The sequence below is a fragment of a genome, unplaced genomic scaffold (assembly GCF_019419815.1).
Source record: "Pyrus x bretschneideri cultivar Hongxiangsu unplaced genomic scaffold, Pyrus_bretschneideri_v1 Contig23, whole genome shotgun sequence".
Classification (NCBI taxonomy): Eukaryota; Viridiplantae; Streptophyta; class Magnoliopsida; order Rosales; family Rosaceae; genus Pyrus; species Pyrus x bretschneideri.
The window spans coordinates 5,598,264-5,741,573 of NW_025999535.1; the positions used below are offsets into that span (position 1 = coordinate 5,598,264).

Here is a 143,310-nt window from a genome sequence, read left to right on the forward strand (position 1 = left end):
GAAAACAATTCTCAAAAAATAAAAAATAAAAAATAAAAATAAAGTTTGAATAGATGCAATGGGTTCCAGCAATTTTTCTATAGTAAATCAGTAAATATCATTGATATTCGGTGACTTTCCCTATATCTTGCTAATATGGTGAGTTTGCATTTCACCTCCCATTTCCACATCAATCTCTGATTTTTCGGATATTTCAATGAAAATATTGACAATTTTGTGGATATCTTAAAAACTGATATTATAACCACTATCAATTTTGTAAACTTTTTTGTGGTTCAATACTTACTCTTATTGTTTGTTTCCTACAAGAGATTATTGTATCTAGTGGAATACAAGCTTATACACCACTTGTCATAATATAAGTGAAGAAAAAAATATTTTGTTGTGTCTCTCTACTTATATTATGATTTGTGATGTACTACTTTGTGTTTCAAATGCACTGAAAAATTTATCAATCACTGTAAGTGACATTTGAAAAGTCATTAGTATGACCCATAACCTTGAATTGCTTCTTTGTCTTTACACGAATCTACATGATCGTGAAGCCAAGTGAAGTTGACTTGAATACTTGAACACTTCTCATAATCCAAGGTTACTAATTATTTTTGGTTAGGTCATGATTGTGAAATCATGATCTAATCTAGCATCTGCTGCCTCTGCGACATATCAATTGTGTCTTTGTTAGTCCAACAAGGAAACATCACACAAAAGGTTTTTGAGCTCTATTTAAAAAAATATATGTTTTTTTAAGGGTAGTTTGATAACCATTTTATTTTCACTTTTTGTTTTTATTATTTTTTAAATGAAATTTGAAATCTTGTATGGTAACTACTTTCTGTTTTAACTATACTTTCATTTTCTGAAAACTGAAAGTAGTTACCAAATAAGGTTTGAAATTTCAGTTTTCAAAAATGTGAAAAGTGAAAACGAAATACCTATCAAACTGCTCCTAAAAGTCTCCAAAAACAATATTGTTGATTTTAAAATTTCAAAATGGTTTGGTGCAAGATCCCCCTTAGAATAAGGGTCTTGATTACTTAATCCATCTAATACTCTGACAACAATGCCTCACTTGCAAATTTTTATTGTTAGGAACAACTTTTACACAATATTTACCAAGAAAAACATTATCACAAGGAGAACACTAAACAACTTCTTTGGAAGATACAATTAAGTGCAAGAATTTTTTTTTTTGGTCAATAATTAAGTGCAAGAATTACTTCTATAAGGTATATTGGGGTTTAAATTAGGTAAGTGTGTATCGCGCAATCAGATTATCAATCTAATTCACAAGGTTAATTTTGACAGTTTGAATTGTGTGTGTGTTTGGATTTCTGAGTGTTATATGCTTTTTCCAGTTAGGTTATGTTATCATTGAGCGTTATATAGTTATCTTGACCAGCCATTTAAAATTTCTAACAGGTATATAGTATATTGGGTTACTTCAATCACTTAATCATCATCCTTGTCGTTGTAAATTTTAGTATGCATTTACTTGGTTATACTTTTAAAAGTGTAAAGTATATCATTATCTCAGTATTCTTCATAGCTTTTGGTTACTAACTTGATGCTTTGCAAATCTAGTTCTGATTATGTGAATGGAAAACTTTGTGAAACCTTTCACATTGGCCAGGATGGATGGGTAAATTGTACTCTGTGTAGCAAGGTGAGCTTCAAACTTCAAACTTTTTATTTTTTGGTCATCTGCTTCTCATGCCGATGAACAAGATTTTTATTAGAGGTTGATTAATCACATAATTAAGGACTTAAACTCCAGATACTTTTCTTTATTTATCCTTTTATTTTTTTTAATGAACTAATAATTAATTTGTTTCCTTATTCAGCCACTGCATTGTGGGTGCGTTATATCGCGCCACTTGTACACCGAACTCGATTGCGGAGGAGTCGGGTGCTCAGAATGTTTTAATGCATTTATCATTCAGTCAGGTCAAGTGATAAGTGCCGTGTAGGAGTTTCTGAATTTCTGCATATTTGTTCATCTCTCAGAGTTTATGGCCTGCTGCATGCTAACAACCAATAAACCAAACAATTTAATATGTAGCGGAAAAGTTAATGATTCAGGAAAATGTCATGAATAATAGAGTGATTACTGACTCTAGCCATTCCTCTATTTTTTTAGCTGCTGGTGCGAGCAACCGGAGATATCCTGCACCTGCACCTGCACCTTCACCTTCACCTGCATCTGCACCTGCTTCTGCATCTGCACCTTCACCTGTATCTCCATGTGCACCTTCTCCTGCATCTGCACCTGCACCTGCGCCTGCACCAGCCACTGATGGTGAGGATGTAAGCGGTCAAATACCCCGAGTGGATGCTTCTACAGAGAGCCATTTACATCCTCAAAATCTGCCAAGGACGACGAGCAATGAGCAGCAGCTCCCGGAAATCTCAGGAAAGTATCCACTAATTTTTTGTGACATATGTCGTATAGATGTTGAATGAATGAATGAATTTGTATGTTATAAGTGTTTTTTCTTTCATTGCATGGAGTTCATTTCAACTGCAATAGAAATCACTTCATGCAACAATCATTACATATTAACATAAAACTATTTACAAAGCTGACATGCTTGTTCTCTCTAATGATGCGGACCCTACAATTTCACGTAGATCCCACCTATATCGGAGAGAGCGTGTTAGTTTAGTATGTCCAAATAATAGCGCAACTCGCGCCCTACATTTTATACTTATTTGATGTTTATATTTTTTAATCTGTGAGTCCTTGACCTAATCCAAGTTCAAGCTCGGAGGTTATTCTTTTGTTTGAGAAGACAATAACCGCAACTGATACTCATCCCAATAATGCACGTCTTATCATACCAAAGAGAGCGGCAGAGGTGAGTCCGGTTCTCAAAAGTAGTACAGTGTTTGATTTCTAGTACCAGTACTTGAGTATTTATCTGTTGCTAGTAATTAAATTAAGATTGATAAATATATGTTTGTGTGAATTATACAGGCCCATTTTCCAGCAATAAGAGAAAAACAAAGGCTCCCCATTGCAATGCGGGATAGCACAGGACGAGAGTGGAGATTCACCTACGTCTGCTGGAGAAATGGCATGACCGTCATGTATGTGTTAGAAGGACTAAACGGTTACATGCTTATAAACCAGTGGCGGGCTGGTGATAAAGGTAATTCATGCATGCAACTCTCTCTCTCTCTCTCTCTCTCTCTCTCTTCTTTTTCTTGTTATTTTCATTGACCTAGACTGGTGTATATTGTTTCAGTGGCATTTCACCGAATTGTTTCGGAAGGAAAGCTTCAAATCCGAACAATAAAGGCTGCTTCATCTGATCCACCAGCTCTAGCTAAGGTAATGCATGCTATGATATGCCTTTCGATCGATTGAATATAATTTGAATTGTGGAACACTGCTGGGTTGTAGACAGCAACCTTTTTCATTTACCTACTTGTTCTTAATTTCTTGTACGATGAACCTGCTACAAAGTATTTATAGATGAAGATCTGGGATTTGTTCTATAGCTCACAAAGGATCTATTAGAACTAAGATTCTTTTCTGTTTGCTCTTTTGTAATTTCATGCCAAATTCTTGGAAGGCAAAAGGGACCAGACACGCGAAAGTCTGGCATGAGTCTTTTGCTAGGTTAAAGACTCATGCCGAACTCTAGCGCACGAAATTCTTGGGATTATACAATTTATTTAAGAGTTAATATTCTCAATCATACCAAAAATCAAGCTTTATCATCCATAATTTTTCAAGATTTATTGACAAACTGTGATATCTTTTCTTCTAACAGGAACAATCTCCGACAGATAAGAATCAAGTCTGAAGAAAGCACAGGAACCACCGTCTCTTTTTGATCAAGTAGTTGATTTTCCATAAAAAAAAACACATATGTTTCCGTCATTTAATTTACATGCACGATTTGTTTTGATGATCCTTCTGTAAAAGAAATGTTTCACGTTTCTTTGATCTTGATTCTCTTTCCAGATATTGTACTGATGTTCGAAAACAACTTAACAGAAGTGGCAAATTAACAGAGCATTTGACAACAAGGAGACGGAAGGAACAATTTATCAAATTGATATGCTTTGCCTTCCCGGACTACACCATCTATCGTTCTCTGTTTTCATTGACATTTTCAAATTTCAATATGTTTGTATCATACTTGACCAATCCCTGAAACTACGGAATACTGGTAAACATTATACCGTCAATAACCCACAAGAGTTTCCTCCAACCAGGAGGCCAATCACAACGTGACACATGTCAATGTTAGAGGCCAATCACAGTGCGACACGTGTCAACATCAGAGGTCAATCACAGTACGACACGTGTCAATGTCAGAATAAAGCTAGAAACTTTTTTCTATAAAAGGAGATCATTCTCCCACAATAATCCCTAATGTCATTTGTACAATACTACTCATTAGAACTCACTTCTGAGGAGCTTGAACTTATGTATTTGTGTAAACCCTTCACTATTAATGAGAACTCCTCTACTTCGTGGACGTAGTCAATTTGGGGAAACCACGTACATCTTGTGTTTGCTTCCCCATCTCTATCCTTTACATACTTATCCTCACTAGTGACCAGAGCAACCAAGCTAAAGTCACAAACTTGACACTTTCTGTTGTACCAAAGTCCTCGCTGATTTTGTGTATAAACATTTGGCGCAGTCTGTGGGAATCACACTTATTCCTACTCTCTTCAGCTTTGTCAAGCTGGTTTTCCACCATTCGTACACTTTCATTTGACCAGGCATCCCTCTCGAACATGGGGAGCAAAGGAAGCCACAACACACAGAACGACACCCCTCTCGCGCTTAGTGCAAGGTAGTGAAAGAAGGAACGAAAGAAGTTTGCTCTTCAACCTAAAGTCAAAGGGCTAGAAGCTTAAAACAACAACATAGTAATGAAGAATGAGGTGCTCCATGAGTAATATGAGAAGCTCTTCGAGATGCTCCACGAGGCTAGGCATACTCAAACACACGAGCTCATCGCCCCTGTAGAAGTCAACCGTCATCTGGGTGCCCCCCAACACGAAGGGTTACCAGTCTTCAACATAGATATTCCTGATGAGGAGCTAGTTACTCATCAATATGTTAATCAACATAAAACTGCCCTCAACCTAGCTGCCTCGACTCGAAGCAGGAGAAGTGGAGGAAGACACCTCTTTGTAGAGGGAATGGAAGGATCGAAAGCTGTTTATCGCAACTGTGAGGACTTCCTAAGGCAACGTTGAGAGAACCCCATCCACATAAGCTCAAAGATCAATGACCCAAGGGTTTCTAAAAGACTCGGTCCCCTACTACAAGCCTAGACTAGCTATCAATCTAGGGAAAAAGCAATAAGTCCCAGAGGAACATAAAGGTATAGGGGACTCAGAGGTCTTACGACAGACACGCCCTAAAAGCCAATACTGTGAGTCCAAGGAAAAACCACATACCTTTGATCAAACTTCCCTACTTCCAAGAAGTGATGGAAACTTACGGAAGAAGGCTCCAGAAGTACATGACTCCACTCAGGACCCCCTTATCCTATAGCTCATTGGGGAAGTAAACAAGTTGAAGGCCGAACGTCAGGCTGAAATACCTGGCTAGAACCAACGCAGGCCCGGGCCTCTTATAAGGAGAATCCTCGACATCTCCCTCTAAGCAAAGACAAAGCAAAAGCTCAGCTTACAACTATGTACTGGAATGGAGGATCCGATTAAACACCTTAACCTCTTCAAGTCCACCATGGCATACCGGATGCATACCGATGAAGAATGATGTCTTCTCTTCCCCTCAACCCTCTATGATGGAGCTCTAAACTGGTATTGTCGCCTTTCACCTGAAACGGTAGATTCATTTGAGGAATTAAGAAAACTGTTTGTCTCTCAACACATTTTCCAGATCAAATGCTTGCACTCTATAGATGACTTGTACACTATTCGCCAGAAGCCAAACGAGTCACTATGCAAGTATGTTGGCCGCTTCAACGATGAGTATTCTCATTGTGCCGAGGCAGATGACAAGACTGCCCTCAAGGCCTTCACGGCGTGCCTACGTGACTGTTTCTTTAAGTACATGATCAATGCCAATACTTAGAAAACTTAGGCCTGGTTTGGTACTAAGGTGATTCTGAAAAAAGCTGGTATAAAAAAAAGCTGGGAGCTTTTTTGTGTTTGGTAACATTCAGTTTCAGTTTTTTTCATAGTTTTGGGTGGAAAAAAAAGCCAAAAACAAGAAGCTGCAAAATCCATCTTTGAAAAACCGACTTTTTTTTACATTTGTTTTACATAAAAGTTTAACAAACACTATAATATTGCTTTTTTTTTTTTTTTTTTTTTTCAAAAGCACTTTTACAAAAAAATTTACAAAACACTTCGCTACTTTATTTCACAGCTGCTTATTCTCACAGTATAGCAGAATCAGCTTTTCTTCAAAGCACAACAATATCAAACCAGCCTTACTATGAGGTGATGGCACATGCTTACAACCACGCCAAAGTAAGGACGTACCAAGGGAAACGCTCTACAACTATTCCTTATCAACAAAAGGGAAGTAAGAGTCAGATTCAACCAAGTGAGAAGACTTCAACCTTCCAAACGGCTGTGGCATCTCTCCCTGTCTTACCTAACGCTTCACCAGGACAGCAAACATATCAATCTCAAGGCAAGAGGAAGGATTTCAATCCTCAACAATCTCATTTTAGTAAAAAAAGTGAGGGACACTATCGCGATAACCAGAGGTATCGCTACAATAATGCCCGTCTTCAGACAGTCATGCAATGGGCCAAGTAAAGGTCAAGATAGGCCTTACCCGAAGGTACGAGACATACACACCTTTGAATGCCACATGCATGGCCATTTACCCCAGTATAACTCACTTGATACCAAAGCTAAAGTCGAGGCAGCCAGATTATAAGTCAATGAAGAACACAGCCTTGTTTTGCTGTTACCACGAGTATAACGGACCATAACAACGAGAAGTGTATCATCCTCCATGACCATATTGAAGCTCTGGCACGCGAAGGAAAAATTGATCAATTCTTTCTTTACCCTCAAAAGGATAACCGTAACCAATGCCAAGTGAACGTGATATAATTTATAAACGGTGGCATACCCTCTCTGAATCTTCCAACAGGGCAATGAAAAACAAAACGAACGAACTTTGAAGCCTGGCCACCAAGTGTTTCACGTGGAATACATCAAAGGAGGCAAGCATCAAAAGCCTAACTAGGATCCAATATGTTTTTACCCTGAGGAGGAAAAAGGTATCATCTACCCTCACAGCGACCCAATGATCATAATCGTGGAAGCTCACATAGCCAATTTTGATGTGCGACAGATCCTTGTAGACACATGTGCTTCCGTCAATATCATGTTCGTCGAAGCTTTCAGAGCACTTAATGTAGCGGAACACTTGCTCGATTCCTCAATTATTCCCCTGCTATGCTTTTCCGATGATATCGCGCAACCTTTAAGGAGCATACACTTACCACTCACCTTTGGTACAGGCCCTTACATATCTACTATTGCCACTAACTTCCTGGTGGTCGACTGTCCAACGACATATAATGTCATCTTTTGGCGCACAGGCATCAATGATTTCAAGGCCATGATATTCACACATATGTTGTTGGTGCATTTCCAACCCCTTCTAGCGATGGTTAGATCAGAGGAGATTAACTTAGTGCTTGATTAAGTTACAACACTTCAGTCAAGCAACAACATCTTCTTGTGCCCAAGGAAACCTTCTCTATACATGACCAAGTCATAAAGACCAGCCCAGATGAAGCCAACTTGGATCTTCATGACGGCAACAGTTAACTCGACGATCCTCGAGATGACTCTTTCACCCAGCAAGCACAACCCGCTGAAGAGTTGGAGAATATCTTTATCTCCAAAGACTATCCAGATCGCATGGTGAAGATTGTCACCACCCTTTTAGTTGTCATTGATGTCTTTTTTGCAAGAGAACGCCAAAGTCTTCGCTTGGTCATACAAGGACATGCTAGACATCTCTTCCGATATCATCTGTCATCGCTTGAGTATTGATCCCAAGACCAAGCTAGTGAGACAGAAACGAAGATCTTATGACGTTGAACTATACGAGGCAATGAAGGCAGAAGTTGAAAAACTCAAAGACATAGGCTTTATCCGTGAAGTCAATTACCCAACATGGGTGACAAATGTTGTCCTTGTTAAGAAAAATCCGACCAAGGAAAGTTTTCGGTTTCAAAAGATCTTGTGGAGAATGTGTGTCGACTACACTGACCTAAATAAAGGATGCACGAATGATAACTTTCCCCTTCCTCTCATTGATAGACTTATCGACTCAACGGCAGGGTATGAACTCCTAAACTTCATGGATACTTACTCAGGGTATAACCAAATCCTCATGAACCCTCCGGACCAAGAACACATAGCCTTCACTACTGACAGGGGATTATATTGCTATAAAGTCATGCCCTTCGGCCTAAAGAATGCAGTGGCGACTTATCAAAGATTAGTCGATTCAATGTTCACCGAACAAATTGCGAAGAACATAGAAGTTTATGTTGATGATGTGCTAGTTAAGAGCAAACATGCTGACTAACATATCACCAACCTGTCTGAAACCTTCACCATCCTGAAGAGGTATCAAATGAGGTTGAACCCCAACAAATATGCCTTCAGCGTGGGCTATGGCAAGTTTTTGGGCTTCATGATTAGCCAATGAGGCATTGAAGCCAACCTTGAGAAGATCAAAGTAATCCTTGACATGAAAGAACCAGTAACTTCAAAAGACATCTAAAGCCTTACTGGTAAGGTGGCAGCTTTGACTAGGTTCATCTCTAAGGCCACAGACAGATGTGTTCATTTGTTCAAAGCACTTAAGGGAAGTAAGAAGTGCATTACATGGACTGATGAATGTGCCGAGGTATTAAAGAACCTTAAGGAGTCCATGAATAAAGCCCCTTACTCTCCAAACCTGAAGTTGGTAACATTCTCATTATCTATCTATCTGTTTTGGCGTCAGCCGTCAATTCTGTTCTCATTTAAAGGGATAGTAGTGTCGAACGGCCCGTCTACTACGCTAGCAAGGCCTTACAAGATGCAGAGACACGATACTCCAACATTGAGAAATTAGCTCTAGCATTGGCCATGTCTGCTCGAAAACTACACCCTTACTTCCAAGCATGAAGTACATTTCATCGTCGTGCTTACTAATCATCCTTTTCGACAAATACTTCAGAGTCCTGACACTTCAGGATGAATGATAAAGTGGGCAATAGCATTGGGTGAGTTTGACATTTCCTACCAACCAAAGCCAGCGGAGAAGAGCCAAGCAGTTGCCCATTTCATCGCCGAATTCACATATTCTGTAGACATTTCTCCTAAGCCTGAGGCACTGGCTTCATTGCCCTCAGAAGCTGGGAAAGTAAAACCAACTTTCCCAGTATGGACTCTGTATGTTAATGGTTCATCCAACCAACAGGGTTGTGGAGCAAGATTAGTCATCATTACACCCGACAAAGTGGCATTGGAGTATGCTTTCCGTTTCAAATTCAAGGCGTCAAACAATGAGGTTGAGTATAAAGCCCTTCTACTAGGCTTACGTTTGGCATAACACCTTGGAGTTAAACAAATTGATATCTTCAGTGACTCCGAATTGGTGGTTAACCAGGTCACGAACAACTTTGATGATAAGGATAACTTCATGGCAGCATTTCTTGCACAGACACAACTTTTGCTCAAGTACTTCCACTACCAGATCACCCAAGTTCCTCGAGTAGCAAACAGTCATGCATACGCCCTGGCTCGCCTCGCTTCAGCAGTTGAAGACAAGATCGGAAGAAAAATTCATGTTGAATTGTTGGCAGCACCGAGCACCATGGTTGTGGAAGTGTGTCACTTACAACAAGAGGATAGTTGGATCACCCCAGTTTATAAATTCCTTGCTCATGGCACCTTCCCAAATGATAAAGTCCAAGCTAAGCAAATTCGATACAAGTATACCCGCTACCTGATCATTAATTACTAACTCTACAAGCGGGGTTTTAACCTACCATATTTAAGGTGTCTTACACTTGCAAATGCGGAAATCGTCATTCAAGAAATACATGAAGGAGTCTGCGGAGATCATGCTGGATCTAAGTCCCTAGCATACAAGGCTTTTGGCCAAGGATATTATTGGCCAACACTCCACCAGGATGCCATCAAAATATCCCGCTCATGTGACAAGTGTTAACGCTATGCAATTATTCCTCACTCATTTCCGGAGCTTTTCACTCCTATAATCAGCCCTTGGCCTTTCACCCAGTGGGGACTTGATTTGATCGGCCCAATGTCTATGGGGAAGGGCAAGGTCCGTTATGCAATCGTTGCAGTTGACTATTTCACAAAGTGGACCGAAGTAGAACCCTTGACAACCATTACTAAGGCAAATATAGAAGACTTCATATGGAAGAACATCCTTTGCAAATTCAGCATTCCCAATGCAATAGTCACTGACAATGGGTGACAGTTTGACAATAAAAAGTTCAGGATTTTCTGTTCTAAGTTCAACATCAACTTATGTTTTGCCTCCCCAGCTCATCCTCAGGCTAATGGGCAAGTTGAGGCCATCAACAAGATGATCAAGCGCACTTTGAAGACCAACTTGGATAAGGCTAAAGGCTATTGGCCAGAACTTGTACCCCAAGTTCTTTGGTCATATCGTACTTCGTATCGGACTTCAACAGGAGAAACTCCATTCTCGCTTGCCTTTGGTATAGAGGCAATTGTCCCAATTGAGCTTGAGCAAGCAACACACCGAGTCCAGAACTACATGCAAAGTGAAAATAAGAAACAACTCACCCTCAACTTGGATCTAGTCGAGGAACACAGAGATCAGGCTCACTTGAGGAACGTTGCTTACAAGCAGCGCATTTCTAACTACTATGACTCTAGGGTCAAACTTCATTCTTTGAAAGTGGAGGACCGGGTATTAAAGAAAATACTACTTTGCAATAAAGTCCCAAGCGAAGGCACACTCAATCTAAACTGGGATAGACCATTTGAAGTTGTTAGCATCAGTTGCCCTAATTCCTAAAAGCTTAAAAGCTCTGATGATAAGACCATTGGCTATCCATGGAACGTTGATCACTTGAAGTACTATAACAAGTAAACTCACATTGTACAAGTGTTGAGCTATAGTCGTTCGGCATCCTATGTAATGAAGGCCATTTGGCTTGAATTTAATAAAGAGATGATTTAGACAACTCGGTCCTAACTCTTTTACATTCCTAGTAATGAAACACTCGGGTTTAAAGATTTAACATGAATGCTTCCAACATGAAATAAAAGTCTAAGTATATGTCAACAAGACTATACAAATAAACGAACAGCTTTACTGTGTATTTGTTTAATCAAACCCAAGTCATGGCTTATATCCAAACAATAGATCTATTCAAACATAGTCAAGCATTCATAAATGATAGTGCAAATACTTGTCAATTAACATCAAAATAGACGATGCAATGTCATAAACGTGCATAAACAAAAAGCCCTCAGACTCATAACTTAATACATGCCATGCAAACAACTAACTAGTGCATGCAGAAAATGAAGGCAGTACAAGTCATCCTCATTTGAAGTGGAACCCCTGACAATATCACTCTGTGTCTCACCGCCATCGCCATCACCATTATCCTCAGCATCTCCAGGATCATCCTCACCCTGCTGAGTCTGCTCATCAACACTGGCCTCATTCTCAGACTCCTCTTCACTACTAGGATTGAGTGGGAAGACGAAGTTTTCACCCTTTTGTCGATACTTCTCCATCTCATCATTGTACTTATCAATGATGTTTCCATCGTCATAGCACTCAAGGATGGCCATCTATTTTTTTTTTTTTCCAGCTGAACCTCCCGAGTGCAGTGAGGTCTAACGTTATAGCGAAATGCCTGGGAACTTAATAACTCTTACACAACAGTTTCCCTCTCAGTTGGGATACTCGCTTTCAGCTTAGAAACCTCTACCAAGGCACTATCCAACTCCCATTTGACCTTAGATGCCTCGAGGATAGTCACCTCTAACTCTTTCTTGAGCCTTAAGTTCTCACCATTTTGTCTCGTCAACCCCTCAAAGGTTTGATCCTTGAGTTGGACAACCTCAATCAAAGCTTTGCTCTTATTCTTGGCGTCATCCATAAACCGTTTGTTCTCTTTAAATTTCGCCTTGTACCGCTCGACCTCTCGTAGTCTGTCATCGTACTCAATCATGACCTACATGATAAGATGATCATCATTAACAAAAAAATGAGGAGAAAGTAAGGAAATGACAAAGTAACACTTACATAAGAAGATAGCCTCATCATCCGGTCACGATTTGATTCATTTTCAGCTAGCGGCTCCCCGAGCTCGTCAACAGTGGATTGGCGCCCTGCCAAGTAATTATTGACATACCTAAAACTATTTGGCTACATGGCAAGTCATTCCTAGGAATACTGCCAACTTCTTCCTTGTACTTCTTCTTGTTGCTGGAGATAGGGTCACTTTCCTAGCCGGTGAACTCTATGATTGGAGGAAAGATGGGATCGATAGTAGAAAGATAAGGGAACAACAGCTTTTCCTCCCCTGCAACAATGGCAGCAGCACATTCGATGGCCTTAGCTTCAGCCTTCTTTGAGGCAACAATCTTAAGGACCTCATCTTGCGACTTAAGTCTATGGACTGGTTTCACCTGGTGCTTGTGAGCTCCCTTATGAAACAGAATATCGTATACGGGAACTAACATGGGTGTTTTCCCTTTCTTGGTGCTAGTCCCCCCTTTCTTGCTCACCTTCTCCACTGAACAAGGAAAATCAAAGTTAGGAATACAACTTTATATTAAAAAAAATAAAAATAAAAAAGGGTCAAATGAAGGATACGACTTACTCGTTTGTCTCTGGCACTTGGAAACTAGGGGCTGGAATCCGTACTTGTGAAACAAAGGTCGTAGCTTGCCTAAGTGTCTATTCTCTTTTGGCACCCTCAAAACCTTCTCTACATTGGCCAACTCTCGTTCGGACAGTTTGATGGTGCTTCGTGTCACTGCATGAAGAAAAATGTTAGAAGCAAGTATAGCAAACCATCGAACAATGGATACATTACAATCTATGGTCTAGAAATGAGTAGGAATACGTCGCTCAGGTGTGACACCCCTAGCAAGCTCCCAATCCTTATAAAGAAAACACTAACGGTTTTTCCAAATACACTACGCCTTTTTCTTACCAAAGACAATACGCTCCCTATTGCTTCAACACGCACACTCGGCATAACCAATGCATGACTTCACCGGACACATCTTATAACAGTAGTGCCACTGATGAAAGGAAGGCTCACCTAATCCACACTCCATCCATATAATATAAATCCCGATCAAGGTATCCAGAAACCAGGATTAAGTTGCCCAAACGGTTATCCAATGAGAGATAACATATGTTGCAACCATGGGTGCAAGGGTAGCTTCACCCCTAAGGTCACTAGTATCTGGGTGCAGAACATAACGTGACCCTTGGGTGGTTCAGTGAGTAATTCTTCATAATGCACCAAGCCCATTCCTATACTACGGGGTATATTACATGATTGCCTTAGGACCTCAAGCTGTTTTTCACTATCTAACAAGTTTTTATCTAAATGGTCCGATGTGAACTCAGAGCAAAATATGGGTATGGCGTCAAGAGCAAACCCTTCACCCACTGACATGAAGGAGGAAGAACCAATATTGACTAAGGCTTGATGATTTTGAAGATCATCCAACGTTTCTTTTGTACAAGACTCTAAGAAATGCCCTGAAGACTTTGACATTGTAGGCTCAAACTTAGAGCTAGAGCTAGGGGAGCCCTCGTCACTAGGACCTTTAGGCTCTGACATCTACAACAAACAAAAACAAACTCTATCACTACGTGAAGGACCGAAACTTAAGAAGTTCCTAGGGCATGAGACAAAGCTCAACCAGTTCATCATGTTCTTAGCCAAATGCATGAATACTCAAACAATTCAACAAAAATTAAAGCATTTGATCTAGTGGAGAAGACTACTAACCTGAAGATGGTGCCAAACACTACCGGAATCCCTCTCAACAAGAAAGCATTTTATCTTCAAAAAATCACTACAAAAGGAGCAAATGAAGGCAATATAAAGATTGGAAACTTATCCTTCTTATAGAGTTCAACATGGCCAAAGAAACTCAAATTCAAACCATGAGAAAGCCCCACATGTAAAGCCTTGAGTCCAAAAAATAAAAAAAAATAAAAAGGGAAACCCTGCAGCTTAAACAAATGAAGGCAACTACAAATGTCAAAAGCCTCACAGACTTTTGATCAAGATAGTGTGAAGCAAAACCAATTTATGATGCCCAACAAAGGTTCAACAAATTGAGGGCAACTACAAATGTCACAAGCTTCACACACACTCTTGATCAAGATTGTGTGAAGCAAAACCAATTTATGGCGACCAACAAAAAGCTTCAACCACAAAGCTTCACCTACAAAACTTCAACCCCAAAACTTCACCTACAAGCTTTAACTACAAAGCTTAAAAAGCTTCACCTACAAAGCTTCAACCACAAAGCTTCAACCACAAAACTTCACCTACAAAGCTTCACTAGTAAGACATGTAAAAGCTTCACACTCTTGATCAAGATAGTGTGAAGCAAAATCAAGTTCATGTGTCCTAAAAATAGCTTCAACTATTCAATCTATATAACCAAACACAAAACTTTGCTGCAAAAAATTCACAAAACCGAAGATTCTCTTGAATCTGTACAAAACACACGGGTAAACATAAACATTTTTTGCTTTACATACACAAGGTCCCTATCATAAACAGACATACATGTCCTATTAACATGATAGCTCATTATTTAATATTATTATTATTGCAATGTATGTGATATCACATACCACTACCAGAAAACATGATATCACACCTACATCTATTATTTTATATATATATATATGTATGTGTATGTATATGTATATGTATATGTATATGATTTCAAACATATTATAATAGGTTAAACAACAAGTCAAGATTCCAAGTTTAATGGTGAACAAATATATATATATATATATATATATATATATGATTTCAAACATATTATAATAGGTTAAACAACAAGTCAAAGTTCCAAGTTTAATGGTGGACAAAAGTACAAGGAATTCACCAATGGTGAAGGTGCTACAAAAACTAGAAACTCCCCTAAACTCTTGAACCTCAACAGCAACAAGGGCAAGCTTCCAAGCAACAAATTCTTGCACAGTCACGGCAGAACCAATAAACTATAAGCTTGCAAACCCACAAATTAGCCAGCTCCTTGGCAACCTTCAATCCAGCTACAAATCACAGCTGTTGTCTTGAAAATCAAAGCAGCCACCCACGGTTACACCCTCTGCTCCTTCCACTGCAAAGCAAAGAAGAAAAAATAATAAATAAATAAAAAAGCAATGGGGGTGCTGGCTAGGGCATGGCAAAGGCTGGTATTGGGTCAGTCTTGGGCCTCACATAAAAAGGAGCTGGCCTGACCTAGCAAATAAAAAAAAAGACACAAGGTCAAATTTAAAAGGCCATTGGGCCTATCAAATGCGACAAAGGGAAATGGGTCAAAAAAGAAAGGAAGCACGGGCCTCCTCTTCTTTGGGCCTAACAACCTTCATAAAAAATTAAAAAAACTAAAAAAAAAACATACGGAAAAAAAAAGGGGGGGGTGGTTTGGGCTACCACTTAGAAAATAAAAAGATGAAGTTTTGTTACTTTGGAAACTTGGCTACTAGCAAGACACCTCCTTCCGCAACTCTCCTCGACCAAAGACTTGGGGGACTCTTACTATATGCTACTACACCTCAGTACTTAAAAATTTCACGACTATTTAGTGACTTGGATTTTTCAAGTCCCCAACCGAGAAGTTTTCCTCACTCGGGAAATTAGGAGAACATTGTTTCAACCAAAAGGCTTCACCCACAAAGTTTCAACATACAAGCTTCAACAAAAGAAAAAAATTCAAAAAACTCAGTGAAGTATGCCCTAGTGTATTTAACACAATACGCTGAATGAAGTAAAACTTATTTATTGATATTCCCGAGAAATTACAGATATGTACATACACATGAATCAAAACAAACAAACAGGAGAAAGTCTTCACAAAGGTTGCTCAAGAGAAGCCTCAGTACTTAGCAGAACCTCAGAAAGAGGAAGCACTAGAGGGTGATCATTTGGAGCCTCAGTACTGGGCAGAACCCTAGAAAGAGGAGGCACCAGAGGTTGATCATTTAGAACTTCAGTACTTGGTAAAGCTCCAAATGACGAAGGCAATAAGTGCCTTTGGAACAAACCCACAAACCTTTGATGATCACTTAAAATCCGACTCTCGGATTCCTGCAGCCAGTAAAGCTTTCTCTTCATACTAGTGGAGTAGTTATGTGCAAGCATGTGTAACTGTCTATTTTCGTGCTTAAGCCCCCTGATCTCTTGTCTGAGATTTGCCACCTCAGCCGTCAATGATTCAACCTCATGGGTTCGAGCAAGTAGGTGTTAGCCCATATTGAATACAGAACCCGCACAATAAACACTGAGAGCCAGAGAATCCTGAACAGCTAACTTATCATACCGTTTAGAAAGTATCCTGTTATCTTTGGGAGTGAGAAGATTCAAGGCCACCACCATAGCGGTCATGTCATTCTTCATCACAGAGTCCGTAACGATAAGAGGACCAGTAGGGGATAAGAAGGATAGGCGCCATATGTTGTCTTGAGGAGACATGTTTGCATCTTCTACAGCATTCAAGTCAAAACGACGGTCAGATAGGCAAGCCATTTTCAGAAATCATGAAGGAAAAATGAGATCCAATAAATCTCAAAAGTACAAAAATAGGGGAAATTTCTACAAGCAGTAACTTTCTGAACGTACTTCTTAAACATAATTGGTGCCCCTATAAAAGAAAGGGCAACATATTTGCTTGTTCAAAAATCGAGGAGGCACCGTTTTTCAAATTTTGAAAGTCAGATGTTCAACATATTTACTTGTTCAAAAATCAAAGATGCATCGCTCTCCGAATCTCGAGAGCCAGATCTTCAACAGATCTGTTTGTTCAAAAATGAAAGAAGCACCACTATCTGAATTTCAAGAGCCAGATTTCCCTGGATAAAATTTGTCAACAATCTTCACACGCAACATCAGCTGTTCGGATACCACGGACCATTTTGCCAAAGATCCCTGACAAAGTTAAAACGCGTGAACCTTGCAGCTCCCACTACATCGTTATGATCGAAAAGGGTAAAAGAACAGCATTACTACTTGCTGTTGGGGAAATCCCTATATATGTCAACCTCCATCCTCCATGGCCAGACAGACCTGCAAAAACGCCTGAACCCTTCCTCACATCTGAGATGGCACTCTTAACGAAGCCTTTCAAAATACTCAACTTTCTCCCTCACCCTACCCCCTCCCCCGGCGATAATACCTCTGCAAATAAGTCACACCAGAGCAAGAGTATCTCATATCATCAGGGTCAAAAACAAGGGTATCTCATATCATGCATTTTCCCTGTCTTTTCCTTTGCCATTGCTTTTACCTGCTTGCAAGACAAGGAGAAAGAAAGCAATAAGTAGGAACCTAAAATTAAACCTCCGATATGGAACTGATTGCCTGGTTGCTTACCTAGCATTGCTCTCAAGTACTTATCCTCAACTATTGTCAGATCTCAACTCCTTTCGACGAATACCTCAAAACAATTGATATAATGATGGCCTTTACACTAAAGCTGCCAAGCATGGATGATTGCAAATGCAAATGCAAGGGTTGCGCACCACTTCTGCTATGCAAAAAATTGAAGCAGAAGGATCAATGATAAAGCTCAGCATCGTTACTTTAATCGAAAAGCTCGGAAAGCTTTAACAGCCTTTCGCTAGCACCGTCATCGAAGAACAAAGCTTTGCTGTGCCATATCCACTACTTCGTCAAACGCAAAGATATCTCATATCATCAGGGTCGAACGTACTCTAGATTTGACGGACTTGTTTTGACCCTTAAATTCTTGAGTCGGCTCGCTCATTTGGAGGAAACCAGAACACCCTCCAGCCTAGTTCAAGAATAAGTATGTGGAAAGTCAACAAGTACAGCAATGCACGTGTCGATTCATTCGTTATTCAAAAGCAAAAGTATCTTATATCATCTCTTATCCCTATCATTTTCTTTGTTCTTGTTGCTACTCACACGACAAGGAGAAGGAGAACAATCAGCCATAATCCGAAATCAAACTTTCGATCTGAAATTGATTGCTTGGACCTCTTTTCCCTGATTGCTTACCTTGTTTGTCACCTCTTTCGGTAGATGTCCTCGCTCAGAGACTTAGGGGACTCCTACTATATGGTTTGTATCGCACTTGACCAAGCTTGAAACTACAAGTAAGCTTCAAGTAAAAATGATACATTACCTTATGCGTCAACATCAGCTAAAGATACTACTCCTGGATGGAGGACAAGTACTTCCAGAAAAGATACCACTTCTACCTATGGGACAAATAAGGCAAGTAAAAATGATACCACACTTTGGTACTTAGAAGTTTCGTGATTACTCAGTGGCTTGGATCTTGCAAGTCTCTAATAGATGAGCTTCCTTCACTCAAGAACTTAGGGAAGCACTGTTTGTACCATACTTGATCAATCCCGAAACTACTGAGCACCGGTCAACATTATACCGTCAATGACCCACAAAAGTTTCCCTCCAACCAGGAGGCCAAGCACAATGCGAGACATGTCAACGTTAGAGGCCAATCACAGCGCGACATATGTCAACATCAGAGGCTAACCACATCACGACACGTGTCAATGTCAGAATAAAACTAGAAACTTTCTTCTATAAAAGGAGATCATTCTCCCACAATACTCCCTAATGTCATTTGTACAATAATACTCATTAGAACTCACTTCTGAGGAGCTTGAACCTATGTATTTGTGTAAACCTTTCACTATTAATGAGAACTCATCTACTCTGTGGACGTAGCCAATCTGGGTGAACCACGTACATCTTGTGTTTCCTTCCATGTCTCTATCCCTTTACATACTTATCCTCACTAGTGACCGGAGCAAAGGTTACAAACTTGACACTTTCTGTTGTACCAAAGTCCTCGCTGATTTTGTGCATCAACACAATACAATCCTGATCTAATTAAGATAATCTACACTAAATAGTGGACAAAAAGCTCAACCTATCCACTCTAATAATTAAACCCTAACTAGTCCGAAATACAATGTGTTCCACTGATCGTGCCCCTAAGTTGGTTGGACCGGTATTAATGGATTTGGATCCCATCCAGATCTAAATTGTTGGGATCCTAGGAATCCTAACATCGTAGTCATTCATCGTACATTGTACGGTCAAAAATCATTTGACTTTTTTTTATTTAAAATTAAACACAAATAGTACTTGACGAAAACTAGCCGCACAATTTACGATGAACGGCTAGGATGTGGGGATTCACAGGATCCCTACAAAGTAGATCCGATGAGGATTGTCTTCCAGTATTAATCACCCCTCACCATACTCCTTTATATATTCTTGCCACTTGGCACACTTGGTTGCTAATGTTATTAGCAAAAATCCAACAATAATCTCAAAGCCAAAATCAGGTCGAGTTTTCCAAACTCTGGCTTTAGTTGCACCTTTGCTTAAAATCAGTCGATCATTTTCATTTTGAGCCTCATAATCCAGATGATGATCCTTCGAAAAGTTTTCATTGTTGTGTCAAGCATTGATTGTAATTTGTAACGTATTCGAGTTTGTTTGTGATAGGGGAAAGAGGTCCGGAAATAGGAAGAAAAATATATGTAGATCATGAGTTAGTTGATATCCATATTTGATTAACAAACAATTTCGAAAGATTCAATAAAGAGCTAATTACTTACGCCCCGTTGCAAATAAGTAAGTGTCAAGTTAAAGCCACTAGTTGAAATATATAGAAAAAATTTTCCTCATGTTGTAGGCCTATTTGATTGAACGATCTAGGGTTTAGAGAGAGAGAGAGGGGGGCCGTCTATGGTTAGAGAGAAGAAATAGTGATTTAATTGTGAGGTGTGTTTGATTCGCTCCATTGTGCCTTTATTTATACTAGTAGGATAGGTAAAAACCTTTCCCTTTAGGATTACAACATTTAATAGGTAATCTACACCCAATAGGAATATAAGATATATTCTCATATCTACTAGGATTTACACAATTACATTTGTATTCTAAATATAACTACAACACCTCACATAATTTTTTTTTTTTTTTTTTTTTTTTTTTTTGCTTTTGCACACTCTTGTATATATATATTTTTCCTTCAAATGTTGTTTTGATTGTGTTCAATCGAAAGACTAGAAATAAACAAAGATGTACTGAAGGAGCAAATGAATGTGCGATTCACGGTGCCTTGAAATAATACTGCCTAACACAAACGACATAATGCAACATGATAACATGTTATCACCTCGGGGCATGCTGTCCCAAACAATCTTATAGATCAGATCAGTATTCAATCCATGCTCACCCCACCACATATGGCTGCACATTATTGACTTCGATGAAGTACCCAGCTTTACAAGTTTGGTTTTCGGTTTTTAGTTTTTGGTCTTTGGCACTTTATATTTTGTAATTTTAAATGGGCCAGGACTTGTTACACAAAGATCGATTGGGTTCACATTGTACCAAACAAGAAGCCCAAGAGGGCCAACAAGAACAGAACAATGAACCAACTAAGTAGCAAAGAGCAACCAGCCAGTTGTTGCCCACTTTAAGCGGACCATATAATGGTATCAACCTATTCTACAATCATATAATTAGACTCCCCCATGCCCTTCTTTTCTTTTTCCCTCATATAATTAGACTTTGATTCAGATAAATTGATGAATTGACGTTTTTGACTGATTCAGATAAATTGATGAATTGACGTTTTTGACTTTTTAGGTTGTCGTACTCGCAATTAATTTTGATTTAACGTGTCAATTTATATGAATTTGAAAGGAACAATAAGATCTAAAAGACTCATTAGTTTGCAATAAATGCAGTGGACATTCCCGTCTAAATAATTAACATTGGATTGATGGAGATTTTAGAAAAGTTTGATGTTCTTAAATAATTTTATACGGCCAAATCTCACTTTTGGCCCCTGCAATATAGTCTAGTAAACCTTGCAATTCAAGAACATTTAATTATGGACTCTTGCTCTCGGAGTTGACATTTTTCGATCCTCTGTCGTACCGTTGCGTTATTAGGGCTTTCTAATTTATTTATAAATTTGATATTCGTTTGGAAGTGTTTTTAAAATGATTGAAAACGTTATTGGTGAAAATATTTTTCAGACAAATCGTTGGTAAAAATGCAAGTAAATTTTGGAAAAGCACTTAAGTGATACTTCGTGCAGGAAACACTTTAAATGTTTTTAGATCCAAAAATATTTTATTAAAAAATCCTACCAATCATTTTAAAAATACTTTCAAACGAGCTCCCAATCTGTAATAAACTGTTAAATTTGTACTAGCATTGTCCTTTGCCTTAGAAACAACTCAAGCAAGATAACAGAGGAACAGAAGCGGCTGAGAAGTATTGAAGTATGGAGAGTTGGCAACCATTTAAAGACCAAAAATTGACAACATTCCATCCCACCAGATATCTCAGTTGTTGTCAGAACTTTACCTTCACCGATAATGATTAAAGGGATTTCCGTTACTATCCTATAGCACATGGTCATGACAACATAAAGAAGGTAGGGTGGGGTAGCCAATGACATTCACACATGCTTTCTCGTGCAAAAGCAATCCCTATATTTTTCCCATCTATTTTTTCTAATTTAAAATTATGTATTACGATTTAGTGATATTATTCTTCATTTGTAGATGAAAAGTTTTAGATTCGACTCTCGCTAAATGTGAATTTGAATCACATTATTTTTAGCATTTTGTGAGGCTTAGGCGATCCCTTAGTGTAGACAATATCGATTGTTCAAAAAAAAAAAAAAAAATTATCCAAAACACACCAAATTTTGTTACACAAGTGATGTGTGAGTATGGTATTTATTCATATGTGGAGTACTCATTTTAGACTTGATTTATTTTCAAAATAAGACTCTAAAATGTATACAAACACGTCATTTAGTAAATAAACTCAAAAATGCACTCTTACTGCATATTTGTACAATTATTTGTATTATCTCTGATAGAGACGTGACGCACATGTGTCGGTGGGTCTTACCTCTATTAGAGAGATTGTACAAGGCACACATGTGTTGGTGGATCCTACCTCTATTAGAGAAATTGTGTAAATATGTGGTAACTGTAGCTTACTCAACTAAACTTAATGAAAAAGTTGGGTTGATAGTATTACTACTAAATTTTTATTTTTATGGTAAATATATGTTTTAGGAAAAGAGAGGTGATTTTTACAAAAAAATAAAATAAAATTCTGTACACTTTTTCTTGGAGTTTAGATTGAGCAAATAAAACGAGAATTATATAACAAAGATAAATATGTACATGCTAAATGAGAAAACGAGTGTGTAGCACTGAGTGGTTCACTAAAATCCCTTGGCTGGAAACCTTACTTAGCAAATGATGACCTTAAACTTTTTTTTAATTCCAAATAGCGACCATAGACTTTTATAGACTGAATTATTACCAATACCAACTTTCAACCCCTTTCAAACTTTTAGGTGCAATTTTTTCTGGTTGTCAAACGATAGTGCTATTAGGTGCAATTGACATGCATAAAAGGGCATTCGATTATTATAAAAAGCAAAATATTTAGACATGGTGCATGCCCTAATTATTGGTTTGCCACTAAAAGAGGAAGAGTAATGTGAAGGAGACTCTCTGACAGGGGACTTTTTGTCACTTCATAATTTTAGAACGATATTTTGTAATATTGATAGGAGAATTGACGTTAAATTGTTAGGTGGTAGGGAGTCCCTTAGCATTCCTCCTGTAAAATTAGAATTGAAATTTTATTTTTGAGCATTTCTCGTGTCAATATTATAAAATATTGTGTAAAAAACATAAGGTAACAGAGAATTTGTGAAGAAAATCTCACTTTTAATAGAGTCTTCTTGGTATTTCATTTTATTTTTAAACCCTGTGCCAGTTTACACCCCACATCGTTAGGTAAGTTAATTATCATATTCCAGACAAACTTTTTGGTATATTGCCTTTGGGAAACACAATCATCGAAATTAAGTAACTGACACGTTCATTAGGGTTTGGGATTTCTTTAATTAATTGAATGACTTTGTTGTTATTTTAGAGGCCAAACTAGGCACTTTACATATACATACATCATAGCCCAATCTCAACCCAGATGAGGTTCATGCTATGATGCTAACCAACCAATAAGAATTTCTAGATTTTGGAACTACCACTACCAGTTCATCGAATTAGCAAAAAAATTTCTCTTTTCCTCTCTTCTTTCAGTTTTGCAGAGAAAATTTAGAGATGCCATTTGCCAGATATATATATATATATATATATATGTATGTATGTATGTATGTATATATATATGTATCTATGTATGTATGTATATATGCATGTGGTACAATGCCAAATTGTTTGTGAAAAAAAGTTTTTTAGTTTTATTTTGCATACAAATATATTTTTCATAAAAAAGTTGGAGGGATTTGATCTAAGTCACATGATGAAACTGCCATAATAATGTGTATCGAACCTATTATTTATGAAACGAATTTATGAACTCACATTTGTAACTGAAGAAGAATACTATAGACCCTACTACTGATGATGATAAATTTTAAATAAGAAATTTATATTTGATTTTATTTACAACGATATTAGAGAAGGGAGCTAGATTAACCCTTACAATTTACCAGGAATAATTTAGTATTGAACTTGTTAGCAGAACCTAATACCCTCCATTACATGTGGAGATGAATTCTTGAATTTTATAATCCTATGTCAGAAAAGCAGAAGCAAAAGACCAAAACACTGATTTATCATATCATAAGGTCTGATGTGCGCAAAAACCGTCACAGTTGATTCTTATTTGAACGTGGACGCGACATGAGCTATTTTTTTTTTCTTTCTTATTTTTGAGTAGGTCGATAATTTTATATTAAGAGGACGGAGAGTTTGACTAAGTCACACAATAAATAACTTAATTTGGTATCGAATTCGTCATTTACGAGATTCGAACTTAAAACCTCTTACTTCCGAGTGAAGAGAAATACCACCAGACTGTAGAACTGAGTGGCAGACGTGACATGATCTTAAATTAAATGATAAAGTGATCGAACTGTTTTTTTTTTTTTTTTTGAACACATGATATTATCTACACTAAGGGATGACAATAATGTGGTTTAAATTCGTCTTTAGCTAGAAAGGAACCTAAGACTTCTCACTTACAAGTAAAAAAAATTACTAGATTGTAGTACTAAGTGACATATGATCAAACTGTTTGTTAAAAGAATATTACTCTTTTAAATTTATATGTAATCTTCTACATGATAACACTATGTTTGGATGAGGGAAATAAACTTGGAATTTGGGTAAAAGTCAAAATTTATAAATTGATATGCATCAATTCCCTTGTTTGGATTCATAAACATAGAAATTTAGAATTTCTATGTGAAAGAAAACTTGGAATTTGGGACCTCTAATTCCCAAGTTTAAATTCTATGTAAATAGATGTCATTTCTCAATTTCTATGATTGAGAGTTTAAAAATAACAATTTCTGTATTCAATTCTATTGTTTTTTTAGGTTAACCAAGCAAGAAAATTCATAAATTCTAAAATATAAAATTCTATCATTTTAATTTTTGTAATTTTTAAATTGTTTCATCCAAATATAACGTAAAGGTACATATGATAACGATTTATTCATCGAGCCCCTCGCCTGAAGAGATTAATGACAGTCTTTAGTCTTCCATATATAGTCGATTGGCTTTTTGCCGAAACCACTCCTTATGATTGTGGCAAGCATGTACTAGTTCAAACAATAATTAAACAAGTTAACACCAAATAACTAGCTAATAGGTAAACAATAATACTATTACTTTTCATATTTTAGAATTCGAAAAATCATTAAAATGTTATTAAGAATGGCACTAAATTGAGATTTAAAAACTAGAACCAATCAGAAGTGAGAAGGTTTATAATATTTCTCACTATAAAATTATCATATTACAGATTACTGTTACTTAAGCAGACGTAAAGTTATATGGACAATGAATAACATGCTGAACATTTTCTTATATACTCATTATTCAAGTTGATAAATATAGTTATTTTAATTAATAGTACACGTTGTATTGCTTTTTGTATTTTTATGTAACAATATATTTTCACTAAGAGGTGGTGAATTAAGGGTCAATGTCACATCCCGGTCCAGGCCCCCACCACATTCTGGGTTCGAATCCACCGTAGCACGATATTGTCCGCTTTGGGCCCCAACCACGCCCTCACGGTTTTGTTAGTTCCTAGTGGGTCACCCATCATAGGATTGCTCTCACGCACTACTCGCTTAACTTCGGAATTCCGATGGAACCCGAAGCCAGTGAGCTCCCAAAATGCCTCGTGCTAGGTAGAGATGGAAATATACATATAAGGTTTACAGGATCCACTTCCCTGGGCGATGTGGGATGTTACAATCCACCCCCCTTAGGGGTCTAACGTCTTCGTCGGCACACATCCGCCCAGGGATTGGCTTTAACATCAAATTGTCACATCCCGGCCCGGGGTCCCACCACATCCCAGGCTCGACTCCACCGTAGCACGATATTGTCCACTTTGGGCCTCGACCACGCCCTCATGGTTTTGTTTCTGGGAACTCACACGAGAACTTTCCATTGGGTCATCAATCATGGGATTGCTCACTTCGGAGTTCTTATGGAACCCAAATCCAGTAAGCTCCCAAAAGGCATCATGCCACGTAGAGATAGGAAATAAGGTTTACAGGATCCACTCCCTGGGCGATGTAGGATGTTACAGTCAAAGGGGTGTTTTTTATATTTTTATGTAACAATATATTTTCACTAAGAGGTGGTGAATTAAGGGCCAGAGGGGGCACACACCCCTCCCCCCAAGTTTTTTGACTAGAAAAAATTATGGTCTGAGCAGGAACCAAGGCCTCGCTTAAATTGCAGCTGCCTTCCGTCATTTGATACAATATTGAATCAGACTACGATGAATAATAATCAACTCATCACCACCACCAACTCTGTGACATCTCACATCGCCCAAGGGAGTGATCCTTATGGTATCGTTTGGTATGCAGACGGGACGGGACGGAATAGGATGGGACGGGACGGGATGGGACAGGACGGAACAGAACGGAGCGGGAGCAAAGATGCCCTCGGATGGAAACAAGGAGGAAGAAGAAGGAGACGAAGAGGTTATAATTTTGTGTTCCACGGATGTGGAACGAGTCGTTCCAGGGGGTGAGGTGGAACGAAAATTCACCCAAAACTCGTCTCGTGGAACAGCTCGTTCCACCCATTTTAGGTGCACCAAACGTGGGACGGAACGCCTTGTCCCACTCTGTTCCGTCCCGTCCCACGTACCAAATAGTACCTATATGTATATTCCCATCTCTACCTAGCACGAGCCCTTTTGGGAACTCACTGGCTTCGGGTTCCGTAGGAACTCCGAAGTTAAGCGAGAAAGAGGCTTGAGCAATCCCATGATGGGTGGCCCACTGGGAAGTTGCTCATGAGTTCCCAAAAATAAAACCATGAGGGAATGGTAAGCCCAAAGCAGACAATATCGTGCTACGATGGTGGAGCGGGCTCAGGAAGTGGTCCCGTCCCGGCCGGGATGTGACAATTTGGTATCAGAGCCTAACCCTGGTTGTGGTGTGCCGACGAGGACGTCGGGACCCTAAGGGGGGTGGATTGTGACATCCCACATTGCCCAGGGGAGTGATCCTTATATGTATATTCCTATCTCTACCTAGCACGAGGCCTTTTGGGAGCTCACTAGCTTCGGGTTCCGTATGAACTCCGAAGTTAAGCGAGAAGGGGGCTAAAGCAATCCCATGATGGGTGACCCACTGAGAAGTTGCTCGTGAGTTCCCAAAAACAAAACCGTGAGGGAATGGTAAGCCCAAAGCGGACAATATCATGCTACGGTGGTGGAGTGGGCCCGGGAAGTGATCCGCCCCGGGCCGGGATGTGACAAACTCTATCACTCACTCCTCATCCAAAACCACAAGGAGGTGGATATAACACAAAATTGTTTAGTTGTTGAGTTGATTTGACAACTCACGAAGAAGAATTCTCTCCTCCCATACGTCTAATATTTTTTACCTCCCAATCCTATTCATATATAATTTATCTTTTTTTTTTTAAGCAAATACGATATTCATTGATTGAGAGGGAAATGTACAAAAGGAGGATAAAGTGCATAAGTGGGCCTTGATAAAAACCTTGTCAGGGATTTCAACCCGATCGAAGGGAAAATGACAAAAAGGGTAGAGATATACACTAAGCACACAATGGGTATGAGTTGGCTAAGTGCTCGACAAAATATCTCACTTAAAATTGAAAAAAAAAATAGCATTGGGCGCGCTCTTTCTGAAATTCCATGAACGTTATTGCTTAGTTGTGCCCCCATGGACATTATTTCTAACTTCACATTTGGAACTTGCCATTCATGATATTCAAATTTAAGATATTCTACTTACAAGTGAAAATAAATTTAAGACCTTCTAATGACAATAATTATTGTTATTAAACTTGTTATTTCAGCATTTGAGGGAATGAAGGAGAAAACTTCTTAATAGTTTAGAAACTAACTTTACTATTGAATTAAGGAGAAAGCTCCCACAAAACAAGTTTTAAGTTTCTTCCATATTTTTGTTTTCCCAATAAACATAAATTAAAGTGAAGAACATACACGTCATCTAGTAACTAAAGAATACATATTCACTCATTGTTGAATTTAAAACGAATAGTTTAGGTTCAAATATTAACAAGCAGTCATTATTCTCCTTCTTTGATGATTAAATCTTAGAAATCAAATTCAATGACTCGTGACCATGAATTCTTAGTTGCTAAAACAAGACTCCTACAAGAAATTATATAAACCAAAAGAAAAATAATTACATTTCAAAAGGGACTCCAAACATATGTGCTAGGTTATGCATGCATGAATCTCAATTCAACCAAATGGCAGCAAATGGGGTCATAACTTTAGATTGATGCATTGCATTGAAAGGATTTGACAATAAAAATGGGAAAGCAACGAGCATTAAGTTCCAAAATGCCCTGACCCATGAGGAGAAATAGGGTTATGGTGGAGTTTGCTGGGCCACATTATTATCTTGCGACTTGTTTATTTATTTGACTTTTATCAGTTTCCTTTCTGCCCAAATTAGCGCCAGCCACGTTACCGTTATGATTAAATCTCCTGCTTTTAAAATATGAATTCATTGATGTGTGACTTGGTAAGGTCAAATTATTCATGTACCCTTTATGTGGATAATATATTCCACTTTATTAGCTATTTTGAACGTTTTCATGTTTTAATTTTAGGAGTTTTAACAAAAAGCTCGCGGCACTAGTCACTTTAACGAAAAATTACATTTTTACACTAAAAAATCAAACCTGATACTATTCACTTTATTTTTTATTTTATCGTTAAAACTCAAAGTTTTCAAACCATTTTCATTAGTTTTTCTTTTTGCAAAATAAGACAACTTTATCAATCAAGTCAGGAATAGAAAACATTAACACCAATAATCAGAATAAAAATAAATTAAATTATTTTGAAAAAAAAAATACGTGCCATTTTGATTTGTGCATTAGAATAAGAAGTTTCAACTTGTTTTTAGCACTACATAAATCTAAACTTTGTTCAGTTACTTTCGCTCCAAAAAAGAATTTCACCTTTTCTTGATATTACTTAAATTTAAAAAAAAAAATCTTCGGTTACTTTAGAAATGAGTTACTAAGCATTCTTAGTAAGAACTTACAGGAAAGAAATTAGCCAAACAATGAGTTTTATATTGTTATTCTAAATTTTTTTGTGATATTTTGGACCACTCGAAAAATTAAGGGTTCTACCCAAAAATGTTAATCTTATTCATTAAAGGGCACTTACACTTAAAACGATATGTCGTGCTCAAAGTTATTTCCAGATACGCCATTCTATTCTATACATATGCTAAGAAAACATGCATGTAATGCTTTTTTAAGCTTAATATTGTTGGAGACCATATCAAGGAAGTTTAGTTCATCATTTGACAAGTACAATGTGAAGTGTGGTCATCCAGTTAATAATGATTTAACCAAAGAGAAAATTGAGAGTATACTTGTATATTTCGAAAGAAAATGCCATTCTATGATACTTCGATTTTAAGTCTTTCACCTAATTACATGTGTACAAGGTTCTCATATTTGTTTATTACTTAACCTTTCACAATATTTTACTGCACCGTGCTAACCAAAGTTCATTTTCTTTAAAAATGATTCAACATTGTCACTTAGGATAGGGTCTAGTTGTAGTTTTGTTTATTTGTAAGCGAAACTTTTGTAGATGTCGAGTTCTATACTAAATTTAAATAAATATATAAGGAAATTAACCGAGAAACCAAATAGATGCTTCTATAATTTTACTAGCAAACAAAATTTCCCTTTTCTGTAAACATGCGATATTCTAAGAGTTCTTTTATATAACATATTGATAGTGGGTATGGGAGGTGGGCTAGTAAAATTTTTGTATCAAAATTACATTCATAAAAGTCGAACTTAAAACATTTTGATTATAGAGGGTGAAGAGAAATATCACTATCATGATTCTAGTGATTGTGATACTCTACATGTTGTTTGCTACAATAACGGTATTCTACACATTAAACTCAAGTATTTAAGATTTGACAAATAAACAAAACATTGTTATTAGGCGTATTTTAGTGAGAAAAAGAGAGAGAGGGTGTGGCACAGGGAGAAAGAGAGAAAAGAGAATTGGAGAATTTATGTGATGATCTTTCTCACCACTTTGTGTATTTATTTATAGTAAACATAACAGACTTTCTTGCCGTACGAATTACACTCCTAATTAAATTAAAATTGCAACACTCCCCCTTGTGTTAGATCCTATATCGCTCGGGGGAGAGGAGGTGATGTGCCTTATATACACATGCTCATCTTCCTATAGTGAGACGCGTTTTGGGTGGAAGCCCAAGAACAAAACCGTGAGGGTGTGGCCCAAAGAGGACAATATCTTACTATGTAGACTGGGATGTGACAATTTGGTATCAGAGCCACTTCCCTGCTGAAAGTGTGCCGACGAGAACGTTGGGCCCCTAAGGGGGTGGATTGTAAGATCCCACATTGTCCCAGGGGAGGGGGGAAGAGGAGGTGATGTGCTTTATATGTACATGCTCACCTCCCTATAGTGAAACACGTTTTGGGTGGAAGCCCAAGGACAAAACTATGAGGGCGTGGCCTAAAGTGGACAATATCCTATTATGCGGACTGAGATGTGACACTTTGAGTGTGTAAATACTCAAGTAGTTGGCATATCAGGACTTCATGGATGATGGAGAAATAGTTGATGAAATCATATCGTCTAGTTGGCATAATGAGTAAACGCAAGTCGCAATAGGAAATGCATATAGGAAGTAAGTATCACAAAACCTAGCTATGGTAAAATCTAAGGTGAGACAAAACTCATAGTCTAAAGAGAAAGTGAGTTAATGCAATATGTCAACACTCAAAACACCTTTAGAACACAAGTAGGACGCACACAAAGGTATGACCAACTCGGGTTGGGTGCCTTGTCAAAACCTCGCGAAGCAACGAAATCTCAATGAGACAAAATAATCCTGATTGTAGGGAAAAATAATACATTAAGGCTAAATAAGTATATTTCAGGATACTCTCATTGAAATTGAAAAAAACTCTCCAAATATGAACTATAAACATTGTAACTCAGACAATTTACACATACCAATTCCTTGAACAAATTTATGAAAGGTGGATTTCAGCAGTGACTTTGTAAAGAAATCATGAGGGTTGTCCTGGGAAAGGATCTACTTGACTTCAATTCTCTGATGCTCTTACTGCTGATGCGAAATGGAAAACTTTGGTGCAATGTGCTTGATGTTATATCATTTGATATATCATTTCTTGATAGGGTGGATACGAGCGTCATTGTCTTCATAAATCATTGTAGAGACATCGACGACGAAAAAAAAGTTCACAAGTGTTTCAAATATGCTAAAAATTGGCTCTTAGCAGAAGTATTCACGTAGCTTCATGAAGGGTAAGCATCTCAGAATGGTTTGAAGAAGTAGCAACTAAGGTCTCTTTGGTTGGCCTCCGAGTTATTGCAATGTCTCCGAGTGTATTGACATAACTCATTTAAGAACATGCTTTGTGCGAGTCAAATAAATAACATGTGCTAGCATAACCAACAAGGAAAGAATTGAATCAAGGATTGAGGGGGTGGTGGCTCCACTCAAGAATGAGTAGGAATAGATTAAACCCAAATTCATAGTACCTTTAAGGCAACGAATGATGTCTTTAAATTAGAAATTTAGATTAATAATGGCAAAATTGACATTTTTAAGTTTGTTGGGTGTGATTATCAAATTGTACGTAAATAGAAATACACCAAAACCTATCCAACAAAACAAAAATAATCTTTTTTTTGGGTAACAAATAAAAAATGACCAACCTAAAAATAGCCAAAAATAGAATGATTATATTATTATAATTTCCTCAAAATGTTCGTGCCAATCCTAATCCAAAATTCCAATTAACTAACAACTACCACAGTAGCTTGTCACGCCTTTAGGTGAGAGTAGGTCCCATTTTATTCAAAATTTTCATCTTTTAAATACCAATATTCTAATACTATTTTATTATTCTTATCGGATCCGAATTCCAAACGGCTCGCTCAACTGGAAGACACAATAAAATTTAAAATTCAAACCAAAGAAAAATAACAAACAAAACAATGCTTTAAAGCAAAACAAACAAACATGTATTACTCTTTAATTTTACCTGTTTTTTGTATTATTTTTATTTATTTATTTATTATTTTATATATTAATCTTCTTCCTACGCTCCAGCCCGAAAGTTGGTTTCCAATTTCCAATTTATTCTTTTATTTTCAAAAACAGAGCGAGGAAGAAAAACAAGCACGACCGAAACAGAGCTTGATCTGTTTTCATAAGCCAACAGCTTTTCCTTTTCCTTTTTCTTTCTTCCATTCTTCTTCTTCGTCTTCCTCCTCCACCCTCTCTCTCTCTCTCTCTCTCTCTCTAGAAAAGAGGTTGGTCCCTCAACAAACTCAACCTCCCCTTTCCTTCTAGTCCTCCTCCTCCCTCCCTCGCCCCCCCCTCTCTCTCTCTCTCTCTAAACCTCGTAACTTACGCTTTCAGTATTAATCAAAATCCTCAAAACGTAAACCCCTCGATTTAGCCAGCCCAGTTTTGGGAGTTCCTAACAAGAAAAAGATTGCACATTTCCATTTCCATTTCCTCAACTCGCCGTCCGTCCAATCCCCAATTCAAGCTTTCGTTTTCGGGTTTTTGGGTTTCAGTCTGATGAGAGAATTTGAAGAATTGGGTCGCTGATTCTGGACACTTGGATATTAGGGTTTTGTGGGTTCTTGTTTTTTTTCTCTCTACAATGCTGGGTTTGAAATGGGTCGGAGTCCAAGTCTGAGGGTCTGAATTGACAATTTGAGGTGTGAATTTGGGGGTTGGGGAGGTCTGCGTAGACTGAATTTGTAGCTTGTAGTTGTGAAAATGATGGTTTCAGCGTCACCGTCGATGATAGCGAGGAGCTCATTGGAGGAAATGCTGGATTCGCTTCGGCGGAGAGATGAGGGCGAAAAGCCGAAGGAGTTGCCGCCGGCGTTGCCAGCTCGGCCGCCTTCCAGGGCTCGGCTGCCATCAGCTCGCCGCTCTTTGCCCAACAGCTTCAGGGTCGAAGACGCAGAGCGCTCACTGGAGTGTTTGCATAGTATGAACAAGATAAAAGACGGGGACTTGGGGTTCAAGACAGGTAATTTTGGCGTGAAGAAGACGGAGAATGATCAAAATGTTGAGTCGCCATACGGCAGGTCACCGGAGGACTGTCGAATGAAGCCGAAGGAGAAGATTGTAATGTCGGATTGCGATGACAACCTTGGTTATTTCATCAAGAAGGTAATTTAAGAGGGTGACAGTTCTTTCACTGATCTGTTTTTTTTTTTTTTTTTTTTTTTTTTTAAACAGTTCCGCGTTGCTTTGTTGTCTTAACTGAACTTTCAATGTTATTTGGAGTATGGTGATCCAAGAACATTAGTTCATAAGATATGCATTTATACGATTGCGATGATTTGGTGGAATTTGGATTTTGGTTATGATGAGCACCTATTCTGTTAAATTGTCTTAGATCCATAAGAAAACAATGATTTTTGTACGATATCATCTTGTAAATTTTGTATCTTTGTTCCTTGAGCTTAGGAGTTTATTTGTAAAACATGAGTTGATGTTGATAGTATTTGGTTTCAGAAACTTCATGTTTGGTGTCGGCTACCTAGTGGACTGTGGGAGTTAGGAACGATACAGTCAACTTCAGGGGACGCCGCACTTGTTTCAGTCTCTAGTGGAAATGTAAGTTCATCAATTGTTGGCCTCATCCCAAATCCCATTTTAACAACCGAGGCACTTATGTTGATGGGCTGTTTATATGTCCTTGTGCTGTTACTGTAGGTAATCAAAGTTTGCAGAGTTGATCTTTTACCTGCAAACCCAGATGTTCTCGAAGGTGTGGATGATCTTATCCAGCTTAGTTATTTGAATGAGCCTTCTGTACTTTACAATCTTCAATGTAGATATTCCCAGGATATGATTTATGTAAGTATCACATGTTCCTGTTGCTGATGCTTTTGATTCAGATTAATGTCTTCTTTTCCTCTCCTTTTACATGTCTTGTGATTTTCTTCTGTAGAGCAAAGCCGGGCCAGTTTTGATTGCAATCAATCCTTTCAAAGATGTTCAAATTTATGGAGAAGATTTTGTCACAACTTATAGGCAGAAACTAACGGACAAACCTCATGTTTATGCTGTGGCAGACGCTGCTTATGATGAGATGATGGCAGGTGCATGACACCTATTTTATTTCTATATTTTCCTTTGGGCTGAATGTTTTCTTTTTATGGTGGCATTGTTTAACTTGTTCTGTAACTCATTTTTACCCATTTTTTGCGTGGAACTTTTATTTTGCAGGTGATGTAAATCAGTCCATAATCATAAGGTTAGAACCTCTTCAAATTGGTTTCCCGTATGTTAGGATCTTCTTTGTGGATTATGCTTAGTACTTGTGTGCAGTGTTGTTCTATACTAGATCATAAAGTTCATCTTTAAATCAGAATGTAGTTTGCAAATAATAGTCAATAATTTTTTTTTTACAGTGGGGAAAGTGGAGCTGGGAAAACCGAGACCGCAAAAGTTGCAATGCAATACTTGGCTGATCTTGGTAGTGGCAGTTGTGGCACAGAGCATGCAAATGCAATCCTTCAGACCAATTGTATACTAGAAGCGTTTGGAAATGCAAAAACATGCAGAAATCACAATGCTAGTCGATTCGTATGTTACTTTATTTCTTTCTTCTTTTCAAAGTTTTATCCAAAATTATTTCTTGGAATTCGTCCTTTATTTTGTCAATGAAAACCATCCTCAATTTTTCATTTCATAAATGTGGTCTAAGGGATATGCACTTTAAACATGATTTCTACTTTGCTTCAGGGGAAATTGTTTGACATTCATTTTAGCACAGCAGGAAGAATATGTGGTGCTTCCATCCAAACATGTAAGTTGTTTAAATTTAATATATTCTTTTTCTGGTATGCTATTACCTGACTAGCATTCAATCACAGTAACTAACTTGATTTTACTACCTCGTTTACATGTCAACACCAATGCGGCTGTCATGATCGTGTACAGTTTTTTTGGACAAGGTAATTAGTTGCCCTATATGAGCATAATCAGGTTAGTGTTAGTTGTCTCAATGTGCCTTATCTGACACTATAGTATCTCCTTTGAGCAGTCTAGAGTGACACAACTAGAAAATGGTGAGAGGTCGTACCATGTCTTTTATCAACTCTGTGCTGGTGCTCCATCAACGCTAAAAGGTAGGGAAAATCTTTTTATAATCATCAGTTCTAGTTGTTTGTTGCACCATATAGGTGCATGTGGCAAAATGGCAACCTTAAACCCATGAATCTCTTTTCTCAATTTTTGTTTTCTTTATGGGATGCATAGATTTCTAAATTATAGTGATTAGGAAATTGTCACATCATAAGCCTGGGAATCTCTACTTTGCTGAAATCCTGCTGTATAACCCATGGGCCTTATCATATATGGCATGGGTTGAGGTCAGGTGAAGAGTAGATCTTAGGTTGAATTCCTCTTCTAAGCAAGAAAAGAAAAAATCTACCTAAAGCTGGCATGTAACCTAATGTTTGGACCCACTAGCACCACAAAAAATATTAGAGGAAGTTAACCTACAGAAGTTATATGTGATTAGACAAATTAGCTAGACATAAAGTAACAGACCTTATTTTTGCGACATCTCAGTTTGTTACCTAGGATGAGTGATTCATGTCTTTTGAGTCTTCCTGATTGCTTTTTACATCCTGGTTGCTATGGTAATTAGCAATGACCAGTTATCGGTAATGACCCATGCTTGCGTTTCAAAAGATGGCAGGAAACCTATTAAATGGGTTCATATACAAGTTCTATGATAACCATTTGCCTTTTAATTTTTGGGTTCTGTTATTTTACAAAACGAGAACCTTCAAGGGTTCTTCTGTACAAGTATCAGGGAATAATTCTATGTTTTTGGTTGCAGAGAGGCTAAACCTTAAAAGGGCTAGTGAGTACAGGTATCTTAATCAGAGTGATTGCTTGGAAATTGATGGTGTAGATGATGCGCGGAAGTTTCATATGCTCATGGTAAGTAAAGAAATAGCTGTTTATACCACCATTTATGCAGTTAATAAACTTTCTTTTCCGGTTCTTCCTTCTATAACCAAAGTGTCACTTTCTCCTTTGTTTTATTGTTTTTGCATCTCCTCAGGAAGCGCTAGATGTTGTTCGAGTTTGTAAGGAAGATCAAGAACACGTGTTCTCATTGCTGGCTGCAGTGTTATGGCTGGGAAACATATCATTTCAATCAATTGACAATGAGAATCATGTGGAAGTGTTAGCTGATGAAGGTAAGATATAGATCATTCACTTGGTGATCTTTCCGTGGGATATTTTACATACAATGCTGGTTGTAAGCCGTTGCATTCCTGGATTGAATTTTTGGTGATAGTTCTAACTACTATAGTTTTCTGTTTGGTCATAATCTAGATCAGTGGAATGACATTTTTAGGTCTACAACTGCAGAGTCATATTGTTGAGCAGTGTTAGAATGTTGCGCACATATATGTCCAAAAAGACCTTTAAAATTTTGTTTATCCCATTGTTGTCAAAGGTTTTCCTCAGTGTCTGATTTCATTCCATGACAACCATCTGCCGTCTCAGAATGCATTTGTTCTGTTAAGTCAAATGTATATTACTTTTAGACTTACGCTTGAGCATATGAGTAACTTCTCTTGATTCTTCCTCTGGGCAGCTGTAACCATTGCTGCCATGCTGATGGGTTGTAATTCCCAGGAGCTGATGCTGTCTTTATCTACCCCCGAAATCCATGGTAGCAAGGATAGTATTGTCAAAAGATTGACACTGCGACAGGTTTGTTAATTTCTGTAACAATCTATCTGTTCATCCTTGAGTCCTGACAGCTTTTAAACGCACTTTTTTAATGAAAGTCTAAAGATGAAGCTTATTCTTTCTTCCTCTCATATTCAGGCAATTGATGCAAGGGATGCACTGGCAAAATTTATCTATGTCAGCTTGTTTGACTGGCTTGTAGAACAAATTAACAAGTCACTTGCAGTGGGAAAATGCCGTACTGGGAGATCCATCAGTATACTTGATATTCACGGGTTTGAGTCATTCCAGGTAATAATATATACTTCACTTTTGGTGATGTTAGCAATAAGATTTGTGTATTTAGTAATGATCTTAAGGGCTATTTTTCAGAAGAACAGCTTTGAACAGATGTGCATTAATTATGCAAATGAAAGGCTGCAACAACATTTCAACCGACATTTATTTAAGCTTGAGCAGGAGGTGAGCATCTCAAGTGCAGTGTAGCATTAAGGTTGCTTGGTATCAAACTACATGTTATGACTAAACATGTGAGGTGTAATGTGACTGCTTATTCCTTTTACTTCAGGAATGTGAATTGGACGGGGTTGATTGGACTAAAGTTGATTTTCAAGACAACCAAGAATGCTTGAATCTGTTTGAGAAGGTATGTCATTGATTTAAGCCTTCTATATCATGGACCTGCTAAGTTTTCATCAGAAGTTCATTAGATTCATCTCCACTGTAGAGTATATATGACATTCAAATCAACTTGTATAATTTGTGATAATTAGGGTTTGGGCCTTTACGTGTTTGCTTTACCTTGATTGACTGTTTATGATATCTTAATAGAGTTTGGAGGTATTAGTCTTCTGTTCTCTTTGTATTTTTTTTAAAGAAACACTTAAATAGCTCAACTAGAGGAAAACCCCTCAACTATCCACTTGTAATTTTCTATTCTTAATTGCAAAATTCATTTGTCGCCCTTTCCCATTGCAAAGTAAGAAGGGTATTTTTCTAAAGTAAGTGACCATAGTATTTGCCTCTATAGTTAATCCACTTTTTACTGTGTTGTGGTGCAGAAGCCTTTTGGACTGCTATCCTTGTTGGATGAGGAATTGAACTTCCCCAAGGCAAATGATTTGGCACTTGCCAATAAATATAAGCAACACTTGAATGCTAATTCTTGCTTCAAAGCAGAAAAAGCCAGCAGTTTCAGTATTAGTCATCATGCTGGAGAGGTTAGTTTTTGTTTGAGCATGTTCACAAATTTTAGTCGTATGCTGACTTCACTTGCACTATTATATATGTACGAGCCAACTACAATTATTTGACTCTTTTTTTTCCATTATTTCTGCATGCCTTGAAAGTAATGCGTAAAAAGTAGCTAAGTGAATCATGGAAAGGTAACAATACCAGGGGTGAAAAAGTATGATTGTGCTAGATTTAGTAGTAGAAGTGTACAAGAGTGGGATTTTTGGAAGAATTTATGGGCATTTGGTAGGCATCATTTCTGTCTTCTTCTTATTGGAAGATTTCTGGAATCACTCTGGCCTTTGGCATCACATCAAGGTTTCTTGGACTCACTCCTACAGAGATGCTAGGAAACTGCCATTGTTAATTGCAAGTTTGCAACCACATGATTAGCACGTTTTTTGTTTTCCTTATGACTGGTTCCTTGGGTTTATTTAACTTAAGCCTTGACCATATGGAAGGACTGGCTTAGGAGACAATGTATTGGTTGCTTCTGGAATCTCTTAACTATAGTTTTAGGATAGTCCAACTTTTGTTTTCGTACTAGGCAATACATGATGTAAGCCTGTACAAATTGATGCAAGGTTGATGACCTTTATTTCTTCTGTAAAATTGCTGATGGTTCTCATAGTGTACTGATTTTACTAATGTATGGAATCTTATTAGGTCCTATATGACACAAGTGGATTCTTGGAAAAAAACAGAGATAAGTTGCCCTCTATTTTCGTCCAACTCCTATCATCGTGCAGTTGCCGACTCCTGCAGTTGTTTACTTCCAAAGAGCTTAAGCAGTTCCAGAAACCAGAAAATGATTCATGCCAGATAGATGCATTGGACCCTTCAAAATCAAGCGCTTGTATTGAGTTCAAGGTACACATGCTTGCTCAAGTTTTAGCTGGATATAGGAGTAACTTTTGTATCCTTAGATGAGATGCCAAAATTATGAATTTCATCCGAGTAAGATACGTTTCTGTTAGAAGAGTTTGGATGATAGTTTTCTTTTTGGTGACATGGGGGTGGATGATCTTGTTTGGTCAGAAAGCTCCTTCTCACTAAATTATTTAACAGTGTGCTGGGACATAGCTGATGTTGCTGTTCGCCGTTTAAAGTTTAATTGTATATGATACATTCGTGTAGGGTCAATTGTTTAAACTAATGCACCAGTTGGAGAGCAGCAAACCTCACTTCATTAGCTGCATAAAGCCAAACAGTAAGCAGCTTCCCGGCATGTACGAAGTAAACCTTGTTTTACAACAGCTCAGGTGTTGTGGAGTTTTGGAGGTTGTTAGGATATCACGATCTGGATATCCTACTAGAATGACACATCAAGAATTTGCAGGAAGGTTGGTATACATTGAACCGTAGTTTAAGATTTTTAGTTTCTACTGGCTGTCACAACTGCCAAGATATCTTTTCTCATGTGTCTTTTGGGTTAGGTATGGTTTTCTACTTTTGGAGGACGATTTACCTCAGGATCCATTAAGTCTATCTATTGCCATTCTAAAAAGATTCAGTGTCCTCCCTGAAATGTACCAAATTGGCTATACGAAAGTGTTTCTTAGAACAGGACAGGTGAGCTCCTTTAATAGTTTTGAATTTTTCTCTTCATCTGTTTCTGTTTTTATTTTATTTTAAAGTTTATCCTCTGGTGGCTTTTCTAATGTTGCTGAGTCTGGTTGTTCATAGATTGCATCATTGGAGGATAAGAGAAAGAAAGTTCTGAGAGGAATAATTGGTGTCCAAAAATACTTCCGTGGTCACTGGGCTCGTTGCCACTTTGATCAACTTAAGGAAGGAGTTGCAAAGATACAATCAAGTAATGCCTACTAACTTCTAAAGTTTCATTTGGTCGAGATTGAGCTGGTTTTATCATATATTGCAGCATTTTTAGTACAATTTGATATTTCTTCTGAAAAACAAAAATCTTGGTTCAATACAAATTTTGGAATCTCTTCAGGACGTTGTAGTTTGTCAGTCCGTACTGTTCTTTATGTTGCTAAGCGAACATGCTTGAATTTGTGGTTGAAACTTCATTTGTTGTCCTATGCATGTATATTGAGGAACAATATCTTTTGACTACTTTTTAGTATTAATGGAAATTACTTTTAAGATGCAGACGGTCTTGGTGAAAATACTGGAAGGAAAGCAGGTGCTCGTGAAACTGTTGATGAGCGGCAAAATTTGAAGAAGTCGCATCTTGACAATGGGAAAGCTAAAAGGAAGGCTGGCAGGAAGATGTCAGAGGTGAAGGTACTTCCGATAAAGTAATTATTTAGTTGCTAGACCTGTTTCCCTTGCCTCTTCCCCTTATGAAGATCTTAAATGCCTGAAACCAGACAGAAATATGACTAGTCATTACCCGATACTTGCTTCCTTTTCATTAGTTTTCCCAAAAATTTATCCAATAGATACAGTTTTACTTTTACCTAACCACATGAAACAATCTAACTTTATTTAATAGAACCAAAAACATGCCCGATAGGTTTAAGATTGAGTTTTCTAAAGCACTGCATTAACATTAATCTTGAGTTTCAATTTTGAATAGAAGTTTTTTCCGGTGTGGTTAATTTTTTTTTTTATTTCCCATGGCTATGAAATTTTAAGGTCCCCAACTGTATACACGCCCACTGTATTCACGAAATTCTCCAAGGCTCGAAAATTTACATTGTGAAAATTCTGCTCTTTGAAACAGATGCTTTTACACTTAAAACTGAAAATTGCAAGATATACTTGTGCATTCTGGTAAATTTTGCCTTTTGGAGAGGCCAACTTTTTTCCACTCTCTTATATGTCTGAGGTTTTCAGATCTGAATCACTGAAAGTGGAATATGTTTCCTGAACAGGATTTGCCATCAGATTTGGCAGAGCTTCAAAGGCGGGTGCTTCAGGCTGAAGCAACTCTGGTGCGGAAAGAGGAGGAAAATGCTGAATTACAGGAGCAACTGCAACAATTTGAAACAAGATGGTCAGAATATGAATCAAAGATGAAATCGATGCAGGACGTGTGGCAGAAGCAGATGGTGTCTTTACAGGTGAGTTTTCTTGTATGCTTGATCTTAGTTTTAAAAAAAATATGCACACATAATTTTATGATTTTTTTTGAACCAAAGTCGAATCCTGAAATGAGTCGAAGAAATGGGGAAAATTATGCTCATAGTTAATCTGAAACTTTGTTATTCAAATCTGAAACAGTAATGGATTCTAAAATAATGCATTTTTCGTTTATTCTATAAAACTGTATTAAAAGGTTGCACCCGAGATGGTTATATTGATCCAATTAAAATTGTATTGTTGCTGCATGCCTTGAAAACCCAAATTGACCAGTGAGTTTGTATTTCTGGTGACTTAGAGATGATTATCCAAAGCCAAGATTTATGTTGACTTAGAAGTAAACTTTTAACGTACGTTATTAAGTTGAACTTGATGAAGTTGTTGAACACCCACCTTTTTCATTGTTGAACCGCCGCCTTAGTCCTAAGCTTTTGGGATCATCATTTATTTCACCACAACCAATGTGCATGCACATGCATCCTCACCTTATATTTATATTTTGTCTCCTTTGTAAGAAATGGATGGTTCCTTATTATGAATGAAAAAAAGTACAATGACCATTACGTGAATCTGCTGTTAGTTCCACTTTTTGAAAAAATGTGGTGGATTTCGTTATCAAGTATGTGGCCAGCTCTTCTACTGAGCTTGAACTTTGTATCAGCTTTAATACTCTTTACTATTATGCAGACGAGTCTTGCCGCAGCCAGAAAGAGTCTTGGATCTGCCAATACTGCTGGTCAACCTGTAACACTAGGTTCTGTTTCATCGGCCCGCTATGATTCTGAAGAAGCCACATCTATGGGATCTCGAACTCCTGGTGCAAGCACACCCCTCAATGGAGCAGGGCGTGAGGCTAATGGCAGCTCGAATGCAGTCAGCACTCTGTTGAAGGAATTTGAGCAGCGGAGACAGATATTCGATGATGATGCGAAAGCTCTGGTTGAGGTAAAACCTGGGCAGTCAGCTGCCAATATGAATCCTGAGGAAGATTTACGAAAACTTAAACACCGGTTTGAGTCCTGGAAGAAAGAGTACAAGGCAAGATTACGGGAGACAAAGACAAAGCTTCACAAAATTTGGCACTCAGAAGAGGAAAAACGGCGGAGAAAATGGTGGGGAAAGATAGGTTCAAGAGCATTGTAGTATCTTGTTTTAGATGATCAATCACCCTCTCATGATGGACGAAGAAGGAGATACCTAAGAGGATGACCGAAGAATGGAAGTAACTTTCTCAGCAAGCTACCTCTCCTTCTTCAGTAGCTACTCCTCTGTTTATACACATGGCATCACATATCGGTGAATCTTGGTGTGGGGTAGTATTATGGAGAGAAACTTGTGTACCAAATTTTTGTGACGGTGGGAATGTTGATGACCGTGTGAATAGAAAATTAGGGACTTTCGTAAGTGGTTTCAACCGCTATTTCTTCGTTGATTAGTTTAGGCAGTTTGTGTATAATCTGTTGGCATTGATGTAATCTGCTACTGTGTAGATCTTGTTGTTGAAGATGTGATATGTTCATATTGTCTGTTTTTTAAGAGATTAGTACCTGATTTTCCAATGTGCTTTTTATCTTTCTAAAAGCAGATTACATGAATATTTGTACAGTTATTGTTGTTTTATTTTCAACTCTGTAACAATGTGTTTGGATGAGGGAGTTTGGTGCCTACAATTGGTCTGAATTTGTTACCTGGTAAAATTAAAGTATATATATTGAAGGTAGAGGTGAATGATTATGTATTTTGAGGGGATTAGAAGCGATTACATGTGAAAGAAACTATTCGGTATCCTACCCTTTTTGTGGGAATTGGAAGGGATAAGAATGTGTTTGGATGAGTAATTCATCTTTTGACTTGGGCGTAGTTGAGTTGGCTTGAGCAGTTTGCTCTCTCCTAGCACTCAAGTTTGATGTCTCCCTCTCGTTGTTTAGATTAGATTAGAATATCGCTTGAATTGAAAAAAGATACAAAATAATTCCGAAATGAGGGAACTAAGAAGATTGGATTTACTGCTATAGAATTGATACACAAAGTGAAATTTGAAAAATCTGATCAATTAAAATGGCGAGTATTAACATCGACATACAATTTCCCATTCAATTACATTCTCTCAAACAAGATTAACAATTACTAATTAGAGGAACTGCAGATTAATTTATGATCCGGGCACAAACTTGGTGGCATAGACCCATGCATTGTTGGCTACAGGGTTGTCAAGGTGGTCCAAGAGGTTCTCTAGGGGACCCTTCCCGGTCACAATGGCTTGGACAAAGAACCCAAACATGGAGAACATGGCTAGCCTCCCATTCTTGATTTCCTTCACCTTGAGCTCGGCGAAGGTGACGGGGTCATCGGCAAGGCCGAGAGGGTCGAAGTATTGCCCACCCGGGTAGAGGTTGTTGCCCTCTCCGACACCATCAAGACCGTTGATGCGGAATCCTTCAACGAGACCCATGAGGATGACTTGGAACCCAAGCACCGCTAGGATGCTCTGAGCATGGACTAAGTTGGGGTTACCCAAATAGTCGAGGCCGCCTTCGGAGAAGATTTGAGCTCCGGCTTTGAACCACACTGGCTCTTTGAAGTCCACTCTCACCCATTTCTCGAGAACTTCTGGGGTGATGCAGCCTAGTGCTCCAAGCATAGCCCACCGGCCATGGATCACCTAAAGTTGCACAACATTAGTAAAGTACTGTCACTAGCAAAATTTAATTACTTCTCCTTCCAAATGAATGCAAATTATGCATATCAACGATGACATCTTGTAACATATTGAGAAGGTTATGGTGTCTGATTGTGAATTAGGATTGAAATATCAGTCTCCACCCATTTTGATTTTGAAAGAAGGCAATAGCATACATTTTTATTGAATGTGCTTAATTTCTTGCTTCATTCATTCTTAATCGTTTGTAACTACATGATATTTGGGTAGTGGGCAAGCAAACCACACACTAATGGCGGTGAGAAACTAACAGTACTTGAAGTGTTGAAGTACCTCAAGAGCCCTGTTCTTAGCAAAGGCCTCGGGGTCAGCTGACAACCCTGCGGTGTCCCATCCGTAATCACCGGGGAATTCTCCGTTCAGGTACGAAGGAGTCTGAGCAGAAAAGGGTCCCAAATACTTCACTCTGTCCGGCCCATACCACAAATCATTGCCCTATATATGTCACAAAACAAAACCCTAATATTAGACATGCATTCCGCAGTTTAGACTAATTCAGTGTAGACTATTGCTCAGATAATGTATAAACATATACATACCATGGTGTATTTGCCAGTGCCCATTGGCACAACATCTCTAAGAGTGTTGAAGCTTGGTCCTCGGCTTTGGCCAAGAAATGGGGTTGTTCTTAGAAGAGTGCTAGAGCTAGCAGCTGCTGCCATGACTTTTCAAGCTTTCGCAACTTAATTCAGTTGACTTGATTTGTTTTGTGATGAAGTAATCTGTGGAATTGTGTTGAAGCTTCGAAGTGTGTAGAAAGGGTAGTTGTGCATGCAATATTATGCACAGATGGGTGGTTCAGAATGCAGGAGTGGGAAGTATTGGTGGGGATTATGTGGGTTTGAATCAACCAATGAGAAGGCTTCAAAGGATTTTTAAGCATCTCCAACTCATATCTTTCTATCCACATTTTATCTAGCTGGGGCATATCACATGATTCGCATCGCAAACTCACAAGTCTTGTATTTTGTTGTGAAAATTCGCACTGTGTGGCACAGTTGAGTTTTGTGCTTGTATGGGCCCTACGGCACATTGCTGATGCGTCAATGAACGGTGGTTGTGAATTGATGTCTCAAATTGATGGAGAGCAATTTGTATGGGATGAGTTCATTTTTATTTGATGTCTCGGTCCAATAATATAATAGTGATCAATGTCAATATGAAGAAAAAATTACACATAACATTGTATTATTGAACCAAAATACCACAATAACTATATATCCGTTTCTCCTGAGATATATTATTTTCTTTCATTCCGATGTTTGATAACCAAAATTTGATGTTCAGTATTCTGATAATAATTAATTTTCCTTAACGTGGAAATTGAATTCTACACAAGAGTATAATCACTTTGTTAACTCTGCAACCAAAATAGACATGTTAGAGTGTGGTCTAAGGCAAAGACTTTTGGATGTCTAAATTAAACTTAACAAAATGAAGGGAACTCAAGCTTAGGTTTTTTGGTGGATGAACATTTACCCCTCATGGTTAGAGGAGGCCGAGTCCTTTTATACACAAAAGGGTTGGGCGTGATGGTAACATGCTGAGGTACATGTGGCGTGCCCTAATTGCTGGGTTTGAGTGAAACCAGTATAGCATTGCCCATTAACTATTGGACTTGTGGAGACGCAATGAAGGGCACCATTAAGAGCCCTCAAGTCAAGGGACTCTTAGTTGACGGTAATGATCATGGCCTATGAGCGAGCCATGATTTGCAAGATGACCCCATGAGATTAAGGGCTTGATAAGGGAGGTCATGGGATTGTGGTTGCAATGGTGGTGCTGGTACGCGTGGCGACAATAGTTGGAAGGAGGGAGCAACGGTTGTGGGAGTGATGATGTCGACGATGATGATGGTAGCAAGGAGTGGCGGCAAGGGCAGCAACAACGAGGGTGGGTGGGTGGATGGTCGTGTAAATGGTGATTGAGAGGTAGTGGAGTTGACGGTGTCAGAGATGGTGGAGGTGGTGCCAGAGAAGGAGGTGTTAATGGTCCGGGGTGGTGGAGTGTTGTGGTGGTCGCCGAGGTTCTAAAAAACATTTGGTGTTAGTATGGCAATCGGTTGGGACCTAAACGGATTTAAGTAAATTATTATATATGATGAATTTGATGGCATGAGAATAAAGTTCACATGATTACAAGTTCGTAATAATTTATGAAATGTTTTTCAAAAATAATAGGAGTTTATAGTGAACTTAAAAAGAAAAATAAAGATGTCAAACATGTTGTGTAGAAAGCATTTGGCTGGGACACTAGAACTCATAGAAGGAAGGTGGGGCAATAATCTATGTTAATTAGGATGCTAGCCGTCCGAATTTGATTGGGCAATAATCTAAAAAAATTTAAATTGTCACGTAGGGGGAGAGATTTTTCAATGTCTGGTACGCATAATGTTATTATATAAGTGGAGTGAAGTTTATTTTTCAAGTGTCCCTCCTCTTGTATAATGACACATGTCATATAAGCTTGTGTCCTGAGCACAATGAAAAATCTCTCGACGTGGGGTGGGAATAAAAGAGAGAGAAACTTATTTTCTCTCTTCTTCTTTGCTAGAACTTGGAACCACAAACATAGGTGCTTTGCATTCCTCCTTTTGTCAAATTCGAAAAGAGAAAAAAAAAAAAAAGTTTACTACACCTATAGACCTTCTAGGCCACCCAGTCGCCCGCCTAGGCTACCCAAGCGCCACCCAGGCTGTCCCGGCACCCGCCTAACTTCTTTTATGATTTTCCTCCCAACTATGGGTTAATCTTGGCGGCTGGTCACTGCCTAGTGCCTAGCGCTAAACTTCGCCTAGGCCGATTTTAGAACACTATAGATCACCATGATGGTCATTAGTTGTGATCACCATGATGAGGTGGTGGTGTCGTACATGATTTTTTCTTCTTAAAACTCTAACTTTATTTTGTAAGTATCATGTGTTTCTTTTCGCATTGTGTTTATTTTTATTTTATTTTTTGAAAAACCTTGACGTACGAGGAAATTTTTGTTGATAACGAAAAAAGAAGTTACACTTAGTTAGGGAGGACATAAACCGTACCCCTCATAAAACGGAGATAATAAAAATAGTACACGAAAAAGAAGTGGGGGGGGGGGGGAACATAAACCTTACTTTTCTAGAAACAAAAACAAGAAAGATACAAAGTAAAAAAAAAGGGGGGGGGGGGACATGGAACCTAACCCCTCTAAAAACAAACCTAAAAGGTGTAAACCTGCAAAACAAATTGAGCAACAATGCAGCACGAGCCGCTGGCGGAAGAGAATCATGCCAAGTTAAAGTTGGAGAAGACAAGCCCATGTTAGCAAAATTGTCCGCAACAAAATTTTCTCCCCGATATATGTGAAATGTGTAGAAAGTCATTTTCCAAATGCGATCTAAACAAATAGACCATTGTGTACGGAGAGGCCAAGGAGGATCAAAATCAGACAATTGAAGAGCAGAAATAACACTAGAACTGCCACTTTCCAACCTAAGACAATGACAACCCAGCTGATATGCAAACTCTACACCAATAATAATTGCAGACAATTTTGCAAAAAAAAAAAAAAAAAAAAAAAAAAAAAAGTTGCAATGGCCAATCCATTGGCCTAAACCACCAAGAAAATGACCATGGCAATTCCTGAAAACTCCTCCACAAGCAGCAGGATCGGGATTTTTTTTAGATAAACCATCTGTATTAAGTTTGATCCAAGGAAACCAAGGAGGAGACCAAAGGACAGGAAGAATGGTAGGCGCCTTGCGAAAGATAGGTTAGATCCCCAGCGAAGAGATGATTTGAGTGCCAAAACCCTGAGAGAAACCGGGAAATAAACTTTCCACCATGAACTATCGCAGAACTGATAGACATGCAGAGATGATGAAATTAGATTGGTCGGCCCTCACAAATAAACTTATTTCGAGCTTTCCAAATAGTCGCAATAGTAGAAAGACTTGCAGCAATACAGAGATTATGCAATTGTTGGGAAAAGTGTTTACGCACATAGATATCCCAAAAAACATCAAAAGAATTTGGAAGAGGCAAAGAGGTACCAAATTGGCATGCTAACCACCTCTAAAGCTGCCTAAATATCTAACAACTGAAGAAAAGACGAGCATTTGATGCTTCAGAATTACGACATAAACAACAAATAGATGCCAAAGAAATACCACGTCGTTGAAGTGCACCCTCGGTAGGAATTTTATCATGAAAAAGCCACCAAGCCAAAATAGATAGTTGTGGCAGAATAAAATGTTGCCAAATAACCTTAGCCCAAGCACAATCACTATGTTTCCTTCGAATAAGCTGATAACTAGAAGAAAAGGAAAACTTCCCAGTAGGCGAGGGCTCCCAAATCAGTTTGTCATCCTAGACATTTAAGGGCAAAGGTAGACGAAAAATAAATTTATAAAATAATCTGGCAAAGACCAACTTTGTGCTTCAATAACATCTGAAACCCGAGGAAGAACCTTAGGTGAAATGACGAAGGTAAATAAGGGCTACTAATAGGTTCGTCCAACCATTTGTCGAACCAAAAGGAAATTGGCATCCCGTCACCAATAATCCAACGACTATTTTTATTCAGAATAGGCAAAGCGCGCTTCAGACCATGCCACACTGAAGACCGTAAATATATATTTTTGTTTTTGTAAGGTGAAAGAGGAAAATGTTGACGAGCGAAAGAACCCTCCAAAGAAGAGGATTGTAAAGCATCCCATCCAAAACTAAGCAAAGCCATCAAGTTCAAAAAAGTAAAATCACGAAGACCAAGCCCACCCTCATGTTTAGGTCCACACACCATACTCTAATCAACAGTTAAATGTTGCATGTTGTGATTTTCATTTTCTAGTTTTATTCTTTAAAATAGTCTTTCAAATACATTTTTACACTTAATTTTGTATCTATAAAACGAAAAAACTGATTTATAAAACGTTACCAAACCGACTTTTAATCACTCTAAAATACAATATATGGGGCTCACAAAGAGCATGGTAACCCAATTGACCCAATTGGACTAGGAAACTTACGATACAAGAGACATTTTATTGAATTAAGAAAAAAGAGGGTACAGAATAACATAATAGATAGTAAATTCAAAGTACTTATTTGAAATATGGTTGGGAGGGCCAGTATTTTTCTTTTTTTTTGAGCAACTATTTTTGAACGGCCAGTATAGGACCACACTGTCCTTGAAGCAGTTTTATTACAAGACTGACTCCTCCCGAAATATACACACGGTGACACACTTCAGTCAGAATATGTAATAGCCACAACTCTAACAGGATACTTTCTATGTAGGGCTGCACCAACGTTTTCGGTCATGTCTAAGTCCTACCCTCTTGCACCATCAGGCAATCCTCAGTCGAACTTGTGCACTAAATTTGCTAAAGCAATCTCGTTAATAGCGATGACAAACTGAATCCCTGGGTAATCTCGTCTTCCTGCCGAACAGAATGAAATGGAAGTTCTTGGCAATAGTATTGGTAATAGTATTGGAGCGGGAGGATGTAAGCGGACTCTCCTTGATCACGGCCTTCAAGTAGTGCATTTCAAATTTTCAACCCAATCATCCTCAGTTAATAAGCCTGTTTTCTTGCCTACCATTGTCTTAATTCTCTCTGCAATTTTTCCATGATTCTAGGATGCCGCAGAAGCTCAGACATCGTCCACTCTAGGATGTAAATGTCGCATCAGTAGTGCCACCAACAAAAATATCCTACAAGCAAGTTAATGAACCAAAGCCAGTTATTAAATTAACATTTAAGTACCTAGCTAACGTGATTCAAAAGTACAACTATTAATTAACCTCTCTTTGTTCTATATTTCTAAGTTAAAGGAAATTTTTTTGGTAGTTTAATTGAAAACCTATTTATACACACAAAATTGACCATGCATATATATTGCACGCATGTAAGAGTTAAGGCAGGCATTACCATTGTATGTGAGACCCATCTGTATTAGAGTGTGTCAACAATGAGGTTGTCAAACTTAGACATCATTGTATGTGAAAATTTATTCATTCAAGCATTTTGTTATTTAAAGATAAAGAGTACACTAGGTTTACCAAAAAAAAAAAAAGATAAGGCACAAAGGGAGTGTTAATAATCCAAATGATAGCCTTTATGCTAACTCGATCAATAGGAGAATGAGCTAAGTTTTCTTTCTGAAGGGAAAGCTTCCACGATATCTTTTTGGTCCTCATTCTTGACAAGAGAATCATCCATATGCTCTTGAACGACCGATTCTAAAAAGTCATCGAACCGTTTGTCCAACTGTTAAAGTGATTAGAGTTGAGGACAACACTGAGATATGATCATATAAATACCTAGGAAAGTAGATTTTCAAGGGGTTTGCAGTCATAGTTTACCATACAAAAATCTCAACAAATTCACTGCAACCCTTCTGCAACTTCAACTAAGAACATATCTGCTATCAACTTCTCTGTAATCTGTAAGCACCAAATATAATTACTGAATTGCTTCACAGAAAAATGGACCACAGGGAAACGTATATGAGTGGTGACGAATAGAATGAATTGCTCATCAAGTGCAATAACTCTTTACCTTCAGCAGTCTTTCTCTTTCCATCTTGTATTGCTCAAACAGGCTCATCTTCTCTGCCACCTGATGGGTGCTCACACATAAAAACCAAATTCAGAAGGGCAGTTCGTTGTCACGTGCCTAACATACCAACACTTATATACATCTGTTATCTCCAAAGCGACATATTTAAGAAGAGCAACTTCATGAAGTTGTCCTTAAAGATATCTCACATTTGTTCATTTCATGTTAAGATTGTCATTCCATGTTACGATGCAAAGAGAAACGTTTATTCTACAAAATTTGTCCCCATAAGTAATTTACATGTTAGGATGATGTCACAAAGTTAATTCTACAAAATCGAGGAAAAACTTATTTCCCAAATGCTACCTGAAAGCAATTTTTTCAAACAAAGTTTATATGCACTACTAAGCTGAGAGTGATTGAAAATATAGAGACAGAGTGCATATTCTTAAGGCTGAAGTATTCAAAATCACCTGATGGTCAAACTTTGCTTGCTCTATTGCCCGCATGTCACTGTGGAGCTTCAGGTATGTTGGTATTGTTATTTCTTTTACTAGAGGTTTTAGTAAGCACTGAGATGACAAATACAAAGATATGCATACAAGTTAGTGGTTCGATCTTGTCTGTCTTGCAATAGCAATAAAATCACTTAAATAGTCATTTTCATGTGATTTGGGACATTGAATTGGTATCTATACCCCTGCTTCGTCAGTTGTCCACGGGAGGCCCTGAACAATTGGTATCCGCTGTCTCTCCTCCGCCATTATCATCTCTTATAGCTTCTTCGTGAACTCTTCCTCCTTTCGTCTTCCCCTTTCCTGCAGTGATATCACAAAACAAAGTTAGAAGCAACGCAAACCATGTAAACTTTCGAGTGCTTTTCGATACCATTCATTTTCAGCACAGTTTACCTCTGTTCTTAACTTGAATGGCTTAGTGCTAATGGCTCTTTGTTTCTTCTTCTTCTTCCATCTCCCTCCTCCGATTATGCTACAAGATTCAGAGCTCTGAAATTCAAACCGGAATACAGAGGTAACCTGAGTTAGTCAATAATTTTCAATCTCCAAATAATGTAAAAACAGTAAGGACAAGAATTACATTTCTTCAGGACAAGAATTACATTTCTTCAGGACAAGAATTACATTTCTTCGGCTCCTTCACCCCTATTCGAAGTCCTGCTTGAGACACTGTTTAGTCAAAAGAGCACAACCAAACCAAGTCAGGACATACAACAAACACCTGATGTGCATCAAATTCTCATGCTAACTATAATCAAGTATAATTGCTAACCTTACCAGACTTCCATCCCAAGAAGAAGAGACTGAAGTTCTCTGATCCAGATCGAGATTCTTCGACGTCAAGAACAAGTTTGACGGGAAAAACGAAGAAGACGACACCTGTGTTTCCGGTGCCTTAAGAAGAGGCTGCAATCCGGGCAATGCCCACTTGGTCGCCTTCTTCCCAATCTCTTATGCTGCTTCCTCCTCCCCATTCTACTTATCCGAATCCTTCGAGCTCTGAATTGAAACCAGCTTCTCAAACGCCTGAACCAAATACATCACTTTCCCACTCTTCGGCACGCTCTTCCTCGCCTCTTCCAGCAACTAAGACCTACAAAAACATCCTTTCTTCTCAGTCCAGGTCGCAAACAACCTTGATTCACCTTCCTCGTCCCCAATCTTCCACATGTATACATAAAATGAAATTAAGATTTGAAATCCAAAATCGATCCAAAAGCTGAACGTTTTTATTTCGGAAAAGAACTTACATTGGAGGACAGCCCACAAGGAGATGATCATCTTTACCTCTTGGATCAAGGTCCAATTCCGGCAAGCTTGGTCGTAAATTGGCCGAAAAATCAACGGTTAACGTTTCTTAGATCTGAAATTGAGGAAATTCGGCTTCGAATTTGATGAATGACATGCCTCGACCCCGATATTCCCCGAATACCAGGATAGGCACGTGCTGGCCGACACCCGAGGGTGATGAAAGCCATTTATTGAGTGCAAATGCTGAAAACAAGGGATAAATAAGGCTTATAAATATAAAAGAATAATTAATATGCAAATAAGGACCGTGTTCAGAGCACACCTCTAATCTAGAACACTAACAGAAAATAATATAAAATTGAATGAAACGAAGGAGTGGGTCCTACACCGAGAGGACTCGAAGATGCCGATGCGGAAGTGCCTGGACGTCGGGATTGTATGCCTCGATTCTAAGTCCTGAAGGGGGACGCAAAACAAACATGAGTGGACCAAGTTGATATATATATATAATAAAACAATTATCAACATACTAACCCCCAGGTTTTATGAAAACACATATATATAATGATAAACATAGGTTTTCCGAAACCTAGCATGTCGTGCAATGTCTCAAATCATAAATCGCATAAATAATAAACACTAGTGAATCTCCGATAACTCTTCAGGCCCCACGCCGGCTTCCCGTCTTTGAGCAGACAATCAGAGGAAAATACACTTCAGGCCCCATGCCGGCTCCTCGTCTTTGTGCTAAATAGCCAGAGGAAACACACTCCAGGCCCTATGCCAACACCAAACCGTCGCCCGGGACGGACCGGATCTATCCCTACGTCCCGTAGCGGAAAGCACCACTAGGTAAGTACAAAACCAGTTAACATACATATATTGAAAATGAACTTCATAGTATAAAGTCATCAATCATCTATACTATAAAGAGGTGTTCTAAACATGTTCTAAATATCATATCGTCATTCATCAGATATTCTATAAGAACATGGGTTATAGGAAAAATAGTAGTAATTCAAACTAGCCTCAGTAAACATGTTATCTCGTAAAACGTTTCATAAAACATAATCATCAAATCATGCTTTTCATGTATGCATTTCTACTATCAAAACATGCATTTTTATAAGGGGTCCATTCACAGTACTTCGCTGTCGAAAAGCCACGCCATCTAGCGAAGAAGGAAACGCCACAGATAATTGCCCCTAAGCACATAAATGGTACATTTAGTCAAACTCTATTCAAACGATTGAATTTGGGAAAACGAACATCGGAAACGGGTTCAGGACGTCAAAATTAGCCTAGGAGGGGTCCCGCACGAAAACCCAAAAAGTCAACGGTCAAAGTCAACGTTGACCGTTGACCGGTCAAAGTCAACATTGACCGTTGACCGGGTCAACGGTCAGACCAGGTCCGGGTCCCCGTCAACAGGTCAAACGAGTCTGGGCTTGGATCCGGATTGGGTTAAAGGGTTTGGACTTGGGTTGGATCCGGGTTTGGGCCTAAAGGGTTTGGGTCCAATAGGTTTAGGGTTAACGGGCCGAAAGCCCTAAATGAAAGACCCAAAGGCCTTTAAATTAACAAAACAAAAATAAAAAATAAAAAAGGTTGGGTTGGGCTGCCCAGGGTTTTGGGCTTGGCAGGAAAGGCCCAAAGGCCTTGGGTTTGGTGGTTCACCGGATTCCAAGGAAGGAGAAGGCCGGTTTTCGGCCGGCGAATTCCCAAGCTCCGATGGAGCTCAAAACTCAACCAAAACATGTCATTCAATATACCAAATTGAAGCCCCGAAGGTAAGGAATTGAAATATACCCTTGGTTCCCGTCATCATGGTCGAAGTTGGCCGGAAAACAGCCTGGAAGCCATGGGTGTCCGCCGAAAACTGGGTAAGATTCAAATGAGTATAACTTCTTCAATACTCAATGAAATTGGGTGAAACAAAAAGGAAAGTTGTAGTACTCAGCGAGAAGAAGAGATTGATACCTTGCACGCTGGCCAACTCACCGTGGTTTGGCCGGAAATTGTCTCGAAAGGGGCGGTGCTCGCCGGAAAACTGGGAAATGTCTCCGAGGTGGTTTCTTCATGGTTTGACGTCCAAAACACAACCACGGGGTTAGAAAAGAGCTATAGGGATGAAGAGAGAAGCATTTAGAGTGTTTTGAGGCTTACCCAAAATGGAAGGATGAGGAACTCGCCGGAGTTCCTTTGTGAGCACAGAGACGAAGAGAGGGAGATAGTTGACATGGTGAAGATGGTGATGCTGCTATTGTTGTGGTGTTTGATGATAAGGGAGATGAGGGTTTATTGGTGTGTGTGTGTGTGGGTGTGTTCTGCTCGGAGGGAGGGAGAGACAGACAGAGAGAATGGGTGAGGGAGAGAGGTCGGGGGAAAAGAAAGAAAAGAGAGCTGAGAAAGAAGAAAGAGATGAGAGGCTCAGGGGGACAAAATCAGGGGGTGGGCCCCTTGGGCACACCGTTTAAGACTCAAAAACAATTTTAAAAAGGAAAGTATCCCCCAAACTTAGTCAAAATACAAAAATACCCATTCTCTTCCGTAAATCCTGGGACGGGTTGTTATAATGAAACTAACTTAGGAGTTGGAAAGAGGACGGGAAGAGGATTTTGGAGGTACAAGTTGATGGTCATTAGTGTTCTCATCGCCGTCGTTTGTCTTCGACTCCCGTTGTCGGCGCTGTTGCGTGAAGAGAAAAGGGAGAGGAGAAAGAGAATGAAGCGAAGGAGGTGTTGGACGTTTGTGAAGGGGAGAGAGAGCTTTTTACACAAAAGCAAGACACCAATCTCAGCTTAAAAGACATCAAAAATAAAAAGACACCAATCTCAAATTGGAAGACCACTAGTAATTAGTGTCATTACTTAAAAAGACACCAAAAAAAAGCCAAGAGTGCTATCTTAATGTCTATAGTCACTAATTGCAAATAGTTATAATTTTAGTAGTGACTCGCCATAAGGTGCAAATGACACATCTTTGAAATTGTAGCAAAACTTGTTGAAGAATATGATATGGGGGTCTGTTGGGGAATGTGGTGTTATGCCAATCTCAGCTTAAAAGACACCAAAAATAAAAGGACATCAATCTCAAATTGGAAGGCCACTAGTAATTAGTGGCGCTATCTTAATGTCTATAGTTACTAATTGCAAATAGCTATAATTTTAGTAGTGACTCGCCATAAGGTGCAAATGACACATCTTTGAAATTGTAGCAAAGCTCGTTGAAGAATATGATATGGGGGTCTGTTGGAAAATGTGGTGTTATGTCAATCTCAGCTTACAAGACACCCAAAATAAAAGGACACCAATCTCAAATTGGAAGGCCACTAGTAATTAGTGGCATTAACAAAAATCTCTACGCATCACAAGGTATTTTATTGTTTGTATTGTATTTCAGGATGAAAGTAAAAGCTTGAAGAAATCATCTTATTTTGAATATTGTAACAAGTGACCCAAGATCCACACAGAAAAGGCCCTTGCAGAACAGCCAACTTGCGAGCTTTGCCCCGAAGTGCTCAGAACGAATTAGAAAATGTGTCATCTATGGTTGGAAAGCCCTGGAAGTCGTCTTTCTGATGTTCTTTACAACTTGTGATTTGGAGGTTTCGACAATAAGTTATAACAGAATAAAGAGGAGCTGTTCAGTTACAAATTCTGATAACAGCTAGTTTTCAGTTTCTTCAATACTAAAAGCTGGTTGTTATGAGCTATAAATGAGAGTCAATTCAAGGATGTAAATGTGTCAGACGTTAGATAAGTCCTAAGCCTTTTAATAGGGGACAAATACTCAACAAAAACACAGAGAGGAGAATCTGGAATGAGCAGGAGTCTTCAGCCTTAAGCAGTTTCTACGTTCTAGCTTTCCTAACTTTTTATGTATTTTATTTTTATGCATTTTGTTATGTTTTTAATTTAGTTTATGGATAGTTATGGCTGCTTTGAAGCCCTAGACATGGTTGAATTAATGTTATGATGCAGTTTTAGTTTATCAATTTCATTTGCAAGCTAGAATCAGTTTTCTATTTCAATCATTTCAAGCACATATTTTCAAACTTAGCTACCTTGTTTATGTTTGCTTTTTGTTGAGAATGATATAGATGACTGCCATATCTTCTTTCATTCATTAGCAACATATGGTTAGGTTCAGAACTAATCATGTAAATTGATTCCATGGAGTTCTAGGATAAATGTCATGTTCTAGGGTTCATGTGATGTTCATAATCCTCTTCGTTTTTAATGAGTTTCTAGGTGCTAAATTTGAGTATATGCCATGCTAGGTTGCACCTACAAATATAAGTTTTATGTATATGCCATTCATCTAACATGCAAAGTAAGAGAGGATTCATACAATCTAGTTATATGTCATGCTAGATATGTGAACATATTAGTTGTGCATTTGAAAGAGATAAGTTAAAAGATCATATCACTGATTTAGGAATGTTTAGGGGAAGGCCTTTGTTTATTTGAAGTCAGATTTATGTGCTAAAAACGTTTTTAACCTATTCCATGTCTTAGGTTTGTATTTAGATAGTTCTAATTTTTCCCTTTTCTTTTTGTTTTTATTTCTTTTCCAAAATTACTCAAACCCCTCATTTTAAGTCATAGGAGTCTTTAACTAATGCTAATTTGCAAGAATAAAAGGTTTTACTAAGTTGTTTCTCAGTCCCTGTGGTTCGACACCCTTACTTGTGCCGCTATACTATCCTTATATTTGCACTCGAAAGGAACTTCAACACATAGCAACAGAGTGATGTTGATGGCAAGAGAAGAAAAACTGGGCAAAAACAAGAAAGGTAAGAAAGCAAACAACAGGAAAAAAAATAGGAAAAAAGAAACAGAGGATAACTATGGTGTTGCCACTGACCCTAGCCACAGCTAGGGCCGGCGACAACGAGGACCGGTAAAGATTGGAGGCACTCACATACAAAGGTGAGAAAGAAAAACTCTCACAAATAGAGAGAGAGAGATCTCTCACAAACAGAGAGATCTGCATCTAACTTTTTATGCACAAACACAAACATGATGAAAACATGGAGATGGTTTCTGACTGTATTTTCCAAAAAGTGAAGTATATATATGTGCCTTTACCTTCTAAAACTCTCTCTCTCTTTCTCTCTCTCCACATAAGATCAATGTTTTTGTCTTTTCCATTTGTGGGCGTGCTACGCGTGACTTACACATTTTAAATGTATTTATATGCATAAATTGACAAAAGAAAACTCAAATATTTGAAGTAAATGAATAATTTTAGATCATACTAGAAAACGTCTCATAAACCAATTAAAGCAGCTAAATCTACATAATAAAATTGGTCTCTAGAGAATTTACATTAAGAATGGAGAAAATAATATTTAATAAACAATTGATTGAATCATATTATTACTAGCCCATTGTGAGACTAAGTCTACCCCCTCTCCCTTAATGTAGATAATATCGTTTGTTAATAATAAAAAAAAGAATATGTACTAAGTGAAAAAGAATATCGTTTGTTAACAATTCTTTCTAACTTACAACTGAAAAAGAATGTCACTACACAGTAGTACTAAGTGACAACTATTTCTTCTTTTTGATTTGCTGGTAAGAATTTTATAGTACGGCTATATAACTTTTGTATCATTGTGATGGTGGTGTCAAGTCTATGTAAATTTTAGAGAGCAACACGTTGTAATCTAATAATGCATTGCGAAGAAAAATTTAAAAAACGACAATATATTATTGAACGTGATACGTCGCGTGATTGTTTGTGAACATGTTTTTTTCCAAAAAAAAACATGATTCTTATTTACCACACACACCCTACCTTTGCAAAAGCAATTTACCTCACAAAAATGCAACATCAATTTCCCTGCTACATTGTCTTCTTCTCCTAAACTCGAGATTTTTCTCTCTTTTACCTTTATTACTAGCCTTTATGGATGTGTTTTTGAATCACGGCGTGCTACACATGATTTACACGTTTTAAATGTATTCATATGCGTAAATTACCAAAAGAAAAGTTAAATATTTGAAGTAAATGAATAACCTTAGATCATGCTAGAAGAAACCCCTCATAAACCAATTAAAACAGCTGAATCTACATAACAAATTGGTCTCTATAGAATTTACATTAAGAATAGAGAAAATAATATTTAATAAACAATTAATTGAATTACATTATTGCTAACCCATTGTGAGACTAAGCCGACCCCTATCTCCCTTAGTGTAGATAATATCGTTTGTTAATAATAATAAAAAAAAAAAGAATATGTACTAAGTATGACAAAGAAGCAAGACGTCTGAAAATAACAGTGGTTGATTAGCTAAATTTTTTATTTTATTTCATTGAACATCGACAGTACGCGATTCTAACAGAAGCAAGACGTCTGAAAATTCAAACATCAGTTAGTACTTTTGGATGATAGCCTTCTTGGATTGTTTCACTAGCTTATTTTAAATGTTTCATCGTGGATCATCAGGTGGGACATATCTGCTATGGTTCATCTTCTTGAGCAGTACATGAAAGTCTGTTATCAAGCATTGTTGGATCTCTACGCTGAAATTGAGGAAAAGCTTGGAAACGAGGGAAACTCATATCGCATCCACTACGCGAGAGAAGCAGTACGTCTCACAGACAAATGTCTTTTCCATCATACTAATTACTGTTATGTAGGAATTTGTATTACATGAGTAAATTAATTATAGAAGCATGATTAATTGAAGCTTTATTACGTATATGTACATCGCTTGGTCGTCTCTCAGATGAAAATCCAAGTTAAATCTTACTTCAAGGAAGCGAAATGGTTCTATGATAACTACACACCAACCATGGATGAATATTTGTCAGAAGCACTTAATACAGCCTACTCCATGTTAGCAACCACATCCTTTGTTGGAATGGGAAGCGTTGTTACAAAAGACTCCTTGGATTGGGTGTTTAGTGACCCTAAGATTGTAAAGGCAACATCATTAATTTGTAGACTCGTGGATGATATGAAGTCTCGCAAGGTATGTACTTAATTATATAAATTCATTACTACGTAGTATTACCATTCTTTTCATTGAGAAAATTAGAGTATAGATCCTAGAACAAAAAATTTCTGAGTACTGGTCTATGAACTTGTAACAGTGTGGAATAATGATTCTTTTGAGTTGCTTTGTTAGAACTTCCATCCTCGAAAATATCAATGCTCCACACTGTGGCAAGTTCAAGGATCAATATTCAAAGATTTTTAGTTCAGTAGCGAAAACTTCAATTCGACTAAAGTTCAGAATCAAATAATTCTCCAAATTGTTTTTTGTTGATTCTTTATTAGCTAGATTTGTTCTACTACTACTACTACCATTACTACTACTATATAGCCTTGATATGTTTTCGTTTTTTTTAATTTTTGAAGTTTGAGCAGAAGAGAGGGCATGTTGCCTCATCTGTGGAATGCTACATGAAAGAACATAATGCCACAGAGGAACAAGCAATAATCGAACTAAGCAAGCAAGTGAATAATGCATGGAAGGACGTAAACGAAACGTGCCACCGCCCTACCATTTTCCTCATGCAGCTAATACTACGAATTGTCAATTTTGCACGAATGATTGAAGTTATATACAAACATGACGATGGCTTTACTCATGCTGGAATCTTTCTCAAGGATATTGTGATTTCATTCTTTGTCGAAGCCGTGCCTCTTTAGGCCTTCAATTTGGACTAGTTGTTCTCTTTACTAAATTCAATAATAAGGCATCACCATTGGCCAACAAAATACGAATGAGCCAGTCTTTGTACTGGTCTTTCGTTGAAACCATGTTTTAATATATTTGTTTGAATTGTTTGCTTTCTCTTTGATACTACAAGTGAAATAAATTTAAATTTCCGTTTTGTGATAATATATATACTCTTGTCGTTGAATTCTGTAGAACACTGTAGTGTAATTCCCAAAGTGTTGGAGTAGGAGTTGAAGAAGGGAATTGTTATGAAATTAAGTAAATTATGAATTACGTACATTGGATCTCCTAAGTCCTAATTAGGTAGTCTTTAGAAGGAAAAACGATATTTAGGTTTCAGAGTTTTTGTGGATTTAGAATTATTTGTTCAATTAGGATATCATTATTTTCTGTTTCAAGGTAATTAGTCTTGTATCTTGTTGCATTATAAATATGACAAAGAAGGATATACATCAAGGGAAATCGAACTAATTAGATGCAAACATTAGAATCCATTGCAAGCTTAGAGTCCACTAGTACCACGTGACAATACTTAGTGGTGATACTCACTAATCATATTTAGACACATAAAAGAGTAATGAATAATTGAATCCCATATTTAAAAAGTAATACCAACCGTATTACGCCTATTACAAATATAACTTATCCAAGGATCCTTAGAGTATTTTCAAAGGAGATGTCAAATATAGTATGTCAAAATTTTATTTAATGGCTGATATGGCAAATTGAATACAAGTGCTAAATTCTCTTATTTTCCAATAGATGTGTCAAATATTTGTTTTATTATTTTATTCGGCCTAGAGTTACATTAACTATTAAAAAATAATCAAAATTTGTTTTAATTTTTATTCTATTGGTTGTTAATAGAACCCATGCATTAAACATTAAATTAAATATATTTGACTCGTTCTTTGTTTACTATAAAAATAAAAAATAAAAAAAAAAGTAACTAGAAATTAAATATATTCGACTCTTCTGCGTCGTTCCGCTCTCCCGAAACCAAAATTCATCAAGACCATTCCAATCTCCAACGGCAAATCGAAATATCCAGTCGCTTGATTCTCTCTCTAAAATACCCACTCATCGTTGCCTTATCTTTGATGATTCAATTGGCCGGCGACGACTCCTAGGATTCTAGCTCGACTTCTCTTTCAAAACTCAACTCGAGTCCTCGGGTATTTTGTTTTTGGGTGGCGTTTGCTCTGCAGATACAACTTATGTTTAAATTTTGGTTTTTATTTTTATTTTTATTCTAGTTTTGGCTGTTTTGTTTATGTGTTCAGATGCCCGATTTTCCGACAAGGCGATTTCAGCTGATGACCAGAGAACTAGACCTCGCTACTATCGGATTCCTGAGTAAATTTGGTTTTCATTTGTTCGGGGATTTGGTTTCCAGCATCCGTTTTTCGACTGGTTGTGCATCTCTGTAAAGCTAGATTTGTAAATGTTTTTTCTGTTGTTTTGCAAGGAACCAGAGCCTTTCCATGCTCGAGCTCCACAGGTATGGCATTGCTCTTTTACGTGTCTGTGCTTTGATTCCAGTTTTTTCCAAGGCTAACGTGGCGATTCTCTGCGAGGATTGCAATGGGGGAGGGTGGCTGCTCTGTGATTTTTACAAAGGGCAGAAAACAAATGTGAAATCCGGGACCAATCGAATCTACGACCGATGCCCCGTCTTGCAGAACTGTGAGATTTGAACTCCTCCTCACAAGAGAAAGCCCAATAAATTTTTGTTTCAAGGGTTTAATTTTTATGGAAATTGAAGTGAAAGATTTGGTGCTTAATTTTTAGGTTTTTTTTAACATAAATTAATGTGTTATAGGCTACATCTGAATAATGAAGGACCTAAGAGAGCTTTATTTGGAAGTGGAAGGCAAGGTAATTGTTTGCTCCCAATCCTCATCCTCTCTTCACGTTTTTTCTTTTTAAAGTAATTTTTCCACCCCTTAAGAAAGTAAAATTTTATTTTCTTCTTTTCTTGATGGATATGCTTTTGTTTATAGGTTGATCCTGTTGTTTCATTTTGTGAAACAGTGTAGTCTTTGTCAATCAAATGTTTTGCTGAAACACCCAATAAAAAGAATAAAATAACTATGGTAAGAAGCTACCTAATTTCAGAAATTTTATTTGATTCAGTTTACAATCTTCTAAAAACCTTTTGTAGATTGCAGAGCCATTGGAGAGAGGACTTGCTGAGGACATTGAGAATGTTTATAAGCTACAGTTTTCATTTCTGCAATGCAGGTTGAGTATGATTTTTGGGATTATTTCTTCATTGTTAAGATCTTTTTTAGTGTATATTGGATTAGCTATAATCTTAACCTCATTTGTGGTTGAATTTGACAAATTATTTCCTTGGCACAAGAACCTGAGTTAACCCCAAACATCCTCAAAGCCACAGGCAAGAACGTTTGTTTCATATCATATTTTCTGTTTTCATAAATATGGAAGAATCCAACGTATACATTACTTAAGATTAAAGTTGGGTCTTCTTTCTGTTTTTCATTTGGGTTTCCTGGTGGATTCTCGGCCCAATTTTAGGCGGGTTCACTGAACTCAGTTTGATTGCCTGTCCCTGAGTATTCATGTCATATTTTATTCGTTTTCTTTCTTAAAGATGACTTGATTTTCAGGTACTCAATCTTCAATCCTGCGTAGTAGCACCACACGCCACCTGTTTGATAAAAGGTATGGGTGAAACATGCACACCCACACACACTGACACGGTGTCTAGGTTTTTTGTTTTGTGTTTTTATGTGTTTACAGTTGCTTCTTGAATCATAAAATACTCGCAGAAATAGCTTACAAAAATAGGAGTTGTCTTTATATGATTAGAAGGAATCAGTTGGAATAGTTTAAATGGACTTCTTTGGATAATGAACTTTAGAAAGATAAGAGTATTTCATTAAGCAATTATTCCACAAATTTTGGGGGTTTCTTAAGATACAATGTTATCAAATTCCTTTTTTTTTTTCTTTTTTTTTAATTTTCTTTCTAATTTTATGATTTTGGGGTAGAAGTCAACCCTCTCTCTCATGTTACTGTAGTCTTTATTATTAAATTTTGGTGAAAACACTGTTTAGCATAAATCTTATCACAATACAAAATAACAGGGAGATAATTTTGGTGATATTACTCTCCATTTGTTTTGTAAACATGTTTATGCATGCTGTTCATTCCAAGCATGTCAATGTGATGGCTAAAGGATTCAATTTTCACTTTCCCTATAAAGTTTGCTTCTTTCTATTCCTAGCACAATCATTTGACACTATATTTTCTTTTAAGTTGGTCTGTTAGTGCATTTTCAACTGATCTTTTTGTTGAACTCTCAACGGAGTTCCAACTTTGATCACAACATTGTTTGAATTTTGTTCTCTATCCCATGTCGTTTTCCACTGATTTCAACTTCCAATTTCTCCACATTAAATGTTCATGGTCTAAAAGCATTGTTCCAATATTAAACTATTTTATTTATCTTAACAAAATTGCAGACAATACACTTCTTCCAGTACAGTATAATTTTGCACCTAAGATCAAATACGATATCATTCACTTACATGCACACAATTGACTAATTCTATAAATATGTATGATCAAATGGTTTGCATGATAGCTATCATTCTATTGTAACTTATCTGTTGTCAGATACATGTGGAATATGGCAATTCGAATAAGAAATCGTATTTGATTTAAAAAAAAAGAACTTAGATATTAGTCCAAAAATATCTATATTTCAATCTATATGACTGCCGCTTCTATGTTCTATGGTCTAAAATGTACTTGGCTTGCTAGGTTAGTGGGGATCAAATAAGATAGTTGCTTTTTTCTTTTAATGGACTTTTTTCTTTTAATGGCTCTATTAGTTGTGCAGATATAAACAGTAGTGTGTTTGAAATAACTTTTTAAGTATGGTTATACATCGTGGCACATATGGCGGTGTTGTTTCCTTTTCACAATTGTGGAGGGAAACAATAGGAGCTTCAAAAAATTTCATCAATTTGTTTAGGCGAAAATGGATTAATGGTCCCCGTGTGGTGAGAGGGTAATCGGAAGATAGCCCCCGTGGTGAAAAAATTCGGATTTAAACCCTCGTGGTGAACTCCATTAGGATTTAAGTCCAAAATTAACATCTTCCTTATCTGTCTATTAACCCATTCAACCTTCATAACCAAAAGAGAAAAAAACTCATGCATCCAAGGCTATGAATTTGTTGCCCCCGCTCCGTCTACCGCAACCCCCAACTTTATGCCAAGCTCCGCCCCGAAATGGATGCTGACAGCTCCTCCGTCGATGCGGTGCGTCTCATCTCTTCCTTCCTTGCTTCCTGATTTACAGTTTGAGATCTTATTCAAAATACATGAATTCGAATTTCAATGAATCTGCCCTTTTGTTTGCTTTGTTTATTGTTCAACATAATTCATTGAGGAAATTCAAAACATTGATCACATTGGATATAGGATTTCTGGGCTTTCCAAATTGCTTAGTGATTAGTAATTAATCGGCCACACTGTTCATTATATTTAACCCAGGGATTTGAAATCTTGTGTAAATGGACTGTATTTGAACAGTCAATCTTTTAAGTTGCTATAGATAATCGAGCTAGTGGCTGTAATCCTCCGGCGAACTATTTGTATCGTTATAAGTTGGACATTCTCGTTTTGTATCATTGTGCTAAACGAATTCATAGACTTGGATGAATGAGTTTTATTCTCTTTTGGTTATGAAGGTAGAACAGGTTAACAAACAGATGAGGAAGATGTTAATTTTAAGCTTAAATCCTAACGGAGTTCACCATGAGGGTTTAAATCCAAATTTTTTCACCACAAGAGCTATCTTCCGATTACCCTCTCACCATGGGAACCATTAATCCTTAATCCAATTTAGCCTTCTCTATACTAAATCCATTATTCTGATTTCATTTTGAATTCACTGGGAAAGATACATGAGATGTGATTCAGCACCCTAAGATGTGATTAATAACATTTTTTTTATGAAACCCCAGTTGAGCTTTACACGCACACCCCTGAATTTATACATGAAGTTTTATATTGCGAATCCATGATTTGTTTTTCTCAGTTTGTTGTTCCTGCTGACAGGAAGAGCTTGCTGAAAAATGGCTCCCTCTTTGTTTTCAGAATTGAGGTATTCATGTTCTTCTTTACCTTTTCTTCATTTCTATTTTTCTAGTAGAACAATGATTTCCCCTAAAGAATTTATAGCCATGGCAGCAGGTCACTTGCAATATAAGATGAAACATACTGATTGAGAGATGGTTTTACATTTTTATGGTCAAATTTTTGTTACAAATTACTGTCCGAGATTACTGTTAGCTCAACATTTGGTTTCTTATGATCTCTAGGCTTTCAGATTAAAAACTAGAAACTACTACCCACACGTTGCTGCGGGATTAGAAAATGCATGAGAAAATGCATGAAATATCACGTTTAAAATATAAAAAAGTTTGTGCTAATGGTAAATTGTTTCAAGTTAGGTAAAATGAACTGAAACCTTTAACAATCGTACCTGATGTTGTGAGAATAAAGGTTTTGGCTGGAATAACACTGATTATATATGTGTTTCCCTTCTGCATTTGTTGTTCTTGCTAGAATAAGAACAAATTTACAAAATAATTTGCGTATTTTGGTAAGAGATATAGCAAATGTAAGAACGGATAAAACACTTTAAATAACTATAATTTTTATAGAAAAGCTTTTCAATCCAACATCATCCAAAACTATGAAATAACAGAATATATACCATGAATTAAAAAAAAAAATCACAGATTCAACTTTCATAGCATATAAAACACAACTTTCACAATTTTCAAATAAAAAAATTTGTTGGAAGGCTGAAGGGAAAAATCCAAAATTGTTTACCATGAGCATAAAGGGCTTCGCAAGCTGCAGCCCCAAAAAATGAAGAGCAAAGTGTTTTGAAAGAAAAAACAAAAGCAAATCATTCAACCAAACGACTAACGATATACTTGCAAAACCATTAATAGCATCTTTCGAACCATTCATTATGCTTATTCATGTCATTTTAGTATCGAACCTTTTAGGAATCTAAGCTCATCAAAGCATAACTTCGACAAAAAACACACAGCAAATCAACACTTGATACAACTAAAAAAAGTATAAATACACCAAAGAAGTGACTTTTCATTCCTAATGGTCATTTTTATGTGTCTTGCTTGCCTTTAGCAACCCAACAACCCAATAACAAATAATCATTTTGTGCCTTGAAGCTCAGAAATGCAAAATATCAATAGTCAAAAACTCAGTAAAAAAAGCAAGGAATCGATAACCCATTAAGGAAAAACAACAAAGAAAGCCATTGGGTTACCATAGTCAAGCGCTCTCAATTGCCTTGAAATGGGGGTACCACCATAGACACATATCCAAACCAGACACAACGGCTCATATTCTCTCAATGCATTGGTTTGACACAAAACACAGAGCCCTAAGATCTTGTAGTACGATTTGGATTTTTCCTGCGCATGCATATATATACTACAAAAGTAATATAGTTAATTGAAAAAAAGACTAGCTTATCACTTGCAGCCATGTTTCCAATTGCTTCTTGTGTTTTATTAATTTTTCTTCTCTAATTAAAAATAAATCATACGTACTCCAAAAACCAAAAAGAAATTGTTGCAAAGGGAAATAGAAAATCATACCACCATCAAATGTTGCACGGAAGGTATCTGAAGAACCGAGCAGGAAAATTCTGTGAGCATAGAACCGTCTATCTGCAATTGGTCAGTACACAATAAAAAAATTTAAAGAGGTCCATTATGTTAACAATACAATCACCCATGCTAATTGAATCTTCTGTAATGTCAGCTAACATAGCATACGTAGGAAGAGCTTAAATAAAGATAAATGATTTAAACCTTCGACTAAGAAAATGACAGTGGACAACATAGGATTGTCTACATACTGCTCCCCCAGATCGACCTGCACGAAGATTTATCCACCATCACAGGCAATTCATACCAAATAAATACTCTATTGCCTAAGATGACAGTAATTTTAAATGCAAGAAAGCAGCCACAGAACAAGCATAGAATTCAATTTCTTTTCACAAAAACTATACTAAATCAAGCAAATGAAATAGACTTTAGTTTTGTTCGAGCAGAATTCAAAAATCTAAAGCCTGATATTAGAAAAGCTTATTAACATCTCAACCAACAACCTTTAGCTCATATTCGAACATTGTGGAATCAGTTTCTTCAATGAAAGCCGCTACAGGAGAGAATTTTGACTCAAATGGGTGATATTACATCTAACTGAAGAAACTAAAACAAAAGTACAGCAAACTTTATACCTTAAAAGGTCAAGCAACCAAGTTGTTCCTCCAACGACCCAAAATTGTGACATAAAAAAAAGAGGGTAAATCTATTAGCAATTCAGGGCCTTTAAAATGATCAAAAACTGGGATAACAATAAAGATATTGGCAAAAAAACTGAACTTACCAATCATTGGTGACCCTCATATGATAAGAAACCTCCCATACTGCAGCCTCCAACGCCTATCCAAAAAATATCTAATCGCAATGGGATTGTTTCTTGCAGAAAAAGAAGAGGAACTTAGACCAAACAGGAAGCACACAGTGCGTTGGGTAGAAAGTCGCGAAAAAGAAGTGGAATCAGTGCAGGAAACAAAAGATCAGCGGAAGCAAACAGAGAAGGTGAGGTCCTCGAGAGAAAGAAATGAAAACCGAAAGGAAATTCGCTGTTTACCTTTATATCAAAATTATGAACAGGAATTTAATCTTATTTGGAACATCCTTAAGCAATCTTACCACAAAGCACATCACCCAGGTAGGTTCTATAGCATGTGTGGCCTGATCAGCCAACTGCGCGTGCCCCACCGTCGAGAACACCACGTCGACTCGCTCGATCGCCTTCACCAAACTCTCGTGATCGTATAGATCACCCTTTAAATTATAAATAAAAAGAAAATACAAATCAAGCAAAACCCAATTGGCTAATCGGATTAAAAAGCTACAAAATGCTGGTTTCGTCGTTTTTAGCAAGAAAGTGAGAGAGAACTCAAGATTGGAGATCCAGAAAATGCCAGGTTTTAGAACAAAAAATGCTAATGGTCAGGTTTCAGAGCAAGAAAAGCTTTTGTGAGACAGCGATCGAAAATGAAGGAAGGGTGTAGAACTCCAGGAACCGGACCAACGCGTCGACATCGTATAGAAACAGACGGGACGCGTGGCTCGTGAACAGTGCTGGAGCACTGAGGGTCAAAAAAATGAAACCAGAAGCTGGAGCAATAAGGGACGCGTGGGCAATCAGGGCAGAATGGTCCTTCTACTGTGGAGAAAGAGCAAAAAGTGGCACACAAAGGGGCGCCCGCGGGGGACCGGGGGCGGGTGGGGGGAGGTGGTTATGGGGTTTTTTCTCACTTCAATTTTTACTTTCTTTTAAATTTTATTTTTTATATTAATTGAGCTTTTAAGTCCAGATGTATGATAATAGAAGATGTGTTAAATTTGAAGTGGAAGTACTATGTGCTGATCTGGTCTATCTAATAGTAGTTTCACCGGGGAACCTTTAGGCCGGCACCTAGCCAATCCACTTCAACCCAGCAGATAAGCTGGCACCCAGCCCAAGCTGGTCTCTAGGCCAGCCCAGAATCAACAGAGTCATGGACCGGTCCATCTGATGCCAGTGTGGCGTCGAAGGGAATCTGAAATTTTTTCCTTTGTTTGATGATGAATGAAATTTGAACTAACTCAAGCATGGCTGCTTTCTTAGCCTTGACTCTTGATAGGGAGAACGTGTGTTTTAGTTATGAGATCCAAATTCCTATAATGCACCTTCAATGTTGATTGCACATTCTTCATTTATGGTTGCTACTCCTACTTTGTTTCTAAACGTCCATGCTGCTGTTTATTTAGTTTTCTCACTTTTGTTACTTGTAGTGAAATGTTTCTTCATTGTCGATGCCACAACATCGCGCGGGTTGAATTCTTAGTATACAACTAAAAGTTAGAGAGAAATACTAGCAACTTTTTCATTTCAACCTTCACACTTTTCTTCATACCACGTGTACTTGTACTAAAATACCATTATTTTTTTCCCTTTGTTAATATAATCCAAGGTAAATTATACTTAGCACACTCAAGTTTGGGTGTAGCATGGGTGGGTACCAGACTGGGAAGCGGAGAGGAGAAAGTTCGAAGCGGTGAATACTAACCAATAGAAGACTGCCGCGTCGGCAATTGTTGCTGAGCTACTCTGCCAAACTTAACTACAGCTATTGGCGGAATGGGAAGAGATCATGGAGATATTAACAAGGGCCCCCGGGCCAGTTGTGAGTGATAGCTTACCTTGTTACAAGTATTCTGCTAGCATGCAAAACTAAAAATTCAAATATTTTTTAATTGACAAACTAAAATTTTAACTATAAGATATATTATAATTTGCACTCTTAAAATTTGGTACAAATGTAACCTCATGCATTATTTTTAAGTCTATACAATTTCATACAAAGGAGTTACCTAAAATTGTAAATATTATACCTGGCTCGCCGGGCCTTGGGAACCATGCCAGCTACGACTCCATCGGCATATGGGAGAGTAGATGTCGGGAGAAGTACTCTGTGGGGGAGTGGTACTCCATGGTTTCATTCACCTTACCAATAGTGGATCTTGCGGAGAAGAAACGAGCACCAATGAGCTTGTGGTTGCAGAGGTTGGCTGGGTAGTGGATTCGAAGTCGGCGGAGAAGAAACTTGGTGGCAACATCATAGGAGGGGTGAAGCTATGAAGGCTAAGGAGGGGGCTGGGAATCATCCCCCGGGGCGTGGGGTGGGGGGAGGTGGTTATGGGGTTTTTTCTCACTTCAATTTTTATTTTCTTTTAAATTTTATTTTTTATATTAATTAAGCTTTTAAGTCCAGATGTATGATAATAGAAGATGTGTCAAATTTAAAGTGGAAGTATTATGTGCTGATCTGGTCTATCTAATAGCAGTTCCACCGGGGAACCTTTAGGCCGGCACCTAGCCAATCCACTCCAACCTAGCAGATAAGCTGGCACCCAGCCCAAGCTGGTCTCTAGGCCAGCCTAGAATCAACAGAGCCATGGACCGGTCCATCTGATGCCAATGTGGCGTCAAAGGGAATCTGAAATTTTTTTTGCACCAGGCACGTGCCAAGCATGCGAGATTGGGCGCATGTCGCCAACAAGAATTCAAACGCAGGGTTCGCATGCGCAGCACACTCAGCCAACAGATGGGGAGGCCATGTGGCCTGTCCTAGGCCGTTGGATTTCCAACGGTCAAAAAAATTTGAATTTGAATTTTGATCTGGACTGTTCAATCATAGATCAACGGTTCATGTTTTTCCCCCAAAAATTAAAAAAAAAAAAAGGCACAACAGTCAAAATTATGACTATTGCACGTGTCAACTTATAGGTTGTTGGATTTGAATATTTTTCAAATCCAACGATTCAGATTAATTAACTAAATTAAAATTGATTAAAAATTATGAAAAATTGTTAAAAAATACATAAAAAAATTTAATTTTTAAAAAAAAAAAATAAATAAATACGTAACCCTCATCTTCCACCTTACACCACATTTCAATATTTTCTACACTTTGAGAGAAAAAAATGACTTCGTGGAAGCTCATTAAAGATGTTACGTTGTGTGAATGTTGGGTTCACACTACTCATGACCCGACTACGGGTAATAAGATGGATAAGCGAGAAATGTGGAGTAAAATTACGAAAGCGTTTTGTGTTGTACATGGAAAAGACGCCAGAAGTAGTCAAGGTCTTCAAGGTCGTTAGAAAAAACTCAACGCATCCTTTACTTGTTGTAAAAACGCCATCTCTCATGCTTTCGGTAATCTGCGTAGTGGGACAAGTTTAGTGGATCATGTGACAATATTTTTATTTATTTATACGTATTCCACACGTGGCTTAACAAGATTGGTTGAAAATCTTATCGTAATCTTGACTAAATTATTGTAAACAGATAGTGACATGTGGCACGTTGGGATTAGTTGAAAGTCTTAGCAGAATTCTATTCACAAAATAGTATGTTCGGATAGTGACACGTGACATGACGAAATTGGTTAAAAATCCTATCCGAAATTAAAACTATTTTATTTATTTATTCTTTTATAAAAAAATTTAAAATATTTTAAATGGGCTGGGTGCCAGCGCATTTTATAGGGATGGAGATCGTTTGTGCCAGCGCATTTTTTAGACTTTGTGCCAGCACATTTTTTTAGGGGTGGAGATGCATTTGGCCTATTACTGTTCATTGGGGTCTATCACTATTCACTGAGTGAATTAAATGGGCTGGATGCTGGCATATTTTTTTAGGGGTGGAACTGCTCTAATAATTTCTCCTCCTTCATAATCACTCATGGGTAAACGCCATACCAATAGTACATCTAATTAATATGGCCAACTCTTATTTATATCAATTATTTGAATTTGGGGATGCTACACCATGCTCCGCTTCACCCACCGGGCCACCCCTTGAACTGCCCCCTCGCAAGTCGTAATTGTATATAAATAGCAAAGAACCACACACCTTCAACTCCTGCCAACCCTTTACCATTGAGGAAACATTCTCTAAATTAATTAGAATAGGCTTTTTAGCTAAAATGGTTCCTAAAATTTGTATAACTCTTCACTTTGGTCCTTGAGATTTGAAATCGATAGAATCGGTCCATAAGCTTGTTCACAATCAATCATTTTGGTCATTCTGTGAAAAATCTCCATAAAATAAGGATACAATGACAAAAATACCCTTAACTTTCGTCAAATCATTTTGACTTATTGTTTAATATATTGAGGGTAGTTTTATTATTTGTATCCTTGTTTAACATAATTTTTTACCGAATGATCAAAATGATTGATGGTGGACAATCTCAGGGACCACTTCTATTGATTTCAAATCTCAGAGACTAAGGTGAGGAGTTAGGCAAATCTCAAGGAACATTTTGGCTAAAAGGTGTTAACTACATTGAAATGTTTGGGAATTGAAGAGGAAATCAAGAAGGAACAATGAACAGAAGGATGAACACAGAGATCTTAGAAAGAGAGTTTAGAGAGAGAAATATGATTTATATTAACTGAAAGAATGAAGATTACACACTTTGTTTTTATATAGTAAGCCTAACAACTAGTACTAATAATGTTAATCCGCGTTCAACAAATTTCTCTCCCACCATTTGGGGCCATCATTTCTTATCATATACTTCTATCGTACGGAAATTCATTTAGACTAATAGTTTGTGAAATATATGTTTCCATTTTTCCTTTCTTTCTTTATTTCTAATTCCCTTGCAATTTGTCTTTTCAGGAAATAAATATAGAAGAAGAGCAACATGTTCAAGAACTGAAAGTGAAGAGGATGATAATGGCTCCAATACCTAGTAATCCTTTGTAAAAATTCGAATTGATTGATGCCATTAAGTGCTTAGGCATCTCCCGCCATTTCGAAAATGAGATTAGGGACTGTTATCACCATGGAACTGAACGAAGTGATGACGATGATCTTCACGCTGCTGCTTTCTATTTTCGATTGCTTAGACAACAAGGTTATAATATTTCATGTGGTAACTTCTCAGTGCTCATGGCTTGTTCGATAGCTATGTGTGGATTAAATTTCTTCCTCTAATTAAGCACGTAATGCATGCATTAATTAATTGTTTTTGAAGCAGACATGTTCAACAAGTTCAAGGACGTCAACAATGCGAAATTTAAGGAATCACTCACGAATGATGTCGTGGGACTACTAAGCTTGTATGAAGCTACACATCTGAGGGTACACGGAGGGGATATACTAGAAGAGGCATTAAGCTTTACCACCACTCATCTCGAGTCATGACACATCTCGACCAGAGTCGAGATGTGCTAGCCGTCACGTGAGAGTGACATAGCCAAATGCACAACAGAAGTGATAATAATAAGAAAATATGAATAAATAAAAACCAAAACTAAACTTGTTTAACTAGAGATAATATGTAAGTGTGTTAAAGTGATCAAGTATAAGATACACGCATATCAGAGCATAGGTAAAATGAAAGTGCAGTCAAACTAACTAAGTACTCATTATACAAACAGGGAGAAGATCCCTAATTTTATTTAGTAGAACGTCAGAATTGCCTAGTAGTCCTTGTGAGCCACCAAAGATGAACAGCTACCTAAAACCTAGAGGGGCACAAAACAGAAGGGTGAGTGGGCAAAAACAAAGCGTTTGAAAACATATTTATCTTTTATGAACATAATAACCCTTCTCCGTAAAACTCGTATTACGTAGGTATGCAAATCAATGCACTAGAGTAGCGAAAACTGAAGTGTGCCATGTCATAATATCTCAGCAATAGTAAATGTAAGCCAGGTGTGAAACTGATACAAAATAGTATGCCAGTTGGAGTCACCTAACGTGACCTATACGATCGGACCTATAGCTTATCAATCTAGGCTAGTACACGAGTCGGAGTTACCTAGTGTGACCTGTATGACAGGCTAGGTATAAATATGTACGCTCAAGTGCTACGATCATGTGAAGGCTGTGCGATAATTCACAGGTCACCTATGAGTCAGAACCACCTATTGTGGTCTATACGATCACGTGAAGGATGTGCGATAATTCACAGGTCACCTATGAGTTGGAACCACCTATTGTGGTCAAAGTTTTTGTGGAATTAGAATTATTTGTTCAATTAGGATATCATTATTTTCTGTTTCAAGTTAATTAGTCTTGTATCTTGTTGTATTATAAATATGACAAAGAAGGATATACATCAAGGGAAATCGAACTAATTAAATCCAAATGTTAGGAGGGGTGAAACTATGAAGGCTAAGGAGGGGGCTGGGAATCATCGGGGAGGGAGGTGGCTATGGGGTTTTTTCTTTCTTCAATTTTTATTTTTTATATTAATTAAGCTTTTAAGTCTAACTGTATAATAATAGAAGATGTGTCAAATTTGAAGTGGAAGTACTATGCGCTGATGTGGTTTACCTAATAATTGCTTCTCCTTCACAATCACGCATGGGTAAACGCCATACCAATAGTACAACTAATTAATACGGCCAACTCTTATTTATATCAATTATTTTTTAATTTGGGGATGCTACGCCATGCTCCGCCCCACCCACTGTGCCATCCATTGAATCGCCCCCTCACAAGTCACAACTGTATAAAAATATCGAAGAACCACACACCTTCAACTCCCGCCAGCCCTCTACAATTGAGGAAACATTCTTTGAATTAATTAGAATAGGCTTTTTAGCCTAACTCCTCACTTTGATTTCTGAGATTTGAAATCAATAGACTTGGTTATTGAGTTTGTTCACCATCAATCATTTTGGTTAGGCTTTTTAGCCAAAATGGTCTCTGAGATCTGCATAACACATCACTTTGGTTCCTAAGATTGATTTCTATTATTTTGGTTATTCCGTTAAAAATCTGCATAACACATCACTTTGGTTCAAGACAAAATTAACAAGTGGCATAAGTATACCAATTAATCGTGGTATGACTATATGTTAGTAACATGTGCTAGTGCATAATTCTATGTTGCCATAAATAGTGCGTGTTTGTCCATGTGGGAGAATTAATATATGTTGTGGACTTCACACTCATTAAAATTTTTTAGGCAATAAGCTAAACAACAGGTTGATCATCACGAATTTGGTATGGAAATATCATCACAAATTTGGTATGGAAATACTTCTTGCTGGTTCAAAATTTCTTATTATTGAAGAGCTTGTAAATCATTCTGATTAGTATCTTGACTAGTTAGTATACTTGATTAACTTGATGACTTACTAAGGGAAAAAAAAAAAGAAAAAAAAGAAGTCATTCTGACTGGTAACTAGTCATTAAATATGTTGTGGCTTCATACTCATTAAATGTTAGCGAATGTTGTTGGTAAATATGTTGTGGGCTTCATACTTATTTCAGTTGTAGAGATAAAACTTTATGTTAGTTTGCTTTTGTTTTATCTATGGTTTAAATGTTATTGATGAACAAGTATAGTGAAACATGGAATTGACAAGAAACTTGACCGGTCAATACATTTGGTTGATCTGATGATTGAGAAGAAAAGCTAGAGGCAAATATATTCTTCAATACGGGGAAAACATCTTTAATGTGTGCCTTGTGTTTTATGTTTTTATTAAGTAAATCGAATATAATTAATTTCTGTCCATACAGGACTCTGGAATTATATGCCTTTTGTTATATGTATAAAACAATTAGTGAAAAGTCTTATGAATTTGTCAAATGTTTGATCAACAAACTGACTAGTCTGTTATGTATAATTTTTAGTTCCATGAATCATTTCTATGTAGTTCTCTTGTAGAGATAAAGTCAAAAGGTCAGTAAATTTTGTTGAGCTCGCAAATTCTTTTGTTGTAAATCCCATAACAAAGCTTTATCAATGGGAGTAAAAGGAATTTATTTCATTTTAAACAGCATGTTTCGAGTATAGGACTGCAACCTTTTGTTGATTGGCATTGAATGTGGGAGCAAGGTGTTCAAGTTTATGTTCTGAATATTCAATTGTTGTTTCGATTCAATCTCGTATTATTCACTTGTAACCAAAACAAGGTGAAGTTTCTGATGAGTTGTCTCACTAATGGTGTTGATCTTTGCAAAGTAATGATATGAAGTATGTCGTTTAACTTCATGGGACCAAAAGACATGTGGGAGCAATACTGGTACCGTTGTGCTTCCATCTTAAACCCTCCAGTTTGCAACTTTATAATTGATGAGATTGGTTTTGTGATTTTAGAGTACGAATGCAAAAAGCTTGTATCATGTGTTCTAAAGTTCGAACTAATGAATCATTATAGTTAGTTGAAAAGTCATGTTTTTCTAATGTCAGTCAGTGATCACCTTTATTTGTATGGAACGTATTAGTGATAGCTTGATCATACTTATGTGGAAGAATGTAACCTCCCTGGATCTTAATTAATTAGCTTTAGCAAGCTGACGATCTGAAAGGATAGTTAGTGCTTGTGCCTCTGGCTGCGCGAGGGACCGATTATTGTAAATCCAGTTGCCAGATTTGTTGCTTAATTATATGGTTTGTTGAGATTAAAGAATAGTGATTAATTAGCCTCAAAGCAAGTATTCAAAGAGTGAAAGATGTGATTGGGTGAATAGGAATATGGTCAAACATAACAGGTGCACATGCGTACGATGCACCAATTTTCCAATTGCATAAAAATAGAGAGAAAGAGGGAGAGATGATTAATATTAAAGTGGCTCTGATATTATGTAGAATTATTAGAGAGATGGGCCATATGGCTCACTTTCAACAACATCGATATTGTCCCCAACTTGGTAATTACCACCTGCACAGTTCGTCAGGTGTGAGATTTTATTACAAAAGACATTGGTGTTAGTTGGAGTAGAATTAGAATAATTAATCTCTTATTTTCTTATTAATACGAATGATATGAAACATTTCAACAAGAGCTTCAGAGGGCATCTCAATTAGAAATTTTCAATATTCTTTTTTCCTCTTTGATAAAAATAAACAAAATTACACAGAAGAAAATAAAAAAAATTCATACATGTGCTTGTAGAAGAAAACTTGGTACTCTGCGGGACCAACAGGCGACGGTTTCGTGCTCATTCCTCCTTCTTTCCTGATTCTCTTGTGCATGCTTTTTCCCGGTCCACTTTGATGGACACCTAATTTTTGCGGTTTATTATTTTTAAAATCAAATTACTTAAAATACACAGGATTAATTATTTTAATTTTGAACGATGATGTGGCAAGATCAGAGCGGGCTAGGCTCCCCTTACCAGAGCGATAGTCCACACCATACGAATATACCCGAGGCAAAATGCGGCCGTGGCACAAAACGTGCACATGAGTGCAGCGAAATAAAACCCGGACGCGTCCCCTGTCAAAAAACCGGATTGGATAATCGGCGACAGGTCCGAACTTTGTAATTGGGGGGATTAGTTCTGGTTGGGGGTCTTCGGTCAACAAACAAAAAATAACGCAAAAACAATTACAGGGACGAAGAACAAGTAGCAATATCGCAAAGTCCGCGTTTGGGAAAAACCCTAGACTCCCTCCCCCAATTCGATCAAGAAAGTAAGATTTCAATTTTTAGGGTTTTTTTTTTTTTTTTTAATTTATTTCGGCCTGCGATTGTTCAGTTCAGGACAATCAGTTGAGAACTTGAGATGGTGTAATTTTTAATTTTGTAGGGGGATTTTGGTGGCTAGATCGGTCCCTGTGGAGGCTATGTGCTCGTTTTTCTGGTTTCGGGGTTGATTAAATTATTGGTCCGGAGGTGATTCTGTACTTTCTGGGCCTTCATTTTTGGCGGTGAAAATGGATTTGGTAGCTAGTTGCAAGGCATCTTTGTTGTTTTTTTTTATTTGATTACACTTTTTTTCTTGATGCTTGTTGTATTAGTTGCTGAATTTGCTGGAAAAAGTCGAGTTTGCGGCGATTGTTTATTCAATTTGATGGATGATGCAATTTTGCAAGAGAGTTTTAACGAAAAATCCTTGGTACTGTTTACTTTAACGAAAAATCAGATTTTTACATTAAAAAAAATCAACACTGGTACTATTCATTTCATCATTTATCTTGTCCTTATCATTAATATTCAAAGCTTTTAACCATTTTTTATTAGTTTTCCTATTTTGTAATGGGTGGAGTTTTGGCATTTGTGCCTTCATTTTTGTCATTAATTTTTTTTCAATTCATTCGATTTAACGGTATTTTTTAGTGTCACACTCACAAGCTTCAACAAAAATATTTGAACAAAAATGTACTCAAACAAAAAAGCTTCAAAAGTAGCTTTATATAATATATCAAATAATACATGATTATTTTCTTCATTTTAAAAATATTTTTTAATAATTAATTTTTTTAATAGTTTTTTTTAATTAATACCTTACAATAGGCTAGTAATAATGTGACTCAATAGGTTGTTCATTAAATATTATTTTCTTTATTTTTAAACATGTTAAAAACATCTTAAAAGACATGTAATACTCGTTATTAAAAAAGTTTTTCGCATGCGGATAATAATATGATTAAATTAGTTGTCAAACGATTATTTTTTATTTTTTTAACAAACGATATTATCTGCACTAAGGGAGAAGGGGTGGACTTAATCTCACAATGAGTTAACAATAATGTGATTCAATCTGTTGTTTATTCAATATTAGTTTCTCTATTTTTAATGTAAATTCTATAAAAATCGATTTTATTATGTGAATTTAACTATTTTAATTAGTTTATAAGAAGTTTCTTCTAGCAATAAACATTATTTTTTCCATTCTTAATGTATGTTCTATAGAGATCGATTTTATTATGTGAATTTATCTGCTTTAATTGGTTTAAGAGAGGTTTCTTCTAGCATGATCTAAGATTATTCATTTACTTCAAATATTTGATTTTTTTTTGTTGTAAATTTACGCATATAAATACATTTAAAATATGTAAATCGTTCATAACATACTGTGATTTAAAAAATATATTATGCATGAAGACTATCCAAAATTCGTCTTTAAAGAATCTTAGAATACGGATGCTCATGACAGAGACGATCCAAAATCTATCTTCTTAGCAAATGCAAATCATATTTCTTAATTATATATTGATAGACCCGCGAATCCAGGAAGGTTGCATTAATTAATTAGCTTTAGCAAGCTGACGATCTGAAGGATAGTTAGTGCTTGTGCCTCTGGCTGCGCGAGGGACTGATTATTGTAAATCCAGTTGCTAGATTTGTTGCTTAATTATATGGTTTGTTGAGATTAAAGAATAGTGATTAATTAGCCTCAAAGCAAGTATTCAAAGAGTGAAATATGTGATTGGGTGAATAGGAATATGGTCAAACATAACAGGTGCACATGCGTACGATGCACCAATTTTCCAATTGCATAAAAATAGAGAGAAAGAGGGAGAGATGATCAATATTAAAGTGTTTCTTGTAGGTACCATGGGACCGTATACATGGAATCAAGATTCTCTGCCAGTGGACTCAGAAATCTGTGTCGTTTAAAAAAGAAAGATTCGAACTTTTGATTTTTAATGAGATGAGCTAGTAACATGAGCTAATAAAGACTGTAAAAATTTAAATAAGTGGTCTAGATTTCTCAATCATTCAGCTTTAGAGAGCATCTCAATTAGCAATTTTCAATACTCTTGTTTCCTCTTTGATAAAAAGAAACAAAATTATACAGAAGAAATTAAAAAGAATGAAACTTTAATGAAAAACTACCGGTATTGTTTACTTTAACGAAAAACCATATTTTTACACTAAAAAATTAATTCTAGTATTATTCATTTTATTTTTTATTTTATCTTTATCATTAAAACTCAAAGTTTTCAAATCTTTTTCATTAATTTTCTTTAAAAAGAATTCATACATGTGGTTGTAGAAGAAAAATTGGTACTCTGCGAGACCCCACAAGCGATGGTTTCGTCCTCTTTACTCTTTTTTTTTTTTGGGTTGAATCTTTCCTGCTTTCCTGATTCTCTTTTTCCCGGTCCACTTTGATGGCCACCTAATCGTACGGTTTATTAATTTTAAAATCAAATTAAAACATTTTCTAACACTAATTGTGTTATGAAAGCATAATAAGCATAACCATAATTGAGCACTATCGAAAACAATAAAGCCGTTAAACCACGCTCTACTAGTCAGAACATATAATCAGAAATTACCCAAAATGATATTAGTTTGTACTTGCAGATGTAGGCATGACTAATGTACGAAGAGTCTGACTTTCTCTTCTCTTAGTTTCGACAAAGTTCTGCTCTCAATAGGACAAGCTTTTTGAATAAGTTAAATGGAGAAGAGAGGCCAAGACATGTCTTTTAATTATAGGATTGTAACTGCTCCTCCTATCATGGTAGCAGTTTTTATCCACTTCCAAGAGGTTGTAATTGCCTCTTATTTCGCAATTGAGTTCTTTGGTTTTCCCTCCATAATGTTCAATACCGGTTTAAACATTACTAAGTCCAATTCCAACGTCAGTCCTTTCATTTGTATGTCCACATATACATCTTTAAGTGATAGATTGTTCTTACTCACTCACCTTATGGAAAATTCTTACATTCTCTCACATAAGTATGATCAAGCTATCACTAATATGTTCCATACAAATAAAGGTGATCACTGACTGAAATTAGAAAAACATGACTTTTCAACTAACTATAATGATTCATTAGTTCGAACTTTAGAAAACATGATACAAGCTTTTTGCATTCGTACTCTAAAATCACAAAACCAATCTCATCAATTATAAAGTTGCAAACTGGAGGGTTTAAGATGGAAGCACAACGGTACCAGTATTGCTCCCACATGTCTTTTGGTCCCATGAAGTTAAACGACATACTTCATATCATTACTTTGCAAAGATCAACACCATTAGTGAGACAACTCATCAGAAACTTCACCTTGTTTTGGTTACAAGTGAATAATATGAGATTGAATCGAAACAACAATTGAATATTCAGAACATAAACTTGAACACCTTGCTCCCACATTCAATGCCAATCAACAAAAGGTTGCAGTCCTATACTCGAAACATGCTGTTTAAAATGAAATAAATTCCTTTTACTCCCATTGATAAAGCTTTGTTATGGGATTTACAACAAAAGAATTTGCGAGGTCAACAAAATTTACCGACTTTTTGACTTTATCTCTACAAGAGAACTACATAGAAATGATTCATGCAACTAAAAATTATACATAACAGACTAGTCAGTTTGTTGATCAAACATTTGACAAATTCATAAGACTTTCACTAATTGTTTTATACATATAACAAAGGGCATATAATTCCAGAGTCCTGTATGGACAGAAATTAATTATATTCGATTTACTTAATAAAAACATAAAACACAAGGCACACATTAAAGATGTTTTCGCCGTATTGAAGAATATATTTGCCTCTAGCTTTTCTTCTCAATCATCAGATCAACCAAATGTATTGACCGGTCAAGTTTCTTGTCAATTCCATGTTTCACTATACTTGTTCATCAATAACATTTAAACCATAGATAAAACAAAAGCAAACTAACATAAAGTTTTATCTCTACAACTGAAATAAGTATGAAGCCCACAACATATTTACCAACAACATTCGCTAACATTTAATGAGTATGAAGCCACAACATATTTAATGACTAGTTACCAGTCAGAATGACTTCTTTTTTTTCTTTTTTTTTCCCTTAGTAAGTCATCAAGTTAATCAAGTATACTAACTAGTCAAGATACTAATCAGAATGATTTACAAGCTCTTCAATAATAAGAAATTTTGAACCAGCAAGAAGTATTTCCATACCAAATTTGTGATGATATTTCCATACCAAATTCGTGATGATCAACCTGTTGTTTAGCTTATTGCCTAAAAAATTTTAATGAGTGTGAAGTCCACAACATATATTAATTCTCCCACATGGACAAACACGCACTATTTATGGCAACATAGAATTATGCACTAGCACATGTTACTAACATATAGTCATACCACGATTAATTGGTATACTTATGCCACTTGTTAATTTTGTCTTGAACCAAAGTGATGTGTTATGCAGATTTTTAACGGAATAACCAAAATAATAGAAATCAATCTTAGGAACCAAAGTGATGTGTTATGCAGATCTTAGGGACCATTTTGGCTAAAAAGCCTAACCAAAATGATTGATTGTGAACAAACTCAATAACCAAGTCTATTGATTTCAAATCTCAGAAATCAAAGTGAGGAGTTAGGCTAAAAAGCCTATTCTAATTAATTCAAAGAATGTTTCCTCAATTGTAGAGGGCTGGCGAGAGTTGAAGGTGTGTGGTTCTTCGATATTTTTATACAGTTCTGACTTTCGAGGGGGCGATTCAATGGGTGGCACAGTGGGTGGGGCGGAGCATGGCGTAGCATCCCCAAATTAAAAAATAATTGATATAAATAAGAGTTGGCCGTATTAATTAGTTGTACTATTGGTATGGCGTTTACCCATGCGTGATTGTGAAGGAGAAGCAATTATTAGGTAAACCACATTAGCGCATAGTACTTCCACTTCAAATTTGACGCATCTTCTATTATTATACAGTTAGACTTAAAAGCTTAATTAATATAAAAAATAAAAATTGAAGAAAGAAAAAACCCCATAGCCACCTCCCTCCCCGATGATTCCCAGCCCCCTCCTTAGCCTTCATAGTTTCACCCCTCCCAACATTTGGATTTAATTAGTTCGATTTCCCTTGATGTATATCCTTCTTTGTCATATTTATAATACAACAAGATACAAGACTAATTAACTTGAAACAGAAAATAATGATATCCTAATTGAACAAATAATTCTAATTCCACAAAAACTTTGACCACAATAGGTGGTTCCGACTCATAAGTGACCTATGAATTATCGCACAGCCTTCACGTGATCGTATAGACCACAATAGGTGGTTCTGACTCATAGCAAGTATTCAAAGAGTGAAAGATGTGATTGGGTGAATAGGAATATGGTCAAACAAAACAGATCGTTATTTTTTGTTTGTTGACCGAAGACCCCCAACCAGAACTAATCCCCCCAATTACAAAGTTCGGACCTGTCGCCGATTATCCAATCCGGTTTTTTGACAGGGGACGCGTCCGGGTTCTATTTCGCTGCGCTCATGTGCACGTTGTGTGCCACGGCCGCATTTTTGCCTCGGGTATATTCGTATGGTGTGGACTATCGCTCTAGTAAGGGGAGCCTAGCCCGCTCTGATCTAAATTAATCCTGTGTATTTTAAGTAATTTGATTTTAAAAATAATAAACCGTAAAATTAGGTGTCCATCAAAGTGGATCTCTCACGTGTGATCCACTAATTGGGTCTCATATGAGGGGATGTTGAAATGTCTCAAATCGACCGTATCAATAAGAAAATAAGAGTTTAAATATCCTAACCCCACTCCAACTAACACCGAGACCTTTTGTGATAAAACTCCACACCTGATGGATTGTTCATGTGGTAATTACCAAGTTAGGGATAATATCTATGTTGTTGGAAGTGGACATTTGGCCCGTCTATCTGATAATTCTACAAAAAAAATTGGGGTTTAATTATGTGATATTATTCTTCTCACCAAGGAAGGAAATATATTGTACAAGATTGATTTACAAGGAAAGAAACATCAAATAATATCTATCCTAATTACATCCTGATTACAAGGACCCAAACAGGTAACTAAACTAATTACAAAGGTCAACTCTCAAACACTCCTCCTCAAGTTGGTGCATAAATGTCGTTCATGCACAACTTGACGAGAGAGTTGTAGAACGCTTGACTCGCAGTAGTTTTAGTTAAAATGTCTGCTAATTGATCCTCTGACTTTACGAACGGGAATTGAACAACTTTAGTTGGGAAATTTCAACAACTCTATGTTTGGTGTGAACGATTGAGAAATCTAAACCACTTATTTAAATTTTTATGGTCTTTATTAGCCCATGTCACTGGATCACCTCACTACAAATCAAGAATTCGAATCTCTCTCTTTTAAACAACACATATTTCTGAGTCTGCTGGCAGAGAATCTTTATTCCATGCATGCAGTCCCATGATGCACTTTAATATTAATCATCTCTCTCTCTCTCTCTCTCTCTCTCTCTCTCTCTATTTTTATGCAATTTGAAATTGGTGCATCGTATGCATGTGCACCTCCTATGTTTGACCATATTCCTATTCACCCAATCACATCTTTCATTCTTTGAATACTTGCTTTGAGGCTAATTAATCACTATTCTTTAATCTCAACTAACTATATAATCAAGCAGCTAAATGTAGCAACTGGATTTACAATAATCAGTCCCACGCGGAGCGAGAGGCACAAGCACTAACTATCCTTTCAGACCGTCAGCTTGCTAAAGCTAATTAATTAGCATGCAACCTCCCTGGATTAGCGGGTCTATCAATATATAATTAAGAAATATGATTTGCATTTGCTAAGAAGATGGATTTTGGATCGTCTCCGTCAGGAGCATCCGTATTCTATGATTCTCTGAAAACAGATTTCGAATTGTCTTTGTGCATAATGCATTTTTTGAATCACAATATGTTATGCGCGACTTACACATTTAAAATGTATTTATATACCATTTGAAATTGGTGCATCGTATGCGTGTGCACCTGCTATGTTTGACCATATTCCTATTCACCCTATAACATCTTTCATTCTTTGAATACTTGCTTTGAGGCTAATTAATCACTATTCTTTAATCTCAACTAACTATATAATTAAGCAACTAAATCTAGCAACTGGATTTACAATAATCAGTCCCACGCGGAGCCAGAGGCAGCACTAACTATCCTTTCAGATCGTCAGCTTGCTAAAGCTGATTAATTAGCATGCAACCTCCCTGGATTAGTGGGTCTATCAATATATAATTAAGAAATATGATTTGCATTTGCTAAGAAGATGGATTTTGGATCGTCTCCGTCAAGAGCATCCGTATTCTAAGATTCTCTGAAGATGGATTTTGGATCGTTTCCGTCAGGAGCATCCATATTCTAAGATTCTCTGAAGACGGATTTCGGATTGTCTTCGTGCATAATGCATTTTTAGAATCACAGTGTGCTATGCACGACTTACACATTTTAAATGTATTTATATACAATTTGAAATTGGTGCATCGTCTGCATGTGCACCTGCTATGTTTGACAATATTCCTATTCACCCTATCACATCTTTCATTCTTTGAATACTTGCTTTGAGGCTAATTAATCACTATTCTTTAATCTCAACTAGCTATATAATTAAGCAACTAAATCTAGCAACTGGATTTACAATAATCAGTCCCACGCGGAGCCAGAGGCAGCACTAACTATCCTTTCAGATCGTCAGCTTGCTAAAGCTAATTAATTAGCATGCAACCTCCCTGGATTAGCGGGTCTATCAATACATAATTAAGAAATATGATTTGCATTTGCTAAGAAGATGGATTTTGGATAGTCTCCGTGCAAAATATATTTTTTGAATCACGGGGTGCTATGTACCACTTACACATTTTAAATGTATTTATATGCGTAAATTGACAAAGGGAAAGTTAAATATTTGAAGTAAATGAATCATTTTAGATCATGCTAGAAGAAACCCCTCATGAACCAATTAAAGCAGCTGAATCCATCTAATAAAATCGGTCTCTATAGAATTTACATTAAAAATAGAGAAAATAATATTTAATAAACAACTGATTGAATCACATTATTGCTAGCATGTTGTGAGGCTAAGCCCACCTCCATCTCCCTTAGTGTAGATAATATCGTTTTTAAAATAAAAAAAAATCATTTGACAACTAATTTAATCACATTATTATCCACGTGTGAAAAACCTTTTTTATAACCTGCATTACACGCATCTTAAGATGTTTTGAACATGTTTAAAAATAGAGAAAATAAAATTGAATGAATAGCTGATTGAATCACATTATTGCTAATCTATTGTAAGGTACTAATTAAAAAAAACATCACCTCCTTACAATGGGCTAGCAATAATGTGATTCAATTAATTGTTTATTAAATATTATTTTCTCTGTTCTTAATGTAAATTCTATAGAGACCGATTTTATTATGTGGATTCAGTTGCTTTAATTGGTTTCTTCTAGAATGATCTAAGATTATTCATTTACTTCAAATATTTAACTTTCCTTTTGTCAATTTACGCATATAAATACATTTAAAACGTGTAAGTCGCGCGTAGCAAGCCGTGATTCGCGTGTAATGCCTATGATAAAAAAAAAAAAAATGTCTTTTGCACATGAATAATAATATGATTAAATTAGTTGTTAAATTAAAAAAAAACGATATTATCTATACTAAGGGGAGGGAGTGGGCTTAGTGTAACATCCCACATCGCCCAGGGGAGTAATTCTTAAATGTATATTCTCATCCCTACCTAGCACGAGGCTTTTTGGGAGTTCACTGGCTTCGAGTTCCATGGGAACTTCGAAGTTAAGCGAGTAGCGCGCGAGAGCACTCCCATGATGGGTGACCCACTGGGAAGTTCTCGTGTGAGTTCCCAGAAACAAAACCGTGAGGGCGTGGTCGGGGCCCAAAGCGGACAATATCGTGCTACGGTGGTGGAGCGGGCTCGGGTTGTGGTGGGGGCCCGGGCCGGGATGCGACAATTTGGTATCAGAGCCTAACCCTGGCCGTGTGTGTGCCGACGAGGACGTCGAGCCCCTAAGGGGGGTGGATTGTAACATCCCACATCGCCCAGGGAGTGATCCTTAAATGTATATTCCCATCCCTACCTAGCACGAGACATTTTGGGAGCTCACTGGCTTCGAGTTCTATGGGAACTTCGAAGTTAAGCGAGTAGCGCGCGAGAGCACTCCCATGATGGGTGACCCACTGGGAAGTTCTCGTGTGAGTTCCCAGAAACAAAACCGTGAGGGCGTGGTCGGGGCCCAAAGTGAACAATATCGTGCTACGGTGGTAGAGCGGGCTCGGGTTGTGGTGGGGGCCCGGGCCGGGATGCGACACTTAGCCTCTTAAAGGGCTAGAAATAATGTGATTTAATCAGTTGTTTATTAAAAATTATTTTCTCTATTCTTAATGTAAATTTTATAGAGACCGCTTTTATTATGTGGATGTGATTCAATCAGCTTTTTATTAAATATTATTTTATCTATTTTTAAACACGTTCAAAACATCTTAAGAGGCGTATAATGCTGGTTATAAAAAAAGGTCTTTCGTATGCAGATAATAATGTGATTAAATTACTTGTCAAATGATTGGTTTTTTTTTTTTAACAAACGATATTATCTATGACACACCCCGACCGAGATCAGGGCATGCTGGCCGTCACGTGGAAGAACTAGCTAGGGGGCAAAGTGGTCATTATTGTGACATCCCACATCGCCCAGGGGAGTGATCCTTATATGTGTATTCTCATCCCTACTTAGCACGAGGCCTTTTGGGAGCTCACTGGCTTCGGGCTCCGTAGGAACTCCGAAGTTAAGTTAGAAGAGGGCTAGAGCACTCCCATGATGGGTGACCCACTGGGAAGTTGCTCGTGAGTTCCCAAAAACAAAACCGTGAGGGAATGGTAAGCCCAAAGCGGACAATATCGTGCTACGGTGGTGGAGCGGGCTCGGGAAGTGGTCCGCCCCGGGCCGGGATGTGACAATTTGGTATCTGAGCCTAACCCTGGTCGTGTGTGTGCCGACGAGGACGTCGGGCCCCTAAGGGGGGTGGATTGTGACATCCCACATCGCCCAGGGGAATGATCCTTATATGTGTATTCCCATCCCTACTTAGCACGAGGCCTTTTGGGAGCTCACTGGCTTCGGGCTCCGTAGGAACTCCGAAGTTAAGCGAGAAGAGGGCTAGAGCACTCCCATGATGGGTGACCCACTGGGAAGTTGCTCGTGAGTTCCCAAAAACAAAACCGTGAGGGAATGGTAAGCCCAAAGCGGACAATATCGTGCTACGGTGGTGGAGCGGGCCCGGGAAGTGGTCCGCCCCGGGCCGGGATGTGACAATCTACACTAAGGGGGAGGGGATGAGCTTAGCCTCATAATGGACTAACAATAATGTGATTCAATCAGTTCTTTATTAAAAATTATTTTCTCTATTCTTAATGTAAATTCTATAGAGGCCGATTTTATTATGTGGATTCAGCTACTTTAATTGGTTTATGAGAGATTTCTTCTAGGATGATCTAAGATTATTCCTTTACTTCAAATATTTTGACTTTCCTTTTGTTAAGTTACGAATGTAAATATATTGAAAATGTATAAGTCGCGCATAGCACGCCGTGATGCAAAATATAGTAAGCATAAATATGTGACCTACATTATCTTCTTCTTCTTATATATAAAGCCAACAAGCTCAATGAACGAGCTTCACAAAAAATAATTGAACAAAAATGCCACTTAAACAAAAAATTTCAAAAGCAACCCAAAATAATGCATAAAATGTGGTAGGGGTATTTTTGTCATTTTAACAATGTTTTTTATAATTTTTTTTTACAGTTTTTTTTAATTAATACCTCACAATAGGCTAGCAATAATGTGATTTAATCAGTTGTTCATTAAATATTATTTTCTCTATTTTTAAACACGTTCAAAACATCTTAAGAGACGTGTAATGAAAGTTATAAAAAAGGACTTTCGCACGCTGATAATAATATGAATAAATTAGTTGTCAAATGATTGTTTTTTTTTTTTTTTTTAACAAACAATGTTATCTACACTAAGGGGGAGGGGGTGGTCTTAGTCTCACAATGAGCTAGCAATAATGTGATTCAATTAGTTTTTTTTTAAATATTATTTTCTCTATTCTTAATGTAAATTTTATAGAGATCGACCGATTTTATTATGTAGATTCAGCTGCTTTAATTGGTTTATGAGGGGTTTCTTCTAGCATGATTTAAGATTATCCATTTATTTCAAATATTTGACTTTCTTTTTGCCAATTTACGCGTATAAATACATTTAAAATGTGTAAGTCGCGCGTAGCACGCAGTGATTCAAAAAACGCCTTCTGCACTTGCTTACGAAGGCTAGTCTTCTATATATAAAGCCAACACTAAAGTGAATACTATTTTTTGGTGTCACAAGCTTCAAAAAAAACTTCAAAAGCCCAAAATAATGCATCAAATGTGGCAGGGGTATTTTCATCATTTTAATAATATTTTTTTAATTATTAATTTTTTTGTACAATTTTATTTAATTAGTACCTCACAATAGGTTAGCAATAATGTAGTTCAATCAGCTATTCATTAAATATTATTTTATCTATTTTTAAACACGTTCAAAACATCTTAAGAGGCGTGTAATGTCATTTATAAAAAAAATATTTCACACGCGGATAAGAATGTGATTAAGTTAGTTGTCAAATGATTTTTTTTTTTTTTTTGACAAATGATACTATCTACACTAAAGAGGAGGGGTGAGTTTAGCCTCACAATGGTCTAACAATAATGTTATTCAATCAGTTGTTTATTAAATATTATTTTCTCTATTCTTAATGTAAATTCTATAGAGACCGATTGTGTTATGTGAATTCAGCCGCTTTAATTTGTTTATGAGGGTTTTTTTTTTAGCATGATGTAAGATTATTCATTTACTTTAAATATTTGACTTTCTTTTTATCAATTTACGCATGTCCTCAGATGTATGGTCACCTAATATTAAAATGTGGACAACACATTGAATGTCACAAGAGCATGCTGGCCATTGGGCTCAACACGTTGACAACATGACTATGATACCATAAAAGAAGTTGATATTTCACTATGAAATTAATTATTAATAATATGAGAAGTAGCCGAACATTTTAAAACAAATATATGGTCCTTTAATATTAATCTGCGCAATAAGTAATGAATGGAACTGAAATAGGAAAGCCCAACAACCAAAGGTTGATTAGGCCATTAACTCTAGACTCCACATGATTGGTTTGCATGTTGTTGTATATTATCTATATACTAAAACCTGGTGGAAAAGTACTGTTCACGAGCAGTGTAATGGCTTAAATGCCCCTTGGTGTCTTCTTTGTTTCATGTTGTCTTACATGCTTGGTACAGTGAACTGCTTGAAATGCCCCTCATGTTAGTCTTTGCAGTTTGTTTTTTTCCATTTTGTACACAGTTGGTCTCCACTATTCATCATGTGAGAGAGGCGACTGTTCACCAGCAGTGAACTCCCTAAGCTGCCTTCCCATTCCTTCCTTGCCGGGTCTTTTTTCCCTCTCTGCTGCAAGAAAATGACCTCCTTTCCCAAATCTCCTTCAGTTTCCAAAATCTCCTTTAACTTCCTTTTCTCAACCTTTGGTTTCCGATCTTCTCATCTTTCTCATTTTTCTCAGCCAAATCATCTGTGCAAATTTCTTGTGTTTAAAACCTTTGGAAAAATAAATAGTTATTGCATCTTACGTTTAAAATCCCTGGGTCAGTACTGATTTTGTTGGTTTTTCGATTTTATCAGGGTGGATTTGTTACCTCCAAGGTTCACCTTTGTTTGGTGGTGAGTTTTTTTAACCTTTATAGTATTGCTGTTTTAATTTTTTTTTTTTTTGTATGAATTTTTTGTGGGATTTCTTGTATTAATTTTTTGTATGATTTTTTTTTTATTCTAATTCTAGGTATTTTCTTTATATCGTTAGATCCGATGTCTGGGTGTATGATTTGTTTGTGTTTTTCGTTTCAGAACACGTTGCTCTATGTTTTTTGGAATTTAGTTTTTGTAATTTTGGGTGTTTTGTTTATATCCATATCTGTCGTTTGGTTGTAAGATTTGCTTCTTTTTTTTGTTTCAGGGCACTTTGCTCTTCGTCTTTTGGGGCTTCTATGTGCAGCTTCGAAGTCGTTTATGGTCAAGGTAAATAATTTCAGTTTTTTCCTTTTAGCATTTTCTGCAACAAATTTTATTTATTTATTTTTTAATATTGTGAAGTTGTGTTTTCTATAGTGTGAAAGTCGAATATGTGGGAATTATATATATATATATATATATATATATATATCTTTCTTTTTTTAGATTTTGGTGTCTTTTAGGGTTTTATTCTGTAGCTTACAAGCCATTTTTGGGTCAGGTATATACTTTATCTCTTTGCTGTTACATTTATTTTTTATTTGGGTTTTTTGATTGTTTGTGGTTTAATTTTCCCCTGAAAATTTAAAAAGAGAGGAATGGTCATGATTAATTTTTGGGTTTTGCCTTGGATGTTTCCGTTTTTGCTTAGATGAACAATTATTTTTTTATTTTATTTTTGTGTTTTAATTAAAAGGCCAAAATTTTGTCAAGAATAGATATGGATGGACATGATTACTTTTTCAGTTTACTTTGCCTGTTTCGGTTTTTAGTGTGGGTGAACAAATTATTATTATTGTTTTTCGGTTAAAAGCCCAAAGATTAGTGAGAAATGCATATGCCTAGAAGAGTAGTCGGTGCGGTATCTTCGTCAGTGTGGTAGAAGGTGTGCTAGGTTCATTTCATAGCTTGGGGACCATAGCTTTACATGTTATTCAAAAAGGTCAAAAAGGGGGATGATTTGAACAGTATAAATACACGAAAAAGGAGATCATTTTTAATTTAGAAGGTTTTGTTTGTGTGTTTGGATCCTAGGTGTAACTAGATAACGCGGTTCTCTTTTCGTTTTGAGGAAATAGTGGTTTTTTAGGGTTCTGTGTGCAGTGGCCTTTAGAGTTTAGTGGTGCTTGCATTCAATCTGTTTTCAAAAATATTGTTTTGTGAAGTGATGAGGCAATCGGATTTCTGGGGTTGATGAAATTGTTTGGTGTGATGCTCTTTCTTTGTTTGCATTAATTGAGTTTATAATGTATTTTAGAACCTGAATTATAGATTTGTTTTCCGTATTGAATCTCAAATTATCAGTGTATAGATACAAAAAATGATTTCAGTATGTATTTTTTTGAGTTTATAATGGTATAATAATTTGTATAAAAAAATACGAATGACAAATTGTGACAAAATTATGTTTGGCAAGATAAAATTTCTATGTCAAATGGTGAAGTATCACAACTTGGTTTCCAGTTTTAATGTTCTTTTTATGTGATGTCTTTGCTTTCATAAATTGATACTTTATTGTTGATACAACTGATTTGGTTTTGCAAACCATAATTTTTAAGCAACAAAATTGAGCTGGAAATTAAATTGAGGTATGAATGCTTCCACTTATTCAGGTTATTCAATTGATATTTTCCTTTACTAGATTTTATTTTTTAATGTTGTTTGATAAAACTAATTTGGTTTTGTAGATTAAGATTTTTAAGCAAGAAAATCAAGTTGGAAATTCAATTGAAATTGTAATGAATCTGCAAATTTGTCAAGTATATCTTACATTTGTGGTTCCATTTTCACTTCACCCATAACTACTGAATTTTGTCTCTTGACTGGATGGATTTTTATAATTTCCAGGATCTACAGTTGCAATGCCTTTGATGGATAAAACAGAGAGGACCCAGCTACTCTTATAGAGCTTCTTTAGCATTGTAAGTTAAAATTGCATATCATTTTTTTGCTTCATGGAATTCATTATGTTTAATAGCATACCAATTATGTGATACCAATTGTTATCTTGGCAGTTTCTAACCATTTGTAAAGTACGGATAAATGTTTAGAAGTTTGAATTATACATATGAAAGTTTCATCTATTATACTCTTTTACTAATTTTTGTTCCACAATCAATAATTCACAGGTAATGTTATTCAGAGTGGTTCAAAGAATTTCAAGAGCTTCATTCATCCAATTTATGCTCTTCATGTAAAAATTCTTTCAATAAGTTCAAACGTCTTTCAGTGTTGATAACATTAACATTCTGTAACAATTTATTATAAGCTTTGAAATATTTTTTCATACGATTTCTAATCCTGCAGCAACGCGCATGCAATATTTCTAGTAATTTTCCTATAAGCTTAACGGCCCATTTGCAATAATTAGATATCTTAATTTGGTGTTAATAATGATTCCTGTTTTATGAGTCGACGTTGACCTACTCAAGTTTGTTTTTGCGAATCTGTTAGGAATTACAACATTGAAATTAAGAAACCCCCTCCCCCTCCACCCAACCAACACCCACAAACACACCTAGACATCCTATATATACACACACTATGAGATAGCAAATTTTGAATTTCTTATGATTTATTTTAATCAATATATTGGTGATGTTATTGTTTTAATGCAGAAACTAAAGAATTATTTCCTTCATAGATGTAACCGAGATAGTGTACACATGTTTGGTGGAATGGCAATCATCATGCAATAATAATGGACTAGTAATTCTATATATATTTGATAACGGCCCATTTGCAATAAATAGATATCTTAATTTAGTTTAGATCAATAAATAATTTTATATTTTTGTTTACGTGTTATTTTATTCTTTGGAATACGTCAATAAATTTAATTATTTCTTCAACTAAGGCCAATAAAACCAACTTTCCTCTCCAATTAAGGTCACTACCCTTTTGAGTATTTCTCTTTTATTGACACTTGTGAAGAGCACAAATGTTGATTGATTCAATTCTAGTGCTAAAAGTATTTTGTGACATAAACAAATCACCCTTTGAATAATTATTATATAAAGTTAATGGCGGCATAAAACTTCTGTTGTCATTAAGGGTAAGATAATCTCCATATTGTCATGGCAAAGATGATGCTATTCTTCAAAATTTGGTCATACAGAATCGAGGTAGAGCAATCTCCAGGCAAGAACTAGATACACGCATGCATGAAGCTAGAACATATAAAGTCAACAAGCTTAATGAATAGTGTTTTTGGTGTCAAAAGCTTCACCAAAAATAATTAGACAAAAATGCCCCTCTAACAAAAAACTTCAAAAGCAACCCAAAATAATGCATCAAATGTGGTGGAGATATTTTCGTCATTTTAACCGTGTTTTTTATAATTATTTTTTTTCTATTTTTTTTAATTAATACCTCACAATAAATTAGCAATAATGTGATTTAATCAGCTGTTCATTAAATATTATTTTCACTATTTTTAAATACGTCAAAATATCTTAAGAAACGTGTAAAGTCGGTTATAAAAAAGACCTTTTGCAGGCGGATAATAATGTGATTAAATTAGTTGTCGAATTAATGATTGTTTTTTTTTCTTCAACAAACGATATTATCTACACTAAGGGGGAGGGGGTGAACTAGCTTTACAATGGGCTAACAATAATATGACTCAATCAGCTGTTTATTAAATATTATTTTTCTATTCTTAATGTAAATTTTATAGAAACTGATTTTATTATGTGAATTCAACTGCTTTAATTGGTTTATGAAGGATTTCTTCTAGCATGATCTAAGGTTATTCATTTACTTCAAATATTTGACTTTCCTTTTGTCAATTTACGTATATAAATATATTTAAAATGTGTAAGTCACGTGTAGCACGCCGTCATTCAAAAAATACATGAGCGTGCCTGAATGCTAGTACAACTAAAAGTTAGAGAAAAATGCCACGTCTATTGGTGTTAAAATTTCATTATTTTCGTACTTTGTTAATATAAGGGGTTTTTGAACTTTAATCATTGAAGAAAATTAAAAATCTAATAAAAACTTGGTGTTAGATTAGATATTGATTTTAGTCCTCTAATGTGTACTTAATTCAAATTTGTATTATATTTTTGTTTTAATATTTAATAGATATCTTATTTAATGTCATTACATTAAAATTAAAATTATTTATTATTATACACATTTTAATTCATTATATTTATTTTACTTTCTCTAATTGGTGCACCTAAATGTCATATCATAATATATTTTACTAAATTAGTATACCGAAATGTCTGTACTTAAATATATTATAGTGAATTAGTGACACATAAGAAAATATGCAAAAACATAAGTGTATCGAAAAATTCTGTACCTAAATATAAGATACTAAACCAGTGTACTGAAATGTCGATTCCTAAATATATTATAATAAACTAGTGTACCAAAATGTACGTACCTAAACATATTATGCTAACCTAGTGTACTGAAATGTTCATATACCTAAATATATTGTAATGAATTAGTGTCACATAAGAAAATATGCAAAAGAATGTGTACCGAAAAATCTTTACAAAAATATTTTCTTATATAAGATACTTACCATAATGAGAATTAAAATTTATAATATTTTCATAAAATTTAATTTATGAACACCATAAAATTTTAAATAAAAAAGAGAGATATTTAATATGCTGGCATTAAATAGAGTTTGGGGACTAAAATCAATTTTTAATCTTGTATAAGACATTTTTCTAAACTTCATCTTATTTAAGCACTAAAATCTAGTCTTCTATTAATATAATTAAGATAAATTACAAGTAGCAACTTCAAGTTTGGGCGTAGCATGGGTGGGCGCCAGACTGGTGCCCAACCAGTATAAATAGCAAATAACCACACCCTCCAACTCCCATCAGCCCTTGAAAAATAAAATGTCTGCACCTCAAGGACATCAAACCCCAAAAACGACAACTAATGATGTTAATCGACGTTCAGCAAATTTCTCTCCCACCATTTGGGGCGATTATTTCTTATCATATGCTTCTATTGTGCGAAATTCATTTAGACTAATAGTTTGTCATTATATATTTATTATTTTTTTCATTCTTTCTAATGCCGTTTCAATTTGTCTGTTCAGGAAACAAATATAGAAGAAGAGCAACGTATTCAAGAACTGAAGGAAAGAGTGAAGAGGATGATAATGTCTCCAATACCTAGTAAACCTTTGAAAAAATTGGAATTGATTGATGCCATTCAGCGTTTAGGCGTCTCCCGCCATTTTGAAAATGAGATTGATCAAGTTTTGCTGCAAATTCACAACTCTTATCACTGTTATCACCAAGGAAGTGATGATGATGAGGATCTTCATGCTGCTGCTCTCTATTTTCGATTGTTTAGACAACAAGGTTATAATATTTCATGTGGTAAGTTCCCCCTCTCGGTGCTCATGGATTGTTCTATAGCTATATATGGATTAAATTTTTTTCCTCTAATTAAGCACGTAATGCAAGCATTAATTTTTTTTTTTTTGAAGCAGATATGTTCAACAAGTTCAAGGACGTCAATGATGCGAAATTTAAGGGATCACTCACGAATGATATTGTCGGACTACTAAGCTTGTACGAAGCTACGCATCTGAGGGTACACGGAGAAGATATACTAGAAGAGGCATTAAGCTTCACCACCACTCATCTCGAGTCAGCAGCTCATCGTTTAAGCCCCGGGCCACTTTTGCAACAAGTAAAGCATGCATTGTACCAGCCATTCTGGAAGGGCAACCCAAGGCTAGAAGCAAGGCGTTACTTGTCCATCGACTGCGAAAAGAATTCACATAATGAGACTCTCCTGACTTTTGCAAAGTTGGATTTCAACCTCTTGCAGAAAGTCCATCAGAAGGAACTAAGTGAAATTACAAGGTTATTATACATATATGTGTGTGTGTGTGTGTGTGTGTGTGTGTGTATTACTGGCAATTAATACCATCAACTTCATGCAAAACTAGTTAACTAATGCATTAATCAAATTGTACTTAAATTAATTAATGCAGATGGTGGAAGGAGTTGGACTTTGTAAACAAGTTACCGTTTGCAAGGGACAGAGTAGTTGAGAGCTACCTTTGGGCTTTAGGGTGCTACTACGAACCTGAATACTCGTTTGCTAGGATGACATTTGGCAAAGTAACTGCTGTGTTAGTTGTTATTGATGATATTTATGACGTGTACGGCACATTTGAAGAACTAGAGCTGTTTACTGAAGCTGTTGAAAGGTTTGAAAATAAACTAATAATAATCGTTTAATTTGTTCATCTCACAATTTACAGCAGTTTATTAGCTAGATTTTTTTTTCTTTCTTTCATTGAACGTCGACAGTACGCGATTCTAACAGAAGCAAGACGTCTAAAAATTCGAACTTCAGCTAGTACTTTTGGATAAGAGCGTTCTTGGATTGTTTAACTCGCTTATTTTAAATGTTTCGTCGTCGATCATCAGGTGGGACGTCTCTGCCATGGTTCATTTGCCAGAGTACATGAAAGTCTGTTATCAAGCATTGTTGGATCTCTACGCTGAAATTGAGGAAAAGCTTGGAAACGAGGGAAACTCATATCGCATCAACTATGCGAGAGAAGCAGTAAGTCTCACAGACAAATGTCTTTTCCATCATACTAATTACTGTTATGTAGTAATTTGTATCATATTTCATTTTCGATCGTCATGAGTAATTAATTATAGAAAAAAGATCAATTGAAGCTTTATTACGTATATGTACATCGCTTGGTCGTCTCTCAGATGAAAATCCAAGTTAAATCTTACTTCAAGGAAGCAAAATGGTTCTACGATAACTACACACCAACCATGGATGAATATTTGTCAGACGCACTTAATACATCCTACTTCTTGCTAGCAACCATAGCCTTTGTTGGAATGGGAAGTGTTGTTACAAAAGACTCCTTGGATTGGGTGTTTAGTGACCCTAAGATTGTAAAGGCAACATCATTAATTGGTAGACTCGTGGATGATATAAAGTCTCACAAGGTATGTATTTAATTATATAAATTCATTACTACGTAGTATTACCATTCTTTTCCTTGAGAAAATTAGAGTATCGATCCTTGAACAAAAAATTTCTGAGTATTGGTCTATGAACTTGTCATTGTGTGGAATAATGATTCTTTTGGGTTACTCTGTTAGAACTTCCATCCTCGAAAAGATCAATACTCCACACTGTGGCAAGTTCAAGGATCAATATTCAAAGATTTTTAGTTTAGTGGCGAAAACTCCAATTCGACTAAAGTTCAGAATCAATTAATTCTCTAATTTTCTCTTTTTTCTTTGCATATATAGTTTTTTATTGATTCTTTATTAGCTAGATTTGTTCTACTACTACTACTATAACCTCGATTTTTTTTTTTTCATTTTGAAGTTTGAGCAGAAGAGAGGGCATGTTGCCTCATCAGTGGAATGCTACATGAAGGAACATGATGCCACAGAGGAACAAGCAATAATCGAACTAAGCAAGCAAGTGAATAATGCATGGAAGGACGTAAACGAAACGTGTCACCGCCCTACCATTTTCCCTATGCAGCTAATACTACGAATTGTCAATCTTGCACGAGTGATTGAAGTTTTATACAAGCATGACGATGGCTTTACTCATGCTGGAATCTTTCTCAAGGATATTGTGGTTTCACTCTTTGTCGAACCCGTGCCTCTTTAGGCCTTCAATTTGGACTAGTTGTTCTCTTTACTAAATTCAACAATAAGGCATCGCCATTGGCCAACAAAATACGAATGAGCCAGTCTTTGTACTGGTATTTCGTTGAAACCATGTTTTAATATATTTGTTTGAATTGTTTGTTTTCTCTTTGATACTACAAATGAAATAAATTTAATTTCCGTTCTGTGAGAATTTATATACTCGTCATTGAATTCTGTAGAATGTTGTAGTGTAATTCCCAAAGTGTTGGAGTAGGAGTTGAAGAAGGGAATTGTTATGAAATTGAGTAAATTATGAATTACATTGGATCTCCTAAGTCCTAATTAGGTAGTCTTTAGAAGGAAAAACGATATTTTGGTTTCAAGGTTTTTGTGGATTTAGAATTATTTGTTCAATTAGGATATCATTATTTTGTGTTTCAAGTTAATTAGTCTTGTATCTTCTTGTATTATAAATATGACAAAGAAGGATATACATCAAGGGAAATCGAACTAATTAAATCCAATTGTTAGAATCCATTAGCAAACTTAGAGTCCACTAGTACAACGTGGCAATGCTTAGTGGTGATACTCACTAATCATATGTAGACACGTAAAAGAATAATGAATAATTGAATCCCATATTTAAGATGGACCATATTTAAAAAGTAATACCAACCGTATTACGCCTATTACAAATATAACTTATGCAAGGATCCTTAGACCTCCTTGTGGCTTTTTTTTTTTTTGGTAAATCTGTGGCCTTTGTGTTGACCACCAACACAATTGGATAAGATCTTTCAATTTGTAATTCGCCTAAAAGAATTTGGCTGCCCAACCTTTGCTAGGTTTCTTTATGCAAGAAAAGAAAGATTGATGCTACCTATCTACCTTCCTCTCTTGCCCTTCTATACTTATCTTCTTTACTATTTTTTGACACATGAACTTCACTTATACATCAAACTAGGAAATGAATTATCAAGGTACACACATTTTTTTCCCATAAATACCTTAATTAGAAATATATAATTAAAAGTTAGAGAGAAATGGTAGCAACTTTTTCATTTCAACCTTCACACTTTTCTTCATATACCACGTGTACTTGTACTAAAATACCATTATTTTTCTTCCTTTGTTAATATAATTAAGGGTAAATTACACTTAACACGCTCAAGTTTGGATGTAGCATGGGTGGGTACTAGACTGGGAAGTGGACAGGAGAAATTTTGAGGCGGTGGATACTAACCAATAGGACTGCCGCATTAACTATTGTTGCCGAGCTAACAATAGCTATTGGCTAATATTGAAAAGGAGATGGCGGAATGGGAAGAGTTCACGGAGATATTAATAAGAGCAGTTCCACCCCTAATACAAATGTGCCAGCACCCATTGCATTTATTCAGTCAGTGAACAGTGATAGACCCCAATGAACAGTAATAGGCCAAGGGCATCTCCACCCCTAAAAAAATGAGCTGGCACAAATTCTAAAAATGCGCTAGCACCCAGCCCATTTAAAATATTTTAATTTTTTTATAAAAGAATAAATAAATAAAATAGTTTAATTTTTGGATAAGATTTTTAACCAATTTCGTCACGCCACATGTTATTATCCGAACGTACTATTTTGTGAATAGATTTCCGCTAAGATTTGCAACCAATCCCGACGTGCCACGTGTCACTATCTATTTACAATAATTTAGCCAAGATTATGATATAAGATTTTCAACCAATCTTATTACGCCACATGTCATTATCCGAATATACTATTTTGTGAATAGATTTCCGATAAGATTTTCAACCAATCCCGACGCGTCACATGTCACTTCCTGTTTGCAATAATTTAGTCAAGATTTCGATAAGATTTTCAACCAATCACGTTGTGCCATGTGGCATTGTCCAGAACCTCATCGTTTTTTTTTTGTCCATATAAACCCTACTCTACATCCATCCTCACACCAAACTCAATCCTTCTTTTTAGCTCAGAATCCTTCTTCATCGTTTGAAAATCTTGAGTTTTTTTTACAATGTCTTCTTCAAGTAGAGTGCATAAACAATTTGAGGAGCAACATAAAAGAGTGTTGGCATAACAGGAAGAATTGATCAATCTCGACGAAGGTGGAGGTGGAGATGAGGTTTTCGCAAAGGAGGAGGATGAAGATGATGACCATAGAAGGCAGAGGGCCTCACATTCCTGCCGTGTCATGGAAGCTGTGGGTTAGATAGCCAAACCCAGATGTGCCGCAAACTTTGATAGACAAAGGGAAGGAAGAGGTAAAGATCTCTTGGAAGATTATTTTATTCACAACAACGTATTCCCTGATCACGTTTTTAGACGTTGTTTTAGAATGCAACAAAGTTTGTTTGACAAAATCATGAGTGCTATTTGCAACCATGATCCATACTTTGTGCAAAAAGAGGATGCTTTTCGTGTTCTAGGTCATCTTCCTGAGCAAAAAATTACGGCTGCCTTGCGAATGATTGCATATGGAGCATCTGCAGATCAAGTGGATGAGATCGCGAGGATGGGAAAAATAATTGTTCTGGAGTCTCTGATGCGGTTTTGCTTTGAGTTTTTTCCAATAAGTAGAGGAAGCGTTGAGTTTTTTCCAACGACCTTGAAGACCTTGACTACTTCTGGCGTCTTTTCCATGTACATCGCAAAACACTTTCGTAATTTTACGCCACATTTCTCGCTTATCCATCTCAATTCCCGTAATCGGGTCATGAGTAGTGTGAACCCAACATTCACACAACGTAACATCTTCAATGAGCTTCCACGAAATCATTTTTTTCTCTCAAAGTGTAGAAAATATTGAAATGTAGAAAGTGTAGAAAATATTGAAATGTGGTGTAAGGTGGAAGATGAGGGTTAGGTATTTATAGAAATAAAAAATAAAAAATAAAAATTTTTTAATAAATTTTAGTGTAGTTAATTAATTTGGACCGTTGGGCCTTTTTATTTTTATTTTTTGGGAGAAAAACGTGGACCGTTGATCTGTGATCGGACGGTCCAGATCAAAAATGAAATTCAAATTTTTTTTTCCGTTGGAAATCCAACGATCTAGAAAAACTAGCCGTTGGAAATTCAACAGCAGACAGTGGGCCACGTCGCCTACCCGCGGTGAGATGTGAGTGCGCCTGTGTCGCGGGCCCTGCCTCTGAACGTCTGTCGGGTACTCACACCCATGGTCGCATGAACGCCACATGCTAGGCGCAAAACAAAAAAGGGACCGGTTCTTTGGTCAGTCAAGTTTGGGCTGGCTTGGAGACAAGCTGAGGCTGGGTGCCAGGCAAGTTTGTGGGCTGGAGTGGATTGACTGAGTCCTAGCCTGGTTTTTTGACTGGGCGTCGGCCTAATGTGCCTCCGATGGAAGTGCTCTAAGAGCCCCCCGGGCAGTTGCGAGTGATAGCTTACCTTGTTACGTGGTGCAATTGTAACCTCATATATTATTTTTAAATCTATACAATTTCATACAATGGAGTTACCCAAAATTGTAAAGATTTTACTTGGCTAGCGGGCCTTGAGAGCCATGCCGGCTGCGAATCCCTTGGTGTACAGGAGAGTAGACACCAGGAGAAGTACTCCGTGGGGGAGCGGTACTCTGTGGTCTCATTCACCTTGCCATTAGTGGATCCGGCGGAGAAGAAACGACCGCCAATGAGCTTGTGGCTGAAGAGGTTGGCCGGAGAGTGGATTCGAAGCCCGAGGTGAAGAAACTCGGTGGCAACATCATAGGAAGGGTGAAGCTATGAAGGCTAAGGAGGGGGCTGGGAATCATCTGGGAAGGAGGTCTTTGATTTTCTTTTAAATTTTCTTTTTTTATATTAATTAAGCTTCTAAGTCCAGTTTAATAATAGAGGGCCAAATCGCACAAATGGTCCAGTGGTTCTAAGGTATTCGGAACATAGTCCATGTGGTAAAAAAATACGGATTTAAACTCATGTGGTATAGTCCGAAAGTATTAGTTCTGTCCATTAAATATATAGATAGAACTGTATTTTCACAAAACCTTCTTCCTCATGCTTTCTTTGGAATGTGTATTTTCACAAAACCATGTCTGAGATCAACCTTATCACTGATCTTGATGCCATCCCACTCAGAGCCCTGAATACAACAAATGCAGCCATTTCTTTTTCTGAGTCTTACCCACTTCAACTTTCCCGCTCTCTTAACCATATATGAAATATAATCTCTCTCTATCTCTCTCTCTAGTTGACATCCCTCTATTCATCTTTTCAGGATGCATTAAATTTGCATCATAGTTTGTTTATCTCATTTTTTTCCAGAAAGAAAAAAAGATGAATACCAGAGTACGCACTAATCTTCAGACCATGAAAGCTGTTGTTGCTATGAACCATGATATTAATAAAGTAAGTTGATTTTCTTTTTCCATTTTTGGGTTGTAATTCTTCTTCTTTCTTTAAAGCTGAGAGGTCGTATCATTGACAAATTTCGAGGCCAGTGTGTTTGTTTCTCAAGAAAAAAGTAAAAAGAAAATTCTGGGTTCTCTTCTTGTTGGGTTGTTACCATTCAATGGGAATACCTGATCATTCACTACTAAGATCAAATAGACAAATTAGGTACTTGCGGGTTTTGTCTGGCGAGTGTGATAGCAAGATGTGTTGCGATTGCAATACAAACACCACCAGTATTGGTCCTAGGTATCCCTGCCAAAGTTGTAGCAGATGGATTTGTGGAAAGTGTATTGAGGGCTCTGAGTGGGATGGCATCGAGATCAGTGATGAGGTTGATCTTAGACATGGTTTTGTGAAAATACACATTCCAGAGAAAGCATGAGGAAGAAGGTTTTGTGAAAATACAATTCTATCCATGTATTTAACAGAACTAATATTTTTGGACTAAATCTGTACCACGAGTTTAAATCTGAATTATTTTACCACATGAGCTATGTTCTGAATATCTTAAGAGCACAGGGAGCATTTGTCCGATTTGGTCTAATAGAAGATGTGCCAAATTTGAAGTGGGAGTACTATGTGCTGATATGGTTTACCTAATAATTTCTTCTCCTTCACAATCACGCATGGGTAAACGCCACACCAATAGTACAACTAATTAATACTCTTAATTATTTAATTTGGGGATGTAGGCCATGCTCTGTCCCATCCACTGGGCCACCTCTTGAACTGCCTCCTCGCAAGTCGCAACTGTATGTAAATATCAAAGAACCACACACCTTTTACTCCCGCCAGCCCTCTACAATTGAGGAAACATTCTCTAAATTAATTAGAATAGCCTTTTTAGCAAAAATGGTTTTTGAGATTTGCACAACTCTTCACTTTGATCCTTGAGATTTAAAATCGATAGAATTGGTCATTGAGTTTGTTCACAATCAATCATTTTAGTCATTATGTGAAAAATCTCTATAAAATAAGGGTAAAATAATAAAAATACCTTCAACTTTTGTCAAATCATTTTGGCTTATTGTTTATTATATTGAGGTTAGTTTTATTATTTGGATTCTTGTTTAACATAATTTTTTTACCGAATGACCAAAATGATTGATGGTGGACAATCTCAGGACCATTTCTATTGATTTCAAATTTCGGGGACCAAAGTGAAGAGTTAGGCAAATCTCAAGGACCATTTTGGCTAAAAAGCCATTAGAATAAAATGTATGCATCTCAAGCAAATCAAACCCCAAAAACTACTAATAATAATGTTAATCGGCATTCAGCAAATTTCTCTCCCACCATTTGGGGCCATCATTTCTTATCATATGCTTCTATCGTATGAAATTCATTTAGACTGAAAGTTTGTCAAATATATGTTACCATTTTTCCTTTCTTGTAGAAAAAGGTATGTAGGCTAAAAATTATATTTGTTATTGATACATGAATGTGGAAAAATGGAAGAGAATGCAAATGGAAGAGAATGCTTATGGAAGAGAATGCAAATGGAAGAGAATGCTTATTTTTTCATTATCTTTCTCTACAAGATTACAAGGATATATATACATGATACAAATGTGTAGGTAGGACAAGGTAGCCGTCCTAGTGTGTAGGTAGGACAAGGTAGGACGGCTGTAGAGGACAAGGTAGCCGTCCTAGTGTGTAGGTAGGACAAGGTAGGACGGCTGTAGGACGGCTAGTGTGTAGGTAGGACAAGGTAGGACGGCTGTAGGACGGCTTGACGGCTGTAGGACGGCTTATTCTTCCAATAATAATATTATATACAATTACACAAGGACTCCAACCATATTCCTTATTTGTCTAACACTCCCCCTCAAGTTGGAGAGTGGATGTCAAGAACTCCCAACTTGCGTAACATACCCGAAAACTTTTCTTTCCCAAGAGGTTTGGTAAACAAGTCTGCCAACTGTTGTGCCGTACCCACATGCTTGGTCTCTATTGTGCCATCTACAATCTTATCTCGTATAAAGTGACAATCCATCTCAATGTGACGAGTTCGTTCATGAAAAACAGGATTGGCAGCTATATGTAACGCTGCTTGATTATCACAAAATAAAATGGAAGGACCATCCAAAGGAATGTTCAAATCCTTCAACAAAAAACGAAGCCAAACTATCTCGCAACAAGCACCTGCCATGGCCCTATATTCCGCCTCTGCTGAAGAGAGCAAAACGGTTTTCTGTCGTTTCGTCCGCCAAGAAATCAAAGAACCGCCCAAGAATACACAATACCCAGTAGTCGAACGACGAGTGATAGGGCAACCTGCCCAATCAGAATCACAAAACGCAGTTAACTTGGTCTGGTTGTCAGAACGAAATAATAAATCTTGACCTGGAGTAGCCTTCAAATAACGAACAATACGAAGCGCAGCATCCATATGAGATATCCTTGGCTCGTGCATAAAACGGCTTAAAACATGCACAGAATAGGTGATATCCGGCCGAGTGATAGTGAGATATATTAACCGACCTACTAATCGTCGATACTTTTCAGGATCCTTGAGAAGTTCTCCTTTATCAGATAATTTTGTGTCATCCATAGGAAAAGCAATGGGTCGTGCTCCCAAAAAACCATAGTCCTTGAGAATCTCTAATGCATACTTGCGTTGAGAAATATAAATCCCTTGTTTGGAACGAGAAACCTCAATACCCAAAAAATATTTTAAATCACCAAGGTCTTTTATCCGAAAATGATCACGGAGAAAAGACTTCAGAGAATTAATGACACTAGCATCATTGCCTGTAATCACAATATCATCCACATAAATGAGCAAAGCTGTGAAAGAAATACCAGACTTTTTAGTGAACAATGAATAGTCAGCTTTGGATTGTTGAAAACCGGCAGAAATGATGGCACTAGTGAATTTGGCAAACCATTGGCGAGAAGCCTGCTTAAGACCATAAAGTGACTTGTGAAGGCGACACACAAGATTCTCCCCCTGTCGCCGAAGACCAGGAGGAGGAGACATATAGATTTCTTCATGTAAGTCACCATGTAAGAAAGCATTATTAACATCAAGCTGATGAAGAGACCAAGACTGACTAGCAGCAAGAGCAAGAAGACAACGCACCGTAATCATCTTAGCAGTAGGAGAAAAAGTGTCATGATAATCAATACCTTCAGCCTGAGTGAAGCCTTTAGCAACCAAACGAGCTTTGTAGCGGTCAATAGAGCCGTCGGAATTGTGCTTGAGTTTGTACACCCACTTACAACCAATGGGAATTTTGCCAGGGGGCAAGGAAGTTAAAGTCCAAGTACCATTAGCATGTAAAGCTTGAAGCTCCTCAGTCATAGCACGTTGCCAATTGGGGTCAGTGGCAGCCTCGGCAAAGGAGGAAGGCTCCACAGTCCGATTGACAGAGTTAATGTAAGAAAAATGCCTGGGAGAGTAACGGTGATAAGAGAGAAAATTACAAAGTGGATATCGCGTACCTTGTGTAGAACCGGGTTGCGAAGTCGAAGATGGGTGGGATGGCAGAATCACCTGCGAGCAAACGTAGTCTTTTAAATAGGATGGAGGTTTATAGGCACGGGAAGAGGTGCGGGGAAGGGGAGGATTGGTAGGTAGTGGGGGGGTAGGGATGTCCGTGGGTAAAAGGGTGAAAGGTAAGGAAGTAGCGGGGGGGGGGGGGGGGGAAGGAGGGGATGCCGAGAGGGCAGGGGCATGGGGAGGAACGGGTAATGGGGCAGCAAGGGAATCTGTGGGAGGCGTGGAAGGGGAGGAAGGTGGAGGAGGGTGAGGCGTCGGGGCAGGAAGAGGTGGGTTATATGTAAAGTCCAGAGGGGGTGGGATGGGTAGGGTAGGCGAAGAGGATGGGATAGGAGGGTGAGAAACAGCATAAGGGAAAGTACTTTCGTGAAAGATGACGTCTCGACTAGTGAAAATGCGGTGATTGTCGAGATCGTAAAGGGTATAGGCCTTTTGTCCATGAGGATAACCGAGAAAAATGCAACGATGAGCCCGAGGGGAAAATTTGGTGGTGGGAGTGACAGAGGTGGCATATGCCAGACAACCAAAGACGCGGAAGTGGTCATAAGATGGGGTTTTCGAAAAGAGAACCTCAAATGGGGATTTATGATGGAGAAGACGGGTAGGGAGACGATTGATGAGATAAGTAGCGGTAAGAACACATTCCCCCCAAAACTTGATAGGAAGATGGGATTGAAAACGAAGGGCGCGAGCGGTTTCAAGAAGATGACGATGTTTTCTTTCAACAACCCCATTTTGTTGGGGGGTATAAACACAAGAAGTTTGTAAAAGCACCCCATGATCAGAGAAAAAACTACGAAGAGATAAAAATTCACCACCATTGTCAGTACGAATGCATTGGATGGTAGTGTGGAATTGGGTAGTGACATAAGCAAAAAAATCCTTAATTAATTGTTGAGTGTCGGATTTATGTTTCATGAGGAAGACCCACGTAAAGCGAGAAAAATCATCCACAATGGTTAAGAAATAATTAGCACCAGAAAGAGAAGATTGACGATTCGGGCCCCAAATATCACAATGAATTAAAGCAAAAGGGAAAGTTGATGAAATTGAACTCAAAGGAAAAGGTTGACGAGTTTGTTTTGCCAACGGACAAACATCACAAATATGACTAGAATCAAAAGTGCAATTAAGAGAGCTAGATGCTAAAGCTTGCAAACGAGTGGAGGAGGGGTGACCAAGACGCCTATGCCAGAGGGAGGAGGGGATGGTAATGATGTTGCAGAGAGGTTGACGGGTGGGGAGAGAAGAGGTAAGGGCCACAAGGTAATACAGATCGCCACGTCGCTTACCCACACCAATCATCGCCTTCGAAACCAAGTCCTGCAAAACACACCAAGAAGGAAAGAAGGTTATGGAACACGATAATCCATCTGTAAGTTTACCAACCGATAAAAGGTCCACTCGGAAATTAGGGACACATAAAACATCCTTCAAAGTAACTGAGGAATTTAAAGGAAGAGTGCCGGTAAAAGTAATGGGAGCGGAAGCACCACTAGGCAAAGAAACAGGCGGCAAATGTGAAGGAGAACGATTAACCAAACATGAAGCGGAAGAAGTAATATGATCCGTAGCACCACTGTCAAGAATCCATTGACCATGACGAGAGGTGACAGGTAACAAACCTTGGGCAAAATCAGTAGTAAGCACGGCATTGGCCTGAGGAGGGGTGGTGGTGTCACGTAGAGCAGCTAGAACACGGGAGTGCTGCTCGGCAGAGAGGTCAGGCATGGCAAGCTGCAAGTCATGCAAAGTGGGCTGGGTCCCGTGCACTTGGTGGGTCGCTGGAGTAAAAGAGGAGGCGGGGGCCTGGGTGCCTTGCACGTGATGTGCCTGGGTGAAATTATGGGGCCGGGAAGCAGAAAACCGTGGCTGCTGGGGAGGACTGGAAGGTGCATGGCTACGGGAAGAACTGGAAGCAGTGGCACGGCGCGGTGGTCGCCACGGTTGGCCATGGAGGGGAGGGCCAACGGGATAGCCATGAAGTTTATGGCAGGTGTCTCGGATATGATAATCAAAATTGCAGTAGGTGCAGTGGAGGGGAGGACGAGCAGAGGAGGGACGGGACGGGCCACGAACAGCCATGGGAACGGCAGAGAAAGCTGCCGAAAAAAAAATTAGGGCTAGGGTTATAAACCTGCTCTGTATACCATGTAGAAAAAGGTATGTAGGCTAAAAATTATATTTGTTATTGATACATGAATGTGGAAAAATGGAAGAGAATGCAAATGGAAGAGAATGCTTATGGAAGAGAATGCAAATGGAAGAGAATGCTTATTTTTTCATTATCTTTCTCTACAAGATTACAAGGATATATATACATGATACAAATGTGTAGGTAGGACAAGGTAGCCGTCCTAGTGTGTAGGTAGGACAAGGTAGGACGGCTGTAGGACGGCTTGACGGCTGTAGGACGGCTTATTCTTCCAATAATAATATTATATACAATTACACAAGGACTCCAACCATATTCCTTATTTGTCTAACATTTCTTTCTAATTCCCTTGCAATTTGTCTTTTTAGGAAACAAATATAGAAGAAGAGCAACATGTTCAAGAACTGAAAGTGAAGAGGATGATATAATGGCTCCAATACCTAGTAATCCCTTGAAAAAATTGGAATTGATTAATGCCATTCAGCGCTTAGGCATCTCCCGCCATTTCGAAAATGTGATAGATCAAGTTTTGCTCGAAATTCACAGCAACTCTTATGACTGTTATCACCACGGAACTGAAGGAAGTTTTGCTCCTGCTCTCTATTTTCGATTGCTTAGACAACAAGGTTATAACATTTCATGTGGTAAGTTCTCAGTGCTCATGGCTTGTTGATAGCTATGTGAGGATTAAATTTCTTCTTCTAATTAAGCACGTAATGCATGCATTAATTAATTGTTTTTGAAGCAGACATGTTCAACAAGTTCAAGGACGTCAATGATGCGAAATTTAAGGAATCACTCACGAATGATGTCGTGGGACTACTAAGTTTGTACGAAGCTACACATCTGAGGGTACACGGAGAGGATATACTAGAAGAGGCATTAAGCTTTACCACCACTCATCTCGAGTCAGCAGCACATCGTTTAAGCCCCGGGCCACTTTCGAAAGAAGTAAAGCATGCATTGTAGCAGCAATTCTGGAAGGGCACAAGGCTAGAAGCAAGGCATTACTTGTCCATCTACCACGAACATAATTCACATAATGAGACTCTCCTAACTTTTGCAAAGTTGGATTTCAACTTCTTGTAGAAAGTCCATCAGAGATTCAGAAGGAACTAAGTGAAATTTCAAGATTATTATATATATAATCAACTTCATGCAAAACTAGTTCACTAATTCACTAATCATATTCTACCTAAATTAATTAATGCAGGTGGTGGAAGGAGTTGGACTTTGTAAACAAGTTACCGTTTGCAAGGGACAGAGTCGTTGAGTGCTACCTTTGGGGTTTAGGGTGCTCTACTATGAACCCGAATACTCCTTTGCTAGGATGATAATTGGCAAAGTTACTGCCGTCGCAGTCGTTATGGATGATATTTAAGACGTGTATGGTACATTTGAAGAACTAGAGCTGTTTCCTGAAGCTGTTGAAAAGTTTGAAAATAAACTAATTAATAATCCTTTAATTTGCATGTCTCACAATTTACACTAGTTAATTAGCTAGTTTTCATTTTTTTAAAATTTTTTTCTCTCATTGAACGTCGACAGTACGTGATGTAGCAAGACGTGTGAAAATTCGAACTTCAGCTAGTACTTTTTTATGAGAGCCTTTTTGGATTGTTTCACTCGCTTATTTTAAATGTTTCTTCGTCAATCATCAGATGGGACATCTCTGCCATGGTTCATCTACCAGAGTACATGAAAGTCTGTTATCAAACATTGTTGGATCTCTACGCTGAAATTGAGGAAAAGCTTGGAAAGGAGGGAAACTCATATCGCATCCACTATGCGAGAGAAGCAGTAAGTCTCACAGACAAATATCTTTTCCATCTTACTAATTACTGTTATATAGTAATTGATTAAAGCTTTATTACGTAGATGTACATCGCTTGGACGTCTCTCAGATGAAAATTCAAGTTAAATCTTTCTTCAAGGAAGCAAAATGGTTTTATGATAACTACACACCAACCATGGATGAATATTTGTCAGAAGCACTTAATACATCCTACTTCATGCTAGCAACCACAGCCTTTGTTGGAATGGGAAGTGTTGTTACAAAAGACTCCTTGGATTGGGTGTTTAGTGACCCTAAGATTGTAAAGGCGGCATCACAAATTGTTGGACTCGTGGACGATATTAAATCTCACAAGGTACGTACTTAATTATATAAATTAATTACTACGTATTGTGAGTTCTGGTGGATGAACTAGTCACAATGTGGAGCAATGGTTCTTTTGGGTTGCTCTGTAAGAACTTCCATCTTCAAAAGGATCACTGTGGCAAGTTCAATTATCAATATTCATAAATTTTTAGTTCAGTGGTGAAAACTCAAATTCGACTAAAGTTCAAGATCAATTAATTCTCCAATATTCTCTTTTTTCTTTGCATATGTATATATTTTTTTAATAATTTGTTATTAGCTAGATTTGTTCTACTACTACTATATATAACCTTGATATTTTTTTGAAGTTTGAGCAGAAGAGAGGGCATGTTGCCTCATCCGTGGAATGCTACATGAAAGAACATGGTGCCACAGAGGAACAAGCAATAATCGAACTAATCAAGCAAGTGAATAATGCATGGAAGGAGGTAAACGAAACGTGTCACCGCCCTACCATTTCCCCATGCAGCTAATACTACGAATTGTCAATCTTGCACGAATGATTGAAGTTATATACAAGCATGATGATGGCCTTACTCATGCTTGAATATTTCTCAAGGACATTTTGGTTTCACTCTTTGTCGAACCCGTGCCTCTTTAGGCCTTCAATTTGGACTAGTTGTTCTCTTTGCTAAATTCAGTAAGGCATCACCATTGGCCACCAAAAATACGAATGAGCCAGTTTTTGTACTGCTTGTTCGTTGAAACTGTGTTTTAATAAATTTGTTTGAATTGTTTAATTGTTTTCTCTTTGAAACTACAAATGAAATAAATTTAAATTTCCGTTCTGTGAGAATATATGCTCTTGTCATTGAATTTTGTAGAAAGCTGCAGTATAATTCCCAAAGTGTTGAAGTTGGACTTGAGGAAGGGAATTGTTATGAACTTGAGTAAATTATGAATTATATTTTATCTCCTAGCTGAATGAGAAATTCTACGGTTCGAATTTCAGATTCACCCATCCAGCTAGCTGTTTGTATACATTTTCATCATGTTTCAAAGGACTTTTATGCATGCGTTTAATGGTCCTCCTCCCTTCCCTTGTAGGCATCTTGGTTTGCTGATAAGCTTAGCATTGCTAGAGTTAGGGCTATCCCTAGCTTTGTAATTTTCTGTTTTGGGTTATGCTACAACCATTTGGGTGTATATTCTTACCCAAAGTGACCTGTGATATCAGACGGTTAAACTAAAGCATTTGAGATCCAAGAAAAGGAAATGGAGTTATATTATTCATATGAAATGGTAGCACATAAAGAAGTAACACATATTGGACATTCCCTGGTAAAAACCAAGATGGACCAAGCAACTAATTTGATAATTTGCAATTACCAAAAATTGATCGATGAACCAAGTTCATTTGATTTGCTTATCAGTTTATCTTTTTGAGCACTGAGTCCTGCAAATCTTTAGACCTTATTTGGTGTATGGAATTGGATTGGACAGCTCAAGTGATTTAATATATGTTGGAAGGAAAAAATTAGTACTGTCTTCAAAATATTAAAGTTTTAAAGCCTACAATAGCGTTTTAAAAAGTGTTGGAATTTCTGAAACAATTATGTAGCACTTGTTGAGAAATGCTATCGTTTTAAAAACCTACAATAGTGTTTTAAAAAGTTTATAAAACACTATAATACTGTTTTTTTTTTTTTTTTCAAAAGCACTTTTACAAAAAAGTTTGCTAAACACTCTGCTGCTTTATTTCACAGCTGCTTATTTTCACAGCACAGCAGAAGCAGTTTTTTTTCAAAGCACAACAATACCAAACCTGAGAGAGAGAGAGAGAGAGCTAATTTTAATTGGCCCAAAAAAGAAAAACAAATTATCTATTGGGCTAAAAGAAATAGGAGCCCATATAATTGGTCCACAATTTTCCCATTTACGCATCTAAATAATCGTAGCTTTTGTGTTACGGCTCCAATTCGGTTCTAACTCGCTTCAACGCACTTGAGATGTTGAGTACGATTTAATTACGATAACGGAAGTAATAATTTAAAACTGCATATACACATCCACATCACTTAGCCAACGAGAGCATATCTATCACTTTACACGTTCGAGGAGAAAATTATATAATAAATTAGGACGGGTCACAGGTCAGCAGCACATCGTTAATGCCCTGGGCCACTTTCGAAAGAAATAAAGCAAGCATTGTACCTGCCATTCTGGAAGGGCAACCCAAGGCTAGAAGCAGGGCATTACTTGTCCATCTACCACGAACATAATTCGCCTAATGAGACTCTCCGAACTTTTGCAAAGTTGGATTTCAACTTCTTGCAGAAAGTCCATCTGAAGGAACTAAGTGAAATTTCAAGGTTATTATATATATATATATATGTATGTATATAATTGGTACTTAATATCATCAACTTCATGCAAAACTAATTAACTAATGCAGGTGGTGGAAGGAGTTGGCCTTAGTCAACAAGTTACCTTTTGCAAGGGACAGAGTAATTGAGTGCTACCTTTGGGGTTAGGGTGCTAGTATGAACCTGAATGGGGGTGGATTGTCTATCTTCCTATTTTCATACTCTTCTGATGTCTTTTTATGATGTGTGGTCACAGTTAAGCTACGTCAATATTTTATATTCCTATTACTTTTTTTTTATTATTCTATAAAAAATTAACATAAAATGTTGACGTGGCTTAACCGTGATCACACAAATAAGAAGACATGGAGAGAGTGTGGAAATGGGAGGGCAGACCATCCATCTCCAACCTGAATACTCCTTTGATGATGTTTGGCAAAGTTACTACCGTCGTAGTCGTTATTGATGATAATTATGACGTATACGACATATTTGAAGAACTAGAGCTGTTTGTTGAAAGGCTTGAAAATAAACAAATTAATAATCCTTTAATTTGCACATCTCACAATTTACAATAGTTAATTAGTGTTAGATTTTTGGATCTGCGGGCCCGTGGAGTCCATTCTAACAACACCAATAGAATTTATGTAATCTGTTAGATGTGAAATTTTATCACAAAAAATCTCGATATCAGTTAAAGTGGAGTAATCATATTTAAATCTTATTATTTTCTTTGAACCCCCGCACCTATGATGTGGGATTCCAACAATTAGCTAGTTTTTATTTTTTATATTTTTTTTCATTCGTTGATCATCGACAGCGCGTGATGAAGCAAGAAAAGAATTTATGCAGCTATTGGAGCTTTCCAAAGTTGACAACAGCTATTGGCTAATATTGAGTTGGCGGAAGAAGAAATCTTGCAGATATTAAAAGGGCCCCGAGCCAGTTGCGAGTGATAGCTTACCTTGTCACGGGTATCCTGCTAGCATGCAAAACTAAAAATTTAAATTATAAAATAAATTATAATTTGCATTCTTAAATTTTGATGCAATTGTAAGCTCATACATCATCTTTCTATACAATTTCATACAAGGAGTTACCCAATATTGTAAAGATTTTACGCAGTGAGCAGGGCCTTGGAAGCCTTACTGGTGGCGACTCCCTTGGCGTACGAGAGAGTAGACGCCGGGAGAAATACCGTTCGACAGTAATTGCAGCTGTGTGAGTCCCGTAACCGTCGGAGTCTATGGGGGAGCGGTACTCTGTGGTCTCATGATTCTCATTCACCTTGCCGTTAGTGGATCCGGCGGAGAAGAAACGGGCACCGATGGGCTTGTGATTGCATAGGTTGGCCGGAAAGTGGATTCGAAGCCGGTGGAGAAGAAACTGGGTGGCAACATCATAGCAGGGATGAAGCTATGAAGGCTAAGGAGGGGGGCTGGGAATCATCAGGGAGGGAGGTGGGAGGGGGTTATGGGGTTTTCTCTTCCTTCAATTTTTATTTTCTTTTAAATTTTAGTTTTTATAAGCTTTTAAGTCCAGCGATATAATAACGGAAGATGTGTCAAATTTTAAGGGGAAGTATCATGTGCTGAGGTGGTGGCACTCCGCTACTTAATAATTCTTCCTCTTTCACAATCACAAATGGGCAAACATCACACCAATGATACAGGTTTTTTTTTTTGTATTTTTATTTTTTTGGAGTTCGAGCACAATATTCTTATTCATCATTGTAGCAAAGAGTCATCTAATTAATACGGGCAATTATTATATCAGTTATTTTAATTTGGGGAGGATGCTACGCCGATGCTACAGACCCACCCATCGGGCCACCACTTGAACTGCCCCCTCGCTAATTAATACGGCCAATTATTATATCAATTATATTAAGATTCCACTACGGGGGAACTGTATATAAATAGCAAATAACCAGCACCCTCCAACTCCCACAAGCCCTTGAAACAGCTGAGGAAACACTCTGAATTAATCAGAAATAAAATGTCTGCACCTCAAGCACATCAAACCCCAAAAACGACAACTAATGATGTTAATCGACGTTCAGCAAATTTCTCTCCCACCATTTGGGGCGATTATTTCTTATCATATGCCTCTATTGTGCGAAATTCATTTAGACTAATAGTTTGTCATTAAATATTTATTATTTTTCTCATTCTTTCTAATTCTGTTTCAATTTGTCTTTTCAGGAAACAAATATAGAGGAAGAGCAACGTATTCAAGGACTGAAGGAAAGAGTGAAGAGGATGATAATGGCTCCAATACCTAGTAAACCTTTGAAAAAATTGGAATTGATTGATGCCATTCAGCGCTTAGGCGTCTCCCGCCATTTTGAAAACGAGATTGATCAAGTTTTGCTGCAAATTCACAACAACTCTTATCTCTGTTATCACCAAGGAAGTGATGATGATGAGGATCTTCACGCTGTTGCTCTCTATTTTCGATTGCTTAGACAACAAGGTTATAATATTTCATGTGGTAAGTTCCCCCTGCCGGTCCTCTCGGTGCCCATGGATTGTTCTATAGCTATATACGGATTAAATTTTTTTTCCCTCTAATTAAGCACGTAATGCATGAATTACTTTTTTTTTTTTTTGAAGCAGACATGTTCAACAAGTTCAAGGACGTCAATGATGCGAAATTTAAGGGATCACTCACGAATGATATCGTCGGACTACTAAGCTTGTACGAAGCTACGCATCTGAGGGTACACGGAGAAGATATACTAGAAGAGGCATTAAGCTTCACCACCACTCATCTCGAGTCAGCAGCACATAGTTTAATCCCCGGGCCACTTTTGCAACAAGTAAAGCATGCATTGTACCAGCCATTCTGGAAGGGCAACCCAAGGCTAGAAGCAAGGCATTACTTGTCCATCTACCGCGAAAATAATTCACATAATGAGACTCTCCTAACTTTTGCAAAGTTGGATTTCAACCTCTTGCAGAAAGTCCATCAGAAGGAACTAAGTGAAATTACAAGGTTATTATACATATGTGTGTGTGTGTGTGTATTATTGGCAATTAATACCATCAACTTCATGCAAAACTAGTTAACTAATGCATTAATCAAATTGTGCTTAAATTAATTAATGCAGATGGTGGAAGGAGTTGGACTTTGTAAACAAGTTACCGTTTGCAAGGGACAGAGTAGTTGAGTGCTACCTTTGGGCTTTAGGGTGCTACTATGAACCTGAATACTCCTTTCCTAGGATGATATTTGGAAAAGTTGTTGCCATCACAACCGTTATTGATGATATTTATGACGTGTACGACACATTTGAAGAACTAGAGCTGTTTACTGAAGCTGTTGAAAGGTTTGAAAATAAACTAATAATAATCGTTTAATTTGTTCATCTCACAATTTACAGTGGTTGATTAGCTATATTTTTTATTTTATTTCATTGAACGTTAACAGTACACGATTCTAACAAAAGCAAGACGTCTGAAAATTCAAAAATCAGCTAGTACTTTTGGATGATAGCCTCCTTGGATTATTTCACTAGCTTATTTTAAATGTTTCGTCGTGGATCATTAGGTGGGACATCTATGCCATGGTTCATCTGCCTGAGCAGTACATGAAAGTCTGTTATCAAGCATTGTTGGATCTCTACGCTGAAATTGAGGAAAAGCTTGGAAACGAGGGAAACTCATCTCGCATCCACTATGCGAGAGAAGCAGTAAGTCTCACAGACAAATGTCTTTTCCATCATACTAGTTACTTTTATGTAGTAATTTGTATTATATACCATTTTCGATCGTCATGAGTAATTAATTATAGAAAAAAGATTAATTGAAGCTTTATTACGTATATGTACATCGCTTGGTCGTCTCTCAGATGAAAATCCAAGTTAAATCTTACTTCAAGGAAGCGAAATGGTTCTATAGTAACTACACACCAACCATGGATGAATATTTGTCAGAAGCACTAATACATCCTACTTCATGCTAGCAACCACAGCCCTTGTTGGAATGGGAAGTGTTGTTACAAAAGACTCCTTGGATTGGGTGTTTAGTGACCCTAAGATTGTAAAGGCAACATCATTAATTGGTAGACTCATGGATGATATGAAGTCTCACAAGGTATGTACTTAATTGTATAAATTCATTACTATGTAGTATTACCATTCTTTTCCTTGAGAAAATTAGAGTACAGATCTTGGAACAAAAAAATTCTAAGTACTGGTCTATGAACTTGTCACGGTGTAGAATAATGATTCTTTTGGGTTGCTCTGTTAGAACTTCCGTCTTCGAAAAGATCAATGCTCCACACTGTGGCAAGTTCAAGGATCAATAGACAAAGATTTTTAATTTAGTGGCGAAAACTCCAATTCGACTAAAGTTCAGAATCAATTAATTCTCCAATTCTCTTTTTTATTTGCATACATAGTTTTTTTATTGATTCTTTATTAGCTAGATTTGTTCTACTACTACTACTACTACTACTATAACCTTGATATGTTTTTTTTTTTTCATTTTTGAAGTTTGAGCAGGAGAGAGGGCATGTTGCCTCATGTGTGGAATGCTACATGAAGGAACATGATGCCACAGAGGAACAAGCAATAAACGAACTAAGCAAGCAAGTGAATAATGCATGGAAGGACGTAAATGAAACGTGCCACCGCCCTACCATTTTCCCCATGCAGATAATACTACGAATTGTCAATCTTGCACGATTGGTTGAAGTTGTATACAAACATGGCGATGGCTTTACTCATGCTGGAATCTTTCTCAAGGATATTGTGGTTTCACTCTTTGTCGAACCCGTGACTCTTTAGGCCTTCAATTTGGACTAGTTGTTCTCTTTACTAAATTCAATAATAAGGCATCACCATTGGCCAGCAAAATTCGAAAGAGCCAGTCTTTGTACTGGTCGTTCGTTGGAACCATGTTTTAATTTGTTTGAATTGTTTGTTTTCTCTTTGATACTACAAATGAAATAAATTTAAATTTTCGTTCTGTGATAATATATGTACTCTTGTCATTGAATTCTGTAGAACGCTATAGTGTAATTCGCAAAATGTTGGAGTATGAGTTGAAGAAGGGAATTGTTATGAAATTAAGTAAATTGTGAATTACATCGGATCTCCTAAGTCCTAATTAGGTAGTCTTTAGGAGGAAAAACGACATTTAGGCTTCAAAGTTTTTGTGGAATTAGAATTATTTGTTCAATTAGGATATCATTATTTTCTGTTTCAAGTTAATTAGTCTTGTATCTTGTTGTATTATAAATATGACAAAGAAGGATATACATCAAGGGAAATCGAACTAATTAAATCCAAATGTTAAGAGGGGTGAAACTATGAAGGCTAAGGAGGGGCTGAGAATCAACGGGGAGGGAGGTGGCTATGGGGTTTTTTCTTTCTTCAATTTTTATTTTTTATATTAATTAAGCTTTTAAGTCCAGCTGTATAAAAATAGAAGATGTGTCAAATTTGAAGTGGAAGTACTATGCGTTGATGTGGTTTACCTAATAATTGCTTCTCCTTCACAATCACGCATGGGTAAACGCCATACCAATAGTGCAACGAATTAATACGGCCAACTCTTATTTATATCAATTATTTTAGGGTAAAGTACAAAAAACTACCTCAACTATTAGGGTCACAACAGTTTCATACCTCATCTTTTAAAATTGACAATGTCATACCCCATCTTACGAATTTGTGACAATGTCATACCTCCGTCAATTTTTCTGTTAAGTGCTGACGTAGCTTGACTCGGGACCTACTTTCTATTAAAAAATTATTAAAAACTAAAAAATAATTATTTAATATTTTTTAAATATTAAAATAATAATAAAAAGTAGAAAAAAAAAAAAAAAACCCTCATTTCGTCTGTCCCCCTCCTCCCTCCTCCTCCCTCCATCTTCATCTTCTTCCCCCACCTGCAAATCCCAACAAACAAAAAAACCAAAAAAAAAAAAAAAAAAAAAAAAATCCGATTTGTCTTCCCCCACACCCACACTCAGTTTCCCCCGCACCCACACCCACACTCTTCTCCCTCCTGCAACCCAGAAAAAAGAAAAAAAAATAAAAATAAAAATAAAAAAACCCAGATCCCGTCGGCGGGATCTTGGGTGCGCAAAGAAGATGGAGGATGGGTACGGAAGAGAATGTGGAGAATGGATGAGAGTGGTGGATTTGGGGTTTGATGGGTTTTCAAAATTTTTTTTTTTTTCCTCTTCTTCTTCTTCTTCTACAGGGGAGTTATGGTTTTCAAATTTTTTTTTTTTTCCTTCTTTTTTTCCTCTTCTTCTTCTTCCTCCTTCCGCAGGGGGGTGTTGATGGGATTTCAAATATTTTTTTTTTCTTCCTCTTCTTCTTATTCCTCCTCCTTTTCTTCCTCTTCTTCTTCTTCCTCCTTCTCTTTCTCCCTTCTTCTTCTTCTTCCGCGCCGACCAGCGAGGGGTGAATTTTTTTTTTCCCTTCCTCCTTTTTTTCCTCTTCTTCTTCTTCCTCCTCCTCCTCCTCCTTCTCCTTCTCCTTCTTGTTCTTCCGCAGGGGGGGGTTGTTGGGTTTTCAAATTTTTTTTTTTTTTTTTTTGGGTTTGCAAGTGGGGGGAAGAAAATGAAGATGGGGAGAAGAGAGAGGAGGGGAAGGGGGGGAGGGACGAACTGATGGTGTTTTTTTTTGTTTTTTTTGTTTTACTTTTTATTATTATTTTAATATTTAAATAATTTTAAATAAATTTTTTTTTAGTTTTTAATAATATTTTAATGATTTTTTAATAGAAAGTGGACCCCGAATCAAGCCACGTCAGCATTTATCTGAAAAGTAAATGGCCACGTCAGCATTTAACTGAAAAGTAAACGGCCAAGTAACGAAAGGTATAACATTGGACCAAATTCTAAAGATGAGGTATGACATTGTCAATTTTAAAAGATGAGGTATGAAAGTGTCGTAACACTAATAGTTGAGGTAGTTTTTTGTACTTTACCCATTATTTTAATTTGGGATGCTACGCCATGCTCCGCCCCACCCACTGTGCCACCCATTGAACTGCCCCCTCGCAAGTCACAACTGTATAAAAATATCGAAGAACCACACACCTTCAACTCCCGCCAGCCCTCTACAATTGAGGAAACATTCTCTGAATTAATTAGAATAGGCTTTTTAGCCTAACTCCTCACTTTGGTTCCTGAGATTTGAAATTGATAGAATTGGTTATTGAGTTTGTTCATAATCAATCATTTTGGTTAGGCTTTTTAGCCAAAATGGTCACTGAGATCTGCATAACACATCACTTTGGTTCCAAAGATTGATTTCCATTATTTTGGTTATTTCGTTAAAAACTCCGTTAAGTGTCCCAGAGCTCTTGGCCGAAAGTTTGGGCAATTTTCAAAGTTTCGTAACTCAATTATTTCTTAACCAAATTGGACCCATAATATATCAAAATGAACATAGGAAAGTGTAGACCAAGATTTTACCCATTTGGAAGCCCAATGGTTGCCAAAGATGGCCAGAAAATAGCCTGAAAGGTGATTGGTCGGCAGGAAAACTGGAAAACTCACTAGAAACTAGGTAAACTTTAAATGTTCATAACTTCTTCAATACTTAACGAAATCGAGTGATTCAAAAACGACAATCATACTTCTTAATGAGACAAAGAGAATGCTACCTTTCTAGATTGCTAAACCATCGTGGTTTGGCAGAAAAACAGCTCGAAATTGGCTGTCTTGGTCTCGAGTTAGCCATTTTCAAGCCGTTTTTCGACCAAACCACGACGAATTAGCCATCGAGAAAGGTACCATTTTCTTTGAATATTGAGTGTTGACAGTACGTGATGTAGCAAGACGTGTGAAAATTCGAACTTCAGCTAGTATTTTTTGATGAGAGCCTTTTTGGATTGTTTCACTCGCTTATTTTAAATGTTTCTTCGTCAGTCATCAGGTGGGACATCTCTATCATGGTTCATCTATCAGAGTACATGAAAGTCTGTTATCAAGCATTGTTGGATCTCTACGCTGAAATTGAGGAAAAGCTTGGAAAGGAGGGAAACTCATATCGCATCCACTATGCAAGAGAAGCATTAAGTCTCACAGAAATATCTTTTCCATCTTACTGATTACTGTTATATAGTAATTAATTAAAGCTTTATTATGTACATGTACATCGCTTGGTCGTCTCTCAGATGAAAATTCAAGTTAAATCTTTCTTCAAGGAAGCAAAATGGTTCTATGATAACTACACACCAACCATGGATGAATATTTTTCAGAAACACTTAATACATCCTACTTCATGCTAGCAACCACAGCCTTTGTTGGAATGGGAAGTGTTGTTACAAAAGACTCCTTAGATTGGATGTTTAGTGACCCTAAGATTGTGGAGGCGGCATCACAAATTGCTAGACTCGTGGACGATATTAAATCTCACAAGGTACGTACTTAATTATATAAATTAATTACTACGTATTGTGAGTTCCGGTGTATGAACTAGTCACAATGTGAAGCAATGGTTCTTTTGGGTTGCTCCGTAAGAACTTCCATCCTCGAAAGGACCACTGTGGCAAGTTCAATCATCAATATTCACAAATTTTTAGTTCAGTGGTGAAAACTCAAATTCGACTAAAGTTCAAGATCAATTAATTCTCCAATATTCTCTTTTTTCTTTGCATATGTATATATTTTTTTAATAATTTGTTATTAGCTAGATTTGTTCTACTACTACTATATATAACCTTGATATTTTTTTTTGAAGTTTGACCAGAAGAGAGGGCATGTTGCCTCATCCGTGGAATGCTACATGAAAGAACATGGTGCCACAGAGGAACAAGCAATAATCGAACTAATCAAGCAAGTTAATAATGCATGGAAGGACGTAAACGAAACGTGTCACCGCCCTACCATTTTCGATCCCCATGCAGCTAATACTACGAATTGTCAATCTTGCACGAATGATTGAAGTTATATACAAGCATGATGATGGCCTTACTCATGCTGGAATATTTCTCAAGGACATTGTGGTTTCACTCTTTGTCGAACCCGTGCCTCTTTAGGCCTTCAATTTGGACTAGTTGTTCTCTTTGCTAAATTCAGTAAGGCATCACCATTGGCCAACAAAAATACGAATGAGCCGGTTTTTGTCCTGGTCGTTCGTTTAAACCGTGTTTTAATAAATTTGTTTGAATTGTTTAATTGTTTTCTCTTTGATACTACAAATGAAATAAATTTAAATTTTCGCTCTGTGAGAATATATACTCTTGTCATTGAATTTTGTAGAAAGCTACAATATAATTCCCAAAGTGTTGGAGTTGGACTTGAGGAAGGGAATTGTTATGAACTTGAGTAAATTATGAATTATATTTTATCTCCTAGCTGAATGAGAAATTCTACGGTTCGAATTTCAGATTCACCCATCCAGCTAGCTGTTTATATATAAATTTTCATCATGTTTCAAAGGACTTTTATGCATGCGTTTAATGGTCCTCCTCCCTTCCCTTGTAGGCATCTTGGTTTGCTGATAAGCTTAGCATTGCTAGAGTTAGGGCTATCCCTAGCTTTGTAATTTTCTGTTTTGGGTTATGCTACAACCATTTGGGTGTATATTCTTACCCAAAGCGACTTGTGATATCGACAGTTAAACTAAAACATTTGAGATCCAAGAAAAGGAAATGGAGTTATATTATTCATATGAAATGGTAGCACATAAAGAAGTAACACATATTGGGCATTCCCTGGTAAAAACCAAGATGTACCAAGCAACTAAATTGATTATTTGCAATTACCACAAAATAGATCGATGAACCAAGTTCATTTGATTTGCTTATCAGTTTATCTTTTTGAGTACTGAGTCCTGTAAATCTTTAGACCTCATTTGATGTATAGAATTGGATTGGACAGCCCAAGTGATTCAATATATGTTGGAAGGAAAAAATTAGTACCGACTTCAAAATATTAAAATTTTAAAGCCTATAATAACGTTTTAAAAAGTGTTGGAATTTCTGAAACCATTATGTAGCACTTGTTAAGAAATGCTATCGTGCAGTGCTATTAATTACATATTGTGTTATAGTGAAATTAGCATTAACTTGTCTAAGATCATCTCTAAAGGAAATATCAAAATTTAAATATAAAATTTAAATTTGACAACTTATGTTGTATTTTGACATCTTTTAAAATTTTGCTCTCCATGTCAAATTTTAAACATAAAGTTAAAATTCATATTTATTTTCTTTGCATTGGTAGTGAAATGAAATGATTTAAAAAGTATAAAAATATTTAAACATTGCATGGGTACTGAAAAGAATTAAAGTGCAATGCTTTAAACCAATAAAAAGTTAGTAAAAAGCATTTAATAATTATTATAAAAATTTTGAAGCTGCTGTCAAATTTTTTTTTTTTTTTTTTGGGGAGTGGGGAAGCTGCCATTCCATATCATGCCACATCAGATTTAGTTTCTTGGTTGGAAAATAGTTGCTGTCTTTTTTACTGTTATTACTGATTTAGATATTTTGACATCTCCTTTAGAGATGCTCTAAGCTAAAGGTAGAAGAATGATTACTATTCCTTGAGTAGCCAAACATTATTCTAGTACTTGGCTACTCAAAGGATGAATAAGTGTTCCTACTGAAAACTTGTCTAAGTTAAAGGTAGAATAATGATTAGTCATGAGTAAGTGTTTCTGCTAAAAGTATGTTAAGCCATTATGAGTAATTAATGCTCCCTACCAAATGTCTCTCGATCATGGTATACAGTCCCCTTTCGTTTAGGGATCCTCTAATAATTCTATTTAATAGACGAATATGATTGTTTAAAGAAACATTGATATGACTACCATTTAATACAATGATCAAATATTCCAAATTTTGATGATTTGTGCTAGAGAAGATCTTTAAAGAAAGGCGTAAAAGATGTACAGTTGAATTGTTGAAATACAATGTGAAGTGAGCCGTACAAATGATCTCTCAAGGAGAAAATGAAAGTCTCTGGTGTGTGGTCTTGTGGCTTCTACGGTAGATAGAAAATGAGAGAGAGGATCATTGTTTGTCCTTGTATTATGTAAAAGTTAATTATGTTAACCTTATATGGATATATAATTAAAACACAAACGAATGAGTGGCTAACCTTATTTCCGTGGCAACCATGGAAGGACGAAGGTTGCGGCAACACCAAAGTTTTCTACAAACACTTATTCGGATACAACTACTTTATGAGAAACATTTTCTTGTGTTGTCTAGGGTTTGCATACTGGCGAAGATTTTAGGATTCCTCTAGTATTTATACTGGCTAAATAGTGGGGAGGAGGTTTGGTTCTCAACTTATATATCTGTAGTTGAATTTACGTATACTTACACCTACGTACAATATATTCACACCATGGTAAAAAAAAAAACAAGAGTATAACCATAATTATCAGAATTGGTAGAAAACACCTGTAGTTCACTAGATCTGGTAAACAATCCAAAGTTGGAGATACGTCGATCGGACAACATGGATATTGATAACTAGAGAAAATTTCAATTAAAAAATTTTGAGAAAATAAAAACTCATCTAATTAAAAAGACAAGATATATAGATATAATATAGGCAAATTATGATGGTTCGGCCTCTTTTCATGGACGACTTATTTCAATATTTTTCACCAAGTTACTTCATTTTGATTTGATTTCGAGAACATATTTTAATGCAACTTCTACATCAATTTAAAAATGAGTCACACATATGATCAAATAGACGAAAAATGTATTTCAAGGTAATTTTGAAACCTCTAAATACAATACAATAGGTAAAAAATTAAACCCAACGCCCCGGCCCATAACCAATACGAGACCGACGACCTTCCATTTCTTTTCCTGGATCAAATTTGAATCCCACCAACGGTCAAATGGTTTGAGCTCGCGCTCTCCATTCGCAATAATAAACAACGGTCTGCATCGGGGACCTGCTGATCAATCCCAGCCGTCCAAACAAAACGACGACGCTGGGCGCTCGCAGCGGTGAAAGCTCAAACGGCATACATACTTCCTCCCAAATTAGCAAAATAGAAGCACAAATGGAGGATGGATGATAGAAGAAGAAGAAGAAGAAAAGCCCATTCGTCTGCGGCTTTTGAGGAGGACAAGAACATGGCTCTAAAGAATAGCAACGATCACTGGGCATTTCTGGTACAAATCATCTTCCTTGAACTTGTTTTCCCTCTCTCTCTCTCTCTCTCTCTCTCTCTCTCCCCTCTCGGATTAAGGGTTTTTTTTTTTTTGGGTTGGAATTTGGGGTTCTTGGATTTAATTGGCTTTTTTTTTTGTTTTTGGTTTAATTTTGAGTTCTTTGAAATTGGACTTATTGTGTTTAGGAATCTTGTTTGCTTGAAACGTGGGTCGTCTTGTTATTAATGTGGGTTTCTGAATTTGATATCTTTAATCTTGTTTCTGGGTTTTGATTTGAGCTTATGACAGTTTTCGATTTCTGGGTTTTTTTGTTTTTGTGAATTTCTGTGGGTTCTGGCAATTCCTGAGTTCCGAGTTCTCGTATTGTATGGATGTTTGCATTCTTATTCATGTTCATGTTTACAACCTTCTATTTCTTTTTCTTAGTCTACATTTTCTCAGCAACCAAACATATCCTAACCAACTCTGAAGGTGCATTTTGTTCTTGTGAATCGATTGCGTTCGGTTCTCTCTTTACACAGTGTGGAATAGAAAAAGGATTTGGAGTTTTAAATATTCACAGAAACCCATTATTACATTAGGATTAGCTTGCAATCTTTTTTATTTCATGCAATTTCTCTGGACCCTTAATTTACTTGTTTACTTCTTTCTTTGCTGATCGATACAGGAAGAAATTGAAGCGCCTATGTGGGTTGATCTCACATTAGAAGCCAACTCAACAAACCAACATATGTGGGTTCTACTATGCTCAGTAGCAAATATCGTCACGTTCCCACAAGTTTTTTTCTCTTTAATTTTCAGAAATGGTTTATAATTCAGTAAGTATATGTGATGCCAATTTTTAATTCTTCTTTATTTGGATACATTGCAGTGATGATGACTGGTTTTATAGAAGCCATCTGTAAGTATCCTCTAACCCTTTGATTATTCGGTATTATCCATTTTGTCTTTTGGATTCATGTCGTCCAAGAGGAATGCTGAGTTCTGGTAATTTGATGGAATTATTAGGTTCCACCAATGCTCTTCACGCCAGTTGAAGGCTGCATTTTCGAATTCCGGTGAGGATAGTATAGGCCTAAACTTTGACTTAGTAGGACCATCTTCACCACAACTTCCGTCTTCTGTCTCTAAGTCAAGAGGCAAAGACTTCGTAAGCAAGAAATGGAGAGGGGAAAACCAGGATTTTACAGATAAGCGGCACCTAGACAAAGTTCTGAGTGGGACATCTTCCTGTGGGAATTCAGGGTCCAGTGATAAGATGAAACCCAAATCAAGCTTTATACAGTTGAAAGGAACATCCAGTTCCAAATCAAGTTCAGTTTGCAAAAGCAGTTTAACTACAAATCACATACCCAGTTGCTCTAAGCCAACGTCTTCTGGTGGGGATCCAACATGTAGTTTGAGTTCTGTGACAAACAAGGCAGATGAAAGCAGTACAACAAGCACCATAACATCAGAGATTGGTCAGCAGCAGCAACAACAAAAGTTTATGGAGAAATCAAATCCAATATTGAGTAAAACAAATGGGATATTTTCAGTCATAAAGGCTGGTTTCAGGAAAAGTGGTATTACAAGGCCAGCAGCCAGAGTGGAGATTAATGGTGATAGAAGGCAATCAAGAGTCCATAAATCTTCATCCAGTAAGTCTAGTGTGGGATCATCATCAAATCCTCGTTCTGAGGGCAGGGCCTCAACATCTACATCAATACAGTACAAAGAAAGAACCCCAGATAGCAGAAATGTGGCAAGAATGAGTTATGCAACCAAGAACAGAATAAGACCTTCCAAAGTATCCAAGCCGTCTACTCATAAGATTGAGAGAGGGACTGCAAGCAACAGAATGGGACCTAATGTTTCGAAGTCAGTCCACGTGGAAGCTGCAAAACCAAAGGTAAGATGTTGTAAAACTAGTAATTGCTACTAGTAAGGGACTTCTCTATACTCTATCTAAAACCATTAGGCTGATGGGAAATTTATCTCATTCTCTACCTGTTTTTGTAACACGAGTTAAAAATTACTCCCCTCTATGAAAAGCAATTTTAGGGCTGCCATATTTGCTCATGGTTTTCTTGCAATTTATTTTGTACATTTTATTCATATTGAATTTGATCTTGCTTCATAGTATGCAGTGATGGACCACGAGATTGATGTTAACGTGAATCAGTGTTTGTACAGGTTCAAAATCAGATTCAGAGAAGGAAACCTCTGGAATCAGTTAGAGTTAATGAAAATAAATCAACTACTGCTACTGTAAAATCCAAGGAGAAACCAGTAGTTGGTGGATCTAACAGAATGGCTGCCTCAGGAAAAGAGAATGTGAAAGGGAAGATGGCTGGGAGTCAGAAATGCAGTAACAAAGGCATTGCTCCAGTAACCAAGGTTTGGAGTCCGAAGGGGACAAAACAGAGCATTTTGCAAAGGACTGACAGAACAGGACTGGCTGGGAAGGTACATTAATGCTTAATAGTCAATTAATTAGTTCTTTGTTATCTTTTGTCTTTGTCTAAAGGTTATAACCTTAGAGTATTAGTTCTTTGTTATCTCTTGTCTTTGTCTAAAGGTTATAACCTTTAGAGTAAAAACAATTCTTACGCAACGTTACTAAAAATTAAATCGAGGTTAGCTATCCAAGGAGAGAAGTTAAATTGACCAAAAACACTTGATTTTGGAAGTGAATACCAAGAGACAATTCAGATGATTAGTGTAAGCCAATAGGAGTTATCAATTATAAATACCACCTACATCTTCAAATAAGTTGTTTTCATTTTCATTCGTTGAAACCGGTTTTACATGCAACGATAGATAATGCACTCAAGACAGGGAAGCGATTTTAATTAAATCTGTGTTCCATAATCCCATTACCATGTCTGATTAGTAGAGTGTACCACTGATGAATTGCAGACGTTTTCGCTCAATAATCTGATAACGTCGAGCTTATTTTGAGCAGGGAAAAATGGACGGTCAAAGCCATTTGGTAAGCCTGAAGGATATTCCAAAGAGACCCCATTTCAGATGAGAGACAGAGACCAGTGCAGCCTAACCGATTTGTATGTGGAGCGTAAACCTAACATCGGTTGTAACACTGGAGGCAAAGTAGAGTGAAACAAAGTTCGGCCACGGTGTGTCCAACATTTTGGTGGTATCATTTTGTTCTTGTGGCGTCAAACTGTTCCAAAAATTTCTCACCCAGAGAATCCATCAGTATGTCTATGGAAGTTTATCTTCTGATTGTCATATAACTTGTGTTGTTATGTGCACATTTTTGAGGTGATCTTTTGTCCGAGTTGCGATGCTTTTGTCTCTTCGGTGGCGCTAATATCATCCCTCGCACACATAATTCTCCCACCGAAATCCTTTCATTGTGACGAATTGAAAGAGAGAGGGAGTGTGAATCTGTCATTTATATAAGCACAATATAGATTGCTTGCTTCGAAAGCGTAAATCGTTTGCTTTGATGAAATGTTAAACGTGCAAATCGCTTGCTTCGAATGTGTAATACAAGTCCATGTTTTCTTGACTTCCAAAACTATAAGCACCATATAGATTACAAGCCATCCCAGCCAGCAGGGTTGCTTCCAAGCTAAAACAAATCAGATGGATGTTGCGACCGAAAGCACCAGCCAACCTGCCTGTTGATACTCTGGCTGCTGTGTTTGGTGGCCGGAAAGCATGGCCGTCACGATGCTCACAATCTTTAACTAATGAAAATTATGGTTAAGAGTTAGTGTAAAAGGAAATAGGAATTATGCATAATCTGAAAGGAAGTCTGCTTCTCTCTCTGTAACACCCCAAAATTTTCAATGTCTCTCACGTCATGTATCACTCAACACAGATTTACAGTACCTGGAAAAAACACAAACTCGATTTGGAACAAAATCAACTGATGCGGGCATCCACTCATATAACGATCAAATTACATTTTGCAACCTTCGGAAGGAACATTCAAACAGCTTGAATGTAGACTTAAATCCTAAGCCTCTGCGGATGGATTGTCTTTAGCCCCGAAGTGGAGATACATAAAGTGGAAACCGGCATAAGGTTGGATTACCTCGTCGAAGCATGGGTGAACTTTACTGATTGTTACCTTCTAAGAGAGCCATAATTTCTCGTGACCTACAAAAAGGGAGAATAAAAGGTCAGTACTACAGAAATCTCACAAGAACAAAATCAGGCAGTCCTATAAATTGCCATACTGATTTAAAGAATACAAGTAAAAAGAAATAGAAGAAAGAAGAACAACCCGAGGCAGATGCTTATTTAATCTCTTTGTCACATCTTCATCATCGTCGTCATCATCATCTTTGTTCATAAACATTCGGTTAACTGCAGAGCTATCTGACTTCTTTCCACGTTTAGATGGTTGTGTAGAGCCTCTTCCTCTCCCCCTTGGAGCAGCCCTTTTCCGTCCTTTACTTGGTGGAAGAATTTCATCATTTTCCTTCAATAATTGAAACCATATTATCTTATCAAATTAATATCACAAGCCCACATTGCTTTTGTTTATGGAACGTGTAGACGTGCAAAATTATATAATGGCTGACACAAGGCAAATGGAGGTTGTGTATTGGTAGACTTGGAAAAAAAAAAAATCATACGAAAGAGACACAGGCAACTGACACTAACATAAGAACAGGTGTTCAACTTTTCATTAGCTACCACTGATTTAATACCCTAACTCAGTTAAGCAAGAAGGTAATCCATACCGAACTGTTGTCAACCTCATCAATTCCAAGTTTCCCCGACTCTTCACTCAGAGAATCCACATCATCTCCATCATCTGCAATACTTTGAACAGCGGCAGTTGCAGCAACTGATGCAGATCTGCAGTGACTATATTAGCTAAGATATTTAATTGGGAACATGAATGCAATAACTTATAAAAGCAAAATAAACCAAATGCGCAGCAGACTATTCACTGCATGCAGTACACTACTGAGAAAAATTCCTCACGAGTCATGATTTTGCATTTTCAATGTCAGAACCTGTTTTCTTGTCTAATTCAAGTCTTAAAACAAAAGTTTGTTTCTTAATAAGACTGCATAAGCGTGACATTAGTTCTTTTTCATCCCAATTGCCTCTCATAGTGAGTTTGTTGAACCCCAGTCGGCATCACCAACTGTAAGGGGGAAAAGGATATGATATTGATCTTTTATAACAGAAAAAGTAACAAATATAGAAAAAAATAAATGAACTTGCTATGGAAAAGCTAAAGTTGTATAATGGTTAAAGGGTACTAGTTGAATCAAAGCGTACTTGAAGAACCTCTTTTCATCTTGTTTTCTACTTGGCTTTTGTGCTAGACTTTAATGCTGAATCCCACACGGTGGGAGCTTATCTTACAACTATATTTGTTTTTACACATTTCTCTCTTAGCCCTATAAAGCTACTGAACAAAATGCTATTTATTAATTAATGTTTTAAAATGATGTGGTCAGTTTCAATGAAAAACCTCTGAGAATGCCGAAATCCAAGAGATGCATCGAGAGTCGTCTGCTTCAAGGTACTGGTGCCCCTGCCCCTGCCCCTGCCCCTGCCCCCGCCCCTTCCTCTTGTTGTAGTTTTACCCTTACCAACTTCTGAGGTGGACGTCCTGCTGTTGCGGCCTCTGGCAGTGGATGTTGAGCCAGTCATCTGCATTGCATCTTCATCATCACTGAAGGAAACTGCACTTGCAGTTCCAGCAGCACTTGTACCTCTGAAATCCTACACGTGGAAAAAAGTTTAAAAAAGAAAATAGTAGGCACATCTATCAGCCAAAAGATTCTGAAATGGATGAAACACAGAAAACCGATGCAAATTCTCGAAAGCATACTAAAATCAGAATTACCTCCCAAGGAGGGGCAGTGGAGGAGAATGGAGAGTTATTCTTAGACTGCGTAGGCCTTTCCTTGACACGTTCCTGCGCATATAATATAAATGTCTGGTCAATGTAAAATGGAAACAAGCCCTCAATTGCCATTGTGATGCTTAGGCCACATCAGGGTGAGATGTTTGACGAAAAGTAGCTCCTTAGAACCTAACACGAATTCCAGACTTCTATGTTTTCTCTTTTATGTCAAAGCTGCCTCCTATTATGATCAGATTACAAACCTTGAGCCACCTATATATTTTTTTCCCATATCTAAGAACTAAAGCCAAACTAAATGAAATTAGCACAAGAGGTCTCAAGAGACTAAAAGTCAACTACCATGCATTTGGGAACTGATTGCCTTCTTTCAAACCCCAAAGAGTGCTAAGCAGGGCAAAATAATTGTCCATGAAACTGACTAGAATAGCGTAATACTTGATCACAAATGAAAGAAAATATTTGAAATTTAATCATTCTTGCCTGCAAACACTCTCCGACTTTAACGATTAAATCTTCCTCTTCAAATGTTACAGTATCTGGATCCTTAGCAATTTTCTTCTGTAGAAGTAGAAAAAGGAATTGTCATAGCATACTTCAAAAAAAAGAATACAACAAATTGTTGAAACTTTAAAGAAAGCAAGTACTCACTCGAGTTTCTTCAAGATTGTATTTCACGCAAGAATAAAAAGCCATTTTGTCATCCTTACTAACAAAATTGTGTAATGCAATGTCCAAATCATTGACAGGAAGGATCTCCATTTTCTGCATCATCAGATATCACCATGAGGGTTTTAACCATAAAATATAATCTACACGCTGTAAGCCATTAGTAATTGTTTTATCATTTTCAATATTTTCCACGACTTCCATTTTAGCAGTAATCCAAAAAAAAAGAAATCGTATCCTGGAATCATAAACCGTTGCTTATGATAGAAAAGGACAAAAAGAGCCAATTTCCAATCACATTCAGTATTCCAGTAAAAGATTTTCCAGGCAGTTGAGGTGTGCGTTTCTGAGCCCTTGTGGAACTGTTTATTCGCAAGAAACTTACAAAACTATATTCTGTAAATAAACAAATCAAGTGTTCCACTGGATGAGAAGTACAAGATGGCATGATATACTGAGTACAGGAAACGAATATGACGGCTGATACCAGATTATTTTCAGCAACCAAGGCCTCTATGTTTTGCTGATTTAGTTCTTCTGGGCGAAGCCGTTCAGAATCATCAATTTTAGCTACAAAAAAGATAAGAAATAAGTAACTGAAAATCTGTGAATATATGAATGCTAACAATTAATGGACTTCAGTAATAGCTCTGACTGAAATGAAATCCCCGAGTAACAGGTTGTACTGTAATAGTGATGTCTAACAGAACTTCTCTAACAACAACAACAACAACAACAAAGCCTTTTCCCACTAAGTGGGGTCGGCTATATGAATCCTAAAACGCCATTGCGCTCGATTCTGTGTCATGTCCTTCGTTAGATCCAAGTACTCTAAGTCTTTTCTTAGAGTCTCTTCCAAAGTTTTCCTAGGTCTTCCTCTACCCCTTCGACCCTGGACGTCTATCCCGTAGTCGCATCTTCTAACCAGAGCATCAATAGGCCTTCTTTGCACATGTCCAAATCACGGTAACCGATTTTCTCTCATCTTTCCTTCAATTTCGGCTACTCCTACTTTACCTTGGATATCCTCATTCCTAATCTTATTCTTTCTCGTGTGCCCACACATCCAACGAAGCATCCTCATCTCCGCTACACCCATTTTATGTACGTGTTGATGCTTCACCGCTCAACATTCCGTGCCATATAGCATCGTCGGCCTTATTGCTGTCCTATAAAATTTTCCCTTGAGCTTCAGTGGCATACAACGGTCACACAACACGCCGGGTGCACTCTTCCACTTCATCCATCCAGCTTGTATTCTACGGTTGAGGTCTCCATCTAATTCTCCGTTCTCTGCAAGATAGATCCTAGGTAGTGAAAGCGGTCGCTCTTTGGTACTTCCTAATCTCCGATCCTCACCCCTAACTCATTTTGGCCTCCATTTGCACTGAACTTGCACTCCATATATTCTGTCTTTGATCGGTTTAGGCGAATACCTTTAGATTCCAACACTTCTCTCCAAAGGTTAAGCTTCGCATTTACCCCTTCCTGAGTTTCATCTATCAACACTATATCGTCTACGAAAAGCATACACCAAGGAATATCATCTTGAAATGTCCCGTTAACTCATCCTTTACCAATGCAAAAAGGTAAGGACTTAAGGATGAGCCTTGATGTAACCCTACAGTTATGGGGAAGCTTTCGGTTTATCCTTCATGAGATCTTACGGCAGTCTTTGCTCCATCATACATATCCTTTATAGCTTGGATATATGCTACTCATACTCCTTTCTTCTCTAAAATCCTCCAAAGAATGTCCCTTGGGACCCAATCATACGCTTTTTCCAAATCTATAAAGACCACGTGTAAATCCTTTTTCTTATCTCTATATCTTTCCATCAATCTTTGTAAGAGATAGATTGCCTTCATGGTTGAGCGCCCTGGCATGAACCCGAATTGGTTGTTCGAAACTCGTGTCTCTTGCCTCAATCTATGCTCAATGACTCTCTCCCAGAGCTTCATTGTATGACTCATTAGCTTAATACCCCTATAGTTCATGCAATTTTGCATGTCGCCCTTATTCTTGTAGATAGGCACCAAAGTGCTCTTTCACCACTCATTTGGCTATCTTCTTCGTTTTCAAAATCCTATTGAAAAGGTCTGTGAGCCATGCTATACCCGTCTCTCCAAGACTTTCCGCACTTCGATCAGTATATCATCTGGACCCACTACTTTTCTATGCTTCATCTTTTTCAAAGCTACAACCACTTCTTCCTTCCTGATTTGGCGGTAAAAGGAGTAGTTTCTACACTCTTCTGAGTTACTCAACTCCCCCAAAGAAGCACTCCTTTCATGTCCTTCATTGAAAAGATTATGAAAATAACCTTTCCATCTGTCTTTGACCGCGTTCTCTGTACCAGGAACCTTTCCATCCTCATCCTTGATGCACCTCACTTGGTTTAGGTCCCTTGTCTTCTTTTCCCTTGCTCTAGCTAGTTTATAGATATCCAACTCTCCTTCTTTGGTATCTAGTCGTTTATACATATCGTCATAAGCCGCTAGCTTTGCTTCTCTCATAGCTTTCTTCGCCTCCTGCTTCGCTATTCTATACCTTTCACCATTTTCATCGGTCTTATCCTTGTATAAGGCTTTACAACATTCCTTCTTAGCCTTCACCTTTGTTTGTACCTCCTCATTCCACCACCAAGATTCCTTTTGGTGTGGAGCAAAGCCCTTGGACTCTCCTAATACCTCTTTTGCTACTTTTCGAATACAACTAGCCAGGGAATCCCACCTTTGGCCAGCTTCCCCCTCTTTATCCCACACGCATTGGTTGATTACTTTCTCTTTGAAAATGGCTTGTTTTTCTCCTTTTAGATTCCACCATCTAGTCCTTGGGCACTTCCAAGTCTTGTTCTTTTTTCTCTCTTTTGATACGTACATCCATCACCAACAAGCGATGTTGATTAGCCAAGCTTTCTCCTGGTATAACTTTGCAATCCTTACAAGTTATACGATCCCCTTTCCTCATTAGAAGAAAATCTATTTGTGTTTTTGACGACCCACTCTTGTAGGTGATCACATGTTCTTCTCTCTTCTTAAAGAAGGTGTTGGCTAAGAAGAGATCATATGCCATTGCAAAATCCAAGATGGTTTCCCCATCCTCATTTCTCTCCCCAAAACCATGGCCACCATGAAAACCTCCATGGTTGCCTGTCTCCTTGCCCATGTGTCCATTTAAATCTCCTCCTATAAATACCTTCTCCGTCCGAGCAATTCCTTGCACCAAGTCTCCAAGATCTTCCCAAAATTTCTCCTTCAAACTCGTATCCAAACCTACTTGAGGTGCGTACATACTAATCACATTGATGAGTTCTTGTCCTATTCCAATCTTGATTGCCATAATTCTATCTCCTACCCTCTTGGCATCTACAACATCTTGTGTCAAGGTCTTGTCCACGATGATACCAACACCGTTTCTCATTCTATTTGTGCCCGAATACCAAAGTTTAAAACCTGAGTTTTCTAAATCCTTTGCCTTAAGACCAACCCACTTAGTTTCTTGTAGGCACATAATACTTATCCTTCTCCTCACCATCACTTCCACTACTTCCATAGATTTTCCCGTTAAGGTTCCTATATTCCACGTTCCTAAACGCATTCTACTCTCTTGAACTCTACCCTTTTGTCCTAGCTTCTTCACCCTCCCCCGTCTAATAGGATCAAAGTACTTCTTTTGTGTGTCCTGTGTAAAGTTGATAGGAGCATATGCTCCCAAACAACTTTGAGTGGAGTTGTTCAAAAAGAAGTTTCTATGACCCCCTTACTCATTTAACACTACATCCGGGTGCCGATGGAGATACAATGACCCTTGCTCACTTATCATTGTGCTCGGGCCACACAGCGCGCCACTTACGGGTGACGCCTTAGCTTTGGCGCGATTTCGTTCTGGATTCATTTTCATAAGGATTCAACGTAACCTAGAAGTGCCGGCTGTCGACTACCTGACGCCCTCCCCCTCCTCCTTTATCCGAACTGTCGACTACAAAACTTCTCTAACATGGAGATAATTTCATTTAGTCACATCAAATTTATTACCATCATTTTCATTTGAGATATAACATAAGATTTAACTTGTGGCAATCTAATCTGTTAACATAATGGACCTGTGAGGTTAATATGAAGAAAATCTCATAGGCCACGGGTGCACCAAGCTTCTGGTTACTCAAAAATTAAATAAGGAAATGGAACCTATAAGATAATATAAAAATAACGAATCAACCAATGCAAAATCTACAAGTGTGATAAGTACCTTCACTCCGGCCCTTTGTTGAAGCCTTCGTAAATATAAGAATGTCTTGTGGGTTTGCAACCTTAAAGTCATTACAATAGCAGTTATTTATTTCCAAAATGTGATACTAGAAAAATCAATTAGATTACTGATATAGGATGAGTGAATGTACCTTCCCCACATACTTCTGCCCAAATCTTTGAGGATTTATTGTCATAAATCCAGAATAGTCCACCTGCCAATTGATTGAGAGAAGTTATAATGTCGCTCGGAAGTGGGGGAGGATAGGGTTACACTGGGAAAAAAAAGAGAGAGCATACATATGTGCACAAATACTTGCAGGTCTGAAGGCAAGACATGGGACAGAAAAAAGGCCTAGAGATATGAGAATGCATATATGAGGATCACATCACAATACCCACATCTTAAGTTAAATTGGAAATATTACCTTTATTCGGACCAATGGAAGTTGGAGCTGTGATCCGCTAACAACATTTTTCCTAGATTTCTCTATAAGAGAGTTGACCTATAGAAATTCAAATCTAAATTATTAATATACAGCATATGCATCAGAGGATATAATACATGGAAAAGGAAAGGCAAGGGAAAGTACAACAGTCAAATATTACTTGTCAATTACACTCACCACTTTGTCCAAGTGTTCAAGAATTGAGTTTGGATCATTAGGATCAATTTCAGGTTCATCTTTTAATACAATCTGTAACAGAAAAAAAAAAAAAGGTATTCATCAAAAGTTATTATGTAGATCAAAAGGTCAACACTGAATCACCTCTGTGTACTCAAATGGCCTCACTGACGTCAAAGGAATCTTGGTTGGACGGTATTGATTCCCCTGCATAAAAGTCTGTCAGTATCCAACTCAGCGTGGGAATAGAAAGCATCAAAAGATGCTGCTTTCTGGAAAAAATACATCTAACATTGACTTATGTGCAACCTTAATTTCTAAAAGGAGCACATGCTTTGGCTTTGATTCTCCATCGATCAGTGATGTTGCAACTGAAGAACCAGGTTGTGTAATGTGAAATCCCATCCCTGGAACTTCCTGTCAAAAACAAATCCATGTAAAGTCCTGTAAGCCACCCTCCTAAACAAGACCAAAACTACGCACCCAGAGACAAACACAATCACGCATGTACACACTCAAACTTGTACGACGAGCATGCACATGTGCAAACTGCATATATTGATAAAGCAGTATTCATTGGCACCTGAGGATCCACGAGGCATTCATGTTCATGCCCCCACACTACGAAGTCTAGGAAGCGTGGTAAAAAGTGCTCATTTATGGCATTTTTTGGGTTTGTCTTCACTCTGCAGAAAAAATTATATAACTTCATAAATAGGAACATTGACAACTTAATGTTAAACCACAACCGAATGAAATTCTGATATTAAGTCAGGAGTCCTCAATCATGATCAATCCAATCTCACACACACACACACACACCAAACCTGTTCTGATGAAGCACTAGAATGTTGAACCAGTCTGACACTTCCAACCCTTCTTGAGATTCAGGTCTCATCCATTGTACAGCATGTGGTGTCTGAAATATGAATAATATGTCCAACACATATGTATTTAGAAGCCTGCAAATAAACAGTCGAAAGCGAATTCTCAACATAAAATACCTGAAACATTCTATTGAGCCGTTCATCTCTAATATTTCCGAGACCATAGAGGGCCACTGATGTTGCACCCTGCAATTCAGGAGTTATGAGCCATGCAACATAAAGACAAAATATTCCATTCACCAAAAGAAGACATTAGATCCTCGCAATCCTACTATTTATTAAATCCATTTACTAACCTTCCTCATGAGAATAGGATACACGGTGATCTGACCAACACCAGAACCCCCAAGACCCATTTTCCCAAAATAGTTTACAAGGTTGCACGCTGAGAGAATATCGACAGCAGAAAGATTATCCTGTCAATAACCATAATGTTAAGAAGTACCAATATATGGCACTTAAAACAGCAGTAGCAAACACATTTCAGAAAATCAATAAATATCATATAAGTGTGCGAAAGAGGGGGTCCTTGCTCCTTTTTCGGGTAATAACATAATTTTTATTAAAAAATAACCCAATTCTTCAATATAGAGATAACCATTAGCCTATTGGTACCCTCCCTCTCCATCTTTTAAACTCCCGCTCTCTCTCTCTCTCTCTCTCTCTCTCTCTCTCTCTCTCTCTCCCTCCCTCCCTCCCTCCCTCCCTCCCTCCCTCCCTTCCTCTCTTACAGGAATTGGATATAGAATAACAGAACTGGTCACATCAAAATGCAGCTTATTCCAAAATATGAACATATTTTTCTTGATATTCTGACAAGACCATCCAAATCCTTTACTAACTGTAAATCTACACTTAGAAAACACATCACTGGAGCAAAGGGTATGTCTGAATTTGCTGACAAGCCTAACAAGTTATAAGTTTCTTTCTTGTGAGATAGAAGGCTGATGAGGCTCGTAAGTTGAATCCTGTGGAAACTTGAACCCTCTTATTACAACCAACGAACTTGACCAGTAAGCTATACACGATACCAAACTTGGGTAAAAAACTCTCAAACCATGGTGCTAAAAGTGATTTCTGATGAGAAACATTGATAATGTTAAAAACAGAAATGCAAAGGCAAATGCACAGTTACACACACAACTTCACCAGATAGAATCCATACCACTCCAGCAGGGTCGTCGTGATTTCCATGAATACTAAATACTGGCAATCCAACATTGAAGTGAGGATCTTCATAATTTACATGACCAAATCTGTTAGAACAAGCATGTTATTATTAACCCAAGGGCCTACATGCTTACCATATATCCCTAAATTTTTACAGAAAGGCAAGGTTTCTGATGTGAAATTGAATGCAAAAACACATCGGAGTGAAAAGATAATGTTTGTAGTCCTAAATCTTAATAGTGCAGGGAAATTTTTTTTCCTTTTGCTCAACTAGTGGCATATGAACCAAAGGTCAACTTAGACATATCATTGCAGTAAAATTTCCAAGGAAACAACAAACGTGCAGTTGATTCATAACGTACGTATTTGGAAAATTCAGAGTCTGGTCGCTAACAACTTGGAACTGCACTGGCTGATCATTGAGGCAATGACGACGGAGAATCTCAATGGCCTTAACTAGTGTTGACCTTGAAGGCTTATTCTCATGGAACAGATCACCGCCAAGAAGCAAAAAATCCACCTGATAGTAGATAAATGTCAAAATGTGGTAGTTCACAGAAAGTATAAGGAAACAGTTTCAATTGAATAGAGCTTTGCAATACGCTATTTCTCCAAATCACACAAATTGAAAGAAATAAAGAAAGGGAATCAAACCACACTAGCAAACTGGTATTCCATGGTGTGAGACTACAAATACAGCTAGAAGGAAAAATTAGCTATTACATTTTTTTGTTCCGCTATTGAGCATATCTCATCAAATGCCTGGAATGAATCATGCCGCCGTATTTCATCCTTCTCCATATAACCCAGATGGCAATCCGTAGCAAAAAGTATTCGAAGCGTATCACTAAGATCCTCCCTGAAAATTATTTCACTGAAGCTAAAAATAGAAAATAACATTTGTCCAGAAAATCTAGAAACATATTGCACTGAAATTTACCTTGACAAGTCACCCATACTGATAGTCGATACTCTTTAAGCCTACAACACGTCGAAACCACAGAACAGTTATGATCTTAAAACGCCCCAATTTCGACTAGAATTTTATTTTACCAACACCTGCATTTCCACCGCATTATTTTTAACTCAAAACGCAAATAATTGAAAGGAAAAATATTCAGATATTCCAGTTTCAAGAAACGAATTTGCTAAAAGGTTGCAGTAAATGAAAAACCCCAACATGCAACTTTCGGTATCGAAATAATAAAAAAATCTCAATTCGGATACTGAAAACCGAAATCCAAAAACCCCTAAAACGCAGGGTTTTAGCAGCACAAGAACATAATCAAACAGAGTAAATACGGAAAAGGAAGAACAAATAATCATAGTGAAAGTTCAATTCTCTAGTTGCTGATGAATTCTGTGAAAAAAAAGTTGGAAGCAAAAATTAAAGTAGTATAGTAAGCGATTCAACGGATTCGGTAGTCAAGTACCGAGTTCTTTTCTTTTTCCTGCGTTTTCTCGGGAAACAAACAGTCGATAGCGCGAGAGATGATTACCTGCGTTATAGTGTTGCGAAGACTACTGTGAGTGCGAATGTAGAAGCTGATTCGGCGAAGCTTGGCAGCCGGGAAAAGGAACGGTGGCGGGGAATTTTGAAAGGGCGATGACAGCGGAAACGGAGAAGAAAGGTGGCACTGTTTTCATCGGTTTAAGTACCAAAATACCCCTGGTGATTTCAACTATTAACAATTGTGGCCTAATTTTGGTTTTGTATATTGGGCCGGGGCCTCTGGCTCTGCGTTGGGCCAAGTCAATGGCAAAAGAGCAGGCGTGTAGAGTGACTATCGTGACCACTAGGATAGTGCATAAGCCATTGAAAAATATTCAAGAAATTGGTGGGCAAACAGGGTTTAATTCTTTGGCTGGAAAAATGGGGCTTTATTCTAACATTGAAGAGCTCTCCTTCCCTTCAATCTGAGCACATAAAAAAATAAAAAAATAAAACTTTTTAAACTCAATTAAAAGGTCAATCTGCTTTTCAAAATGTATCACAAGCAAGTCAAGTGACTTAAATTGACAAAACTTTCAATAGAGTAGCTTCGGAATTGATTGCAGGAATTTTACATATGCTTATGTAGTATTAGCACTTACGGCGGCTTAATTTGTGGTAATTATTAGCACTTATGTCGGCTTAATTTGTGGTAATTATTAAGACGTCGGAATTTTTTTTAAATACATTCTATTTTACTTACACTAAGGGGTGGGGAGTGGACTAAACCGCACAATGGACTAGCCATAAATGGTTTGAATTCGTCGTTCGCGAGAATCGAATCTAAACCTAAAACCATTCACTTACAAATGAATAGAAATACTACTGAATCATGGTACCAAGTGACATGAAATGAAAGAACTTTAATAGTTAGTAGTACTCTTTAGTAGTCACATGATAATTAACTATTCCATACTTTCGACCAAAAAAAATAAAAAACACTATTCCATGCATGCAGAGGTGAGGACTGCATTTCCTAATTCTCAGTTATCATCGTGCACACAGACAAAAGTATATAGTGCCGGGCGAGGGGATCACTGTAATGCAAATGGGCAGATTATTCAGAGATACATACAGCCAGATGAAAAAAGAGAGTTTGTTTTGAGTTACGTACTTAGATTATTAGATATATGGTTCAGAATTTCGAAATGTGATCGTTGTCCAAGTAGGTTGCTGTACAAGCAACGGTCTTCACATATACTTTGACAGATAGCGACAAAATATAATTATGAGGAAACAAACGAAAAGACGAAGCTGCATGGAACCTAGCTTCTTCGAACTTATGTGTGGCTGCTACCGCGTCCCTCCCCGGTCCCCTTCCTTTCGTTTCCCCCGCAATACTACTCTTTGCCCCCACCCCTTCTTTTGTTTCCCCACCTCTGTACCTAGCTTAATTAGCTCTATGTCTACAACGCTTTTTTTTCATTTCCCAAACAACCCTTTACAGTGTTACGGATTTACAACGTCGTGATTTTAATTTTCTGGTTATTTTCCCAAATACTGGAATATTTTGAGGCGGTAAAAGGAATATATGGGGATGGGAGCTACCCAAGATCACTCTCACGCAGTTATGCCAAACGGAAGCCGTACATATGTTTTATGGCAATTACAAGTTGCATATGCACCCATATATATACACCCTTTAACAAGAAGGATCCTCATTTAAAAAAAAAAAAAAAAAAAAATAGGAACACCCTCTTGATCGTTGGATTGGCTTTAATGAAATTGTGTGGTTAAGATTAAATCACAGGCCATACAATTTCATTAAAGTCAAATCCAATAGTTAAGAGGGTGTCTTTATTTTTTAGAAAAATGGAGATCCCTCTTGTTAAAGGATTCATATATATATATATATATATGTCTGTATATTTGCGGGGTCAATTTTGTTTCAGCATCCAATCTTTCAATATCAAATCCACAGTTTGAAAATTATTCGTTTCAACATATATAACTAAAGAAAGTTGATGTTTTATTATATAACCAATTGTAGGAGTACTAACCATTTATCTTGATAAATTTCCGACGTAGGATGTACATTTCTTCACATCCTCGCAATAAATGAAAATATATTTCGTGAACCATGCCAACAGAGAAAGACTTCTATGCTGTGGAGAACCAAAGATGCACAGGTGATCTATGACAAGAGATGAGTGGCTATATATATGTCTTTCTTTTAGCTTTCGAGACTTGGAGGTGCAGTCTAACCAAGCTTAGTAGCTAACCCTATCACAGCATAGGATTTGTGAACATGCTAAACAATCTTCGCTTCACTTCACCTCTGGAATTTTGGATGATTATAACCACAGACAACTGCCAGGTTGATTAATTAGATCTCAAAAATGTTCAGAATTTTGTTTTTTCGTTGTTGTAAAAACTAATAAATAAACAATTATATTTTCAGCTCTTGATCCAACAATTGAACCAAAATTCTTCTCTCTCCTTTACATGGAACCAATTATATGATCCCCACACAACTGAAACAAGACATACGCATAGAATTGTGGACCACTGCATCCATTTATCACATGCTGTGTTTGAAACTATATGAGAGCCAGATCAGAATGTTCATCTCTTTCCAACGAGTTGTGTGTGAGACATATATACCCCCACGACCAAAACAGAAAACAAACGAGAGAAAATAAATTGATTCACTCAACTGATCAAAACAAAACCAAAGCTTGCAGGAATCCATGATTCAACCAATACATAAACTGAAACCTAAAACTTTATGATTTTCCGAATAACATGCACGAAAGGAAATTCAGTAAACACATTTGATAATTAATCTTCAAATCAACAAAGATATAATAAGTGTATAGATCATTATGTAGGCGAACCTTTAGTGTCGAGAAATAGGTTTTTCTCTCGATCTTTTGCACGTTACACGCTAATACATGTTACGTTAGTGACACAATAGATGAGTACGTACATTTTCATATGATATAGAGTAATGCTAGGTAGACTAAATTTGTAAACTAAATGATGTGTCCAATGAGAATAAGTACGTTAATCAGTAATTAAAGTAATAATCTAATCATCAACTTATATATCATTTAGTTTGCAAAATTTGGTCTACAAATTTAATCTCCCCATCCTTACCCTATGATATATAAGAGGATTAATTTCCTTAAAAAGCTCTAATTAATTACCCACCCATCGTTAGGAAAGATGACTACTCCTCTCAATTTGATGAATAGGAGTTTTTGAATAATAAATACATATTAAATCACTTTAATTATACACAATTGTTTTTCATATAGGAGAATCTATAATCCTTACTTTCATATGGCTAAAATGATACCACTTTTAACTAATTTACATTCATAAGTAACAAAATCCATTTCATGTACCACAATATACACTAGCAAATCACGTAAAGCTGTCCATACGTGATGAGATTTTATATAACGAATCACCTATATTTAACGTTAAAGATTTTTTTTTATTTAGTCTGCCATTTATGTGTAATGAGATACTTCCCTTAGTTTAAAAAATAAAATATTTCTAAAACATGTTGCAATTCATTTTGGGCAGGATAATGTTAATTAAATTCGTCCATGCGACCCAGTCTTGAGCATTTCAATTCTTATCACAAATATGGGCTCATCCATATCAACTAATTCACCTAGTTGAACTCATTCTTTGTTTTGAGGGTATTGAATTAATAATTTTGAGGTATATATGACCCATATATTTCTTTTTAATGGGGAAGTCATGAATTGGAAGGATTTCTTTCTTTTTATGCTTATTCTTAGTAAGTAAACATCTCATTAAATACTCTTAGCTGCTCATGGAGTGATACTTACATACAACACTTCTCATCCTCTTAGCTCCCATGTGTCCTTTTTTTTTTTTTTTTCTTTCCCTTTTGCATTTCAAGTGACCAAGGAGACTAAGGTCATCTACAATAGAATGCCAAATGGAGGGATATAGTCTTTTTGATAAAAATAAAAAATTAAAAATAAAAAAAACTCATCTCCAATGGAGGGCAAAAAAATTAGCTCATATTGAAGTTTGTTTTTATCTATTGAAAAAAAAAAAAAAACCATGAATTACACTAATCTATGAAAGAAAATGAATGAGTCAGGTTTACTCAATTGAAATTGGAAATAAAATTAGCAAATACAATCACTAATTCACCCAATTATCGAAACAAAGAAGACCCAAACAAAGGTATAAGCACCTAGCATTTTTCCTTATTTAGTGAGAATATAATTGTGATGTCTGCAACTTGTGCTTGTAGGTCTTCAAGAAATTGAGCAAATATCCCCATTTGGATGCTTGGAATTCTTGAAATTTTGGCTCAACTCGACTTTTGTAAAGCAACATCAATGACAGTGTCGGGTC

At 37.1% G+C, this 143,310-nt stretch overlaps 9 protein-coding genes, 2 long non-coding RNA genes and 2 pseudogenes across 23 annotated transcripts; 10 read left to right on the forward strand and 3 right to left on the reverse strand.

Annotated features, from left to right (window-relative positions):
• Positions 1-9,226: 9,226 nt before the first annotated feature.
• On the forward strand, positions 9,227-11,044 carry LOC125478007. The gene is made up of 4 exons (XM_048585631.1): positions 9,227-9,538; positions 9,638-9,856; positions 10,235-10,318; positions 10,478-11,044. Exons 1-4 carry the CDS (start codon positions 9,227-9,229, stop codon positions 11,042-11,044), a joined length of 1,182 nt encoding a protein of 393 aa, XP_048441588.1.
• Positions 11,045-32,046: 21,002 nt separating this feature from the next.
• Positions 32,047-42,604, forward strand: LOC103927392 (myosin-2). Of its 7 annotated transcripts, none has more exons than XM_009336312.3 (23): positions 32,047-33,111; positions 33,460-33,561; positions 33,661-33,804; positions 33,899-34,049; positions 34,177-34,204; positions 34,362-34,536; positions 34,696-34,759; positions 34,894-34,907; positions 34,997-35,081; positions 35,801-35,904; positions 36,029-36,167; positions 36,572-36,690; positions 36,808-36,960; positions 37,042-37,131; positions 37,238-37,315; positions 37,731-37,889; positions 38,569-38,772; positions 39,040-39,245; positions 39,339-39,474; positions 39,589-39,718; positions 40,013-40,166; positions 40,746-40,934; positions 41,641-41,777. In XM_009336312.3, exons 1-22 carry the CDS (start codon positions 32,710-32,712, stop codon positions 40,888-40,890), a joined length of 2,982 nt encoding a protein of 993 aa, XP_009334587.2. In that variant the 5' UTR covers positions 32,047-32,709; the 3' UTR covers positions 40,891-40,934; positions 41,641-41,777. The 7 variants fall into 7 exon arrangements, with proteins under 7 accessions (XP_009334587.2, XP_009334586.2, XP_048441531.1 ...); XM_009336311.3 differs by having other exon boundaries at positions 32,048-33,111; positions 40,013-40,146; positions 41,641-42,604; XM_048585574.1 differs by having other exon boundaries at positions 32,048-33,111; positions 37,734-37,889; positions 40,013-40,152; positions 41,641-42,604.
• A 329-nt stretch (positions 42,605-42,933) lies between these two features.
• Positions 42,934-44,462, reverse strand: LOC103927393 (chlorophyll a-b binding protein 13, chloroplastic). The gene is made up of 3 exons (XM_009336313.2): positions 44,212-44,462; positions 43,946-44,107; positions 42,934-43,615 (listed from the first exon to the last, which is right to left on the reverse strand). The coding sequence occupies exons 1-3, from the start codon at positions 44,332-44,334 to the stop codon at positions 43,106-43,108; spliced, it is 795 nt and encodes a 264-aa protein (XP_009334588.2). The 5' UTR covers positions 44,335-44,462; the 3' UTR covers positions 42,934-43,105.
• Positions 44,463-57,389: 12,927 nt separating this feature from the next.
• Positions 57,390-59,797, forward strand: LOC103927426 ((-)-germacrene D synthase). The gene is made up of 3 exons (XM_048585634.1): positions 57,390-58,584; positions 58,726-58,971; positions 59,361-59,797. The coding sequence occupies exons 1-3, from the start codon at positions 58,459-58,461 to the stop codon at positions 59,652-59,654; spliced, it is 666 nt and encodes a 221-aa protein (XP_048441591.1). The 5' UTR covers positions 57,390-58,458; the 3' UTR covers positions 59,655-59,797.
• A 2,878-nt stretch (positions 59,798-62,675) lies between these two features.
• Positions 62,676-66,942, reverse strand: LOC125468055 (ARM REPEAT PROTEIN INTERACTING WITH ABF2-like). The gene is made up of 5 exons (XM_048585635.1): positions 66,880-66,942; positions 66,578-66,641; positions 66,362-66,433; positions 65,209-65,287; positions 62,676-64,009 (listed from the first exon to the last, which is right to left on the reverse strand). Exons 1-5 carry the CDS (start codon positions 66,898-66,900, stop codon positions 63,988-63,990), a joined length of 258 nt encoding a protein of 85 aa, XP_048441592.1. The 5' UTR covers positions 66,901-66,942; the 3' UTR covers positions 62,676-63,987.
• A 298-nt stretch (positions 66,943-67,240) lies between these two features.
• Positions 67,241-72,548, forward strand: LOC125478008 ((-)-germacrene D synthase-like). Its single transcript, XM_048585632.1, has 4 exons — positions 67,241-67,375; positions 67,451-67,508; positions 72,142-72,258; positions 72,382-72,548. Exons 1-4 carry the CDS (start codon positions 67,241-67,243, stop codon positions 72,546-72,548), a joined length of 477 nt encoding a protein of 158 aa, XP_048441589.1.
• A 4,018-nt stretch (positions 72,549-76,566) lies between these two features.
• Positions 76,567-77,180, forward strand: LOC125478085. The gene is made up of 2 exons (XR_007258899.1): positions 76,567-76,782; positions 76,899-77,180. It is a non-coding gene; the product is annotated as an uncharacterized LOC125478085 (long non-coding RNA).
• Positions 77,181-89,297: 12,117 nt separating this feature from the next.
• On the forward strand, positions 89,298-92,020 carry LOC125478084. Its single transcript, XR_007258898.1, has 4 exons — positions 89,298-89,664; positions 89,957-90,018; positions 91,579-91,652; positions 91,860-92,020. It is a non-coding gene; the product is annotated as an uncharacterized LOC125478084 (long non-coding RNA).
• A 2,580-nt stretch (positions 92,021-94,600) lies between these two features.
• On the forward strand, positions 94,601-97,567 carry LOC125468205 ((-)-germacrene D synthase-like). The gene is made up of 7 exons (XM_048585854.1): positions 94,601-94,718; positions 94,808-95,093; positions 95,207-95,585; positions 95,717-95,935; positions 96,159-96,297; positions 96,456-96,701; positions 97,090-97,567. The coding sequence occupies exons 1-7, from the start codon at positions 94,602-94,604 to the stop codon at positions 97,381-97,383; spliced, it is 1,680 nt and encodes a 559-aa protein (XP_048441811.1). The 5' UTR covers position 94,601; the 3' UTR covers positions 97,384-97,567.
• A 5,426-nt stretch (positions 97,568-102,993) lies between these two features.
• LOC103927427 lies at positions 102,994-110,199 on the forward strand (annotated as a pseudogene).
• A 3,625-nt stretch (positions 110,200-113,824) lies between these two features.
• On the forward strand, positions 113,825-116,733 carry LOC103927428 (annotated as a pseudogene).
• Positions 116,734-123,791: 7,058 nt separating this feature from the next.
• On the forward strand, positions 123,792-127,214 carry LOC103927391 (mediator of RNA polymerase II transcription subunit 1-like). 2 transcript variants are annotated; one of them, XM_048585862.1, is made up of 6 exons: positions 123,792-124,048; positions 124,692-124,756; positions 124,896-124,925; positions 125,033-125,915; positions 126,200-126,472; positions 126,972-127,214. In XM_048585862.1, exons 1-6 carry the CDS (start codon positions 123,920-123,922, stop codon positions 127,038-127,040), a joined length of 1,449 nt encoding a protein of 482 aa, XP_048441819.1. In that variant the 5' UTR covers positions 123,792-123,919; the 3' UTR covers positions 127,041-127,214. The 2 variants fall into 2 exon arrangements, with proteins under 2 accessions (XP_048441819.1, XP_009334583.2); XM_009336308.2 differs by having other exon boundaries at positions 123,795-124,024.
• Positions 127,215-127,409: 195 nt separating this feature from the next.
• LOC125478086 (double-strand break repair protein MRE11-like) lies at positions 127,410-139,116 on the reverse strand. 6 transcript variants are annotated; one of them, XR_007258900.1, is made up of 24 exons: positions 138,971-139,116; positions 138,412-138,452; positions 138,195-138,330; positions 137,834-137,991; positions 137,467-137,557; positions 136,598-136,717; positions 136,419-136,487; positions 136,242-136,333; positions 135,998-136,100; positions 135,724-135,831; positions 135,559-135,621; positions 135,415-135,486; positions 135,217-135,294; positions 134,941-135,003; positions 134,790-134,850; positions 130,924-131,108; positions 130,521-130,634; positions 130,353-130,430; positions 129,852-129,923; positions 129,474-129,727; positions 128,728-128,845; positions 128,265-128,462; positions 127,868-128,137; positions 127,410-127,722 (listed from the first exon to the last, which is right to left on the reverse strand). XR_007258900.1 is itself a non-coding variant. In XM_048585857.1 (23 exons), exons 2-23 carry the CDS (start codon positions 138,426-138,428, stop codon positions 128,105-128,107), a joined length of 2,283 nt encoding a protein of 760 aa, XP_048441814.1. In that variant the 5' UTR covers positions 138,429-138,452; positions 138,971-139,116; the 3' UTR covers positions 127,752-128,104. The 6 variants fall into 6 exon arrangements, 5 of the variants coding, with proteins under 5 accessions (XP_048441814.1, XP_048441816.1, XP_048441815.1 ...); XM_048585857.1 differs by lacking the exon at positions 127,410-127,722 and having other exon boundaries at positions 127,752-128,137; XM_048585859.1 differs by lacking the exon at positions 127,410-127,722 and having other exon boundaries at positions 127,752-128,137; positions 131,026-131,108; positions 138,971-139,115.
• Between the last annotated feature and the right edge of the window lie 4,194 nt (positions 139,117-143,310).

Bases quoted from the DNA above. Each gene is read 5' to 3' on its own strand.
- LOC125478007 (XM_048585631.1), top strand. From the start codon at position 9,227: ATGATAAAGTGGGCAATAGCATTGGGTGAGTTTGACATTTCCTACCAA. The intron at 9,857-10,234 runs GTGTGTCACTTA...TCATTTCCGGAG, and splicing joins CGAGCACCATGGTTGTGGAA to CTTTTCACTCCTATAATCAG. The intron at 10,319-10,477 runs GTCCGTTATGCA...AATGGGTGACAG, and splicing joins TGTCTATGGGGAAGGGCAAG to TTTGACAATAAAAAGTTCAG.
- LOC103927392 (XM_009336309.3), top strand. From the start codon at position 32,710: ATGATGGTTTCAGCGTCACCGTCGATGATAGCGAGGAGCTCATTGGAG. The intron at 35,082-35,800 runs GTAGGGAAAATC...TTTTGGTTGCAG, and splicing joins TGCTCCATCAACGCTAAAAG to AGAGGCTAAACCTTAAAAGG. The intron at 39,719-40,012 runs GTAATGCCTACT...ATTACTTTTAAG, and splicing joins AGTTGCAAAGATACAATCAA to ATGCAGACGGTCTTGGTGAA.
- LOC103927393 (XM_009336313.2), bottom strand. From the start codon at position 44,334: ATGGCAGCAGCTGCTAGCTCTAGCACTCTTCTAAGAACAACCCCATTT. The intron at 44,108-44,211 runs GTATGTATATGT...TGACATATATAG, and splicing joins GCACTGGCAAATACACCATG to GGCAATGATTTGTGGTATGG. The intron at 43,616-43,945 runs GTACTTCAACAC...GTGCAACTTTAG, and splicing joins CTAAGAACAGGGCTCTTGAG to GTGATCCATGGCCGGTGGGC.
- LOC103927426 (XM_048585634.1), top strand. From the start codon at position 58,459: ATGGTTCATCTTCTTGAGCAGTACATGAAAGTCTGTTATCAAGCATTG. The intron at 58,585-58,725 runs GTACGTCTCACA...GTCGTCTCTCAG, and splicing joins TCCACTACGCGAGAGAAGCA to ATGAAAATCCAAGTTAAATC. The intron at 58,972-59,360 runs GTATGTACTTAA...TAATTTTTGAAG, and splicing joins ATGATATGAAGTCTCGCAAG to TTTGAGCAGAAGAGAGGGCA.
- LOC125468055 (XM_048585635.1), bottom strand. From the start codon at position 66,900: ATGTTCGAATATGAGCTAAAG. The intron at 66,642-66,879 runs GTTGTTGGTTGA...ATCTTCGTGCAG, and splicing joins TGTTCGAATATGAGCTAAAG to GTCGATCTGGGGGAGCAGTA. The intron at 65,288-66,361 runs GTATGATTTTCT...TTCTTATTCTAG, and splicing joins CCGTGCAACATTTGATGGTG to CAAGAACAACAAATGCAGAA.
- LOC125478008 (XM_048585632.1), top strand. From the start codon at position 67,241: ATGGGATTGTTTCTTGCAGAAAAAGAAGAGGAACTTAGACCAAACAGG. The intron at 67,509-72,141 runs GTAGGTTCTATA...TTAAGTGCTTAG, and splicing joins CCACAAAGCACATCACCCAG to GCATCTCCCGCCATTTCGAA. The intron at 72,259-72,381 runs GTTATAATATTT...TTTTTGAAGCAG, and splicing joins TCGATTGCTTAGACAACAAG to ACATGTTCAACAAGTTCAAG.
- LOC125468205 (XM_048585854.1), top strand. From the start codon at position 94,602: ATGTCTGCACCTCAAGGACATCAAACCCCAAAAACGACAACTAATGAT. The intron at 95,094-95,206 runs GTAAGTTCCCCC...TTTTTGAAGCAG, and splicing joins AGGTTATAATATTTCATGTG to ATATGTTCAACAAGTTCAAG. The intron at 95,936-96,158 runs GTTTGAAAATAA...GTCGATCATCAG, and splicing joins TTTACTGAAGCTGTTGAAAG to GTGGGACGTCTCTGCCATGG.
- LOC103927391 (XM_048585862.1), top strand. From the start codon at position 123,920: ATGGATGATAGAAGAAGAAGAAGAAGAAAAGCCCATTCGTCTGCGGCT. The intron at 124,926-125,032 runs GTAAGTATCCTC...TGGAATTATTAG, and splicing joins TGGTTTTATAGAAGCCATCT to GTTCCACCAATGCTCTTCAC. The intron at 126,473-126,971 runs GTACATTAATGC...TATTTTGAGCAG, and splicing joins GAACAGGACTGGCTGGGAAG to GGAAAAATGGACGGTCAAAG.
- LOC125478086 (XM_048585857.1), bottom strand. The intron at 137,558-137,833 runs GTACGTTATGAA...TTGTTCTAACAG, and splicing joins ACTCTGAATTTTCCAAATAC to ATTTGGTCATGTAAATTATG. The intron at 136,101-136,241 runs GTTTGGTGTGTG...TTTTTTCTGCAG, and splicing joins CTAGTGCTTCATCAGAACAG to AGTGAAGACAAACCCAAAAA.